Raw genomic sequence first — 144,179 nt, 5'->3', positions numbered from 1 at the left:
AGGAGCCAGAGTGGGGCACAGAGATCTGAAAATAGAGATGCCAAAGGGTGCAGTAACTGGCCATAGACATAGGGAAATCAGGCTGCCATGTTCAATGTCTAACACAAAACTGCAATGGAATGTGAAGTTACAGTGTCTTACCTTTGTGTCACTGGAAGTACTGTTGAATGAGTGAACTTCTGTTGTCCACATCTTCCCCCTCTGCACACAGGTTCCACAGGCTGCCACAAGACCATTTCCATGCACATGCTCCTGCAGGAAAGGCACCTGGCGTCTCAAGGCCAGGTTGTGCAACATGCAACATGCAACGATGAACTGGCACACCTTCTTGGGTGAGTAGTACAGGGATCCACCTGTCGGATGGAGGCACCAGAATCTGTCCTTCAGGAGGCCAAAGGTTCTCTCAATTATCCTCCTTGTTCACCCATGTGCCTCATTGTAACGTTCCTCTGCCCTTGTCCTGGCATATCGTGCTGGGGTCAGTAGCCATGAGTGGTTGGGGTAACCAGAGTCACCTGCAAATATTGAGGGATACCTGTTAGCCACACACTCACCATTAGGGCCAACCCCACACCCATATACCTACATCAACTGGGTGGGGGCCGTGGGCTCACCTATTAGCCACACCCAATGCCTCTGGAGTTGAGACATCACATATGGAATGCTGCTATTCCTCAAGATAAAGGAATCATGCACAGAGCCAGGATACTTGGCATTCACATGGGAGATGTATTGGTCCGCCAAACACACCATCTGCACATTCAGAGAGTGAAAGCTTTTTCTATTCCTGAACACTTGTTCATTTCTCCCGGGGGGAACAAATGCTATATGTGTACCATCAATGGCACCAATGATGCTAGGGATATGTCCCAGGGCATAAAAGTCAGCCTTCACTGTTACCAATGGTTTCAGCAGGGCAGACAACACTCTGGTCAACACATTGGAGAACATTGGCTGAGACATCCTTGATGACATGGCCACTGTTGCTTGGATGAAACCACTTGCCAGGAAATGGAGCACTGACAGGATCTACACTAGAGGGGGGATACCTGTGGGCTGGCGGATAGCTGAAATCAGGTCTGGCTCCAATTGGGAACACAGTTCTTGGATTGTGGCCCTATCAAGTCTGTAGGTAAGGATAATGTGTCTGTCCTCCATTGTCGCCAGGTCCACCAGGGGTCTGTACACGGGGATGACTCCATCTCCTATTCATCCTCAGCGGTTGACCTCTAGGGTGGAAAACGGTGGGCAGAGGGTCATATTCACACATATGTGAAATAAAAAATGCATTTTTTCCTTTACAGAAACAGTATGTGAATTCGAGAGTCAGTTGATGTGCCAATGTCTGCTGTGGCGCAGTTTGGTGCCATGGCCTGTGCCCCCCTGAAATGGCAGCTGCCTGACCTGTGAGGAGAGACAAGTGGAAATGAGGTAATTCCGCTGGTGTTGTGCGCCGTTGCAGTCGGTGGTTGGACGACCACCGCGCAACTTTGCATTGGTTATCATTGGGCCCTATGGGTTCTAGGAGCCTATGGCGATGTCTGCCGGCGGTTCACTCACTTGCTACCTGACCTTCAACAGGAGTGGACCTACACTGCAAGTGCCGCTGTGGCTCGAGTGTCTGGGGAAAGGGCCCCTGCCTTCACTTCGGAGGAGTTGGAGAGACTGGTGGATGGGGTCCTACCCCAGTACACTTTACTCTATGAGGTGAGTACACTGTGAGCATGATGCGTGGGCCATGAATACATGGATTGCTGTGTGTGTAAGCCTCGTGTAGGGAGGGGCTGAGGGGTCCTAAAGAGAGAGTGCTGCATGTCTCGTGGTCAACGTCTGTGCGTAAGGGAATGGGAGGGTTATTGTGGGCCATGAGTGTAACAGTCCGGATGGTATGACTAATCCCTTTTTTCTATGCATATTTTCCTGCAGGTCAGCACCCATCAGAAAAAGGGTATTTGGCGTGCCATTGCCAAGCAGGTGCGGACCCTGGGGGTCTTTGACAGGCAGAGCACCCACTGCCTCAAATGGTGGGAGGACCTGTGGCGCTGGGCAAGGAAGACGGCGGAGGCCCAGCTGGGGTTGGCCTCCCAACGAAGAAGGGGTGCCCATCGTAACCTGACCCCCCTGATGTTCCGCATCCTGGGGGTGTCCTATCCAGAGTTGGATTGGCGCTTGAGGGCATCACAGCAGCCACAAGGGGGTGAGTACAGATTCAGAATCATGACTTTGCACACATCAAGGGTTTACCTGGGTGGGGGACGTGGGCTGCGGGTGCCCGTAGGCCAGGGCGAACTGGCAGGGTAGGTCCCTTATTGGGCAGGCTCTGAAGCACTCCAACCCCAATAGTGTTAGTGAGCATCTACTACTGGCCAGGGTCCTTTTGGTTTCAGGTGTGCAGCTAATGGCGTTGGGCAATGTACCCCATGGGCTGGTGACTAGCTTTGTAACTGGTAGTGCATGGCCTAGTGCATAGGGCTGATCCCTGTGTGTTGTGTACGCCAACTGTAGTGTTGTTGCTGGCAATGACCAAGTGTATCCTCTGTCTCCCCCCCCTCTTGTTTTTTCACCCTGTCCTTGTATGCATTAGCATCATCTGGCGGAGGAGCAGAGGCACCGGCGACGGAGGGAGCTGGATCTCACACAGGCCTGGAGGCTGAATCCACCGACGGTGAGGGCACCAGTGGGATGGAGGGCGAGGGGAGCACCACAACGTAGACAGGTGGGGACACTACCGACAGCAACTCCTCCTCTGATGGAAGCTCCCTGGTGGTGGCAGACACCTCTGTGCCCACCCCAACAACAGGTACAGCCGCCACCCCGTACCAGCACCACCCTCCCAGCAGCCCCTCAGCGTGTTTCCCGTGCCCGCTCCCCCAGGAGGGTGGGCATCTCCTTTGCCCGAGGCACCTCAGGCTCTGCCTGTCAGTGAGACCAAATCCTCAGGGTACACGCGTTGTTGTCAATAGGCCCACCTCCTGGTAGCTCCAACTCTACAAGCCTTAATACTGCAGAGTCTTAGAGTGGCCAAGTGGAGGGTAGGGAGTTAAGTAAGGGTACAGCGGGGAAGGAGACCTGCGGAAACAAGAATCACAGATACTACAAACAAATATCAATCACAGAACTCTTTGGAATCTGTCAACTATAAATCCAGCAGTTGCTTGAAAGAATAGTAAATCATAGCGCCTTTCATAAGTTTCAAGAAATGAAAGGTTAACACGGTATTCACTCAAAGAAATGTTACTTCACATTTCAAAAACTTTCCAAGATACACGATTTCAGTTTGTGTCCGTATTTTACATTAACCATAATTAAATATTCCCCTGAGTTTAAATTATTGCCTTAGCATTTATTCATAACCATTTAAACCTCTTCTGAATAACCGCGCTTATACAATGTATCTCTGTCGCTACCGAGCGACTCCACAAGTAAGCAGCTGAAGTTGAAAAGTGACCGCGAGAAAGCGGTAACGCTGTAACAGCAAAACATTCGCTTAGTTTGTTATCAATTTAAATATTTACAGCTGATTGCCAAAGATTACTACTTTCTCAAAAAAAAGAATATCAACCTTTAAACAGTTTTATCAAATAAGAAAACGGATGATGGAAGCTAGAAACCACCATCCGTCTTACCACCATGAGTGTCTGCAACTCGCTGCTTCAAATGCCTCAACACTGGGAAATCCCAGGTGAACAAGCAGTAACATGGAAACACCTGACTTCAAACAGAAAAGCTCCGGTCCTCACAAGATCCTCAGAATAGTGAGCAGTGAGAACTGGGTGGGGTCACTTAATAGACTTGTGCCCCGCCCCATGTTCCACACCCAAAGTGCCCCGCCCCAAGTGCCACACCCAAAGTGCTCCGCCCAATGTGCCATGCCCAAAGTTCCCCGCCCAAGATGGCTGTTATACTTGGGACCAATGCCATGAAATAAAGATAATGCGTGTATAGCGCGCTGCAGCAGCTACTAGATTCTGCAAATGGCAGTTTCTGGACTAAGACTGTGTGGTGGAAACAGTAATGCACAGATTCTGGCATCAGGCGGGCCCTATAGTGTGCGCGCAGCCCCAGTCAGCCCTGCTACTCTCAGTGAGGAGGCTATTGACCTCCTGAGATCCCTCACTGTTGGGCAGTCAACCATACTGAATGCCATCCAGGGTGTCAAAAGGCATTTGCAACAAACAAATGGATATCTGGAGGGCATTCACTCTGGCATGGTGGCGCAACGGAGAGCATTTCAGCCTCTGGCCTCCACACTGATGGCAGCCATTGTCCCTGTCTCCAGCCTCCCCCCCCCCAACTTCCTGTACCCAGTCCCAATCCCCTCGACCCCAACCTATCCCAAGCACACCTTCAGACCAGCAATCACCCAAAACAACCCACAGAGGTGGCTCAGGCAAACACAAGCACCACAATTCATCTCACAAGCACTCACAAAAGCACCATCCCCATGCAGACACACCAACATCCACTGCCTCCACTGTGTCCCCCTCCTCCCCTTCGTCCACCTCCTTCCCAGTAGCATCTCCACTCACACCTGCATATACTACATCCTCATCCACTATCTCCATCACCAGCACGCCTATCACTACACGCCCCTCACTGGCAGTCACCAACCCCACATCCATGCACACGTGTCCTCTCCCACTGTGTCTGTGACCCCTTCTCCCAAAGTAAACAAACGCAAGCACACACCCACCCAACAGCCATCCACCTCACAACAGCATCCAGCTCATGCACCTGCACCCAAACACAGCAGACTCCCTCTTCCTCCACTCCCAAACCTTCACCCTCTTCCCACCCCCATGTCCCTAAGAAGCTTTTCCTCGCCACCATTGACCTCTTTCCTACCTCTCCCCCCCGTCCTTAACCTCGGGCCAGAACCCAGCCCAGTACCTCAGCCGCCAAGTCCACGTCCGCTGTGGTTTCTGCAGCTGTGAGAGGGTCCAAGGAGGCACCCGTCAGCCCAGCCAGTGTGCCACCAACACTGGCCAAGGCCAAGAAGGTTCCGCCACCTATCAAGGGCAAGGAGGGGATAGCATCCAGCAAGGAGAGGGAGGCACAACCAGCCAGCAAGGCCAAGTCAAAGACTCTAGCTGGCAGAAGCAAGGAGGCACCACCATCTGGCAAGGGCAGGAAGGGGCACAGAACACCAGCCAGGGCACTTCAGCCGTCCGAGGCTGCAGGTGAAGGCATGGAGGCTACCAGCACAACCGCCAGCCCCGCCACCTGCACCACCACCAGCACCACCGCAAGCAGCACCACTGCCAGCAGCAGCAGCCCCAGTGGGCAGCCGTCTTAGACTGCAGGTGAAGGCCTGGAGGCTACCACCACAACCGCCAGCACCGCTACCTGCATCGCTGCCAGCACCGCCACCTGCACCACCGCAAGCACTGTGACCTGCACCACCGCAAGCAGTACCACTGCCAGCAGCAGCAGCCCCAGTGGGCAGCTGTCTGAGGCTGCAGGTGAAGGCATGGAGGCTACCACCACAACTGCCAGCACCGCCACCTGCACCACCGCAAGCAGCACCACTGCCAGCAGCCCCAGTGGGCTGCCCGTCTGAGGATACAGGTGAAGGTCTGGAGGCTACCACCACTGCCAGCACCGCCACCTGCAGTGCAACTGCGATTCAATGAGCAGCCGTCACAGCCGGAGAGCAGTGTGTAGAGGTGACTACATGGGCTGCAGTGCGTCCTGGCCCCTGCAAAAGCTGTCGTTGTAACACACAAGTGAGAGACTGTGACCTTGCACTCCAAAACATCTGCATCACAAGGCATGTTGCCCCCTCCGGAACCAGTGTAAGAAGGCATCCACTCACCCCATCCTTGCCAGGAAGAAGCACACTGGGCACAAAGCCCCCTCCAGAACCAGTGGAAGAAGGCATCCACTCACTGCATCCTTGTCAAGATGAAGCACACTGGGCAAAAAGCCCCCTCCAGAATCAGTGGAATAAGGCATCCACTCAGCCCCTCCTTCCCAGGATGAAGCACACTGGGCACAATGCCCCCTCCAGAATCAGTGGAAGAAGGCATCCACTCACCACATCCTTGCCAGGATGAAGCACACTGGGCACAAAGTGCCCTCCAGAACCAGTGGAAGAAGGCATCTACTCAGCCCTTCCTTGCCAGGATGAAGCACACTTGGCACAAAGCACCCTCCAGAACCAGTGGAAGAAGGCATCCACTCACCCCATCCTTGCCAGGATGAAGCACACTGGGCACAAAGCCCCCTCCAGAACCAGTGGAAGAAGGCATCCACTAGAGAGACTGTGGCCTTGCACTCCCCAGGACCAAGCAGTGGGCAAACCACCCACTAGAGAGACTGTGGCCTTGCATTCCCCAGTACCAAGCAGTGGTCAAACCACCTACTTGAGAGACTGTGGCCTTGCACTCCCCAGGACCAAGCAGTGGGCAAACCACCCACTTAAGAGACTGTGGCCTTGCACTCCCCAGGACCAAGCAGTGGGCAAACCACACACTTGAGAGACTGTGGCCTTGCACTCCCCAGGACCAAGCAGTGGGCACGGAGCCCCCTCTAGGAGCAGTGGTGTTGTACCATCTTCCGGATGAGGTGCCCCCCCATTCCCTGTCCCCCTGAGGTGCTCGTGTGTTTTTGACCTGATGCCCCTGCAGTGTTCTCTCCGTATTGAGGCAGGAGTCAAGTGTGGGCTTGGCTTATGTGTTTTGGCCCAGTGGGCCACGGACATTTTTGAGCGGCCATTGTCCCGCCTTTTGTATATATTGTATATATTGTAAATACTGTTTTGGATTTATGAACATATTTCTAAGTATTTCTAATATTACACTTATTTGACTCCATTCCTTTTGTCCTTGTGTTATTCCTGAGGGTTATGGGGCGTACATGTAATGTTGTTGCATGTGTTTGTATGTATGGTGTTGGGGGTGAGGGTAGGGATTGGGGTGTTGTGTGTTGTGTGTGTGTGTGTCACTCTCTTTTTCCTCCCCCCCTTGTGTGCTAGGTGCAGTACTCACTGTGGTCATCGTCGCTGGCGTTGGTGCGCCTGGTGTATGAGAAGATACACCAGCATGGGGAAAACCTGCAGCTCGGGCTCCATGGAGTCCTGGTTCTTCCTTGAGTGTCAAGAGGTGAGTCGTTTCCGTTCAGAATACTGTTTCTGCTGTGCTTTTGATGGCATTGGTACCGCCCCGGAAAAAGTGGCGGATAGGCCTCTTGTAATACAGTGGGCGGAACCTTGTCTTCCACCTGGCTGTTGGCGGTTACCGCTGTGGTGTTTGTTGCTACCGCCGTGGCAATCTAAGTGTTAAAGTGGCTGTATGTGTTGGTGGTTTCCGCCGTGGTCATGATTCCATTTTTTTTACCGCCGGCCTGTTGGCAGTGTTACTGCCGCTTTAACACCCACCGCCAGGGTTGTAATGAGGGCCACAGTGGCAAACGTCTCACTTTTTGCATCAGGGTGCCTATTCAGTAACTTTCAATATGTACCTGGTGTTTTGCATCATTTCAAAACACTCTTGTATGGTTACCAGCCTCATGTTCTCAGGATAACATTTGCTGAACCTTTCTTTTATAAAGTATTGCTATCAGATGGTTTAGTCCAGCTAGTTCAATGGAAGCAAATCAAGGATATACTTCACACATTGCATTTAGGTATCATAGCAAATAGTCCACCCTAATGAAACAGAGCAAGTTGGCAACTCTATTCTCATAGGCCCTTACTCTGTCGTACTCCGATCAGATGGAAATCTCAGGAATGAGAAACAATGATTGCATGAACAGCTAATACCAAAGTGACATTCAAGTAGGAGACCTTATCATTGTCAGAAACTGCTGTCCAAATGGAAGGTACTGAATGCTATTTAAGAGTCACCTTCTAGTCATCACTGAAGAGAGGGGGACAAAAGTGATGGCTACCTAGAGAATTTCAGCATTATATGTAATGTATTTAAGAAATTTGACAATGACATCCCAGCGGAAAACCAGCTACACCTTCACACAACTTATTTTAGCCAATAAATGGAAGAAGAAGCAGGCCTGATGGGACATCGGACCTAAGCCTACATCAGAACCTGAACAGAAGTCTCAGGCAACACAAACCAGCAACCCAAATAATGAGGCACCTTCGACATTGGGGGTTATACTCTCTAGTTATTGCACCAATAGCACATGCACAGGGTGACTACCACCAACGGCTTCCTAGACTCAGAAATATGACCTCTTCTTGGATGAAACCTTGTTTCCCATAATCTGTGTCTATTTATTTTCTTTTTTACACTTCACTTGGTTAATTTAATCTGGTTGGAAAGGTATTTTATGTATATGATGGGAGTAGCATTATCCCTTTAAACTGAATTGCTTGGTATTGTTATGTGTGTTGGGCCTGGACCATGGGTTTAGGGATTAATTCCTTTGTCAGCCCAAAGCCTGCATCGTTGACTCACTAGGAAGGACTAGGTTTCTTCCATGCCACTGGGCAAGTTAGATACAATGAATACTTGTGGTCTCTCCATGGCAGTGATTGGAGGTCTTGGCATGACAGGTAATCCAGGGCTCCTCTCTCACTCCACTGGGTCTGCAGCTGGTTCTCCTTAAAAACCTCCTGAAGGATTAGTCCCTTTCAGTTCTGGAATGGATTTTCAGTCTTTTGAAGAGTCCTTGGATTTGAACTTGTCACTTGGGTTGATGCCTCCTCCTGATTTGTTGTTCTGTCCACAAAAGAAATTAGGAATTCCTTCAAGTCACCATCCACGGTGAAAGCAGACAGTATGCCAGTTAAAATTATGTGATGTTGCAATATGGTGCACACACACTTGAAAGCTGATAGGTGTCTGGTGGGGCCTTTGTTTTTGTGACTGCTTCTGCAAGCAAATGTGAAGTGATTCACTTTTCCACAGTTTGAATGGGCCTTGCCTTGTGCAGGGCTTATGGATGATGGATGCTGGTTTGCACCCTACTATCTGTATTGAGAGATGATTTACTTTGTTTTACTGTTCATTCAGACACCTGCTTATAGTGCCAGCCAGCTTTTGATGCCACTGACAGTTCCAGTTATGATAATACGCACCAAACTAGCATCAGACTTCATTTTGATTTTGGATAGCGCCATTTCATCTGTTTGTCACTGCTCCTGGAATGTTTCTGTGACATCACCAGCACAGGCATTGCATAAAGAGTCATCCCTGATGCAGGGAGGATCATTCATAAGGGAACTGAAGATCAACAGCCTTGGATACTTTGAGCTCTCACACCCTTTATCGTCATCAGTGTGTATGCTGGCCAGCTTGCAAAGCCATGTGTACAGGAAATCAATCCTCTTGCATATTGCTTGACAAAGTTTGAAAAACTTGTAGACTGCGTTGTATTGCAGATTCAAGTATGCATTGAGATCAGTTATGGCTCTCTTGTAGATGTTCTGGAAGACATTTAATACATTCTCACCTGAAAAAATGCAGAAGTAGTGAGTGTTTCACTAGGATTTTGGATTTCCTGGTGCATGGAACTAATTAACCCACTCACCCAGATTTGCCACTTTGTGGAGGCAGAGGCTTGATCAGTGAGTTCACTAAATGGTGGTGGTGGGGGGAGATTGAGACTCCTATGGGTGAGTATGCAGACCCTGGTGTTGCTTGATCTCCTTTTAGAGGATAGCGGCTGCTGGACCAGCAGCTTATTCATCATCAGCATTTTAGGCTTTATCAGCTATAATTCAGCAAGCACAATCTATTGGGATTTTGGTGTGTGGTGACTCGGAACAAAGATGGGGGATTATCCCAGGCTGAGCAGTTCTTATTGTCCTAGTGTAGTTAACAGCATAGATATCATCTTGGGATAGCATCACGTAGGCAAAAATGGAAAAGAGCAGATGTGCTGTCCACATGTAGAAGAGCTGTTGCCGGGCTCTCTCATAGCATAAGAGCAGCCCCAGTGAGTTGTCCAAAGAGCGATGCATGCTGATGTAAGCAAATGGACCTGCAGCTAAAGGCACTGAGCTTTCACAAGTTGAGGCCTGATTGTTGAACAGAGTGTCTTTGACGTGTGAGAATCCTGCAGCTGGAAATGGCAAACTTCACCACATGGGAGTTCTGCAGGGATCAGCAGCCCACAATGCTACTTTTTCCAAGTACACTGAACAGCATCAGAGTAGGGCCCACTGTATGGTGAGTGGCTTATTTGTTGGTGCTGGCACCGGAGAGTGTGGAGATGTGGCACCAATCATGCCACCAAACGTACCAGCAACGCCATCTTCCCCAGAAAGGATTGCAGCATGGTAACATCTTGGGTGGTGGAGAGAGGGGCAAGTGAATAACAGTGCTTGCACCCTGTCAGAGTCTGGAGTCATTCTCCTATCAAAGAATATGTGCCCAAAAATGTAAGTTTGGTTTTGTGAAACTCACACTTTGGGCATTCAGAGTGAGACCTGCATCAACGAGTTGCTGGCACACATGGGTAAGGCTTTGTCTTGCTCTTTTTGTGTTCTTCTAAAAACCAGTATGTCATCACTGTAATTGAAAGCAACCTCCAACTCAGGTTAATAGTATCCTTTATTCAGGTCAAGGCGGGAAAACACTTTTGTTCTGTTCAAATGCATGATCATGTCCGCGATGTACTGACCAGGGTGTCTTCCACACTCAATGGCTTTGTTTGCCTGGCGAATATCAACGCACATGTGCACCGCCCTGCTACTGTCCTTATTTTGTTACTACTACTATGGCTGAAACCTATGGTGAGGGACCTGTGGAGAGTTTCAATTATGTCATGTTTTGAGAGGGCTTCCAACTCTTTCTCTGTACCTTCTTGTAGATAAAAAGCAACTCTGCTGTGTCACTGAGCAATAAGGCAAGTATCTTCATTGAAATGAAACTGTACTTTCATTTTCTTGAGTTTTCCCAGGCCATGGAACAACAATGGGAATAGGCTTATGAACTCAGACTGAGTGCAGAGGTTGTAGTTTAGGGATATCAATTGCATGTCAGCAGCAGTGTCAAAACTGAGTAAACAAATACGCAACAACCCCCTTGTAGTACATGAATGGTAGGTCACATCGATGTCTTTTTGTGCTGTACTGTCACTAAGAACAACCCTTGGCTTTGCAATGGCTGAGAAGCAGCCCAGGGATACACCTTTGTGCCTGATGGAGTGAGATGAGGCACAAGGCTGTTAAACCTTTCTACTGGCACGATGTTAATCAACGCACCATTGTTTATGATGAAAGTTATTCGATGATCTTCACTTTGAACTTGATTTTGGGACAGTGTCCAAATGATGCTTGCTGCTCTGTTTGGTGAGCTTTCTTTGAACTGTGATCTTCTTTACAGGTAGCCAATTCCACATGTGCACGACGTCTTCTGGTAGACATCATCAGTGCACATGTACCTTCTTCACTGCCACAAGATAGTGACTGTGATGACCCTTTGTACGATGAGCTTGACGACAATTGATTTTGCCTGGTGTCCAGCTGATGTTCCTCTTTGGGTTCAGGGGTGTGATGCAAATGCTTCTGGGATGATCTTGTGGCCATTTTCCCTTGCCACTGTAATGCACTTGAATTTTCTTTGGCTTGGCACACAGTAACAAACTGGTTCTTTTTCCCACAACCTTCGTCAAACTTGTTCTACAGCTGGACATTTACCTTCATGGGAGTTGGAAATGGCCTTTTTTGCACGGTTATCCCCAAACCTTTTGCCTCTGGCCTCCTGTTTTTGACTGTGTGATGCATTTCATTTTTGCTGGCTTTAGGACTCTGGGCACTTTACCACTGCTGACCAGTGCTAAAGTGCAAACGCGCTCTGTCTAAATTGTATTGGTGATAAAGTTTACCCAATATTGGCATATTTGTTTTACTAGTAAGTCCCTAGTATAGCGCACCATGTGTGCCCCAGGCCTATAAATCAAATTCTACTAGTGGACCTGCAGCACTGATTGTGCCACCCACATGAGTAGCCCTGTAAACATGTCTCAGACCTGCCAGTACAGTGTCTGTGTGGGCAGTTTTAAACTGCCACTTTGACCTGGCAAGAGCACCCACTTGCTAGACCCAACCCTTCCTTTTTACTACATGTATGTCACCCCCTAAGGTTGGCTCTAGGTAGCCCCATGGGCAGGGTGCAGTGTATTTAAAAGGTAAGGCATGTACTGGTGTGTTCTACATGTCCTGATAGTTAAATACTCCTAAATTTGTTTTTCACTATTGCAAGGCCATAGGTTAACATGGAGATTGCCTGGAGATAACTTGTGTATGTAATTTCCCATTTGGATAGAGATGTGGAGTTAGGAAGTCTCTGAGCTCAGAATTAAAGAATTCATGTTTTGGTAAAGTTGTTTTTTGAATTGCAAGTTTAAAAATGCCACTTTTAGAAAGTAGACATTTTCTTGGAATACACTGGGTCAGGATGATAGTTGGGCTGTTTATGAATTCACTCTAGACAGTCACATAAAGGGAGCTGGGGTGTGCCCTACATGTCCTAATGGGTCTTCCTTAGCTAGAGTTGTGGGAGGAGCTGACACTTGCACCTCAACAGGGCTGTGCATGTCCTTATACATAGCAGTCTCCAACCACCTAGGGTGTGTCTTGGGCCATATCAGGAAAGGCAGGCTCTTGTGCAACATAAAGACTTCTCTTTGAAGTTTGTCTTCTTCAAAGACAGGAATGGGTATAAGTACTAGACGTCTGACCCCACACAGTTAGAACACTTCTGGACTGAGGACATTCTACCAGGAAAAAGAGCTGGATGCTGTAGGAGGGACTGGCACTCTATTTGTTGCTTTGTTGCACTGGCCAGCTGCTTGCTGCTTCTGTCTTTGGAGTGCAAAGACTGACCTTTGCTTTCTACATCCTGCTTTCTAAGGTTCTCCAAGGGCTTGAGTTGAGCTGGTCTCCAGTTAAGAAGTCTCAGAGACATCAAAGACTTCATTTGCCAGCACCTGCGCTCCTCTGCTGAGAGCCTTGTACTGCCATGTGGTGCCAAATTGTGTCTGGGCCCTTGAAGAAGGTTTTGGTGCTGCAAGAAGAAAAGAAAATATATGCATCAACTCATTGTGGCATTCTGAACTTATGTATTGCTGCAAGAATTTGACATATCACTGCTGCCTGCACTTGTGCGTGATCCCTGCTTCACGCAATGACATCAGTTTTCCAAGCAGGCCCCAGCTTTCCATCGCAGTGCATCAAAAGAACCACTGCTGCATGAGTTTCAAGCACTGCAACACTGAAGTCTGTGAAGCACCGCCCTGACTCCAATGCAGCACCTGCTTCATCGCTGTGAGATCGACGCATCGCAAATTGACTTACGATGCATCATCAATGCATGAGAAAGGTATGGGTAGTGGTGTTAAAATGGGTGCACTTCCTGGGCATTATGGGAGTACAATCAATGATAGTTCCTGTTAAAGGTAGTCCAAAGTAAGGTAGAGCTAGGTGTGAGAAAGTAGCCTTTTTCTAGCATGGTCACCCCCATTTTTGGCCTGTTTGTGTGTGTTTGTCAGTGTGCTTTTACTGTCTGACTGGGATCCTGCTAGCTGGGACCCCAATGCTCATAGTTAAAACCCTATTTGATAGTGTGTTTTGCCTGTCTCACTAGGATCCTGCTAGCCAGGACCCCAGTGCACATAGTTTGTGGCCTATGTGTGTTGTCAGTATGCTTGACTGTGTCACTGACGTTTTGCTAACTAGAAATCCAGTGCTTATGCTCTCTCTACTTACCAAATTTGTCACTACACTTTAGTGACTCCATATTCCAATTCTGATTGGCACACTGGACCCCCTTATAAGTCCCTAGTATATGGTACCTAGGTACCCAGGGCATTGGGGTTCCAGGAGAGCCATATGGGCTGCAGCATTTCTTTTGCCCCCCCCCATAAGGAGCTCATACAATCCTTTCATCAGGACTGTCATTGCAGCCTGAGTGAAATAGTGCACACACTATTTCACAGCCATTTCACACTGCACTAAGTAACTTATTTTCACCTATATGTCTAACCTTCATTTACTGAAGGCTAGGTGCAATGTTACTGTGTTTGAGGGCACCTTTGCACTAGCAAAGGTGCCCGACGTTGTCCAGGGCCAATTCCCCGGACTTTGTGAGTGTGGGGACACCATTATAAGAGTGCACTACATATATGTCAATACATATATGTAGCTGCACAATGGTAAATCTGAATGTGGCCATGTGAGGTGTCTAAGATCATGGAATTGTCCCCCCAATCCAAATTTGCTATTGGGAGGCCAATCCCATGCATCCTGGGGGCTCCACCATGGGCCCTCGGTACTGCCAAACCAGTTCTCTGAGGTTTCCACTGCAGCCCCAGCTGCTGCCACCTCACAGACTGGTTTATGCCATCCTGGAGATTGAGCAGCTCAATCCCAGGAAGGCAGAACAATGCATTTCCTTTGGAGAGGGGTGTTACACCCTCTCCCATTGGAAAGAGGTTTTACAGGCATGGGAGGGATAGCCTCCCAGAGCCTCTGGAAATTCTCTGAATGGCACAAACGGTGCCCTCCTTGCATAATCCAGTCTACACTGGATATGTAGAGCAGGAATTGGTTCGGGGACCCCCAATCCCTGCTCTGTCGCGAAACTGGACAAAGGAAAGGGGAGTGACCAATCCCCTGTCCATCAGGTGTGGGGACCCTCTGGAGACCTCTGAGTGGCCAGTGCCAGCAGGTGACGCCAGAGACCCCTCCTGATAGGTGTGCACCTGGGTAGGTAGCCAATCCCTCTCTCAGGGCTATTTAGAGTCTCTCCTATTGGTATTTCCTAAGATTTGGTTTGCAAGATTCCTCCAGGACCCTTCTGCATCCTCAGCTTCAGCTTCTGACCGTTGGATCAACTGCAGACTGCTCCAGGAACCGCTGTAACTGCAACAAAGTATCCAGGACGACTCCTGTGACCTGCAACTTCAGCTCCAGCCAGCATTTGCAACAGTTTCCAAGGTGTTCACGGTCTGAGGACTGCGTGTCTTCACCCTGCACCAGAAGAACCAAAGGAATCTCCCGTGAAGTGACGGAGTCACTTCCTTGCTTCTGCAGGCACCCTTCTGCAATGACAACTGGTACTCTGGAACTCCTCTCCTGATGACGAGCATGCTCCCTGGAACACAGGTAGTGGACCAAAGTGACCCAGACTGTCCAAAGGTCCGCCTGGCCAAATTTTGTGGAGGTAAGAGCTTGCCTCCCTCTACTGCGACAGTACCCCTGTGCACCGCGTCTTCTGCAGCTCCTTGGGCTTCTGTGCACTTCTTTCAAAAGTTCTTAGTGCACAGCGTAGCTCAGGTCCCCAGCACTCCATCCTGCGATGCACATCTCCCGGCGGCATGGGACCTTCCAGTGTAGTGCTGTGACAACAGCACTTTGCATCTTCTTTGTCCCCGTGTTCTGGGACTTCCGTGGGTGCTGCCTGGTCTTCTGAGGGCTCTCTGAAGTGCTGAGAGCCTCCTCTGTCACCTCAGTCTGAGTTGAGACTCCCAGGTCCCTCCTGGGTCCAGGCAGCTCCTTTTTGATGCAGACTGTGTACTTGCTTCAAGCAAGGCCTGTTGGCAGAATCCAGCGATGCAAACAGCCTGCATCCAACAACTCGACGTGGGTCATCTCCTGCACCAAGTAGGAACCTGCAGCCATCTTCTTTGGTGCACTTCTGTACATTTCTTTTGACTGGAGAATCCACTTTTGCACCTTCTTTTAGGTTGGCAGGGACTCCTGTCCTTCCTGGACTTTGTTGCTTGCAGTCTTGCTTGGTTCTTGCAAAATCCTTTATCATGACTTGTAGTGTGTCTTCAGGAAACTTGCTGTACTTTACTCCCTCTTTGCTAGGCTCTGGGATGGGGTACTTTACTTACCTTTTGTGTTTTCCGACAATCCCAGCGCCCCTCCACACACTACACTTGCCTAGGGGGGAATTTGACATTCCCATTCCAATATTTTAGTATATGGTTTGTGTTGCCCCTAGGCCCATTGCAATCAATTGTATTTTCTACTGTTTGCACTATTGTTGCACTACTGTTTACTTACCTGATTTTGGTTACTAGTGTATTGTGTATAATATTTACCTTCAGAAGGAGTATTGCCTCTACGATATTATATTGGTATTGCAGGAACTTTGCATGTCTCCTAGTTCAGCATAAGCTGCTCTGCTACAGCTACCTCTAGACAGCCTAAGCTGCTACAACACTGCCTACATTTCACTAATAAGGGATAACTGGACCTGATATAAAGTGTAAGTACCTTAAGTACCCACTACAAACCAAGCCAGCCTCCTACACACAGTGCTAAGTGGTCAAAAATGCTCCACTACCCAAGAGCATAATATAGTATTCCAAGAGAAACACCATACAAATATTATGTGTTGGCTTGCTACTCTGATGTGTGTATCTACAAATAAAATGAACCTACTACAACCAAACTCTTCTGGATGTCTTGTTGACTATGAACTATTTGGAGTGCTGCTGTATCTTTGAATATCATAATTGACGCATCTTTCCTGGGCGCCAGTTTCTTCATTGACACCGCAGTAATTAATCAATGCTTCGTGACCCAACCAACGCATCCCCTCCCCTGTGGCAGTAAGGAACAGATGCGTCGCCTCTCCTGTGACAGCAAGGAACTGACGCGTCTCTGGCTCTTTCGACGCATCACTTCTTCTGCGGCCAGCATTGTCTTTGTTTTTGACACACCTCAGGTGCTTTGTCTCAGTCAAGTGATTTATTGATTTCAAGGAACTACAATTACATTTAATCTTTTAAAAGTCATATCTTTGCTTGTGTATGTTGGATTTTTATCATTTTGTTCTTGAATTACTCAGATAAATATTGGCTATTTTTCTAAATTGCTGTGGAGTACTTTTGTGGTGCTTTCACAGTGTGTGTATGTGTGCGCAAATACTTTGTATAGTGCCTCTGAGATACGCCTGACTGCTTGATCCAAACTAACAAGGAGGTGAGCAGGGGTTATCTTAGGTGTGTGATTCACTTACTCTGACTAGAGTGAGGGTTCCTACTTGGACACGGTGCAAACCACTAACAACTAGAGACCCAATTTTTAACAATGGAGAAAGGAAAACCTACAACAGAAGCATAGTTTTGTTTTCTTCGAAAACGTCTACCTACGTACATCTTGTTTATGCTTGTGCTTGCTTTTCACAATCAATGCAATTTATGGTATGCCATTCCTGCTGCCCTGTCAGCAGCTTCTCGATCTGCTTGTTCTTCTGCTCTCACAGTCCACTCAGATCCACGAGGATTCCAGTGAGCCTAACAATATGCTACAGCAGCCAGGTCTTGAGCACCACAGCAAATATTTTGCTTGGCAGCAACAGGCAGACAGCTTTAGCAGACAACCGTGAGCAGACATGGATAAACATGTGGTGTTAAACTTTTTATCCTTGGCGTGGTCTCCCTTAACTTTTTGCCTATGTTTCCCAGGTTGTTGATGTGTGCTGGACTCTGTTTTTGCTGTTTTTGTTACTCTGGGCACTTTACCACTGCTATCCAGTGCTAAAGTGCAAGTGCTCCAGTGTAAATTGTCTGTGTATTTGGATTTCCATGATTGACATATTTGATTTACTTGTAAGTCCCTAGTACAGTGCAATAGAGGTGCCCATGGCCTGTAAATGAAATGCTATTAGTGGGCCTGCAGCACTGGTTGTGCTACCCACATTAGTAGCCCTGTAAACATGGATCAGACCTGCCACTGCAGTGTGTGTGTGTGTGTGTGTGTGTGTGTATGCAGATTTTAACTGCCAATTCGACTTGGCAAGTGTACCCACTTGCCAAGCCTAAACCTTCCCTTTTCTTACATGTAAGACACCGCTAAGGTAGGCCCTGGGTAGCCCCATGGGCGGGGTGCAGTGTATGTTTAAGGTAAGACATACACTAATGTGTTTTAAATGTCCTGGCAGTGAAATACTGCAAAATATTCACTGTTGTAAGGCCTATCTCTCTCTTAGGTTGACATGGGGGCTACCTTTAAAAATGATTAAAGCGTAGATTTCAATTGGGAGCAGATAGACATGTGGAGTTTGGGGTCTCTGAGCTCACAACTTAAAAATACATCTTTAAGGGAAGTTGGTTTTAAGATTGTGCGTTTGAAAGTGCCACTTTTAGAAAGTGGGAATTTTCTTGCTTAAACCATTCTGTGGCTCTGCCTGTTTGTGGATTCCACACACATGATGTGGACACTGGGGCTAGTACACCCATTAAACAAAAGGTTTATAGGGTGACTGACAAGGTTAGGGCTAGCATCAAGGATGAGCTATATAAGATGTTAACCCTAGGGGTTATTGAGCATTCCAGCAGCCCTTGTGCTAGCCCTGTGGTTTTGGTCCCAAAGGCTGCTGCTCCTGGTGCCACCCCAGAATTCCAGTTCTGCGTGGACTACCAGGGTCTCAATGTGGTCACTAAAACTGACGCGCCCCCCATCCCCCGAGCTGACGAGCTCACAGGTCGGTTGGGAGCTGCTAAATACCTCAGCACGTTTGACTTACCGTCTAGGTATTGGCAGATTGCCTTGACTGAGGGGGCCAAGGAGAGGTCTGCATTTTATAACCCGGATGGACACATTTAGTTCAAGGTGATGCCATTTGGGATGGAAAATGTCCCTGCCACCTTTCAGAGATTGGTCAACCAGATGTTGGCTGTGCTGGATGAGTTCAGTGCTGCCTACCTGGATGACATTGCAGTCTTCAGTTCCACATGGGAGGAACACTTGCAACACCTCTGTAAAGTGTTGGAGGCCCTGCAAAAGGCAGGACTCACTATTAAGGCAAGCAAGTGCCAAATAGGGCAGTGTTCTGTGGTGTACTTGGGACACCAGGTGGGGAGTGGCCAGATGGCACCCCTACAGCCAAAGATTGATACCATTCTGGCTGGGGAGCCTCCTGAGACCCAGACAGAAGTGATAGCCCTTTTAGGTCTCACAGGATACTATAGGAGGTTTATTAAGGGGTATGGCACAATTGCTGCTCCTTTGACTGAGTTGACTTCCAAAAAGCAGCCCAGAAAGGTGATCTGGACTGATTCTTGCCAGACGGATTTTGATGCCCTGAAGGTTGCCATGTGCACAGCACCTGTACTGAAGGCACCTGACTACTCCAAGGCGTTTGTTGTGCAAACAGATGCCTCAGAGCATGGTATTGGAGCAGTACTCTCACAGCTTAATGAGGAGGGCCTAGATCAACCTGTAGACTTCATTAGCAGGAGGTAACTTCCCAGGGAACGTAGGTGGAGTGCCATAGAACGTGAAGCTTTTGCTGGGGTCTGGGCGCTGAAGAAGCTAAGACCCTACTTGTTTTGGACTCACTTTAGGGTTCAGACCGACCACAGGCACCTCAGATGGTTAATGCAGATGAGGGGTGAGAATCAAAAACTGTTGAGGTGGTCCATTTTCCTACAGGGGACACCACCCAGGTACAGAACACACCAATGCTGATGGTCTGTCCAGATTCTTCTGCCTTAGTGATGAGAACTTCCATGAGGTTGGGTAATTGCTCCCCGCTTTCAGCTGGGGGGACACTTGTTAGACTTTTCATCCTTGATGTGGTCTCCCTTAACTTTTTGCCTCTGTTTCCCAGGTTGTTGATGTGTGCTGGACTCTGTTTTTGCTGTTTTTGCTACTCTGGGCACTTTACCCCTGCTATCCAGTGCTAAAGTGCAAGTGCCCCTATGTAAATTGTCTGTGTAATTGGATTTCCATGATTGACATATTTAATTTACTGGTAAGTCCCTAGTACAGTGCACTAGAGGTGCCCCAGGCCTGTAAATCAAATGCTACTAGTGGGCCTGCAGCACTGGTTGGGCCACCCACATTAGTAGCCCTGTAAACATGGATCAGACCTGCCACTGCAGTGTGTGTGTGTGTGTGTGTGTGTGTGTATGCAGATTTTAACTGCCAATTCGACTTGGCAAGAGTACCCACTTGCCAAGCCTAAACCTTCACTTTTCTTACATGTAAGACACCGCTAAGGTATGCCCTGGGTAGCCCCATGGGCGGGGTGCAGTGTATGTTTAAGGTAGGACATACACTAATGTGTTTTAAATGTCCTGGCAGTGAAATACTGCAAAACATTCACTGTTGTAAGGCCTCTCTCTCTCATAGGTTGACATGGGGGCTACCTTTAAAAATGATTAAAGCGTAGATTCCCTTTGGGAGCAGATAGACATGTGGAGTTTGGGGTCTCGGATCTCTCAATTTAAAAATACACATTTTAGTAAAGTTGGTTTTAAGATTGTGTGTTTGAAAATGCCACTTTTAGAAAGTGGGAATTTTCTTGCTTAAACCATTCTGTGACTCTGCCTGTTTGTGGATTTCCTGTCTGGGTCAGTTTGACAGTTGGACTGTTTGCACCTCTCTCTAGACAGTGACACAAAGGGAGCTGGGGTGTAGCCTGCATATCCTGATGAGCCATCTGTGCTAGCAGGGAGGGGAAGAGTGGTCACTTTCACCTGAAAGGGCTGTGCCTGCCCTCACACAATACAGTCTCCAACCCCCTGGTGTGTGTCTGGGGCCTGACATGGGCAAGGCAGGATTTCACAAACAAGAGAGACTTTCCTTCGAAGTAGGCCTACTTCAAAGGCCAAAATGGGTATAAGAAGGGCACCCAAAACCACAGACTTTAGATCACTTCTGGAAATCAAGAGGAACCTCTGCCTGGAGAAAAGCTGAAGAGCTGAGGAAAAGTGCTACCCTGCCTGTGACTGTGCTTTGTGGAGCTATCCTGCAGTTGCTGCTTCTACCTGTGCAAGGGGACAAAGACTTGACTTTATTGTGCATTCCTGCTTGTGATGAAATCTCCAAGGGCTTATCCTGAACCTGCCTCCTGTTGTTGAAGTCTCAGGGCCATCAAAGACTTCTCCTGCCAGCACCTGGACTCTCTGCTGAGACTCCTTCCCTGTCAAGTGGTACCCTATCCAGTTCCTGGGGCCTTGGAAGGTGTAACTGGCAGACCAAGTCTGAAAATCCACGCACAGACCGCCATGCAGGGAAAATATTGATGCACCTTCCCAGACGTGGGTGAAAAATAATACACCGCCGGCTTCGCTGCAGAAATCGAGGCTCCACCGGCATCGCGGCTGGAAGATCGATGCACGTAGCTGGAGAAACAACGCGCAACACCCGCTGACAGAGGTGGAAAACGTTGCAACCAACATTGCGCAGTTTTGCTGATACCGTGGGGCAGGAGTTTTGACGCAAACCTTGCTGGGTACAGAAAAATTATGAAAGCCTTCCCGGACCCGAGTGCGTGCCCGGATCAACGCATCATTCTCCTGCGGAGAGGAAAAACGACGCACACTGACCCGACTGGAGAAGGAGAAACAACGCACGGTCTCGCTTGCAGGTGAGAAATCGACTCATCGTTAACCTTTTTCAATGCACACTGACGCCCGTGCATGTTATTTTGACGCTACCCACGTACTTTTCAACGCTAGCAGTGTTTTTACTGCTTACAGAAGGATTTAAGACTTTTTTGCTTTTAAAATGAATAACTTGACTTGTGTATGTTGGGTTTTTGTCATTTTGGTCTTGTTTTGTTTAGAGAAATATTTCCTATTTTTCTGAACTGTGTTGTGTCACTTTGTAGTGTTTTCACTGAGTTGCCATGTGTGTTGGTACAAATACTTTACACCTAGACTCTGATGTTAAGCCTGCCTGCTTGTGCCAAGCTACGGAGGGTCCGTGCTTGGACAGGGGGTAACCTGACTGCCAACCAAAGACCCCATTTCTAACATGTGGTACACGTCCCAGACGCCAACGATGAAATGTGTGTTAGACCTGGACCTTGGGTTTAGGGCTTAAAATCCCACTATCATCAACCACAGATGCATACCAAGCATTGTATTACTATCTCGGCACTGGACGGTCATGTTTCTCTTAACATATCCCCAGTCAAAGGCCATGGGAACTGGCCAACCAGGCTGGCTCAACATATACTTTGCAGATAACTTAATCTTCCTGTACCTATAAAAAAGAAATCCTGCCTTGAATAATGTAATCTGGTGCTTGTGTAAAGTGTTCTAATGTACTAGGGCCATGTTTGCACTACATAAAACTGCATTCATGGAAAAATTAAAAGTTTCCCCTACATGTGGCGCTCACATAAGGTGGTGTAGCCACATAGTGACAACCCAAAACTGTCCAGCTCTCCCATACCATGATGAGAATCCGCACAGATTAAATACATGCGGGGGGAGTTCTTGTTAAATCTTTTAAAACATTTAAACTTTTATCAATCATAAATCAAAATGGTTCCTATTTCGGTATAGAACTTACACTTCTAAAATATGCATTAAAATAATACAGCGCAAAAAATATTTTACTCATTTTATCCAGGCTGCTGTCTGGGCTATTTTGTAAATTACACAGATTCTGTTCCAACAGCATGTGGCACACACAGCTTCCCCTCGTCCGTCGCCCTCGTGATGCAAAGTTGACATTCTAGCCTCACAATGAAATATTTTCTAGCCTGCGCGTCAAGAATTTTCAATTCTATTAAGGACACAGAGGCGAGGATTATGCTTTCTCTTTCTTTACTGAAAGTACACAGCAGCCAATAAATGTTTAGTAAAATCAAAAAACTACAAAACCCAACATTCCCAGGAGTCCATTCCGACCAATCCCTGGTCTACAGTCCATATAAATGTCCTTGATTCTTAAGTCCTTCCTCTTTCTTTGCAAGAACACAACAAACAAACTGAAGAATCAAAACTTCAATCCAACCAGAAACTCCGTCTAGGTATCAGAACCTGATTAAGAAAAAGCAGACCAGTAGTGTCTCATATAGAATTACTAAAAGGGAGGGAAATCATGTTAGGTACAGATATCAAATAAGCATCACCAATTTTGATACATTAATAAATGAACTAATATCAAACATATTACTTAAATCATATAAGGGTGGGATAATCCTCGCCTCTGTGTCCTTAATAGAATTGAAAATTCTTGATGCGCAAGCTAGAAAATGTTTCATTCTATGTTTCTATGTTTCTATCTCAGGACTGGAGGCTTCAGATTTTGCTAGTTCAAAGCTGATCCACCACAACCAAAGCTACATCTACAATAGGCTTATGGTAAAACACTGACCATCCTGATGCCCCTTAAAAGATTACAAACTAACAGGTGCTCGCCTACCGGTTTACCATCAACATGGGGATGCCCAGCTGAAAGAGCTGACCTGAAATTATTGATAGTCCTATAGGCTAAACCCTGTGTAGCTAAATCTGATAAACAATTGATGATCATGGTAATGTGGGACCCCAGTGGACCAATACTCCGTTCACTGCACCAACCCACCCATCGCTTCCAGGAAGCTTCATATCTTTTTTGGGTGGAAGGTGCCCAGGACTGGGATAAAAAGAAGATAACCTCTCTAGAAACATTTGGCATTTGCCAACGTCCCCTGAAAGTCTCCACACCATAAGGGACAACAGGCCCTGCAGTATTAAAGGATGAGGGAGGTGACCTGGATCCAGAAGCAACGGGGGGAACGTGGGCGGATGGTTCAGACCTGCACTAGAGAGTGTCATCGCCACCGGGAACCACGACTGAGCTCTCCAAAGAGGTGTTATCAAAATGATCTCCGCCCCCTGTCTCCAAACCTGAGAGAGTACTTTTTGAATCATGGAGAAGGGGGGAACGGCACACGATAGTGAGGTCATCCAGACCTGAAGGAAAGCATCTGTTGAGAGGGCTAACAGATCTTGCTTCCAGCTGTAAAATAGAGGGAGTTTGAGAATTGAGGCGAGACGCAAAGAGGTCTATCGCACACTTCCCCCAATGATTCATAATTGTCAAGAACACAGGCTGGTGCAGCTTTCAGTAGCTGTCGCCCCTCAAAAACTGAGAGTTCCAATCTGCTATCACATTGGAACGTCCTGGAATGTATTCTGAAATCTGATAATGAAGACAAAAATACCAAAACTCCTTGGCAATCTCCGCCAGTATTCGGGATCTGGTTCCGCCCAAACGATTGATATACAGAAGTCGTGTTTGGAGCCTCGTTGGAAGGGGCCATATCAAGTAATACTGAAAACTACTACTGCTGTGAAGTGTGCGGGAATTCCAAACTGGATTCATGCCAGTCACACAAAAAAGGTGACGTGTCAGACTGATGAAGAAATTGAGTTGTTGAAAGTAACAGCAAAAGAAAAGGAAGTCTCAGGGCCGGAGAGTAATCAAAGGGGAACTGAGACAGATTGAGAGCCCGTTGAGGACGGCTTGGTCACTTCAGTAAGAGATGAGACCCAGAGGGGTGATGGTGAGCCTATCACAACTGAGGCGCCAGGAGGACCGACCCAAAGAGAGGTTCTCCCAGAAGCAGACGGATATGGGTTTGAAGTTGAGCCCCTGACAGACCCAGAAGGCGAAGGAACTGAGGCAGAAGAGGTTCAGTGTGTCCGGACTCCTCCTGAGCCAATTGTAGGTCCAGCAAGAGAAAGCACCATAGAGTCAGAGGAGGGCCACAAGCTGCCACAAGAAAGATCGAAGACCAAGGTGACGCTGAAAGGAGATAAGTGGCCAGAGTCGCAAGTGACAAAAGGGAAGGTGGTTGTTGATGAAACAATAGAGGAAGAAGTTGATACTACAAGGAAAGAAGATCTCAGTGAAGGAGAATTACAGGGCGAGCGTAAATTGAAAAGAAAGAGAGTAGCAAACAGAAGGTACGCAGGTCCTGAACGGGAGTATGCAGCATCATTTGAGTGGCAACAACAGTTCTTGGCATTCTGTTTTGATCGAGAAGTCCCAGGTCAATACTATGGTACCTGAGTTTGGCCACAAAGAAAAGAGACTGTGTTAAGTTGAAATTGAGCTAAAGGAAGCTGAGAAAAGAGACTGATAAGTTACCGGATGTAACACTGTTAACCTGAATTGACCTTTGAAAACTAATTTTGACAAGCTGCTAACATGAACTGACAAGGATCCTGGGAGTGAATGAAAACCTGTAAATACTTGCTAAAGAGAGACGTTGCTTAGCATTTGCTGAAAACAAAGCAAAAAAAAAGCTGTAAACCATTCTCAGTTGGTTGTTTACACTTATAGCGCTCTGCTTTCTGATTCTTTACAGATCATGCCTAGCACGGGAGATGATAATGGGGAAGTAGGCGTTGTAAATATTTGGGTGTTGCTTTGTGTGTTGTATGTGTAGTATTCATTATAGCTTTGTGTGTGGAAATGCAATTGGTGGATGAGAATGAAACTAACAATGCTACAATTCCTGAGACTGTTACACTAACACCTTGGGAGAGGTTTAAGCAAGATACGAAGCATTTGCATGACGGCACTAACACAAAAGGAGAACTGTCTACTAATGTTTTCTATCGCTTGCAGAGTGAGTATGTTGATGCCATGGATGAGAAAGCTTGTTATGTGTGTACACACATTCCTGTTTAAGTGCAAAAGGGAGTTACCTATCATAGTCTACCTTTAACTTATGGGATAAGCTGTAGTTTGTTACTAACCCGGTTCTATAACCTGGAAGAGATACAATATTTCTATTGCAAACACGACCTTGTGTTCTCTTATTTGCCTATCATAGAAGATTTGAATAGCGTAGCAAAATATTATGCCATAAAGTTAGTCAATGGGTTCTTTGAAGCGACTTTAACAATTAGTACATCTTATGCACACTGCAATAATTTGACTTGCTTGCTTATACCTGTAGAGAAAAACTTTCTAGATCACACTGAAGATAGAAGGAGGGTTTTGAAGGGGAAACTAGAGAAAGGCTTGCAGCAACGATCCTTTATTAATAGTGGGAGTTATAGTGCGGTTAGGGCACAAGGGAAATTAGCTTTAGATGCACTACATGTAGGTAAGCTTTGCATAACACGACCTAAGTCATATTATGACAATGTGTTTGTGGGAACGAGTGAATGTAAGCATGTGTTTTTGTTTCAGAATAAGTGGACGTTCATGTTAAATGGACAGGATCCAGCGATCCCTGGGGTCTATTATATTTGTGGACTTAATGCTTATTACAGTCTTCCAAAGGGATGGTATGGGATATGTTATTTGGGGATAGTTTTCCCAAAGATATATCAGCTAGAGGACTTGAAGAAGTTTCCGAGGGTGTCTGAATTACATCGTACTAGACAAAAGAGAGAGACTGCTGCTGGTGTATAGGAGACATATTTGGAGCAATAATTCCTTCAGTAGGAGTTATCTTGAACTCCATAAAGATTTAAAAGCTGTCTACTATTGTGGATAACATGCTGACAAATTTTACAGGAGCTATACTCCTGATGGATACTGAACTTGCTGCGGAGAGGGCTATGACTCTTCAAAACAGGCTTGCTTTAGACATTCTTTTATTGAAAAATGGCAGAGTCTGTAAGATGCTTAATGAGCGTCACTGCTAAGCCTACATACCTGACAATAGTAATGAGATTAGAAGTATGCTTACTAACCTAACAAGAGATAGTACTGATTTGAAGGAATTGAAAGAACCAGGTGTTTGGGACAAGGTTGGAAACGGACTTGCTCATGTGGGAAGCTGGTTTAGTAATATTTGGCATGGGATATTGGTAAAAATAATACAGGGAATATTGATTGTTTTGGCTTGTTTATTTGGATTATGGTTATCATGCAAAATTAGTAAAATAATTTTGGCAAAATTTGCAAAACGTAATGCGAGGAGGGAAGAAAAGAAAAGGGAAAAAATGTTCAGAGCAAAATATGAAAAGGCAAAATCAAGGGAAGAAATTGAGATGAAGGAACTCAGAAGATGAATAAATTGTGAAGAAAGGATTTGTGTGATGACAAGAGTCATCAGAGGAGGGATTGTTGGAGTGTGACCTTTATAATCAATATTAACATGAAAAGCTTGCAAAATAATGTATAAATGATGCTGCATAGAAAACGTGGTAGAATAAATATTAATGCACACATTTGAAATGTGCCCACGGGGAGTGGCCTTCAATTTTTACGATGACTAATGAAACTGACTAATAATGAATTAATAATGTACTCATGTATGATTCTGTATTTGCACTATGAATTATGTATTAAGGTTTTGCTAAATTAATCACTAGGCCTTAGTAGCGAGGGTCTGGGCTAGCCGCCTGATCTCATATTAAATGTGTTTTTCTAACGTGCAATGTGCTGTCTTCCTGAAGGACACAAAGCTGTACTTTTCCAGAAGCTAGAGATATGTGTGTAACCGTAGTAAATTCTTTCTCATGAGACCCGACTTGCTCAAGGAGACATTCTTGCCGAATGCAACAGTGTAATTCGCAACAGGTACAAGGTCGCCTAAACCAAGGGAAAACAATGGAACTATTGACTAGAATGGCAAGTGTAACTTTTCCTACCTGCCATTCTACCCGTTGAAGACGTCAATCACGGGAGCCAATAAACTGCATGAGAACTGTCTTAGGTGAAAATTCTAGTAAGGTGAGCAACGGATTATTGGACAGAGATAATGGTGCACCAAATATTGCCCAATTGGAAATTAGAGACTTGTCCGGCAACTTTAATATAATGACGTGACACAAGGAGAAATCAGCCATTTTTGAGCCATTACTCGCCTTTACCCTGCCACTCTTGAAGCTGTTATTCTTCTTAGCTATCCTGAGAGACTTGGGCCCATATTTATACTTTTTTTGCGCCGCATTTGCGTCGTTTTTTTACGCAAAATCGGCGTAAACGTACAAAATACAATTGTATTTTGTACGTTTGCGCCGATTTTGCGTCAAAAAGCGGCGCAAATGCGGCGCTAAAAAAGTATAAATATGGGCCTTTGTCTTTAGCTGTTAGATGCCCTAAACCATCCTCGCCTTACCCCTTGTCTGATTTGCACTTCTCCTTCTTATGAGGGAAGAGCCTTTTGCTATGCCCTGCTGAACCTTACCTGCTTATCCTGTCTGATGGGGAATCGACTGCTGTCCTGAGGACGAAGAGTGTCACTGTATGCCGCCACATCTGTATGGGTAACTATCTGATGATGAATTGAAATTGTCTGTTTGCCTTTTCTTTCTAGGTACCAACTGCTCTTTTGACAGAGGCCATAGTTAGATGTTTTCTAAATTCATGTTACTAAATTATTTTGCATGAAGCCCAACATGCTGATGCTAATTTGAGGTTAGTTAAGGAATTCACTAAATCGGGTGCAAATAGACAAATGACTGAATATTTGCTTTGTTGAATACTGTACTAATGATACTCTGCTAAAGTTGATTCATGTTGACGTTGTGCTTTGTTCTGATGTTCCTGATTTTTGCTTTGATAAAGTCTTATTCAAGTTGCCATATTATAATGCTTTTAATGTGCTTATTGATATTGAGACTAATAAACATGACCTTAGAATTGTAACTAATAGGGAATAAATATCTTAACCTTTACTAGATTTGTGTGATCATTTATTGGTTGGAAGGTCATGATGTTTCATCCTTATTGGAGGGTATTGATAAGTAGAATTGATTAGTTACTGTGAAAATTGATGAAGTGATTGATCTATTTGTAGGAGGCTGACCTGGCGTATATTGTGTGTACCTTGTGGTACTTACACCTTATGCCAGGTCCAGTTATCCCTTATTAGTAGAATAGAGGTGTTTCTAGCAACTTAGGCTGTTAGAGGTAGCTATGGCAAAGCAGCTTAGGCAGAACTAGGAGACATGCAAAGCTCCTACTATACCACCTGTATCATATAGCACAATATCATAAAAAAACACAATACTCAGAGTTACTAAAAATAAAGGTACTTTATTTTAGTGATAATATGCCAAAAGTATCTCAGAGGATACCCTCACTAGGAGGTAAGTAATATACACAAATTATATGTACACAAACCCAAAACAGGTGAGTAACAGTTAGAAAAGTAGAGCAAACAATGTAGAATCACAATAGGATGCAATAGGTAGACACAGGCCTAGGGGCAACAAAAACCATATACTCCAAAAGTGGAATGCGAATCACAAATGGACCCCAGGCCTATGGGAGATTGTAGAGGGTCGCTGGGACTGTGAGAAAACAGTAAGGGTGTCCAAAATACCCCACCCCAAGACCCTGAAAAGTAGGAGTAAAGTTACCCTACTACCCCAGAAAGACAGAATAGTCGTGATAGGGGATTCTGCAATAACCACAAGCACCAGCAAAACACTGAAGACAGATTCCTGGACCTGAGGACCTGTAAAGGAAGGGGACCAAGTCCAAGAGTCACGCAAGTGTCCAGGGGGGGCAGGAGCCCACTAAACCCCGGATGAAGGTGCAAAAGGGCTGCCTCCAGGTGGAAGAAGCCAAAGATTCTGCAATGACAGAAGAGGCCAGGAACTTCTCCTTTGGATGGAAGATGTCCCATGGTGTGCTGAAGGTTGCAGAAGTGTTTCCACGCAGAAATACTGCAAAAAAGCCTTGCTAGCTGCAAGAGTTGAGGTTGAGGATTTTGGGTGCTGCTGGGGACCAGGAAGAACCAGAATGTCGCCCTTTGGAGAAGGAGACAGAAGGGGCACTCAGCAACTTAGAGAGCCCCTGCAGAAGCAGGCAGCACCTGCACAAGTAGCAGAACAGGCACTTAGAAGATCTAAGGCAAGCAGTCAACTTAGAGTCACAAAGGAGGGTCCCACGACGTCGGATTTCAACTCAGCGAGTTAGGCAATGCAGGACGGAGTGCTGGGGACCCAGGCTAGGCTGTGCACAAAGGAAGTCCTGGAAAAGTGCACAGAAGCCGGAGCAGCTGCAAATCACGCAGTACACAGGTTTGCTGTCTGGTGTGGGGAGGCAAGGACTTACCTCCACCAAATTTGGACAGAAGGGCCACTGGACTGTGGGAGACACTTGGACCCAGCTCCTGTGTTCCAGTGACCACGCTTGTCAGGATGAGAGGGGACCCAGAGGACCGGTGATGCAGAAATTTGGTGCCTGCGTTGGCAGGGGGAAGATTCTGTCGACCCACGGGAGACTTTTTCTTGGCTTCCAGTGCAGGATGAAGGCAGACAGCCCTCAGAGCATGCACCACCAGGAAACAGTTGAGAAAGCCGGCAGGATGAGGCGCTACAATGTTGCTGGTAGTTGTCTTGCTACTTTGTTGCGGTTTTGCAGGTGTCCTGGAGCAGTCAGCGGTCGATCCTTGGCAGACGTCGAAGAGGGAAGTGCAGAGGAACTCTGGTGAGCTCTTGCATTCGTTATCTAAGGAATAGGCCAAAGAAGAGACCCTAAATAGCCAGAAAAGGAGGTTTGGCTACTAGAAAGGAGGCTTGACTACTGAAAGAGGTAAGCACCTATCAGGTGGGGTCTCTGACGTCACCTGCTGGCACTGGCCACTCAGAGCAGTCCATTGTATCCCAACACCTCTGAATCCAAGATGGCAGAGGTCTGGGACACACTTGAGGAGCTCTGGGCACCTCCTCTGGGAGGTACTGGTCAGGGGAGTGGTCACTCCCCTTTCCTTTGTCCAGTTTCGCGCCAGAGCAGGGCTGGGGGATCACTGAACCGGTGTAGACTGGCTTATGCAGAGATGGGCACCATCTGTGCCCATCAAAGCATTTCCAGAGGCTGGGGGAGGCTACTCCTCTCCAGCCCTTCACACCTATTTCCAAAGGGAGAGGGTGTAACACCCTCTCTCAGAGGAAATCCTTTGTTCTGCCTTCCTGGGACTGGGCTGCCCAGACCCGAGGGGGGCAGAAACCTGTCTGAGTGGTTGGCAGCAACTGCAGTGGAGACCCCGGAACGGCAGTTTGGCAGTACCCGGGTTCTGTGCTAGAGACCCGGGGATGCATGGAATTGTCCCCCCAATACCAGAATGGTATTGGGATGAAAATTCCATGATCCTAGACATGTTACATGGCCATGTTCGGAGTTACCATTGTGACTCTACACATAGATAGTGACCTATGTGTAGTGCACATGTGTAATGGTGTCCCCATACTCACAAGGTCCGGGGAATTGGCCCTGAACAATGTGGGGCACCTTGGCTAGTGCCAGGGTACCCACACACTAAGTAACTTGGCACCTAACCTTCACCAAGTGAGGGTTAGACATATAGGTGACTTATAAGTTACTTGTGTGCAGTGGAAAATGGCTGTGAAATAACGTGGACATTATTTCACTCAGGCTGCAGGGGCAGTCCTGTGTAAGAATTGTCTGAGCTCCCTATGGGTGGCAAAAAAAATGCTGCAGCCCATAGGGATCCCCTGGAACCCCAATACCCTGGGTACCTAGGGAATTATAAGGTTGTTCCAGTGTGCCAATGAGAATTGGTGAAGATAGTCACTAGCCTGCAGTGACAATTGTGAAAAGCAGAGAGAGCATAAACACTGAGGTTCTGGTTAGCAGAGCCTCAGTGAATCAGTTAGGCCCCACACAGGGAACACATACAGGGCATACATTATGAGCACTGGGGTCCTGCCTGGCAGGATCCCAGTGACACATGGGCAAAAACAAACATACATACAGTGAAAATGGGGGTAACATGCCAGGCAAGATGGTACTTCCCTACACTGAAATGCCAATTAGCTATCTCGTCCTAAGGAGTCCCCAATCAGGGTCAAAAGGTTCATTGGCCTAAAACGAGTCCCCGTATAAGCAAAAGTAGCTAGGTCGGGACGCGTTATCAATAGTGACTCTTATAGGGGGAGCAAGCTGGGATTGGTCAGGCTGGACTACTGATGTTTTGGGAAATGTAGTTTGTTTTTTCCTGTAAGTTTATTGGCTGCTGTTCATAGACAGTAAAGAAAGAGAAGCATAATCCTCGCCTCTGTGTCTTAATAGAATTGAAAATTCTTGAAGCGATAGCTAGAAAATGTTATATTTAACTACACGTTCAATGGCTGCTGTGTTCTTTCAGTAAAAAAAAAGAGAAAGCATAATCAGAAGCCTCCGGTCCAGACACAGAATTACAAATATGTGGTGGTTTTTTTGGACAATTGCTAGGCAGATTCGGTACCAGGAGAATCGGGAAGCAGAGGGTGGCATAACAGTGTTATTTTACAGGAATTCCAAATACTGAAATCATCTGGTGGTGGCATAGGCATATAATTAAACAGCTTGTGCGGTCCAAACGGGCTGGTACTGAGGCTTCAGTCCAGCAATGAAAGCTGTTACTGGCACCCTGTCAAGCTTCAAAACATACAGGAGTGTAAGGGTAGAGGTGACGAACACATTGTTGCTAAGGCTACAGCCTAAAAAGGCGGAGCGTTAGGATCACAGTGAAAGAAGCCTAACAACTTCAAAACTTGATCTTTATGGAGAGGCGGGAGGGGGAAATGTCACAGCGTTGGCCATCCTCTTGTCAGGCAAATGTCATCAAGGACTGTGTGAAAAACCGGGGCACCAGTACACATATCGCTTTTGTATGACCACAGTATGGCGTCGCTCGGTGGACATTAAGCGCATGCGCAGTTGTGATGCACATTCGTCGGGGGTACTTTAACGATCGATTCCCTGCTCTCTTCTGCATGCGCGTTCGCGCGCGCTTGGAGCGAGCAGCTCGTCAGGGGAAGGACCGACAGCGCACGCGCACGCCATCGGCACCGGTCCGGCGCGCGGGCAGGCAGGGGGCGCGCGATCCACCATCCGCTGTGTGCAGCAGTAGCCGCAGCCGCGGGGGGGTCCGTAGGGCCCGCCCATGCCGCCTGGGGGCGCCGCTGCTGCTCCGCGGTGGCGGGGGGCGGGGAAGGCGTGAGTGCATGCCGCGGGAGGAGAGGGAGGGGGCGCGGGGCTGGGGCCGGCGGTGGTGGCGGCGGCGGGGGGACCATGCGCGAGTACAAGGTGGTGGTGCTGGGCAGCGGCGGTGTGGGCAAGTCCGCCCTGACCGTGCAGTTCGTGACGGGCACCTTCATCGAGAAGTACGACCCAACCATCGAGGACTTCTACCGCAAGGAGATCGAGGTGGACTCGTCGCCCTCGGTGCTGGAGATCCTGGACACTGCCGGTACCGAGCAGTTCGCTTCCATGCGGGACCTGTACATAAAAAACGGCCAGGGCTTCATCCTAGTCTACAGCATGGTGAACCAGCAAAGCTTCCAGGACATCAAACCCATGCGAGACCAGATCATCCGTGTCAAGCGGTAAGGAGACCGACTAGAGATCCCAGATCGACCATTGGGAGAAAGGAGGGGGCACTAACCAAGTACATAAATGGGGAAGGCAATACCAACTACCTTCTGGGCGGAGTGGGGCATCCATTGCAGGTTATGGTGTAGAAGAGAGAAGGTTTTTGGTCAACAACTTATTATTGAAGTGCCATCAGATCCATTTTATTGTGGAAACAACCCAGATGTAGGGAGGCTAAGTCCGTGGTCTGTAGAGGCGATTGGCCAGACCAGTTTTTTTTAAGTGGAGGCCCTGTTCAACAGTTTACAGAGAGGTTGAGAGCTTGCTCATACTGAATACATCTGAGGCAGTGGATGTGGAAAAGTTGAGACCAAGCCACTCATGTTGTGGGTGGTGAGCAGACCTCCACAGTCTTCGCAGGGGGAAAACTTAACGTTGCCACCTACTAATGGAAATTGTCAACTGGTGAGTTTGGCATGCAGATGATGCTGGAATTCGAGACAGATTTACAGAGCCAACAAGTGGTACAGGACGTGAGATGCGTGAGCTCGAGCTATCTAAAGAGAGACAGTAGCAGAGATGGGCACCATCCCTTGGATATCCTGATAAAGCAAAACTATATAGTGTTCCTCACAAGAGGCAGGTTTGGGTGGATGAAAAGCTGTTAAAAGAGTATGTAGATGAGCAGTACCTTCAGCCATGACTTATTTAGCTCAGCACTTGAATTGTAGAGAAAACATGTAAAAGTTCAAGCATACAATGTAATGTGTAAATGGATGTGATGCAGCACATGTATGAATAGAACTTAATATGGGTAGAAGCAAGAGATGTTCATGGTACATGTGTGAACAGCAATTTAACTCCACCCTGAGTTGATGCGTGACAACTTTTTAGGATAAATAAATTATAGCATGTGTGCGCTCCTCTGTCCACTCAAGGACCTTTTAAGTGTTGGTGCTCCTGGTGTGCTGTTGTCTGGTTATTGGTCCGTTTATGGTAGTAATAGTCTCGGTCTTGGTACAGTAAGATTGACAGTGCAGCACAGTCACTGATACAGTAAATGGCACATTGCCCCTTCTTGTAACAACCTCAGTGCAGAAGAAAGCAGCAAGGGAACAGTGCAGTTTCTCTCATTAAACAGTTCTATCGCTTATCGTATTGTGGAATTTGTACAGCACTTTATACCCTTGATGAAGCCACAAACACATTTTTTGTAGGGGGGCGCCCTTTTGTAGTGTATGATTGGAAGTATTTAGTATGCCCTATATGGGAGTGTTGGGGGAAGGATATCCGGTTCAAAGATCTGCTTCAAATGTGGTGCACTGTGCACCCATACACATAATTTATGCATGTTTGCTTTCCAACTTACAGTTGTTTTATCAAACTGTTTTTAGTACTATGGAGATTTCAAAGTGATTGTCCAGTTATTTTATTTGTGCAGGGATCAATTTCCAGAGCTTTTCTGTGTTTTTTTTTTTTTCAAGTTGGTCCTTCAAGTGGCGCGAGCCTGTAACATAATGGTCCTATTTGACAATAGCTTTTCTGTTAAAGGAAATAGGGTACACTCCATTGGACTGTTTGGTGAGCAGCACTTTAAAGGTGATGCATTTAGATATTTACAGCCAATCAGTGATGTGGTGCCTGATGTGATGCAAATCCAGATCTATTGTTTGTGAAGCTGTGGTAGCTGTATTCTGAATTCTACATAAGTATTATCATACCTACAATCGGATATAGTTTCATGGCGTAGAAAAATATAAAGGCAGTAGGAGCCTGAACATTTTTGTTTTGAGGAAAACCAAATTATGGAAATGTTCGCTGAAGGCATCTAATTGTGACTATGTTTCGTTTGAAAGCTTGATTTAAGTGAGGTATCATCAGGAGATTGGTGTTCCTAATCGCGAGCTAGTTGCTCGTTTGGGACGGCAGTGGTCCTAGTTCTTGTGCCCAGGCCTTTTAATGGTGATGTTTAATCCATTTCCAGCATTGTGGTATCTTGATTTTTAGCATGAGGTAATAAACTGATCTGCTGGGCGCAATTACCTGTATGCTTTGTTTGATGGTACTTCAGCCAAGAGACCATTGTTTGATGGCACTTGAGCCAGAGCCGATTAGTTTTCCATCCTTAGTAGGACTTGCATGCCATTGGTACAGATGTAGCAGTTAAGATTACTTAATTGGTGAAGCTTAAGTAGAGGGCGCATTGAAACATCGAATAAAAGAGGAAAACAAGTTGTCCTTGGGTATGTTAGCTGTTGGTATAAATGGTGCTGATGAGAAGGGATGAATTAATATAAGTGCAGTAGGAGGCAATTTGTTTTAGGACAGTTAATTTGATTCATCTGTTAAGACCCCCTTTGGAGGGGTGGGATGATCACCTGCTAGAATTTTGAAAGGGTGAGTAGGAAAAAAAACGCTGCTCTGTTTGAGTCTTGATATATTTGTTAAATTCTGTTGTGGCTATTGATGTTGTTTCATTAGAAAAAGCCAGGGCAGATTATTTTTTTGATAGCCCAAGTGAGGGTTGTTTTCTTCTATGAAGACAGGTACTCGATTGAAATCAGTTGGTGAGTTTGTCTAGGAATGGGCCTTTAGATGTGTCAGTAGTTAGCAGGGTTAGGGTAGAATCAACACCATTTATTTGTTTTAAAGAATATCTTTTTGTGCAAGTCACTTATTCACCTAGGAAGACTCCAGCTGTCGGTGACAGATTCATGATTGCAGTAGAGCTTTTAAGGAGAAGGCATTTAAAAAAGAACCTGATGCTAATCGGATGGTTTGCACCTGAGCCACAATCCTTTGTGGTGTGGAATTTGTCAGGGATTATAGGTTGAAAACGAAAAGCTATGGAGCTTGACTTGCGTCAAAGGTCTGATTGTGGGAGTTTGCTTATCCTATTTTTTTTTTTTTTTTCCCACATTTTTTTCTGGTCTGCTGCTTATTTAATGAAGTGATCAGCTCATAGTTGCTGGAAATCAGTTATGTTTGAATCTGCATTAAAGGTTGTGGAATTAACCAATAATTTCATGTAGTTCTTGACTGGTAAATGGCTTTTAAGATTCTGCGTGGGTAGTACAATTTTCTTGATTGCTCTGGTCGTTTGTAATTTTATTGCTGTAAAAGTTATTTCTAGAATTCTTTTATTTGGCTTACTTTTCCTTCAATGGTCAGGCATCTGGATTTCTTAGTGGCTCTGATAGATTTACCTGGCACATTTTTGTCAAGGACACGTCAGAGCGAGATAAACATCTGTGGCTGTTATTTATCTGATCACTAAGGAAGTTGATTGCTGTGATTAAAAAGAGGGTCTGAAAACTATTACAATCTTTGTGGGACTTAATCAGACAGTCACAAAATTCAGTTTATTGTGACCATAGTCCATTGAATTATCACAGCACAATATTAAAAACAAAACCACATACACACAGTTACTAAAAACAACGCTATGCTTTTTAAGACTCATCACAAACCATCTATCTATATATATATATATATATATATAATTGTTCTAAAGTTTTTTTTAACTTATCTTTAATAGCCAGATATTTATATATCTTGAAATCCCATAAAATCTACCTACATTTCTTTCCTTATCTTCTATAGTATTTTCTATTGGGAAGTTTTTGCATAAAAAAAACACAAGGCTACCTGACATTAGTATACGTTATACCTTTTTTTTTAATTCAAAATTGGTCTTACATATTTCTAGCCTTTCTACTTTAGAAATTATGTGCCATAAATTATGTTACCTTGATTATTTTACAATCGCACCACACTTACAAACCCTCCCCCTGTTTTCCATATTGAATTGGACAGCACTGGGTGATAAATATATTAGTGACCCAAATCCTACATTTTTAGATCCTGTCTCTCTTGTCCTGATTTGGTAGCACTTCATCAATAATCCAAAAGCTCATCAAATGAAATAACAAGCTTTTTTGTGTTCAAATATTCAAAATCATTTCCTCTTGGCATGATTGCAATTTTCATATTTAGTTCTAATCGTAGGATTTTGTTTTTTTCTGCTGACACATCGAGTGGGAGAGCGCAGAGATAAGTTATTGCTTTTATCTGTCTCCTTAGACTTGCAGCCCACCTCGCTTCACTAATCACAAGTTTGTTTTTAAAGTATAAAGACAATTTCTCGTCTTCAGATGCTAATAATCTATTCCAAACTGTTAAAACTTTACTGATAGAAAGTACCTGGACACAAGTCTTGTTTCCTTTCTTATTGTTCTTAAACTATTTTTATCCAATCTGTTTCAATTATGGTACCCAATCATACATAAAATTTCAATACTATATAGGTATTCTTATTTCGTCAATGCTTCAAACTTATCTAAAACAGGTATAATGGACGGGCCACCATAATCTTTACTAAACTTCCTCAACCCAGCTCTAGTTGCCAGTGCCCGTACTTTCACTATAAATGCATCCTCCAGTTTAGAGTTGTGAAAGTTATTCCAAGATATCTGTAAGAGGAGAATTCTTCTATTGTGCTTCATTCCAGAAACCATTGAGGCCTTTTCTCGTTATGGCCAGAAAGTATTGTTTTGCTGCGTTTTACAAACTCACAATCTCCCTCCATACATAATCACCAGGTCTCTGGCATATAAGAAGCAGGGTCTTGTCTTCATCCCACCTTAGGTGAGAATGCATAAGTACTCCATAATAAAGAAGGTAAATCCCTTAGATTAGCAAATTAGGTTGGCACGATAACATATCCTTGGCGTATTCTTTATATCTTTTTTTTTTTTTTTTTTTTTTTTTTTCTTTCCTCTTTCTTTTGGTAACGCATGTCACCTTGTGTTACTTCTACTCTGGCCTAGTTTGCTCTATGTATTTATCCAAGGAGTCTTCTTAATACCCCTGCTACTTTCAGTTCTTTAAGGGATACCTAGAGTATTTGTCAGTTTGGCAAGTCAGACGCCACCTAGGAGACAACAAAACAGCTATATAAATTTCCCGTTTTGTTTTTTGATTTCTGAGCTGTCTACCATGGACTAAAACTATAGTCCCAGTTTTGAGCGACCTCTTTTAAACTGTCTTTGTTTCACTGGAATCAGTTTTCAATATCAGTCCAATCATGTAAGTTAGTGAATAAAAGCTTCAACACAACTTTTGAACCAACATCTGTTAGGTTTATTAGCCTATATTTCTTGGGATGTGAAGAATTACCCTTCTAAAAGCTGGATTTTATCACAGCCTCTTTTTAGCTTCCCAGGATATTTTCCACAGCTGCGATTAATTTAAAAGTTGGGGCAAAAAAAAATCTATCCACCAATTGCAATTGGACATTATTGCTGGGAGATTGTCAGGACCTGGTGCCTTTATAAGCCCAAGGATATGATTACCCACTTAATTGTTTTCTGAGTCAAAACACCTAAAAAATCATCCTCATCACACTCAAATTTCATGGATGAGTTTTCGCTATACTCTTAGCTGTTCCATGTAATTTACCCATCGATCTTCTGGGACCATACAATTTACTTTAACTGATTCATCTCCCGCTACAAATTGAACTTATCCCCAAAATGTCTTAGTCCTTTGACTGGGTTACTGACAAAATTGTCTCCCAATTATTTTTACCCCCACCCTCTTTTTTCCCTCTAATTCCAGGAACTAAATTCAAGGTTCACCTTCACGATTTCTTGTTTTTCTTTAATATGTTTACCAACCATGTTTTTATCCCTCTTCAGTTTCCTCAGTTTGCCTTTTAAAGCTTGACAATGATGATCAAACCGTCCTGTTTCTTCCTTCAAATTCACTTGCAATGTACATGTTCTGTTAAGTTCCCAGTTCAAACAGTTCTCAACATTTTATACAACTTTACTATACCAGGTATTGAAATCTGTTAATATTTTCAAAATCAATCTTTATTTGAAATTCAGCAAGATGGCTAATCTATAATTCGCCCAAAATAATGACTTTTCATCTTCAACATTCTACCTGTAATGGGAATGGTGTCTTTTTGCAACTCAACATATTCAGTCTCAATTGAGCACTCATTGGGAAGTGGTCAGTGCCACACTCCATTAATACACTAACCTCTTCTATTAATTGAAAGTACCAGAATGCAAGTTACATGTAGCCTTTTGGACACTGTTGCATTCCATTTTTAAAAGTTAGAATAGCAAAAAAAATCAGTCATACAACGGCCATTCAGACATCCAAAGCCTACATTTTTTCCACAGCATAGCTAAATCCCTATCAAATTTCGTGAAAGTGCAAGCAAGAAAGTTGACATGAGGAATATTATACATAGGCATTACTTCCCCCTGACAACTATCTTCTTTTGCAGAATGTAATCTTGTTTTAACATCTAACCCCCCTTAAAACAACCAAACCGTTAGCTGAGTGACATATAGATTCCTCAAGTTTTCTGCCAAATTATTCTAACTTAATCCATTGTGTACTTTATCCATTTTTATGGCATAGACATTTGCTAAGATTACTGTATTTAATTTTTCCAAATTCTTATATAATCTGACTTGGTTAATTTGGATCCAGTCACATTTTAACTTCCAAGATAATACATAATTTACTACCTTATTTGAGATTAAACTCAACAGGTCGCCCAAGTTTAGCATTTTGTGACGATGAAAGGAAATGGTTGGATTGGATCACATGGTGGTCAGGCAAGGTGAGTGAATGAATTTCAGTCACCCAGTTATTACAGGAGGAAGATGTTGCTTCATATGCATGCCCGGCTATATCAGCAGGCTCAGAGAATGGTTGCAGAAAGGTAATGTATTGCAACTTGGTGAGAAGGCATTTTAATTGACGTGGCAGTCTTTCCAAACTACTTACTGAAGTTTGAAAGTGTGCATGGCTCTGGCCTTAGCCAAACCTCCACAATGAAGTTGAGGAAGAGTTTGGCTAGTGTAAGGTTTTATGGTGACAGCCAAATCAGGAGAAATGTCCTTGCAGAGGTTGACATTCATAGAATGAATGGAGATTTCCCATTAAGGAGTAGAGTGGTCCGCTGTCTGTTGGGTCAGAATGCTGTGTTTTGTGAATGGTTAGAATTTCACCTGTTTTTGAAGAGTATGTTTACAGTTTTGTTAGAGGCTCACTAGAGAGCACAACAGATCATCCTTGTGCGAACAGAAAACTTACGAAAGTAGTTGTGCAGTGTCCATTGCAACTATTTGCCCAACTTCTGGGCACTGGGCTGAGGTGCCATAATGATAGTTAGGATGTGCATGTTGACGCCCAGTACATATCCGTTTAACTTGTTCATGAGCCCATGTGTGGCAGAGTAGAGCATTACATTTCTCAATTAGGCTTGACATACCAGCACTAAATGGTTGTAAAGGAGATCCCACTTGTGAGAACCTTGGCTGAGCTCACTGTAGTTCCAGAAGCACTCCAGCTAACATCTTTGGAAAAGACTATGGTGGAATGGTGAACTGGTGCAGAGCATCACACCAGGGATGCAGCTTCTCCTCTAACATATTTACAGTGGGGGGACTCTCATTCGATTGAAATTGTGTGAAACACTGTCTTAGATTAAGGCCTGATTGGTTCATCAGTTTCTAGGCTATAGTAAATCCATTTAAGTGTGACATATATTTACTTTGTCGGTTGCTTAAGCGTGCAGTGATTTTTGTGGTACAGCTGTGGCCATACTATGTTAATCCAGCTAAACAAGAGCAGCATTCCTGATGCACGGAGTAAACCAGGTACAGTTACTACATTTCACTTATAACCTGCATATCTTATTTATTTTCATATAATGGACTTTCTGGCTTGGGGAGATTTCTGGGGCTTCACATTTGTCTCTTTTGACTTATTATTTGACTTATTGCGGGTGGAGAGTGGAGGGACAGACTTCACAATTACCATAGAGTTCATTAGTAGTAAACATAAGTTATTCTGTACCAAGGCGCCTCACACTATGAACATGTGCTTTCCAAATGCCCATGTTATTTTCTGGAGGTTCCAGAAAACTCTGCAGGCTAGGTCTTTTAACATGACTGAAATCTCTTCGTTAGCTTTGTGCTTCTCCTTTACCGAACATTAGGTAAAATGTCTATTAGGAATGTAGATCTATTCAGTAAACAAAACTGCTCTACCGAGACGGGTCAGTTCAATGAACGTGGCAAGGATAACGTATGTAAATAAATGTGAGACAATCTCACCCACCGTGCTTTTCAGCCCACTAGAGATGCCTAGCTCATTCCTCTTTAGAGGAAGGGTGAAAATGCCTTTCCCCCCGCATATTTGGTGGCTGTTATGATACCGCTGGAATCTAACGTGACATCTCCTATGATTCTGCTGGAATCTAACGTGACACCTCCTTTCAACATGGTTTTAGGACCGGTTTTATTTTTATATTCATGGGTCCTGTCTACACTGCTAGAGAAATTAATCTAATTGTCTACATTTTTTTGCAGTTGTGTTAATACCATGATTAACCTACATTTTCAGTTTGGTAATAAAAGACATAATTGTGGGGAACAGCCCATCGCCGATAAGTTTAAAGTCACGGTTTTAACGTTGCTTATGAGAAGATCATCCAGTTTTGAAAATCATTCATCCATATCAGATGGGCTTATCAAGGAACCAAAATAGGATTTTCTCCCCAGTTGCACAACCGTGCTATTGGACTGATCACTTACTGTAAAATAACCCCTCATGCATCACATTGGAGTTGGAAGAACACCTCCGCCCCAACCAATGGTCGAAAAAACACCCTTCAGGGCTCTGCCAGAATTTGATTGGCTGCGACATTAGACAATCGCTGAAGCTTTCAGACAGAAGAAGTTAATACAATGTTTACATTAATCTTAGCCACGGGTAATCAATCGGAGTCATTTTCGAGTCTGTTGTTTTTGGTGGCTTTGCCCCTTCAGAGAACGACTAGCCTTATGTAAATGAGATTGGGCTCCAAAACTAAGAGTCAGCCAGATACAAACTGCTAATAAGTATGGTGGTGGGGGCCACACTGACGTACGCATGGATGGTCACTGTCTAGTGACTTAAAGACCTTTTATATGTTTTGTTAGCATCATTTAATTAAATAAAAATATTAATAAAAAAATAAGCCAATAGAGGGACTTGGTGTCATCTCTTGGGTCTGTTCTGATGTCTCTTGCATTTTCACACAGTCCACCAAAGCATACAGCCCACTTTAGTCATTGGCTTCTTGCTTAGTGATTGACAGCGTTTTTTATTAATCGGATACACATCTGCCTAAAAAAGAATGCACTGCAGTGCAAAGGCTAATGGATCAATGCTATCTATGCCAGTGCATTTTTCTTTCCATCCTTGTCCTTATTTTGTTTGTTAGTCAACTTTGTGTGCGTACACTATGTATTCAGGCTGCAATAATTCAAAACGATTGTTTTCATTTCCTTTGCGTCATTATGAATTTCATTTTCCTGTGATGTCTATTAAAACCAAAAAAGATTTATATTTGTTCTAAGTACTGTTGTCTTTTTAGAGGCACTCAAACTCGAATTACAATTAAATGCATTTTTCTAGTGCAGACATAAGGCTTCCGTGTTTAGGAGGTGACATGATTTTCTTTAAATATTTATGGTACATGCTTGTAATAAAGAAATCACAGCGATTTGCCAAGATTAGACCTTTTGGCATTGCCAAGTTTTATTAGTACTGCACCGATTTTAATTGCAAATATCATGTACAAAACTTGGTACCGGGGCGCCGGATGTTTTACACCATTTGCTTCCTGCTTTTGTATCTCGTGTGAAACATTTGAGGAAAACTTCGGATAATATAGTACATATATCATGTAGACCATGGTGTTTGTGCCAGGCTCTGTACTGGAATGCAAATAAATGCCTATTAGTGTCCGGATCGGGAAAGGTTGGCGCGGTGGCTATGGGAGTGATCAAGCCTGAATTGTTCACACTTGTTAAATGTTGGTTAATGTTTGTTAATTTGTAAGCAGTCTATAAAATCGTGAGTAATTTTATTTGTCATTTGTACGATTGTCTTAGCTGTGTGTGCAGTTTAACAGTCGAAGAACATGTTCCAGGTTCATTTCTTTTTAGATTTCGCCTGCACACGCACTTGCGTGCTGCTTGTTAGGTTTCGCCTGCATGCGTTCTGTTTGCAAAATGTATTGTTAATTAAAGAAAAAAACTTAAAAGGAGTTTAGAATCTGCCCCTTACTTCACTGAACTTTCTATTGGCTTGGTCCAACGTTGCTCTGATTTACGTGCTTCTGATTGGCCCGCACGTTGTCCTGCTTCACTTGCTATTGTCTTCTTGGCCATTCTTGCTAGTGTATTGCCTCTGGACCAAGTACTCCTTCCGGTCACTTTCAGTTGGACATTGGCCAGTGTCCTTCCCTTGGCTACAAAACTGGAGGTACTTCTTTTTTTCTTTCTGCATGCCGTCTTCGCTGACGTCTGTTTTCTTTGCTGCAGTGTTCTCGGTCTTGTATCTTCGCTGACGTCTGCTTTCTTCTTTGCTGTATACATCTTTTCTTCTTTCTTCGCTGCTGTCTTCTTTCTTCTATGCCGCATGCCGTCTTCTTTCTTCTTAGCTGCATGCCGTCTTCTTTCTTCTTAGCTGCATGCTATCTTCCGTTTTTTTCTTCTTTTCTTCACTGTCCTCTTCTGCCTTCTTCCTTCACTGCCTTCTTCTTTACTCCCCTCTTCTGCCTGCTTTTTTCACTGCCCTCCTTTGTCTTCTTTTTTCACTGCCCTCTTTTGTCTTCTTTACCACATGCCGTTTTTTTCTTTCACTGTTGTTTACCATCTCTCATGCTGTCTTATTTCTTCACTGCTGTCTTCTTTTTTCGCTGCCGTCTTCTTTCTTCCTCACCCCATGCACCTTCTGTCTTCTTTTTTTGGCTGTCACTGCCGTCTTCTTTACCACATGCCGTTTTTTTTTTCTTCACTGCTGTCTTTTTTACTGCATGCAGTCTTCTGTCTTCACTGCCTTCTTCTTTCTTCTACAGGGAGTGCAGAATTATTAGGCAAGTTGTATTTTTGAGGATTAATTTTATTATTGAACTACAACCATGTTCTCAATGAACCCAAAAAACTAATTAATATCAAAGCTGAATATTTTTGGAAGTAGTTTTTAGTTTGTTTTTAGTTTTAGCTATGTTAGGGGGATATCTGTGTGTGCAGGTGACTATTACTGTGCATAATTATTAGGCAACTTAACAAAAAAAAAATATATACCCATTTCAATTATTTATTATTACCAGTGAAACCAATATAACATCTCAACATTCACAAATATACATTTCTGACATTCAAAAACAAAAACAAATCAGTGACCAATATAGCCACCTTTCTTTGCAAGGACACTCAAAAGCCTGCCATCCATGGATTCTGTCAGTGTTTTGATCTGTTCACCATCAACATTGCGTGCAGCAGCAACCACAGCCTCCCAGACACTGTTCAGAGAGGTGTACTGTTTTCCCTCCTTGTAAATCTCACATTTGATGATGGACCACAGGTTCTCAATGGGGTTCAGATCAGGTGAACAAGGAGGCCATGTCATTAGATCTCCTTCTTTTATACCCTTTCTTGCCAGCCACGCTGTGGAGTACTTGGACGCGTGTGATGGAGCATTGTCCTGCATGAAAATCATGTTTTTCTTGAAGGATGCAGACTTCTTCCTGTACCACTGCTTGAAGAAGGTGTCTTCCAGGAACTGGCAGTAGGACTGGGAGTTGAGCTTGACTCCATCCTCAACCCGAAAAGGCCCCACAAGCTCATCTTTGATGATACCAGTACTCCACCTCCACCTTGCTGGCGTCTGAGTCGGACCTGAGCTCTCTGCCCTTTACCAATCCAGCCACGGGCCCATCCATCTGGCCCATCAAGACTCACTCTCATTTCATCAGTCCATAAAACCTTAGAAAAATCAGTCTTGAGATATTTCTTGGCCCAGTCTTGACGTTTCAGCTTGTGTGTCTTGTTCAGTGGTGGTCGTCTTTCAGCCTTTCTTACCTTGGCCATGTCTCTGAGTATTGCACACCTTGTGCTTTTGGGCTCTCCAGTGATGTTGCAGCTCTGAAATATGGCCAAACTGGTGGCAAGTGGCATCGTGGCAGCTGCACGCTTGACTTTTCTCAGTTCATGGGCAGTTATTTTGCGCCTTGGTTTTTCCACACGCTTCTTGCGACCCTGTTGACTATTTTGAATGAAACGCTTGATTGTTCGATGATCACGCTTCAGAAGCTTTGCAATTTTAAGAGTGCTGCATCCCTCTGCAAGATATCTCACTATTTTTGACTTTTCGGAGCCTGTCAAGTCCTTCTTTTGACCCATTTTGCCAAAGGAAAGGAAGTTGCCTAATAATTATGCACACCTGATATAGGGTGTTGATGTCATTAGACCACACCCCTTCTCATTACAGAGATGCACATCACCTAATATGCTTAATTGGTAGTAGGCTTTCGAGCCTATACAGCTTGGAGTAAGACAACATGCATAAAGAGGATGATGTGGTCAAAATACTCATTTGCCTAATAATTCTGCACTCCCTGTATACCGCATGCCGTCTTCTGTCTTCCTTTCTTCACTGCTCTCTTCTTTCTTTACTTCATGTTGTTTTCTTTCTTCACTGTCGTCTTCTTTACCGCATGCTGCCTTCTTTCTTCTTTCTTCTTTACCGCATGCCGCCTTCTCTGTCCTTTTTCTTGGCTGTCACCTTCTGTCTTCTTTCTTCGCTCCTGTCTTCTTTACCGCATGCCATTTGTTTTCCTTCAATGGCGTCTTCTTTACTGCATGCAGTCTTCTTCTTTTTTCACTGCCATCTTTTTTTTTTTTTTTCTTTACTGCAAGCCATCTTCTGTCTTCTTTCTTCAATGCTGTCTCTTTTTTTTATTCATGTCTTCTTTCTCAACTGCTGTAGTCTTTTTTTTCTTTGCCGCCGTGCCAATAGGTTTCACCTTTGTTTTTCCTTTCTATATAACTGGATTACAAATAGTAGAAACATGTTATAATAATGTTTGTATCACAACATGAACAGCTATTAACAGTTTATCAAATTTAAAACACACATTATAACATTTTTCTGATATTTTAGAATCCAGTTAGATAGAAAGAAAAATATAGGCTAACCCTATTGGCTTTGCCAGTGCTTGTTTTTCTTGCAGTATTCCTTTGTTCAGTTTTATGTCGCCTTTGGTTGCCGAATATCAGTTTCTATACATATTCTGGCAATGTAAAAAAAAAAAGTCTTCATAGAGTATTGCATGTGTTGCAGTTAAGCTGAGGGTGGGTTAATAACGCATTTTATGTCTATGGGTCTGACAGATTTACTGTCTCTATGCTGAAGAATTGTTTCCAATGCATATCACATACATTAGAGAGAGGTTTGGGTTGGCCCCTTGCTGATGATTGGATGATTTTTTTTGTCCATCTCTGTTGTCTTATCTTGATTTGAAGGCTTATATGTTTGTCTCATCCAGGAGTATTTCAGTCATGTAATGTATTGATTAGATAGGTGGTATTCTACTGCCTTCTTGAGGGACCAGTCCCTTTTATATCAACATTCCATGGGAGCACATGTTTCCTGGTTGTCCTACACTTCTAACCCCTTCGTTGCCAGGCCTTTTCCCCCCTCAGGGACCAGGCCTTTATTTTTGGCTAATTGGGGCAGTTCACGCTTAGGCCCTCATAACCTTTTTTCCACATAAGCTACCCACGCCAAATTTGCGTCCTTTTCCCCACAACTTCCTAGGGTTTGTAAAGGTACCCAAAGTTTGTTGGTTCCCCCGGAGGAGACCAAGAAATTAGCCAAAATACAGCAAAAATTTAGTTTAAAAAAAAAAAATGGAGAAAAAAGGGCTGCAGAACAAAGCTTTTGGTTTCCCCCTGAAAATGGCATCCACAAAGGGTTTGTAGTGCTAAAATCACAATTTTACCAGTTTTCAGGAACAGGCAGACTTGAATCGGAAACCACAATTTTGGCATTTTACTGGGGCATACCTCATTTTTATTTTTATTTTTTATTTTGTTTATTTTTTTTGTGCTTTCAGCCTCCTTCCAGTTAGTGACAGAAATGGATGTAAAACCAATGCTGGACCCCAGACAGCTAAACATTTCTGAAAAGTATACACCATTCTGAATTCAGCAAGGAGCCATTTGTGTAGATCATTTAAGGTCTTCCAACAGAAGGTAACAGCTACATAAAAAATATTGAAATTGAGGTGAAAAAAGAGCCATTTCTGTCTACATTTTCTTCTGCAACCTTTTCCAGCTATGGAGGATTTAAAACAATATCCCGTTACATCTGCTAGACTCTTCTGATTGCGGGGATAAATAGGGCTTGTAGTTCATCAAGAACCCTAGGTACCCAGAGCCAGTAAATGAGCTGCACCTTGCAATGGATTTTCATGTATACCGGGTATACAGCAATTCATTTGGTGAAATGTAAAGAGTGAAAACTAGGTATCAAGAAAACCTTTGCATTTCCAAAATGGGCACAAGAAAAGGTGTTGAGAAGCAGTGATTATTTGCACATCTCTGAATTCTCTGACTTAAGGGCATTTCTCAAATAAATGCCATTTTTACACACTGTCTTACATTTGGAAGGACAAAATGTAGAGAAAGACCAGGGGCAATAACATTTTTTCTGCTATTCTGTGTTTCCCCAAGTCTTCCGATAAAAATGGTACCTCACTTGTGTGGGTAGGCCTAATGCCTGCGTCAGAAAACGCAACATGGACACTTCACATTTTTACATTGACTTCTTATGTGTTTTTTGGAAAGTGCCTAGCTGTGGATTTTGGCCTCTAGCTCAGGCGACACCTAGGGAAACCTACCAAACCTGTGCATTTTTTTGAAAAAAACTAGACACCTAGGGGGATTCAGAATGGGGTGACTTGTGGGGCTCTCACCAGGTTCTGTTACCCAGAATCCTTTGTAAACCCCAAAATGTGACAAAAAAACACCTTTTCCTCACATTTCGGTGATAGAAAGTTCTGGAATCTGAGAGGAGCCACAAATTTCCTTCCACCCACCACTTCACCCAAGTCTCCTGATAAAAATGGTACCTCGCTTGTGGCCTAGTGCCCACAACAGGAAATGACCCAAAACACGACGTGGGCACGTCAAAATGATCAGATGCAAAACAACCTGTTTTTGCAGGAGGTGGGGAGGTTAGGGGGTGGGGGAGGGTCACCTGTGTTTTGGTCCTGGGTTCAGCAGCCATCTGGGGGTAACCTACCAAACCCAGACATTTCTTAAAACTAGACACCTGAGGAAGTCCAGGGAGGTGTGACTTGTGTGGATACCCCAGTGTATTCTTACCCATAATCCTCAGCAAACCTCAAATTTAGCTAAAAAAAATAATATATATTTTCCCACATTTCTGTGTGGGATCACAGCACCGGCACAAATTTCCTACCACCCAAAGCTCCTGATAAAAATGATTACTCACTTGTGTAGGTGGGCCAAGTGCCTTTGACAGGGAAGAGCCAAAATCATGTCAATTGAGGGGGAACCAAAGCGGGTCCAAAAGGTCAGTTTTGGAAAACAAAAATGTTTATAGGCTGACAAGTGGGGCAGAATTTTTATTGGTATGGATGCGACAATGCTGAGTGGTAGGAATTTTGTGGATTCCTGCAGATTCCAAAAGGTTCCATCACAAAAATGGGGGGATAATGTGTGATTTCAAGCAAAGTTGGAGGTGTGCAGGGCATTGTGGGTAGGAAAATGAAGCTGGTTGCATGTGAAGCACACCACTCTGGACTCTCCCAGATGTTTAGTTTTCTTATGTGTCTAGGTCTCATAGATTTTTCTACATGGCAGCGTCTCAAAGTCCAAAAAGTGCAGCCCTCAACATCCCAAGTGGTACGATTTTGAGAGGTAAACAAGCTCTCCTAGCCCAAATGTTAAACCAGAACCCAAAATAATCAAATGTCCCCTTGCTTGCTGTGGGATAAGATGTTTTAGTGTGCAGGGAGAGAGCTGAAAGACTGTTACCCCCTTCAGTTGGGGTGGGAGCATAACCATGCCCATACTGGTTGGTAACCACCACCCCACTATGGTGTGTGTGTGTGTGTTTTTAATTCCCTGGCATCTAGTAGGCATTCTTGCCCCTCCCTCCGAGGGGTAATTCCTGGTGTCTTATGGTTTCTGCCCCCATTGCCCTTGCCAGAGGGGCTGCTCCCCTTTATACATAAATAAAAACACAAATCCTTGGTGTCTAGTGGGCATTTCTGCAGCCCAAGCGTGAAGCGATCTGGCTGTAGAAATGCTCAGAGATGTGAATGGAAAGGCATTTCCTTTCCTTTCATGCCTCTGCCTACCCCACCCCGATAGGAAGCTTTTCTTTTCTTTTCCGATCTGCCCTGGAAGTTCAGCTTCCAGTGTGATGGGGATGGCCTCTGATGAGATCAGCACAAAATTGTACACTGACTTCATCAGACGTCACTTTGGGGTGCGGGGGATTCAGGGGTGGAAGGGAAGCAATTTCCCCCTCATCCCTGCCAATGGGAGGGGGGTGGGAGGTCCCTGGGGTGGTGGGGCTGCTAGCGCTACTCTTGTGGGCCCAACCATGGCCGAGGGTAAGGCCAGCTTGTCCCAGGCACCCGAGGGGTTAAATTAATGTATTTATTTTTACACTAGACCAGCGCTGAAAAGTGCTACTAGATCTTGCACATTTGTTTCTTACTCACTTCTCTCCCTTTCTCATCCCACTCAAAGCAGCTGCATAGTGCTGGTGGGCCGCTTGCTCCCTTGATAGCATTAGTACACATGTTCTTTACTTATTTTCCTTTTAGTTTATTTACTATTCAGGAAAATGGCTACCATTTGTCAGGACTCATGCCTGCGATATGGGGTACTTGTATGTATATGTCCCAATGCAAGTGTGCACAAGCGTTACATAGCACAAGCATGCTTATCCACAGCCATCTGGGAATAGGTTTTCTTATTTATAGGCATTAATAGATTGCTAGCGATTCAAATTCATGCATGTGTTTGCTCGACAATGGCAAAAGGCATAGACAAAACTAGTGGTCCCACCTTTCAGAGCCGTGACTTTTCCTGTACTTGTTTGAGATTTGTCGATGGAGCCAAAAAGGTGTAACATCTGAAGGCCGGATCAACTAATGTGGTGGTGTCTTTTTAGCCCTTCACAGAAAAGTCCTAAATAATGAACCTGCATATATAAGGCATTCTGTACTCAACTCCTGTATGTATAAGGGTAGTGACCATATTTTTGTCTGAGCACTCTTTGAGAAAGGCTAAAGTTGCCTTTTTGGCACCTAACCAGCCTTAACCATCAACTCTGCTTCAATTCCTGGCCAGAAGCTTGCACCCAGATTGCTGGTAAAAAACATCTACACCAGTCTACGTCAGAATTTGATATATTTGCAGAACAGTAGTAGAGGAAACGAAAGGTCCATACAATATTCCAAAATTAAAAGCATAGGATTTAATAATGTTGAAAGATTTGTTTTCTAGCACGAGCGCCTGTGCTTCTTGAAGGTGCAGAGGGGCTTTTCGGTCAGGTGTTTGGTTGATTAAGGGTTGTTACCCCTTTCTTCCCATTAGCAGAAAGGATTTCAGGAAGAGATCTAGGCATGTTCATTGTGTGAGGTTTTTTAGTGCCTGTCCTGTCCACCTTTGCCATTCTCAATGTGAACAAAAAAAGTCCTCTTTTAACCCCTTTTAGGTCGACGGTGCAAGCTGCAATTTGACCTGTTGTAAGTATTGTGGGCTTTTATCCATGCCCATGTCATACCCATCACTTTCACTCGTTTGTGGACTTGCCTTTCAAAAATCACATGATGTAATTGGTAAATGCTTTACATTTGTCCCACTATGAGGCTGTCTTTGTCACACCTTGCAGAGACCGCTCCTGTTACATGGCTTATTACCTGATTGCCGATATACTTCAGCATGGGCAAACTATTTCTTTTGGCTCTCCCCTTCATGCCTCATGGAGGCCGTGACGCTCGCAGCTTGTACAGGCACAAGAGCGTGAACTCTTTATTGGAGCGCTGGTCACATTGTTACCTAGTCGGAGTAATTCCTTGTGGCTCTCCCCTTTAAACACTTGAAATTGGTGAATGCTTTATGTAAAACAAAAATCCTCAAAGCGATAGTGGTTCTCCCAGCACAGCAGGTGAACCGATACTACAATATTACTACACTTGAGAAAACTTGACCCATAATGCTTTGCAGGAAGTTATGTTTTATGGGCGTTGTTTGTAATATAGTTGTAACAGTCCTGCTAGCCTTAAGTGTGTAATGCACTATACTGTCCAGGGGCTAAATATATGGTTACAGTACATTGCTTTCTCCCATTCTTTTTCATGTGGTTTTGCTCTCTTAAGGGCTGACTGTATGGTTACATGACCATATTTCTTCCAAATGCTGTTTTTATTGTGGTGTCTCTAGGGGCTGTTATCAGCATTGCACTCAACACACTGTAATTTTCGCTGCACAAAAACTCACACCATAATGCTTTACAGAGCAATTACATTTACAAAACATTTTGCTCATAACTCAGCCTGTGGTGGTCCTAGGACAATGGGACCACTTTCAAAACTGTCTCTGTGGATCCTCACACTAGGTTAGTGGGGACCCCAAAATAAAAACTCCTCCCAGCATTTAGTGACTTTTAAAGCTTTCTAATTGCTGCAATTTTTGTTTTACAGGTGGGAGATGTTTTGTTTTGAAGGCCTTATTTGTCATATCATTGCAGTAGCTTAATAGCCCTAAACATGCCCTCTATGGGCTAATTAAATGGTTTCAGTGCGTTACTTAGTCCTGTTTTTATTCATGGGGTTATCCCCTCTAGGGGCTAACAGTATGGTTACATGACCATGTTTCTTACAAATTATATTTTTGTTATGGTGCCCTCTAGTCGCTGTTTTGAGCATTACAGTCTAATGCCAAAAGTTTATTTCTGATTAAGGTTTATATGATAATTGTATATATTTTTAATAATCTCTCCCTATTATAGTTAAGACCATAACTATAGTTATATTCAGGGCCACTGGAATTATATAGCAGGAAAAGATTAAATTATGTGGCAGGGTTGACCAATTTATGTGGCAAGAAAATTCCAGTTATGAATTTACAATGCCAATAGTGCTAACTCAAGCAAATGTGAGACCTAATTATATTGTAAATAAATGTATGTTTTTTTTTTTTTTTCTGAATGTCTCTCTTTTTTTTTTTTTTGGGCTCGTGTGCACAGTCTTCATTGTTAATACAGTAAGCTAGTCTCCCATTCGCAACGTGTCCACCTCGGAAAAATGGCACTATCAGAGGTACAGGTTTAGTGACCCAGCATGAGTGCGTACATTGTGTAGAAAAATAAAATAAAAGTAATTTAAAGAAAAATATAATTAAAAAAATAAGTACAAGTGTCAAAGGACCTCCCCCCCCCCCCCCCCCCCACACCCTGCCCCCAACACTCCCATTAGGAGTCGTTGTTGAGTTGTCTGGTTTGCTGAATACCATGGTTGGCTCATTTTGACTTAAGCAAATTCTTTTATCTGGCATTACACTACGCTTTGTGTCTCTTTTGTTCATCCTTACAGGTCTTTTTCATCTCCTTTCCTTGCTTTAACTGTGTTCATATTTTTCTCTTCCTTACTTTTTTGCCTCTTTTTCTTGCTGTAGATCTTGGTTTTATCATGAACAGTTACACCACAACAAGTACGCCTATCACTATAAATTGTTTTTTATAGTGGAAGTAAGAATAGAGAGCAAATGGAAACACGCTACTTTTTTCGGGAAGCGAAGCTTATCTGTTGTAGATAACTTGACCCCATTTACTGGACATCAGCAGCATTCGGCTATTTTGGTGGCGCACACCATGACAGGAAGCAGGACAGTCTGTTCAGCGCTGTAGTTTTACTGCTGTTCGTTGCCCACAGGGCATGGGTTCTGCTTGCCTGTCGGATCATTTTCTCGTAACCTTAGCCTAAGTTCAACTCTGTGCTTTTGAATATGAAGGATGTGCCCATAAAACGTCCCAATGTGGCTTTACACAGACTTTCAAGTAGTTGCATATCATCTGAACGATTGAGGCAAGAGTTCTGTAGAAAGCAAATCGGGAGGCACATCCAAGTATTTGGGGTTCATTGAGCTGGACACTACGAAGGAAACGGTGCAGCAACACTAATTATTTGTCCATGTGCCCGATCCCAAAACCTGGCCTTTTCATTGAGCTTTGCTGTACTGTAGCCAGGATTGGAAAACAAGCTATAGATCCTGAGTTGCTCGGGGCAGGGGTGCCTTACTCCACTGCCCTCTGTCAAAAAGAGGCCGTTCTAGTGCAACTACCATGCACTGATCTAATGCCTGAGCCAAAGTCTATCATGGATACTCTCAAAATAGGTCTCATTCCTCCTCCTAGGGCAAATTGCTGATCTGATGCAAGAACATGCTCTGAGCTATGGTCCTGCTTTGTTAGAGCTTGTTTCTTCTGTTTTCTGTTCTTTTACCTGACACACTATAAGACATGCTGCTGGATGACCAGACTGCTTAATAATACACCTCACTACTCGTATTTAAAACAACATGTGTAATATATACATTAATGAAAACTCTAGGCTTGAAACCCTTATTTTTCTAATTTCTTGCATCTGAAAGTGCGTTACACTCCCTAGGATGGGGGGATTGGGGGGGTGTGGGGCGGCAGCATGTTGTCTCACGTGACAGCTGTTGCAGGTAAATAGTAAAGGCTCCGAAGGTTTGGGCAATAAAGTGTTGACTTTCTAACATCACCCTTTATTAAAAGTTATCTTAAATCCGATCTTCGCAATGAGTCCGGTCTAATGTAAGGAATCATTTGATCTATTGGAGTAATATCTTTGGTGGTACCCATTGAAACTTTTCACTAAGCGCAGTGGCTAGTGAAGCTCCATAATAGCCAATGGGGCCATTGGACTTGCTACAGTCAAAACTACATTTTTGTGGTTTCACAGTCAGGACATGGTAACTGCAAAAGAAACACTCCCTTCTTTTATTATTAAGCACCCTGCCTGGTGGGCCACCAACTCCATCACTAGGGGTGGCTTACTAATTTTAACCAGTACTGGGAAAGCCAATAGGTCTCACCTCTGGAAGAGCTGTTGGCTTTGCCAATATGTTTTAGCCATGTTGTTGTACACCTGCCGGATCATGAGGTGGCAACTCAAGAACGCAGGCAATTCGAGACAATCTTACCCTCTCTGCTCTGGGCAAACGCAGAGTGACAATAGCCGAAGATGGAACTATGCAGATAGATGAGACACCTCCCTTGGAGGTGGGGGGAAAGGATGAGGCCCTGCACACGGAGGTATCCTGACGGCGTTGGACCTGGTGCCACTGACTTCCATGATATTCACCAGGAATGAGGACTAATCTGCAAAATTGCTGGTTACCTGTCTGGGGTTGGAGGGAAATAGGGGTCTAAATTTCCAATATGCCTGGGAGTTGAAGCTCTCCTCTTTTGTTATAGCAGAAATCAAATGGTACAATGACGTAGGGCTCCAGGGACTCTCATATGGGGGTGACGGCTAGATAAACCGAGATACAGGGGTCTGAAAAGCTCATTAGGCTGTCATGCATAAATTTAGACCTATGGTCACGGAGGGCAGATTTGGGTGTAGGCTGTGGCTGGCCAGGAGTGATGTTTGTTACAAAGGTTTGCCATTCCGTGTTGGGCGGGCTGGGAGGTAGTGCAAATACTGGTACACAAATAAGGGGGACACCAGTTAGACGAGGTTCAACATTGTCTGTGGTTTGGGGAAAGGAGTTGGAAATGTTATTTTGTACTTGTTTCTGCACACAGCACATTTCAGAGCACCAAGGATGGGGGGAGGGGGGCACTCAGTTAGGATTATTCCAGGGAATGGCTGGGGTGGACATAAGGCTGATCACCTGGATTGTGAGGGGATGGGGGCCTCCATTAAGCGATATGGGGTCCTGTCTTTCTTGAAACGGCACAAAGTAAAAATAGCGTGTTCCAGGAGATGCACCTCTGAGACAGCAGCCCAGCGCATGGCCAAAAAATGGTTGGGCCAATGTTATTATTCCTCTAATGCTAGGGGGAACACTAATCTGGGTGGTGCCCGGGGTGTTGTTCGCTCTAAATTATTCAGATGTGGATGGAATGTATGCCCTCTTGTAGGGCGCTTTCGATGGTACTCTAATCACTATACGTTTTACTTAAAGACCCAAACAATGATGACCCAGGGTTGTTTCACACTATACATGACATACTGGTACAAGTCACAGGTCCCCCAGTATTCTGGCTTGGCAACTTCAGTTGAGCAATGGATCCCTCCTGGGATAGATCGCCGTGGAGGCCAGGCACAAAACCACATATGTCAACAGCACTACGGGAGGTTATGCAAAACTTAGATCTCACTGATGTATGGAGATTACACCACACTGGAACAGATAGCATTCACCTGTTACTCTCCCACCCATAATACATATAGCTGTCTCAACAGAGTTGTGGTAGCTGGGATCCCACATCCTGAGAATCTAAAGATTATTCAGCTGCCATGATACCTTTCTGACCATTCCACAGTCACTTGTCATTTCTCATGGGGGAGGACCCAGCAAGGACCTAGGTTGTGGCGGCTACTGACGGATATCCTAGAGAACCTGGAGGGGAGGGAGACCCTGTCGGTGGCAATCGTGGAATACCTAGAGAATAACTTGGGGGATCCACAGCCCATAGGGCTACTGAAAGGGAAGCCTTAAAGGTGATGGTCGGGGGAATGTGTATGGGCCTTACATATGGGGTGTGCAGACAGTTAAAGTCTGAATTACAGCAGGAAGATGCTGACCTTGCACAAACCCAGACTACGGTACATACAAATTAGGACTCACAACATAGGGAACAGCAAATAAAATGTGAATCATTGATATATGGGACAGGCTCGACAAATATACCTTTAACTGTTATAGGCAGATACTTCATTGAGAAGGGGACAAGCCAGGCAAATTATTGGCCTGGATACTCCGGATGGAAACAGCCCCAACACAGATACTACACTTGCGGTTGTCAGACAGCCAGAGAGCAACAACAAGGGCAGACATTGCCTGAGTATTAAAAAAAACACTCACAAAGGGTATACACAGTGAACCATAGAGTTCAGGCTCAAGAATATGTCTCCTCCTAGAAAAGTTAGATATCCTCAAGGCTCCATACCCCTCCCCACCCCCCCCAGCGGTCGAAGAGATGGAAGCCCCACTGCGTCTCAAACACATTCGGATGGACTTGATGGTGCCCCCGCGTGCTAAAGCTTTAGGGAGTGATGATCACCCTCCAGGAGTTCTATTAAGCATACTCTGCCCCATTGACGCTCAAATTGCCTGAGGTCTTTATCGAGGCTCCTGACAAGGAATTGCTGCCATCCTCCATGACGGAGGCAAATATCTACATGTTACTAAAACCAGGCGGCCCCCGGGAGGACCCCTTGGCATATAGACCCATCACCTTCATGAATACAGAAATGAAAATACTGTGTAAAGTGCTGGTGACATGGCTGATCACACATACGGCACAGCTGGTACATGAAGACCAGTGTGACTTTATCCCTGGGCGCAACACCTGCATGAACCTCAAAAGACTAGCGCACATCATGTCTAAGATTCAGAGGACGAGCTAGTTCTGGTTCTCGATAGACCTCAAAAAAGCTTTTGATAGTGTAGACTGGGGGTACATGCTTGAGGTTCTGAGGGTCATGGGATTCAGTCCCCAATACTGTTGATGGGTGCGCCTCCTTTACACTAATCTACGTGAAAGTCGGGGAGGGGGGGCATAAGATCGGACGAGTGGACTCTGGGATAGGGCATGAGGCAGGGAAGCCCTTTATCACCACTGTTAGTTGCCCTGGCTATTGAACCCAACCCATGTGGATCAGTACTAAGTTGCGGCATCAGGGTATCCAGGTTGGAGACACTCAGCAAGTCGCCTCTTAGTATGCCGATGATGCAGTATTTGAACTTTTCTCTCCTTGGGCATTGGTGCCTCTGATGTTACAGCTGTTGGAGGCGTTTGGAGGCCTTTCTGGCCTCAGACTCAACAGAGTCAAATCCCTAATGTATCCATTGGTGTCACTGGCAAGAGCGCCTGAAGAGAACCAGGCGAATTTGGGCCTCCGATGGGAGTTAGACAGTTTCAGATATTTGGGCATTAGGGTGGCACACTCAAGACAGACCACTCAAAAGACAGAGTTTGAACATCGATAGTATCCTTGCAGGTCTTGGTTCGTTAATAGCATTCTGGGACACCCTGCCTCTCTCGTTGATGGGGAGATTGGCCACCCCAAAGATGGTGATGCTCCCCAGTTGCCTCTACATACTGCAAAACTCACTGTGCCCAATACCAGCTAGGGTCTTTAAGCAACTGGACACCATGCTAGTCTGACTCCTATAGGGGGGCAGAAGGAATAGGGTGGCACTTCTGACCCTAAAAAGAGCATATGAAGACGAGGGCCTGAAGTTATTGAGTTTCGACGTATACTACTATGTGACGCAGTTGCAACATGCGTTGTGCTGGCTAGTGTCCGAAGACAATTGGGGAAAAATGCCTACTGGTGGGCAGGGACCCGCTGTGTTGATTACCCGAAATCCTTATGGAGGGGGCTGGTGCCCCATCCACAGTCACCCCAGCTGGTCCGTGCCACACCATTCATCTGGTAACGTTTTGCACAAAAGATACTGAGAGGGGCTCCATTTCGTGGGGCTCTTCCAATCTGGAGAGTAAAGCCGGTCCGTCAACTCATGGAGAGTGTCTTGTTTGGGGATTGGATGGAGGGAGGGTGTGACAAGTTGGGAGACATAAACCCTGGGGACAAATTAATTACCTTTGCGAAGGCATGTACCACATTTGAGCTGGGACAAGGGCATTTTCTGCACCACGTGGGATTGTCCAACATTGCGAGAGCTGTGTGGCCCACTTTCCCTGATGCACTGAACAAGTCACATTTGTTGGGGATCCTATTGTCATGAGGGTTGGGTCGTCACTTATTACCTTACTTTACAAAGCCATGAGGGAGGACCGAGAGGCACACATCCCTAGCTCTAGAGCGGCATGCTAGAATGATCTGGAGGAGCAATTGGGAGGAGTACAATAGCCACGCATTAATTTGCTTACTCATACAGTATTCTGCAATGCGTGCTTCAAACGAATACATTTTAACTTCCTCTACCGGGCGTACCTAACCTCCAGGTACCTCCACACATTTTCTGCCACACACCAGGACAGCTGCCCAAGGTGTGAGAGGGACAACACTGGTTTTTACATTTAGCATGCGAATGTAGAGCAGTACAGAGCTATTGGGAACAAGTGATTGCTTGAATAAAAAGAATTGCCCGATTTGTGTTACACCCGCCAGCCAGTTGCTTCCTGGGGGATGTCAGGGGTCAAAAGAGCAAAAAAATGACCGTTAGTGCTAGTGCATGCAAAATGAAGAATTGCCATTGCATGGATGGGCACGAGTGCACCAACAATGACATGATGTGAAGGAATGGGCGCTAGCAGAAGAAAAACATATCAAGCTAGCCAGACAGCACAATAAGGTGGGGGAGGACCTAGGCACCTGGTGCATGCTAACGAGTGACTCCTTAAGCCATATGCCTCAGACAGGGGTTCTACTTCAGAAAGTATGGCAGATGACTCGGACTAGATACAGCTCATGGTAAGAGGGTCACCATGTTCAGAACACAGGGGCTTGCCACTACACTGTATTGTAGGCAGCACCCTCCTCTAATGACACAGCCTGTAATTGTTGGTGAGGCATCTCTTCCAAGGTGCATATTATGTGTGAATCCAAAAATAGGAATACTGAAATACTGTATGTAGCTGTGTGTGTTGCTATTGATTAAAACATTGAAAAATAAAGTTTATTAAAAAGAAAAAAATGTTGTACACCAGCTTGGCTGAAAGTTAGTATTATGGAGTGGAGTATCGTGGAGTGGCGTAGAGTGTCCCGATAGGGAGGTCGTCAAGTAATGATAGGAGAAGGTGGGATGAAGCAACAATGAAGGGGGGGGGGGGGGGGAGCAATAACACCAGATGACGAATAAAAACAAGAAAAAAAAAATAAGCCATTCAGATGCGAGGGTGATCTGGATGGGGCGGGTGGTATGTTTTTACAGAGACAGCAGGAGAACGAGTGAGGGAAAACCTGACCACTTGTGTGGAGTGCTCAAACACAAACTAGTTCCTAAAACGGGAGCAGTGGATGGACACAAGTACTTGGTCTTTGCTCTGGGGTAGGGCTGAACACAGGAAGAGGCAGGACACTTGCATGTCTTGGACAAATGGGGACAAAGTCTATGAGGGTGCCGATGGAGTTAGCAAATGGTAAGCCCACAGATTGACCACGTGTCTCTTCCAGGCAGTCCATATGCTGTCAAGCAGAGACCTGAAAAGTAAAGGATTTCCAGATAGAGGTTTTTTTTTTCTTCTTTTTATTTTTTATTTTTCATCCTTCAAATAATTTGACTTTTTTGTGTTAGTTTAATAGTTGTTGGCCAAGTTCTTTCTTTCATTTGTCATCACCAGTATTTGATTACCTTTTTTAGAGTGTACGAATAAGCTAGAACCATGTTTTCTCCGAGGTGTCTTCCTTCTTCCTCCCGCACTGTGTTTCTTCTTAGCACTGAAGCACTGTGTGGTGAATTCAGCCTGGGTGTAAACCATTCCTGTGTTCCTGGTCATCAGTAAATACTCAAGTGTCTGATGCCTCCACCCAGACAACCTTTTTTTTATTTTGTAATGTATTCCTTTCTGTCAAGTACAGCTACACAGAAGTGACAATTTTGATTTTGCTGTGCACCTGTAATAGAGCACACACATTTCTTTTTAATCAAAACATGATGTTCGATGGCATATGTTGCTGCAGATACACATGTTTGGCACAGTCCGCTGCCTGGTGTTGGGCTCGGAGTATTACAAGTTGTTTTTCTTCGAAGAAGTCTTTTTGGTCACGGGACCGAAGGACTCCTCCCTCCTCGGCTCCATTGCGCATGGGCGTCGACTCCATCTTAGATTGTTTTTTTCCGCTGTCGGGTTCGGACGTATTCCTTTTCGCTCCGTGTTTCGGTTCGGAAAGTTAGTCAGAATCTCGGAAGAAAGCGTCGGTATTGTTCCGTTCGGTATCGGGATAGTTAGGTACATCGACACCGATCATCGGAAGACTTTGGGGTAGTTTCGATCCCCCATCGGGGCCTGGTCGGCCCGACCGCGTGCGACATCGAAGCCGATGGAACGGACCCCGTTTCGTTTCTGCCCAAAATGTCACAGTAAGTATCCTTATACAGATCAGCACTTGGTCTGTAACTTGTGCTTGTCCCCCGAGCACAAGGAGGATACCTGTGAAGCCTGTCGAGCCTTCCGGTCCAGAAAAACACTCCGGGACCGAAGAGCCAGGCGTCAACAAATGGCGTCCACGTCGACAAAACAACGTTTCGACGAGGAAGAGGAAACATTCTCGGTTCCGTAATCAGAATCCGGAGACTCCGACGTCGAACAACAGCAACAAACTGTGAGTAAGACGTCGAAAAGTAAATCCATCGACAAACCGAAAGCCCAGGGGACGTCACTGCCAACAGGCCATGGCTCGACCCATAAAACAGGCGACCCGTCGAAGGCGCCGAAAAAGGGCACGCCCATAGCGAAGACACCCGACTCCGGTCGAGGGACCGCCATGGAGCAACCTCGGAGCCGAGAAAGCGGCTCCGAGAGACAAAAACAAGATACCGGCACCGAAAAACATCGGCACCGAGAATCCATGCCGAAAGGAACAAAAATTCTGTCGGTGCCGAAACCGAAAAAATATTCTCTCTCGGCGCCGAAAAATACCACACCTTCATCCTACTCAGAGGAACAAGGAATAAGTGGCCAAATGCACAGATTTGGACAAGAGCTCCAAAGTGTAGAATCGGACTACACACAAAAGACACTGTACATCCAGCAAGACACAGGGAAGATATCAACCCTTCCCCCAATCATGAGGAAAAGAAGGATCGGACTTCCAAAGGATGACGCACAACCACAAGCCAAAGTGGTTAAAAAAGTCACGCCTCCGCCCTCTCCACCACAGGCATCGCCGGCACAAACACCGCCACAAATGCACTCACCAGCGCAAACTACCATAAGTCATGACGATCAGGATCAAGACGCTTGGGACCTGTATGACACCCCAGTGCCGGACAATGATCCCGAGTCATACCCCACAAAGCCGTCACCGCCAGAGGACAGTACCTCATACTCGCAACTGGTGGCTAGGGCAGCAGAATTCCACAATGTCCAACTGCATTCCGATCCTATAGAGGATGATTTTTTATTTAACACCCTCTCGGCTACACACAGCCAATATCAATGTCTCCCAATGCTACCAGGGATGTTACGGCACGCAAAACAAATTTTTGACGAGCCCGTAAAATCAAGAGCCATCACCCCAAGGGTGGATAAGAAATACAAACCACCACCCACAGACCCAGTGTTTATTACTTCGCAGTTACCACCTGACTCCGTGGTAGTAGGGGCAGCTCGCAAGAGAGCAAATTCACATACATCTGGCGACGCCCCACCTCCGGACAAAGAAAGCCGAAAATTTGATGCGGCAGGGAAAAGAGTAGCATCACAGGCAGCCAACCAGTGGCGCATCGCAAATTCACAAGCGCTGCTGGCCAGATATGACCGCGCACACTGGGACTAGATGCAACTTCTCGTAGACCATCTTCCCCAGGAATACCAAAAAAGGGCGCAGCAAATAGTGGAAGAGGGACAAACAATCAAATCCGCTCTTCACTAGACGCAGCCGATACTGCAGCAAGAACAGTCAACACTGCTGTCACCATAAGGAGACACGCTTGGCTACGCACTTCAGGCTTCAAACCTGAAATCCAGCAGGCTGTCCTTAATATGCCCTTCAACGAGAAACAACTTTTTGGCTCTGAAGTGGATACAGCCATCGAAAAACTTAAAAAGGACACAGACACGGCCAAGGCCATGGGCGCACTCTACTCCCCGCAGAGCAGAGGCTCTTTCAGAAAAACTCCATTTAGAGGGGGGTTTCGTGGCCAACCCACAGACACCACCAGCCAACAAACAAGAACCACACCATATCAGGGTTCCTTCCAAAGGGGAGGTTTCAGGGGATATCGGGGGGGTCAATTCCCAAGGAGTAGGGGAAGATTCCAGACTCCAAAAACACCTCCACCTAAACAGTGACTTTCAAGTCACGCAACCCCTTCACTCAACACCAGTGGGGGGAAGACTAAGCCAATTCTACCAATCTTGGCAACAGATTACAACAGACAATTGGGTATTAGCAATAATCCAACATGGCTATTGCATAGAATTCCACAACTTCCCACCAAACATCCCCCCCAAAACACGCAAAATGTCACCACAACTTTTAGGACTAGAAGTTCAAGCACTACTGCAAAAGGATGCAATAGAGTTAGTACCAGTACAACAAAAAAACACAGGAGTTTACTCCCTGTACTTTCTAATTCCAAAAAAAGACAAAACATTAAGACCAATATTAGATCTCAGGACACTAAATACCTACATCATATCGGACCATTTTCACATGGTCACACTACAAGACATCATTCCACTGCTCAAACAGCAAGATTACATGACCACATTAGACCTAAAGGATGCGTACTTTCATATACCAATACACCCTTCTCACAGAAAGTACCTACGGTTCGTATTCAAAGGAATACATTACCAATTCAAGGTGTTGCCATTCGGAATAACAACTGCACCAAGAGTGTTCACAAAATGTCTAGCAGTAGTAGCAGCACACATCAGGAGACAACAGATACATGTGTTCCCTTACCTAGACGATTGGCTAATCAAGACCAACACAGTAAAAAAATGCGCAAACGACACCACATTTGTCATACAAACCCTTCACAAACTGGGGTTTTCCATCAACTATACAAAATCACACCTAGAACCGTGTCAAACACAACAATATCTAGGAGCAACCATCAACACATCAAAAGGAATTGCCACTCCAAGTCCACAAAGAGTGCAGGCATTCCACAAGGTAATAAGTGCTATGTTTCCAAACCAAAAGATACAAGCAAAATTTGTGCTAAAACTTCTAGGCATGATTTCATCATGCATAGCCATTGTCCCAAACGCAAGACTACACATGCGACCCTTACAACAGTGTCTAGCATCACAATGGTCACAGGCACAGGGTCAACTTCAAAATCTGGTGTTGGTAGACCGCCAAACATACCTCTCGCTTCTATGGTGGAACAGCAAAAATTTAAACAAAGGGCGGACATTTCAGGACCCAGTGCCTCAATACGTTATAACAACAGATGCTTCCATGACAGGGTGGGGAGCACACCTCAATCACCACAGCATTCAAGGACAATGGGATATACACGAAACAAAATTTCATATCAATTACCTAGAACTGTTAGCAGTATTTCTAGCGTTAAGAGCCTTCCAACCCATAATAACACACAAATACATTCTTGTCAAAACAGACAACATGACAACAATGTATTATTTAAACAAACAAGGAGGAACACACTCAACACAATTGTGCCTCCTAACACAAAAAATTTGGCAGTGGGCGATTCACAACAACATTCGCCTAATAGCACAATTTATTCCAGGAATACAAAACCAACTAGCAGACAACCTTTCGCGAGACCACCAACAAGTCCACGAATGGGAAATTCACCCCCAAGTTCTGAACAAGTACTTTCAAATTTGGGGAACACCCCAGATAGATTTGTTCGCAACAAAAGAAAACTCAAAATGCCAAAACTTCGCATCCAGGTACCCACACCGCGAATCACAAGGCAATGCTCTATGGATGAGTTGGTCAGGGATATTTGCGTACGCTTTTCCCCCTCTCCCTCTCCTTCCATATCTAGTAAACAAGTTGAGTCAAAACCAACTCAAACTCATACTGATAGCACCCACATGGGCAAGACAACCTTGGTATACAACTCTACTAGACCTTTCACTAGTACCGCATGTCAAACTACCCAACAGGCCAGATCTGTTAACACAACACAAACAACAGATCAGGCATCCAAACCCAGCATCATTGAATCTGGCAATTTGGCTCCTGAAATCCTAGAATTCGGACACTTAGACCTCACACAAGAATGCATGGAGGTCATAAAACAAGCTAGAAAACCTTCCACTAGACACTGCTATGCATCTAAGTGGAAAAGATTTGTTTACTACTGCCATTCCAATCAAATACAACCATTACATGCCTCTACTAAAGACATAGTAGGATACTTACTACATTTGCAAAAAGCAAATCTCGCTTTTTCATCTATAAAAATACACCTCGCAGCAATATCTGCTTACCTACAAACTACTCATTCATCGTCTCTATTTAGAATACCAGTTATTAAAGCATTCATGGAAGGGCTAAAAAGAATTATACCACCAAGAACACCACCAGTTCCTTCATGGAATCTTAACATCGTCTTAACAAGACTCATGGGTCCACCTTTCGAACCCATGCATTCCTGTGAAATGCAATATCTAACCTGGAAGGTCGCATTTCTCATTGCAATCACATCCCTCAGAAGAGTAAGTGAAATACAGGCATTTACCATACAAGAACCATTTATTCAAATACACAACAATAAAATAGTTCTAAGAACAAATCCAAAATTTCTGCCAAAAGTAATCTCACCATTCCATTTAAATCAAACAGTAGAATTGCCAGTGTTCTTCCCACAACCAAATTCTGTGGCTGAAAAGGCACTACATACATTAGACATCAAAAGAGCACTAATGTATTACATTGACAGAACAAAGCTAATCAGGAAAACAAAACAACTGTTCATAGCTTTTCAAAAACCACACATAGGAAATCCAATCTCTAAACAAGGCATTGCTAGATGGATAGTCAGATGCATTCAAACATGCTATCTTAAAGCCAAAAGAGAATTGCCTATTACACCAAAGGCACACTCAACCAGAAAGAAAGGTGCTACAATGGCCTTTCTAGGAAACATTCCTATGAGCGAAATATGTAAGGCTGCAACCTGGTCTACGCCTCATACGTTTACTAAACACTACTGTGTAGACGTACTAAATGCACAACAAGCTACAGTGGGCCAAGCTGTACTAAGAACATTATTCCAAACTACTTCAACTCCTACAGGCTAAACCACCGCTTTTAGGGGAGGTAACTGCTTTATAGTCTATGCCAAACATGTGTATCTGCAGCAACATATGCCATCGAACTGAAAATGTCACTTACCCAGTGTACATCTGTTCGTGGCATTAGTCGCTGCAGATTCACATGTACCCTCCCACCTCCCCGGGAAGCCTGTAGCCGTTTAGAAGTAGATCATAAATCTTAAACATCTGAACATTTGTAAATAATTATTAGAAACTCTTAACGTACATACATATTCACTCCATTGCATGGGCACTATTTATACCAAACAACTCCATCCTCACCCTCTGCGGGGAAAACAATCTAAGATGGAGTCGACGCCCATGCGCAATGGAGCCGAGGAGGGAGGAGTCCTTCGGTCCCGTGACCAAAAAGACTTCTTCGAAGAAAAACAACTTGTAATACTCCGAGCCCAACACCAGGCAGCGGACTGTGCCAAACATGTGAATCTGCAGCGACTAATGCCACGAACAGATGTACACTGGGTAAGTGACATTTTCATTACAGTTCTTTCTGCTGATCCGTGTTCAGTGGGCATTATTTCGTAATTCCTACATGTTGTTATTAAACTTCTCTTTATTAGCGTTTAACTGACAACTAGGACATGAGGCCTTAACAATTAAATGAGTTGCAAAGGCATTTCATACTGATATCCTCCTCAAGCTCCATAGTTGTCATCACCTCACTGGATATATCATGACGACTCCTGACCCACTGCCTGCATGTTCTAGACTGCTGTTTATTATGACAAAGGAATAGACTTGAATTAAATTGTGTGTGTGTGTGTGTGTCTGTTGCAAGGTAATTACCTCAAGGTAAAATCCTAGTCTGGCCGGCTGTCCTGCTTGAAGTACTGGTGTTATAAGTCGGGCCCCATTGCAAACTCTGTCAGCAGCTGTCCCATAACTAGAAAAAGCTTTTTCCTCAAACCATGATGCCTTTGTTCTTCCTCACATCCCAAGCTCCTGTGGAAATTAGGGGTTGTGGAACCAGCAGACCTTTTCCTAGCTCTTCCCCTAACTCTGGGGAAAGAGAGACCCTCTCTCCCACCCTTTAGAATGTCCAGACATTATGTTGTGAAAGCGATTTTCCTTTTCTAAATACCTACATTTTGCTTCCACTGTATTGTAAGTGTGCGGACTTGATCTTCTAGGCGGTCACTCTACTCTCTCTTCTGTTACACCCTCTGTTTGCCTGCTTTAGTGTACATTGCTAAGAAGTAGTCTTCTTTTTGACTGCCTTATTAGATCCTTGGCTCAGAGGTGTCATAATTGTGGTGTGAAAATAGTTATCACCAGCATCCATATTTTCCTTTTTTTCCTCCTCATCTTGTGCCTTTGATGTCTTGTCTAGCTGCTTTTTTATCCACTTTTCTTGCCATACCATACAGTAGCAGGTTTTGAAGAAAAAATATTTATTCTACTGGCCACTAATTTATTTTCCAAGCATCCTTAAGCAGGTTCACTTCTCTTATTTTCCAGTCCTTGCTGCCTCCCTTCTCTATTCTAGAATATGTGGTTAAATGGAAGAATATGGTGTGCTATTTATGTCTATTCCCAACTCTGAGGTTGACCGTAAGCCATCCCCTCTCAGCATTGTATTTTTGAAGGTCCGAGTTATGGAGAAATGGAAGGAACAAAACTTAAATGCAGCTGTGTAGGAAAATAGGTTTTTGGGTAGTGTGATTGTGAGACCTCATATAATAATGCAACATTGTTTTATTAGGTCAGTTAGGTTTCTTTAGCAAAACTATTAGGTCAGTCTTGGGTAGCTGTGTAACAGAGCAGTCCGGCCTAGTCAAAGGAACACGTGTAAAGCATTTAGAAGTTTCAAAACCGCTGTAAGTAAGGAACATAACCCAATCAAAATCCAATAGCAATTAATACAAATTGTGTTTATCTTAAATTGGGTACCAAACAACAAATCTTATCAAGGGGAACTGCAGTTGTGATTTTTACAAGATAAGTAATTTATTTTAAGTTCTTGTAAATCTTAGTAATTTACATAGTGGTTCCTTAGCCAGCGGTTAGCACAGTTGCCAATCTTCTCTTGGACAGGCCACAACAGATTGGGAGCCAGTCACAGGGAGACATTTACCTGTCTGGTTCAGCAGTCTGAGTCGTCAAAGATTTCATATGTTAGCTGTTCCAGCCAAGAAGTGGTCCTGATGCTGAGAATGCAGGATGCTGAGAAGGTGCATGCATCCACAGCATGGTGTGCTCCTTCTGTTTCCAGTACTGTCCAGCATTGCAGCCCTTTGGGTTTGCCATTTCACAGCAGAGGGTGGGATAGACAACAGCACATCTGATTTCCCCAGGGGGCAGTAATCAACAACTATGCCCTTCTGTTGCAGTTCTTTTACTAGGCTACAGTAATGACAATAAAGGCTTTCTGTCGTTGGTGTCCTGGCCCTCTGCCCTCGGGACCTTTAGTGACAGCAGATCCTTGCTGTCTGCTGCTGCACTCTGCCTCTGGCCTCATATGAACAACTCCATGGCAGTTTCTAGCAGCTGCTCCTGACCCTCAGAGTAGCAGACCAGAGCATTCTAACACTCAAGGAAGTAGTGTGAATTAGGAACTCCGATCGCCACAAAGCACACAATAAATGAACATCAGGCTATGGCATTTACTTAAAAAAATAAAATGTACTTTAATTCACATACTACTTTATACCAAAAATATCTGTGAGAATGTCTTGGTGTTCAGCTATATAAAGCCCCATCCTAAGGTGTTTCACAAAAGTCAGAATATAAAACTCCTCCCTATTTAATTTGTCAAGTTAAACCATGCAAGACCCATTCCTATTGTATTTGGAAGGAAGTTTAACAGAGGGTCAGGTCCAGAACCTCCCTTACTGCCTTACAAGCATTTCTGTTGATTACTTGAGCTCAGGCAGATAGCTGAGCTTTTAAACCAGACCACGTACAGTGGGTATCTACCGTTTTGTTTAAGGGTTGTGGTCAGGCACTTTTATAGATCAGTGAAGAATTCTCAAATGTGTGTGTGTTCTGACAAGATCAGTGTGGTTCGTGCTGGTTGTGGAAATAGGTGAATCTGTGGGGGAGTTCAATATCGCATTCTTCCTATTTGTGAAAACAGCCGGCTGGAAGGAAGAGAGGAAGAGATATAATGATCTAGGGTTCTCTGAGACGATACTGAGGAGACTAATACTGCAATGACCATCCTGACTGCTGCTTACAGTCTTCTGTGTCGGGCCTCATGACAGATTATGGCGTCCTCTCCACCACTGTAGCTGCTGCATCCCCCAGGCAGATTATTTTACTATTTATTACATGTTATTTATTTTGTCCAGCACCTTTTCTTATTTTCCTTATTGTCCTGTCCCGATGATGACCCGCTAAGTCACACAAAGGTTGAAACACCATCAACAATAAATCGGCTAGAAAAGAATTGTACAGTTCGTTTGACCAATGAATTATGTAAATTAAGATTCTTTCAAAAATATTGTTATAATATTTGTTTTTGCTGTTTTTCTGTCTTTGTGCAAATTTCTTTTGTCGCTTGCACTTTTGTGAGCTCGTTCTTTGCACATTGCACCTGGGACACTTGTTTGAATGCAGCTTAAAAATTTAATTATTAAAAATGTGATGCTAATTTTTCACTTTGGGTCATATCTTCTCCTTTCTTTTTATGATGGTATAAATTACCTTGTTTATTTGTTGATTAATATTACCTGTGGGACGTTGTTAATATATGGAAATCTGCATCACCAAGTGTATAGATTTGTTTTGATCTTATTGAGATATGTTTCTAACACACTTCAGAGTTACCAAACAACGTGCTTTCCTAATTCTTATATATTCTGAAATATTTGTACAGTTCATTTACTGGCATTTATTTTTTGTGTTCTAGGAAAAAGCAACCTATAAGCCTTTTCTTTCACATCCCTAGCAAGACGTCACTTAAATCCTCTCACTTTGCACTCAGAAAGAATAGAGAACACCAAACTCCCTGACAGACAGCCTAACATTTGACCTCTGTCTTTGCACAGCAAATATGACAAGATCAAAACAAAAATCTAAAGGCCTATTTTTTGTCCTTTGACTTCTCAGCTCCAGCATGGTTATTCTAGGGTGTGCTTCAGCCCCCCCCCCCCCTCCCCCCTCCCCCAAACTTCACTACTTCCAGCACCTACGCATGGGCCTGGAATTAAGAAAGTGGATTGTTTATATTACGCTATTAGTAAAAAGCACCTACCAAAATAAACAAGCTCGTAGACAGAACATGATACCTCACAGGCATGCAACATTGATGCGCTGGCACAGATGATTAGAATCAGTCAGGCAGAAAGATAAGCAGCAAGAAACCATATATTAAAAATACAGCATGTTTAATGCTGTGAATTAGCTGCATGGAGGAGACCTGTGGAAACACGTAATTTACTGGCCTGCCTTACAAAATTGTGGAAAAAAGTGTTCCCAGAAACTAAACAGTCATAGAAGAATGCAAGGATCCAGTCAGAGAGGTGGTAAATAGGCTATGCTTAACGTGAGAGACCAGCTGAGAGGCCTAAAACAAATAAAGCCAGCAAATAGAGAGCATGCAAATGCAGAAAGCCACTGGTAGGTAGTGGGTGGAATGTAGTCATAGGGAAGCTTTCAGCACCTCCCCAATATCTCTTTGCAACCAGAAAGCTGCAATGTCTGCTAGACTTCGACCTAAAAATTGAATGTCATTTTGTAGGCGTTCTCATGCGTGGTGTGCACACCTAGAAAAGTGATAGGACTGTCACACCATTTATTTTTTTTAACTTTTTTCTTTAGCCAATGTTGCACAGCATCATGGGATGCTGTACAGCACAGCTAAAAACTGTTGGCAAAGCCAATTGGTCTCAAAGGTGAAACCTGTTGGCTTTGCCATTGCTTGTCTTTGCTTGGGAATTTGCCTCTGTATTTATTGACATTAAAATATTATGTAAATGTGATCAAGAAATATATAATAACATGTAGAGCCTGTTTCCTAATTCTGTAATGCTGAAATGACTAAGGTAGTAGATGTTGCTCTCCGACTTTTGTTTGCTGAAATTTACCCTGTGAGCTCAAGCAGTAGTTGGATCATAATGTTCTTTCCAGGAGCCTGTGACAAAAGTTTCCAAAGAGTTTTTAGCTGCTGTCACTCGGCTCAGACAACATTTCTCCTATACTATTTAGTGGTTACAACTTGACTACAGGTGAATTTGATATGCTTGACAATTTTCTGTAGGTTAGTTTAGCTGACTTAGGGGGTCACCCTGGCGGTTGGACCGCCCGGTCGTGGCGGTCCGACTGCCACATTATGACCGTGGTGGAGGTGCCACGGTCCAACTGCCAGGCTACTGCCAGCCTGGTGGTCCCAGCAGTTGTAATCCGCCAGGGCAGCGCTGCAAGCAATGATGCCCTGGGGAGTACGAGTCCCCATCCGCCAGTCTGTCCATGGCGGTTTACTCCGCCACAAAAAGTCTGGCGGAAGGGGTGACCAGGGGGGGGGGGGGCGGGTTCAGTGCAGGGGCCCTCATACACAGCCCCATTGCGCATTCCACTGCCAATGGAGCCAGCTGCAATGTTAAGGCCCTGTTCCCTGGTGGACAGAAATGCTTTTTCTGCCCACCGCCCCAGTGGTGAACCTAAAATAGGGCTGGCGGTGTTCAGACTGCCCTTGTGGCCTGATGGGGTATGGCATTGGCAGGCAGGCGGACGGCCTCCGGCGCCCGCTAATATCGTAATGAGGGCCTTAATGTTCTAGCAGTTTTACTTCCATTTAGCCTCTGGTCCTGATTGTCTTTTCCTAGACCAGTGATGGCTAGCAGCATACTAATTCTACTTATTTCAACCCAGGGGCAATCTACATGTGCAATATGTAGTATATTATTTTCCCTGTGTGTGCCTGTAGGGTTATCCCTATGGTGTGGCAGACTGCTCTATCCCAAGAAGAATGTGGAAATCAGCCCTGATCTTGCCCCCTTTATATTCACTTTTTTCCACTACACATGTCTTTTTTTGTTTAACCTGCTCCGTGCCAGTTAAGTCTGACCAAGCTACTTAGCAGGTAATCGTAGCCTGTAGCTTTTATGTGTGGCTGGAATTTGAGAGGTATTCGACAGTCCCTTTTGAAATTCATTTACTTCTGGTCAGTAATTCCTGTGCAGCATTTGGATCCAGTCTTTCTCCTGAAATACTCTTCCTCCATAAATTAGCCTGCTTGAACTCTGCTCTGTGAAACTTGGCATTGTTGTTGCTAGTATTCTCAACAGCCTTTCATTCCACCTTGTACGCCTACTAGGGCGCAGTATGTAGGTCTGGCTGACAGAACTGTTGTCAAAGGTTATGAAAGCTTTTAAGTAGCACTACTGGTAGAGTTGCTTTGGCTTTGCACATGTGTTGATTACCTTAAGTACAGAATTTGATTGTGTGGATCTTATGTGCTGCTGAAAGGGTGCTTTTTGCTCTCTCATTAGCTCACATCACGAGGGGCTCCCCCCGTCCTTGGATGACTCGTGGCAGCACACAAGGGGTAATCCTTCATAGTGTTAATGCTATTGGCTAAGAGAGGGTTCCCTCATCTCATAGGGCTGCTGTGCAGAAACACAATGGTGTCATGTATACAAAGGTGATAGCTATAAGGTGGCCACTGTAAATTCAGCCCAAGTCCGTTTTCTGTTACTAGTTGGGAACAATTTTGTCTGTCATTTCAGTACTTGGAATTGCATGTCAACAAGTCCCGTAAATTAAAATATTTTAGTAGTAGTCAGGATGTGGGCAGGGTGTTAATGTGTAGGATGACACCGGATTGAGGTATTGCACCACAGCCAATCATAGTGCGCTGCACAGAATTCCAAAGTGCTCATTGGCTGTGGTGTGGAGATGTGCCTCTCTGGCATGTAATCAATGTCTTATCCATCCTATGCCTCTTAGTGGTCACTGCACAGTCCATAGCAGGCTGGACTTTGCCGGCTGAGGGTCTTAGCGGAGTCAGTCATGGAATTGCCAGTCTTTGTGACTGTACTCCTCCCTGCCAAGTTCCATGTATCGGGGATTAGACTAACGGAGTTCAGTACGGGTGTCCACCTCACAGCAATCAAATACATTATCCACTCACATTGCAACACCAGCCTCTTGAATGTGAAATGAAGTGCTGCAGAATATAATTAGAGAAAAGCTAACAGAGCTCTTTAGTTTGCTTGGTGCTGCAGTCCCAGGCAAATATCTGTCAAATCACCATCAGGCCTACCAAGTCGCCTGAGCCCTGCGATTAGCTTTGTCTGCCACCCGGTGGTCCCCAGCCTGGCAAAAAGACATTGTCTGGCTCAACCTGGAAGTCACTGTTGAAGCACATCTAGCTGTCATAGTTAAGTCCAGCAGAGCACAACTCATTCTGAATACAATGAGACAGTGTCAGAGAGGGGGATCAAGATAAAAAAAGACTTGGCTAACCAGCATTGGCATAGCCAATAGGTCTTGCTTTTGGGACCTAATAAGTATTTAGCCATGCAGTACATTAAACCTTTATCAGAAATAAACAGTGTTTGTGCATTCCTTCATGCACAGACCATTGGACTGTAATGTTCAGAACATTTCCTAGGAGGCACCACAATAAAATTAACATTTGGAAGAAACATGGCCATGTAACCATATAGTCAGCCCCTAGAAAACATGACCACATGGAAAGAGAAGAACAGAGAGCATTGCAGTGTAACCTTTCATCCAGCCCTTAAAGGGCATAGTGCATTACACGTTTTCAGGCCTGCTAGAATGCTATTGCAAACAAGGCCTTTATAAAACAAACTATCCCCACTTGTAAAGCAAAAGCTCCAGCCACTAGAGTGCTTAAAAAGAGATGGTGGGACAGAAAGAGCACGTCATGCTGAATGTTTTGGTCGTGGTCCCATTGTCCTAGAACCACCACACAGTGACTAATGGGCAAAAATGTGTTGTACAAGGAATGCTCCGCAAAGCATTATGGGGGCCTTTTTCCAGAGTGCAGTGAATAAGGTAGTATCTGCTATCCTTCTGTGGTGGGAAGAGCTGGGTTGAGGGTTTCCTTTTTTTTTTTTTTCTATTTAAAAGGCGCCAGTTTGTATACTTTTCAACTGCTAAACTTGGTAAAAATTTAGGAATGGGGCTGCAATTTTAACTGGTGCTCATGTCAAGCGCTTGAATCTTCATTGTGAGTTTGCGCTATATAAATGAATAAAAAATAATCCCCTCCTGCTTTCAGCCTTTGTCGCAAACAAACGGCGAGATGCCAGAGGAATAAACATAACCCCCATCAGCGCAAAGCAGGGAGGCAAAAGACATACCTTCGAGTCTGCACTCTACTTTTTATGTTCCATCGTGCAATAATCCATGTAACAGGGTCAGTCTCCAAGGCGGTAACAAAACAGCCTCCAGGCGTGACAAACCTAAAGCATTTATCTATCAAACCAAAGGAATTTTGAGAGGCAAGCCAAGGAATGAATGAAAGTGATGGGCGTGGTGAAAGCTCACAGAAGTAGATTACAACATGTCGAGAGACACCACATATGCGCTGCCTAGGCTTGACCTAAAAAGTACAAAATATTCACTAATTTGTTGATCTTTCACATCTGTGTAACTGCATATGAAGTAACACACACACCTTAAATGAGATATGCAATTTAAAGTAATTGGCGCGAGATGCTTTCTTTTAGGTTATGAAACCTCAGTCTGTTAATGCAATCGCATGTGTAGGCATTTGATTAAAGATAAACAAATTTGAATCTTGGTTGGCATAGTGTGGAAGAGTGACTTGCGTACGAAAGACAAATGCATGTTAGAGTACAATTTCCACTGATTACTTTATTTTATTTTATAAAACTTTGGTTGGTTTATGTAATCACTGCTGATGTCTCTGTGCTTCTGTTCTGTAGAAAACATACTTGAATCCTGGTTGGCGCACTGGGGAATATTGTCATGTGTATTAATAGTGCTACAAGGTCCCAGCCTGCGTCTCAGAATGTACTATGAATATGCAATTCATTATTTGAAAATTGTGTTACACATGATGTAAGAGAAGTATTACTTGACGTTGACACTTTTGACTGTGCTATGTCACTTAAAAGTACAATGAAACTGTGGAATGTCAAGCACTAACAATCTGAAAAATTGGCAGATATGCACCATGCAGGTTGATGGCTGTGACACTAAGCTTACTGGGTGCAGGGCAAATTGGGCTAGATGAAGAGTCAAACATGCAGGAGCATCTATTGTTGAAATGCTTTGCTGACATCTCATGGGTCTGGTAGCAGTAGATAATTCAGCGATTCTTGGCGACGTTCCTGTACTTTTTGTGTTGTATGCATAGCAAATCAAACATTCTTATGCACAGAAATGCTTCTCCAAGGGTAAAGTTGGAGGCTGCGTCATGTGATTAATGGCACTGCTGCTGTGAATTCTATGGCAGGACCGGAGGCGAGGATTATGCAGATCTTTCTTCACGCTTTATTATACACAGCAGGTTCAAAGTTCAACAAAAACTGAACCACAAGTCCCATGAGCCGTTCCATGACGACCGTAGAACACCGGCTTCATTAACATATGGGTAGAAAATGTCCACCGCACGTCATATCCCCCTCTTTCTTCACTGCGCAGAGGACAGATAAGTGCCTGTTTCGTCTCTCTGCACGCCCGTTTGAAGTATGGTTTTGACTTTACTAGTGTGTTTTTTCCCATCGCGCTTACAAGTGGCAGTATCCTATTAGCAACCTGCTGGACGCGTTACCGCACGCGGGAGGCTTTTGAAGTTCGAGCGCTTGAGTGCGGTGGAGCGTCAGGCCCTCTAGAGGGCGCGCATTCTTTTCTCCGCGTGTTTTGTTGCGCACGGGTCGCTTTGCGCTCGGCACTTCGGGATTCAGCGCGCTAGGGGTTTTAAGGGCCCAGGCTCTTCTTTAACCTCTCCAACCCCCAATATACACCACGTTACGGTCTGGTTACACCCCGGAAAGGGAAGGCGCTCCTGTAATTTTTTTTCTTACGTGCTAAGTGGGCCCTATATATATATATATATATATATATATATATATATATATATATAGTTTAAGGTCTTGGACCTAGTGGGCCTATTGGACAGACTTGGGGTGTGATCTGCCTTCTTGTTGATTAAGATAGACCCTATGCTAGGGGAACTCTTGTCCTCTGAGGCGGGGGCAGTGGCCCAAGGCCAGTTGTTTGGAGATCCATTCGTAAAGGAGCTCGGAAAATTTGTGGCCACTTTTTCGGCCCTCGATAAGGCTCAGTCCTCCATTAAAAAAAGATTTTTCCGGGCAAGGTTTTTGGCGTGGCCGGACGAGGCAAGGGTCGCTCTTCTGGCCGCCAGCCCCAACAAGGCCCTGCACCCCACAGGCAGTCGGGTTAGCGAGACTGCTGCCAAGGAACCTTCTTCCCCAACGGGAAAAGGGAGAGGCAGAGCGAGCAGGATCACCAGAGGAGCTTCCAATGGCCCAGGAGGCACTTCAGGTAAGGAGTACCCCTTTTTCCCCTCTAGAATTGGGAGGGAGGCTGCGCCTGTTCAAACTGAACTGGGAACTCCTAACCGCAGACGCGTGGGAGCTACAGACGGTAGCTGGTTTCCACATAGAGTTTTGGGGAACTCCGGTACAGCAGGATCTTCCCAGACCCTTATGTTTTTCAGCTTCAGACGCCGATCTTATAGACGCAGGGGTTCAAGAACTTCTGAGCAAAGGGGCCATTTGTCTTTCCTCTCTTCACCACAGAGGGTTCGTCAGCAACCTGTTTCTCGTGGAGAAAAAAGACAAAGGGTTTCATCCAGTGATCAACCTTCGCTCTTTCAACGATTGGGTTGTTTATCAGCAATTCAAGATGGAGGGTATACACATGCTTCGGGATATCCTCCCGCCGGGAGATTGGATGGTCCGTATGGACCTCAAGGATGCGCATCTAACGGTTTCCATTTTTTCCCCCTCTTCGCAGATTTCTGCAGTTTCTTTGGAGGGGTCAGGTGTTTGAATTCACCTCTCTCGTTTGGTCTTTCGTCAGCCCCTTGGTGTTTTACCAAGTCGGTAGTAGAGTTCCTTCGCTCTTGGGGGGTGTTTGCCTCATCATTTACCTGGACGATATACTTCTGATGGATCAGTCCAGGTCTCCACTAGTATCCAACGCGAACGTGACTATTGCTCTCCTGCAGGACCTGGGGTTTGTCATCAACCACCAGAAATCCGATCTGCTGCCTTTGCAGACAATGGTTTTTCTGGGGTTCCTCAGACTCCCAGGCTGCATCCCTCAGTCTTCCGCTACAGAAGATCTCCAAGATCAAAAAGGAGTTGCGGATAGTCCTGAGGCGCGACAGAATTTCGCTACGTCAGTTAGCCCGAGTGGTGGGGTTACTTTCCTTTTCGATCCAGGCCATTTTGCCAGGCCCCCTTCATTACAGGGCTTTGAAGCGGCTCAAGGCTCATCACCTGCGACATGGGCTGACGTATTCAGAGCTGATTTCTCTCAATTCGGAGCCAAGGATGGAGTTACATTGGTGGTTGGACCACATGGAGGCATGGAATGGCAGGGCCATCTTCGGGTCCTCCCCCTACCTAGTCATAGAGTCGGATGCCAGCCTACATGGATGGGGAGCCCGCTGCGGGGATGTGCCCTTCTGGGGGACGTGGGACCATGCAGGAACTCGATATGCCCATCAATTGCTTAGAGCTGTTAGCAATCAAATCCTTGACCAGGGACTGGGTCTCCTGCGTGGTTCTTCTTCGAATGGACAACGTATCGGTGGTCCAATATATCAGTCGTCTGGGGAGCACTTGGTCGAGGGCCCTAGCGGATCTGGTGAAGGATTTTTGCCTCTTTTGCCTGGCACACCAGATCTCGGTCACAGCGGAGTATCTGCCCGGCTCCCAAAACCGCTCTTGGGAATTGGACCTCCAGATTCCTTTGGGACTCCTGCGATTGGAAGCTGGATCTGGCGGTTTTCAGTGCGATCATGGCTCCGTGGGCTCCCTGTACGGTGGACGTCTTTGCGTCCAGGTGGAACACTCAACTTTCCCGGTACTTCAGCTGGCGTCCAGATCCAGGGGCAGAGGCAGTGGACGCGTTCCTTTAGGACTGGAGCCAGATTCGGGGTTATGCCTCACCCCCCCCCCCCCACCCCCCCTCCTGCTGATTTCCAGGGTGTGGGCCCAAGTCAGTCGCCAGGAAGCGACCGGGATTCTAGTGACGCCCCTATGGCGCTCCCAGGCTTGGTGCAACTTTCCTCTTCGGCTTCCAACATACTCTTTGATCCTTTGGGATCCGCTGGGGCAGACGTTTGCAGGAAGCTCAGGGTTTCATCGCCCAGGTCTGGGCTCTAGGGACTGGCAAGCGATACAGATCGGCTTGGGCTCGATGGGCCCGCTGGTGTATGGACCGGCATACAGATCCCATGGGGGCCCATGTTACTGACATCCTAAATTTCCTGGCGGAACTGGCTGCAGCTGGCCTGTCTTTCTGCAAGGTGAATTCTTTCCGCTCTGCTATTTCGGCGGGTCACCCCCTTCTGGACAATCAGCCGGTGGGTGCTCATCCCTGGGTGTGTAAACTTCTTAAAGGCATGAGGCTTTCCCGGCCTCCGGAACGAAGGTATTTGGAATTATGGGATGTCAGTCTGGCTTTACGCCTACTTTCATCGTGGCAGGAAAATCATCTTCTGTCCCGAAAGGAATTGTCAGCTAAACTAACGATGTTGCTCTGCCTAATTTCTTGCAAAAGGGTTTCAGACGTCATGGCTCTGGATGTGTCAGGTAAAGTGTTCTCTCCAGAGGGCGTAACCTTTACAGTGGCCCTTAGGACCAAATGTAATACCAGGTCGGTATCTTATCCACGTTCCCTTTTTTCTCCTAAACTGTGCGTTGTACGTTGCTTGAAGTCTTATGAGGAGATAACTGCGGGGTTTCGTCCCGTGGGCGAAGATCAATTGTTGATTGTGATTAAGAAGCCCTTTTTAAAGCAGTCTCTTCCCCAACCATAGCGCGATGGATCCTAGCAGAAGCAGGTATTGAAATAAATGTTTTTGGCGCCCATTCGACAAGGGGGGACCATGGCCTCCAAAGCGGTCCACGTTGGCAGTAGGTTGGAGAACATCATGACCGTGGTGGATTGGTGCTCGGAGTTGGTTTTTAAAAGATTTTACTTCAAACCGATCCATAAGGCGGCTTCCTTGGTGGTGAGTAAGCTTTGAACTTGCATAATCCCGCCTCCGGTCTTGCCATAGAATGCGAAATTTCCTAACTAACGTGAAGGAAAGTTTCAATTCTATTAAGGACACGGCGAGGATTATCCCTCCCTACACGTATTCCGTGTACTACCCACCCAGAAGCTATTGTTTGGATTCGTGGTATTCTTATTTATATATGCATGCTCATGTACTGATTGTTATTCATAGTACTGGTATATTCATGCTCTCATATATTGTATTGCACTAGTAGTGATTGATGATCTGACAATGTTCCATTGTTGTTTCTCATAACTGCAGTTTTGCTTACAACGATTCAGGACAATTTGCCTGTTTATGGTTTCGTGGCTTCATGACTTACATTGGTATGTTTCTTATAGGAACGGAGGCAGCGGCCACGTGAAGAGTTGGGGGTCCCTTCGCAGTGAAGTCGAGGGGGATATGACGTGCGGTGGACTTTTTATACCCGTATGTTAATGGAGCAGGTGTTCTACGGTCGTCATGGCAACGCTCATGGGACTTGTGGTTCAGTTTTTGTTTTTGTTGAACTTTGATCCTGCTGTGTATAATAAAGAGTGAAGAAAGATCTGCATAATCCTCGCCTCCGTCTCCTTAATAGAATTGAAACTTTCCTTCACGTTAGCTAGGAAATTTTGCATTCAATGCTGTCTACCCCTTTACCCTTGTGTTAGTGTTGTGCTAGGGTGCACCTCCCTTCCCAGGAGCAGACAGCCTTTCGTTCAAAGTAGCTCAGTGCAAAGATTTGGTAACAAGATAGCAAAGGCATTAAAACACCTGCTCCCTTTTACATCGCTGGCTCTCTTTCTCTCTTCATTATAGGCTTCTGTTCCCTCTTCCTCAGAGTACCTCAGTTTCCATTACAGGCACCGCCCCGATTTCATCTTTCTTTATACTTTACACACACTTTCTCTCAATTTCCCCCCACCCCTCCTTTCATCATAGACCCTGTGACCCTACTTATGTTGTCACTGCGGTCCTCCATTGTTTCTCTTCTCTCTTTTCATGTCGTTTTTTTCCTTTCACCACAAGATCCTTATCTGCATTTCTCACCCCTTTACCTTGCTTCTCTTACACTGTCCCTCACCCCTTGCTCCTGATCTCCTTCCCTCACATGCTATTTTCTGTCCTTCTCGCAGGACGTGGTTGTAACATGCTCCCGGTTTCTCCCTTTTCTCTCTAACCTTATTTAACAAAACCTTCTCCTTCCCTCCTCAGTCCCTGCTCTCACCATATATCTCCAGTCTCATACTCCCTCTATCTTCACTTATCTCAGGTGATTTATATGTTGGCCTCACAACATATCAAATCACTCTTGTCTCCGATACATCGCAAGCTCTATCTTTCATTTCATTTTATTATCCTTTTACTCCGTCGTCATCGTCACAGGCCATTTCTCTGTTATCTCTCTCCTGTGACATCAGGTAGGAGCAGGATTCATTATGGAGTCGTGGTGTTGACTGCTATTTGGAGATCCTTGGTTCAGTTTCATCTTCCAGACCTAAACATATTGTGTGAGCCTGGACAAATCACTATGAGGGTTATTACAACTTTGGAGGGGGTGTTAATCCGTCTCAAATGTGACGGATATACCACCAGCCGTATTACGAGTTCCATAGGATATAATACGGCTGGTGGTATATCAGTCACTTTACCGTCACTTTTGGGACGGATTAACACCTCCTCCAAAGTTGTAATAACCCCCTATATCTGCCTTATCCCCCATCATACACAAATCGGGGGCACTTAGAACCAGAAACAGGCAAGGCTGTAGTCTTCATTTACTGCATTGCTAACATTTAATAGGTGAAAGCAATAATGCCATCTCTGTAGGTATGCAAGTGTTTCTTATCGCCACTTGTAATGCCATCCAGAGCATGATAATGAGGCTAATGTATAGGGAATTGGAAATTCCACTGCATCCTCTCTCAACTCAAAAATCTCCAGTCTTAAGAGTTCGTCTCACCCTTCACCATTGACCATGAACAGTAGATTCAACCAGCCCCATATACTTCAAAAGGGCTATCTAGTCCAACCAAGCACGCCTTTCCATCATAAAAGTAACCAACACAGGCAATCAGCAGTCAAGCAGTATAGCTTTCACAGAAATTGAGGCCTACCAAATCATCAACAGCAAGTCTTACCTTCAGATAAGCTGCCCAAGCTTGACCATTTAATGCAGAACCTGCCTTGCCCTTATTGACTTGTATCAAATAACACTGGTTTAGCATCATGAATCCATTTCTGGATTCACATGCGTTATATTCTGCAATCTAGTGGTTGGGTCTGAAAATGTCCTTTCTTCGTCACCTCCCCCCCAACCCCCCTTGGGTGTCAACTGCCATTTAGTGGTATGCTCATCCCATTTATGGCGTCAAACAGTACCCTGGATGTTCCTGTACGTAGTCGCCATCTTCAGATCCTTTTTTCCGCCGTTGGCTCTGGAAGCTACAGAGGAGCTCCAAAAGTGTTCTGAAAATATTGAGTTTTTTGGCGAAAATCAACAGAATCGTCGAAGCCTGCAATGAAAGCATGGCAGGAGAGAAGGGGAGCCTTCTTTCATGTTTTTCCCCTGATGAGGGACCTTCCCGGAACCAGCCACGTGGTCACAGAATGAGGGCAGATGGAGAACCGGGAAAACAGCCCCTTTCAATTCTGCCCCAACTGCCACCAAACGTTTTGTGCTGAGACACGCTCACAGGGTCTAACCTCTGTCTTCCAAAGGACCATCCAGACGAGGGCTGCGAGGCCTGCACTGCATTTGTGCTGAAGATTGTAAGGCACGCAGAAGACTTAGGCTACAATATTACACCATGGCCACCCAGAGATCGCAGATCTCACTGAAGGACATTTGCCTGTCCAGTGGAGATGACCAAATCATCCAGGAAGCCTGGAGCAGCACACTGCAGAGAGTCAGACATTGAAGCCTTTACCACATGTGGCGAAGAAAGCGGCGATGGAGGTCACAAGGTAATCAAGTCGTCAAAAGGCACCAAACCTAACTCTTTAGACAAAATGTCCAAAAAGACAGCCTCTCCACCGAATCAAATGTTGACCAAAGATCAGTTGAAAACCAAAGAGTCCCACGAATCCCAATCGTGGGATACCCATGCAGGCAAGATGTTGTTGAAACCCTTGACGATCCCATCTGGTCAAGAGGGAACGAAAGAAGGCTCCATTGTTGACGGATGCCCAAGAAAAGACCTTTGCAGAACAGGCGGCCGAAAAGAAAAAGAGAAGGCTGGAGGCTAAAATAGCAGCGCGCCCACAAAGAAAAAGAGTTTGAGAGCAAAACTGTCGACGAACTGCTACGTCGAAGACTATCAGTCCACCTTAGAGGCTCCTGTAAAACCAGAGCCACAGGTGGAAAAAGCTGAGGAAGAATTCTACAAAACCAGAGAGACAGAAGGGGCTGGGAGATTCTAACTTTTGTGGGACGATCTGGACAACAATTTCCCTCAGGAGGGAGTAGACCTCTATCCTACAAGGCCTTCCCCCACAGGACGGCCTCTCCATGTGCAGCAGTCTCATCAAGAGGGCTGCTAATACCTTTGGTGTACACCTGGAGGAAGAAAAGGGAGACTCTTGTTTCCTCCCAGAAACATTGTCAACCAACAAGGGGAACCTGTATGTACTGATATTACCCAGCATACTCGATATGGGGAAGGAGGTGTTTTGAGACCCTGTCACTACAAAAGCAGTTCTGCCAAGGGTTTGGGAAAAAGTGCAAACCCTCAAACTGTGACCCAAAGTATATACAGGGTAATGCATGGGCCGACTCAAGAATTGTCGCCAAAGCAAGAAGGCGAGACAACGCCCCCACCTCTAAAGGACCTCCACCTGAAAGAGAGCAAGAGGATCAACATGGTGGGATGGAAAATGGAGAGGAAGGTCGCAACACAGTGGCAAAGTTCAAATTCAAACCAATTATTCAACAGATAGGGCCACCAACAATTGGCCGAGATAGATCCCTCATGCAACCGTTCCCAGAGGAGTACAAGATGAGGGCCAAAGCAATTATGGAGGGGTGAAATATAGCCAATACGTGCCTGAAGTCAGCCTTGGTTGCAGCAGATACTGCCAGTATGCAGATGTGATAAACTTAACAGAAGGTCTTCCTAATACAAATGTATTCTATTTCTCTGATTCTAGCAGATCTGGATGTTCCGTCAGATACACAGCACAGTAGCTTAAAGTCTAAATCAAGGTGGACACCTACACTTTCTAGTGGTAATTGCATTGATACACTCTTTAAACTAGTCTGGCGGGATCTTAATGCTATAGAATCGAAGAAAAATACTCAGCAGTACTTTAGCTGTCACAATCTGAACCATGAGGAACGTAATAATTTAAGGCAGCTACGGACACGAACAGATATCACGATTAGGGAGGCTGACAAAGGCAGCAATATTGTGATTATGAACACCTTAGATTATGACCAAGAAATTCATAGACAACTTGATGATGCTACTTGTTATGAAAAAATTGATGGTGACCCCATCCCTGCACTAGCAAACAGGATTAACAAATTCTTGCAGGAATGCCTGAACCTATCATTAATAAGAGAAAATGAATACATGTACTTACGAGTCTTCAAGCCTAGGAATCCTTGTATTTACACATTACCAAAAATACATAAGAATCCCATTTCTCCACCGGGTAGACCCATTGTCTCGGGTATAGGTGGCCCTACAGAGAGGCTTTCAGAATATGTGAACATTTTTTTTTACAACCATTTGTGGAGAATTTACCCTCTTATATTAAGGATACCTAGCATATACTAAGTATCCTGGCAGATATGATTTGGGAATCAGGGATGATATTAGTGACATTGGATGTTACCTATATCTATACGTGCATTAGTCACGATTTAGGACTGGTAGCTTTATGCCATTTTCTTCACAAAAGACCAGCGAATTTGTATGATCACACTGTTATGTTATTAAAAATGGTGGAATTGATCTTGAATATGTTTTTTTATTTAAGAAGGAATGGTATCGCCAGAAACAGGGCGTGGCTATGGGGTCAAGATTCTCACCAGCTTATGCTAACCTTTTTATGTTTTTTTTTTTTAATAGTGTCATCTGGAGCAAGAAGGGAAATACATGGAATAATGATATACTCTTTTGGGGCAGATACATAGATGACTGCCTAATGATCTGGACGGGAGGTACACAGAAACCCCAGGAGTTTATAAGTTATCTGAACACCAATGCTCTTAATATTCGATTTACTTCTGAATATAATATGAGTAGCATTGCATTTCTAGATGTTGAGCTTTTCATACATGAGAATAAAGTTGTCGTCTCTATCGAAAGAGCACGGCATGTAACTCCATTCTACACGCGCAGAGTGCACACCCGAAATATCAAATAAATTCTGTACCATATGGTGAAATGGTACGAGCAAGGAGGAATTGTAGCCTAGATGAGGATTTTGTACGCTGCATAGAGGATATGCGAATTAGGTTTAAATCCAGGGGTTATCCTCCCCATATCATTGATAAGGCACGTGATAGAGCTATGTGCCTGAAGAGGATTGACACACTCACCCTAAAGTCTAGATCAGATAACCACAACATCCGTTGTACAGTGAGCTATACGAAAACATCTGCACTACTGCGCAAATGCATGAATAGACATGGCATATACTAGTAGCTGATCCTGTTCTTCAGGGAGTGATCTCCGATACTCCGGCTTTCCTCTATCGTAGGGGCAGAACCCTAAAAAACATGTTATGCCCCAGTTACTGTGTTGGATATCAACAGGACAACTGGCTCACGAGTCGCAATAAAGGTTTCTATAAGTGTGGACGTTGTGACATGTGCAGATTGGCCAATTCAGGCATTTCCACATTTAAGAGCTTTACTGGGGACCAATTTGCTATCAGATATAACATTACTTGTGATAGCAGTTTTGTTATTTATATGATCACTTGTAAATGCGGTCGCTACTATGTAGGGAGTACCATTAGGCCATTGAAGGTTAGAGTGAGTGAACATTTTAGGGCATTAAGACAGGATGATGATCATTTTCCCATTGTCAGTCACATGAGACACTGTTCCAGACAAAGTCACACAAAAGGATTTTAATTCTTTGGTTTTGACCATGTAACCAGGGATCCCAGAGGAGGTAACAGGGAGCTGGCCCTTAGAAGACGTGAGTGCCATTGGATTCTTAAACTTAGAGTGGTGGAATGGGGTCTCAATACAAACTTTGAAATGGAATATTACCCGGGAGTTTAATTGAATTTCTAGTTCATCCAGGTATACGGATCCACCATATTATCATGGATGGACCAACAATGTTGACCAATGTTTTCTGATTTAATCATCATGTCGGAGTGGATAGGCAGAGATAATAAATGCATTAGCTTCTATGTATTATTATGACTTTTGGGAACTACCCATTAACTATGAATTTAATTAATGAGATTACGTATTCGTCTGTGTTGTTTACGGACCTTTGATATGTTTGGGTGACTCCAATGATGACTGTCATACACAGATTTAAAACTCATTCTATCGGGATGTATATGATATGGTCATGGCACTATTGTGAAAGGTCCTCATGGCGATCATTTTGAATATAAAGATATCCTTTATTATTATATATATATTATATAAGGTTCCTTATAGACTTTTATCGGTACCTTTTTTATTTTGTCCCTTAATTTTCAGTCTTACTGGATGCAATGTTGACCTTTGCCTTCACTGTAACCCATTCTCGGGTGTTGGTGGAATTTGTTGGTTGAATTACGTTGTTTAGTTTTAGTTAGCATTTAGCTGTTACAATACATCGGCTTTATATTCAAGATGGCGCCTACGTTGAGGACACCAGTCCTTTTTCACTGTAGTCGAGAGGCGACGAGGAGACCAGCTTTAACGAGGTCTCCTCGACTGCCAACTTTTTATATTCAAGATGGCGCCCAAGTTTAAGGACACCAGACCGTTTTCTATATTAGTCGCGAGATAATGAGGAGACCGGCTTTAAATGGAGGTCTCCTCGACTGCCGATTTTCTCTGTACATTCTCACGCAGACAGACACCGCGTAAAGAACGGTAATGTGTGTCTCCACTCTGTAGTTCGGAGGTAAGCAAGGGGTTATTTATCAATTTTCTCTGAGCAATATTTAATGTGTAACTTATGGTTTAGAGTGGATAAATTTTTCACGTAGTAACTGCTTATATTTCAGTAAACCGGATATGTGCTATACAGAATAGGATGGCTCTGAATTTGGACATTATATTCTTAAGGTATGTAATGCTTGGGTAGTGAACAATATCTGGGATTCCACTGGTATATTTAGCTACAAGTAGGGCTTATTTGAGTCTCCTCTCTTCTATTTCAGATATGTAGATATATTTCATGTGAGATGGGGACTCAAGTAAATATTCGTTTACGTCCCTGCTATTATGTATGAAGGTATGATAGTGTTTACTGGGGAATTCCTTTTTTTTATTTTTTATTTTTTTAACCCCTTTTTTCTAACCATGCACTGGGGGGGGGGGGGTGGGGGAGCTAATAACCTTATGGCTCCTATCAATGGTCATCTTATCTCTTATTTAAAATTTTGTGTCTTGGGCTATTTGGAACATGTTTCTTGTGCTTTGGATACTTGGGACACGCTTTTTCTGTCCTTGAATTGATATCGTATATGAGGACTTTTCACGTGGGTGCCATAACCATCCAATTATCACTTTTACATGAAACTATTTAATATTGGATGTGAAAATTCCATCGATAAACATTACGTCTCGTGCATGTTGTATGTCACAGACTAGAAATTTGTATTAGGAAGACCTTCTGTTTAGTTTATTCTATCATTCTTTTTGGGTCATGCAAAGTCACATACTTTGTTCAAGTAATTTTCACAAAAGTCACGGCTGTAAGGTTATTGGATGCTAAGTGGAATGAGCCCCATTTTATTTAATTTAGATAACATTTATATTTTGCAGCCCTGATGAAGTCTTTGAGAACAAAACTTTCTCATAGGACGAAACACGTGTTGGCTGTTGGTGGATTGTAGATATTGGTTTCGAATGAACTTTTCATTTCAGGATTAAACAGAACGTTTCTTTAACATCCCGGCCAGAGTCGTAACTGATGGTGTATCAAGTCTTGACACATATGGAGGACTGAACTCTATTTATGAGTGCCCTGACACCAGTATGTCGATGTTTGGTTTCTTGTGAAATCATTGGAGGAAGGAGGAAGATCCTCCTGCCAGGAGCACCGCGTACTCTTAAGGATTCATTATGTTTATTTGGTGATAGACTGTGAGCGCTGTTTCCTATATCTTTCTTCCCCTTGTTAAAATTGTGTTCAGTATGCAGATGTGCCCCAGCACCACACTATAAAGGCATACCTGGTTAAGATTGTCAGGTTTTAAGCCAGAAGTGCAAGCTTCCATAATCAACATGTTGTTTACAGGAGACCCGCCTATTCAGCCAAGCAGTCAATGAGTCCTTCAACAGGTAAAGGACAATGAAATGGCCAAGGCCATGGGAGCCCTTCAATACAGAGGCTTGATTAAAAGGGGAGGGAACACAACCCAGAGGCCCACAGGCAGAGCACCGTTCACATTGGGCCAACAGTAGCAACTTTCACAAAGTAGTTCCCATAAAGCCACGCAACAGTCAACATATTAGCAGTGGCAGCACCATGCCAGGCAGCCATTTTGGGCCTAAGGAAGGGAAGAGGTCCAACTCCCGAAGGTGGAGGAACAGACAAGTGACTCTGCCTAGAACCCAGACCCCCACATAACAGTGGGAGGCAAATAAGACTCTTCCAAGGAGAGCGGGGAACCAATACCATGCGACAAATGGATTTTGAATGTGATACTTCACAGATACTGCTTAGAAAACAGGTGAAATAACTCTTACTAAAAAACGCTATTGAAAGTGTACCACCAAGAGAAAGGAACAAGGGAAAATACTCTCCTTATGTTCTGGTACCAAAACGAGAACTAACCCTGCGGCCTAACCTAGACCTCAGATTCGTAATCAAATTCATTCGTACTCAACGTGTCAGGATGACAATACTCCAAGGAGTCATCCCACTTCTAAGGCAGGCGACTACATGGCTGCCCTAGACCTCAAGTTTGTCTGCCTACACACCCCTGGAATCAAGGATGCAAAAAGTACCTCAGATTCATACTAGATAGAGTACAGTGCCAGTTCACAGTACTACCATTCAGCATAAAGTCAGCCCCACGTGTCTTACAAAGTGCCTTGCTGCAGTATACCCATACCTAGACGACTGGCTAGTAAAGGTTAAAACAAAACAAATGCTTAAGACATTCAAACAATAATCACAACTCTAGAACTGATGGATTCCCAATAAACCACAGGAAATCGTCTCCACAACCGGAACAGGAATAAGTGATCTGGGGAGAAATCCTAAACTCAAGGACAGCACAAGCATGCCCTGTCCCTAAGAGGATAAAGGTGATAGAACAAGTTCACATTTACCACAAGGGACAGTTTCTGACAGTCATGAAGCTAATGGGCAAGATGGCCTCATGCATACCGCTCATAACACATGAGAGACTGTACATGCAACCTTTCCAAGAATGGATGTACAACAAATGGTCACAAGCAGCTGGGAGGATCTAGTGGTTGTCACAGCAAGGATACAGAAGGAAGCACAGCTGTAGGAATCAAAACCGGTGACTTTGGGCCGGCCATTCAAGACACCAGTTCCAACAGTGACCATCACAACAGTTGAATCATAGAAGGTTTGGGGAGCACACACACGGAGCTTAAAAGTACAGGGACAGTGGAACAACTCAAAGGAGCTGAAACACATCACCTTCCTGGAAATTGACTGTGTTTCTAGCCCTGAAACCCTTCCAAGCTCACATCACAGGGAGAACCGTGCTAATACGAACTGACAACACCACAGTTGTGTTTTACCTGAAAAAACAGGGAGGCACAAAATTGTACACTTTGAGCAAACTAGCGCAAGAGATATGGCAATGGGCAATTTCAAAGAAGATCAATCTCAACACCATCTACCAGGGAAGGAAAACATGGAGTGGACAGGCTAAGCAGACAGGAAAGCAGCTCACACAAATGGGAGCTGAAACAAATACTGGAGAGGATATTCAAAGTCAGGGGAAGACCGACAAAAGATCTGTTTGCAATAATGGAAAACACAAAATGCAAACACCTCGCCTCCAGGTTACAGCCAGACAGACAACTGATTTGGAACTACTAGAGATGTCGGGGGACAAATGATCACGATCACTGCAGATCAGGACCTGCTAACAATGCAGAAGGGTAGAGGGAATTACCCAGAACAAGTAACTCTCAGCCTAGCGGCCTGGTGCCTGAATACATAGAGTCTGGGCATCAGCAACTAATGCCTAGGACAATGGAAATCCTTGAGGAAGTAATGTTAAGAGGCAAAATGGAAAAGAAACATCCACCGGTGCACAAATAACAGAAGAATGGAAATCAGTACAGGGCTGGAAACATCTGTTGGATAGCGGTTTAACCTATTCATCATTAAAAGTACAACTGGTAGCGTTAATAGCATACAGGAGCACCTCATGTGACAGTTTCTTCACTTCACCAGTAGCGATGAGGTTTTTAGAGGTTTTTAGAGAGATCAAAAAGAGTTGCTCCACCAAGATCAGTTCCAGCACCTATGTGGAACTTAAACACGGTATTAACGCAATTAGTGGCTAAATCGTTTGAGCCTGTGCACAAGAGCGATCTCAAATCACTCTCCAGTCAAGACTGCTTTCCGAAAAGCTATCAATTCACTGCCGAGAATGAGCAAACTGCAAGCACTAACAGTACAGGAAACGCACATATAGATGCATAAAGACAAAGTGGTTCTCAGGGCCAACCCACAGTCCTACTTAAGGTTTCAGTTTACAGCAGTTTTCACGTAAATCAAAGTATACATCAGCCAGTGTTATTCAAGGAACCACAAACACAAATGGAAAGAACATATAAACCTTGGATATATGGAAAGCTTTAATATACTATCTGCAAGAAATGAGTGTCGTAAGGGAAAACAGGTTGCATCTTTTGGAAAAGCAGCCAAGGGGTCACCAGTACCAAATAGAACAATCGCTAGATGGATTGTAGAAACAATACAAATTTGCTTCCCAGGGGCAGGGATAACACAACCCACACGCCCAAATGCACACTGAACAAGATAGTAGGGCAACGTTAGCGGTCCTATAAAAGATACCAATAGACAGTCTGTGCAGTAGCAACATTGACATCCTGACACACATTTACAAAACATTATTCTGTGAGAGTTCAAATGAACGAGTAGGCTCAAGTGAGACAAAAAAAATGCTGCCCCACCAGTTTGCAAAATTTCCCTCATTTCATCCCAACCAACCTAAGGGAAGGGATACTCCTGCTACAAAATCTAGTGCAAAGTATGCAATTCATGCTACAAAACGAAATGGTTATTTACCAGTAAGAGTAGGTTGGCAGCTTGATGAATTTTCTGGACCTATCCACCTTCCTCGAAATGGGAGATAATGCAACCAGATGGGAGTAAGAGAGACAAAACAGCAAGGGGAAAAATTCCTAGCTACAGAAAAAAGAATCCAAAAATGGCGACTACACACAGGAAGATCAGGGGTGCTGTCTGCCATCATACATGGGGCGGGCATACCTCCAGATGGTGGTCGACGCCCATGAAAAAAAAAGGAAGAAAGAACCATTCCGGACCCAACCATCAGTTGGCGAATAATGCAAAGCATGTGAACCCAGTAAAATGTCTTCAGGCTTCAAAACTACTATTGGTAAGTAACCATTTTGTTCATGTGGGAGGAGAAGGGGAATCCCTCAGAAGATTGCAGAGCCCAGCAGACAAATGAATGGCAATGTGAAACCAGATAAACCCACAAAGTAAAGAACAAATGAAGACCACACAACTGCAAAAAGCCTTCTCAATTAAAGTATATTATCCACAGAGTTGAAGATATTAAAAATGTGCAGTGCGTTTACAGGGCTGGAAAAACTACTCCACTCACTTTGGCAAGTTATAATTGTTCAGGTGAGCTTTTTTTTTTTTTTTTTTTTTTAGGACTTAGCAAAACTATTTTTAGGACTTACTCATCCCTTCTGGTGAATTGACAAAGAACAGGTGTTCTCTTCAGAAAGTGGAGGGGCAGTAAAAGATGCCTTTAAATATTGTTCTTATGTCACATTTGCTCTGTGTTCACAGAGAGAGGTCAAAAGTCAGTTTGCCTTACAATTGATTTCCCTTCTGACTGCAGAGTTTCAGGACTTTGTAAGGTGAACTGTGTGACCTGCTGTTTAAAGTGTAAAATAAAAGGATATAGGGTGTCAGGCTCTTCCTAACACACAACATTTAAATGACTAAGTCAACTGTACAAACCTTTCAAAATTTGTTTCAGTAGTTGTGAAAGCCCATTTTTGTATTTCTGTGTGATGAAAAAATATTTTATTAGGATGAAAAAAAAGCAGAATACTTTGTGTTGATATTCAAATTATATATTTTCTGAAACCTAATTTTCACAGAGTAATATATGATACAGTTTTATCAGTAAAGCTGCAAGTTAGTAGAAAAGTTTTTGGACATTTCTTGGACATTTATTGGGTGTAGATGATAATATGCTACCACATCATGGTTTAGTAATATATTTATTCAAATTTAGTGTTTAAACAAACCGAGAAACACTCCTGCCCTGATGGCAGTGCTGTTAGTAAGCTGGGTCATTTGTCCCCTATATGTAGAGCCAGATTCTTGTGATACGTGCAGCGAACATTAGTCTACCAAATCAAACAAAAGAGATTTTTTTTGTCCTGCAGAAATGCTGAGCTCACATACTTGAAGGTGGAATCATATGTGACAATGAAGAAAGGTGACTCTGTAAAGTATTTGCCTAGGATCACACAATTTGAGACCCCTTTACGGGTCAAGTACACTGCAGTTAGGTCAAGTAGATTATTTAAGTTACTTGTCCTGCAGGTCTGGTAACATTCTTGTGTTTTTTTTTTTTAGGCCTGTTTTAGTGTTACAGCACAGAGAAAATGGCAATAAGGGGGAAAAATAGTTTATATGTAAAGAACGGGCAAATTCTTAAGTAACAACAAAAGACTGTGTTGAGTCATATATCTAATATATATATAATATATATATATATATAATATATATATATATATATATATATATATATATATATATACACACACACACAGTTGTTCTACCTGAACCATCTAGTGTTTCCTGTTTTACACAATATTACAGATGGTGCATTTCATAATGTAAAAAGGAATTGTAGACATTTCGGGCCCTAGAGGTCTATTTAATCTGGGCCTTTGTCATGGCATTTGTCAAAAGATGCTCAAAGGAAAAACAACCTAAGAAAAGAGCAGAAGAAGTCGATAAACAAAAAGTGAGGAAGGAAAAACTTAGGTAAGTGAACCTGCCGAAGGAGAGCGGGGTTACCTAGAGACTCTTTTTCTGAAAACAGAAGCAAGACAAGTGAGTAGAGATAGGACTGAAGAATCCATATTAGCCAGTGAAAAATCTAATGAAAAGGGTCCAACATATGCAGCTAAAGAGACGACCTATTGGCAAGGTGAAGGCGAGAGAGAGGTCATCAGATAAGTTCCATCGCTTATAGGAATTAAATTCAAACTGCAAATTAATACATTACCTGGTCAGTGTTAATCATGCTGTGGTCCAGGCAACCAGAGGCAAGCATTTAAATCTTGACAGTGGATAAGTAGAATAAGCTTGAGTACTTAAAGGAAATTGAGCGCAAGCAGAATTAAATTAAACAGAGTCCAACTTGCAGAGAAGGGACAGTCATAAAACGACCAACAAACTGTTAACCAGCCACATGTAATATGGAGTGAGGTCGGGGAAAGAAGTGACTTGCAACAAATTCTGCCATGCTGGGGCGTAAATGGGAAATATCAAGGAAGGGATGCCTTCAAACAGGGTGTAAAGCAACAATTCATGCAGGAATTGAAGCTGCAACTGGAGGGAAAGTGGCAGCTGCTTCGGAATACTTGCTGACTGGCTGGAGTATTTTTACCTATATTGGGAACTCGTACCCAATTAAAAACTAGCACAGGCATGCCACCCAAGAGATGATGGGAATTAAAGTTCACAATACCCAGTGGAGGATACAAAGAAAGGGTGTGCAAAGTGATGGGAAAGGAAGTTCCCGATACACATTAGATGAACCTTTTTGAAAGTAATGAATTAGGATTTTGAAAGATTCCTGGAATTACAAAATTGATAGGAATGCAATTAAACAATGCATGACATACATTATGTAAAGAAAATAAGGAAATAATCAACATTTCCTTTTAACTCCACGGAAGATCTATATTGCCCTGGAGTATCAAGCACCACAAACATTGGGTGAATTTGAATAAATATCAATTCAAAGAACAAAGGACAGAGTACAAACTTCCATCCGCAATATTCAGTAGAACACGCATTCCTTGTTGAGTGTATCTATCCAGTGGCATTCCAATATAAGGATAGAACTTTGCATATCTTCTACTTCTAGATTGGATCTAACATGCAGTGGATTCTGATTAACTGTGTCCTGCTGCAGACCAGCCAATACTGAAGCATGAGCCGGCAAGGCGGTCCCAGAATAAGCAAGTTATTCCTAGTTACTCCCTGGGTGGCTCTATGGTATTACACAAGACCCAGGAGAAATATGAGAAATAGAGAGCACATAGTTTTTCTTAAGAGATCACTTTTTCAGACACCCTTATGCTGTTATGACAAATCTAATATGGATGCTGGTGGCTTAATATTGTTGCTTTTCTGCCCTACTAAAGAATTAAGGTGGGAGTTCTAATGACCCGAATTGGTCAGGTTTAATTGAGGGCTTCTTGAAGAAAGGTATCCACCTTCTAAACCTTGATGTCATTTAGTAAAGGAATCCTCAGTTCTCTCTTCCCAGCTGTCTGTGTCCACCAACTTCTGCATGTCAGCATACTTTTAGTCAGTCGAACTGTCCTTTAAGAGCAGTTCTACTGGGGAGTGTCCAACATTTCCAAAAGTGGATTTGAGGACTTTCATACCAGACACCTAGATGGTATGTTAGAGCAAACAAAAGGGAGGTGTCCAGTGTATGTGCAGAAAGGTCAGACCTTTGTTGGATATTTAGGACTCTTACAAAGATTCACACTAGAATTTTGTTAATTACTATAAATAGAAATAGTTTACATATATTTGGATATTTCCTTAAATCTTTCTGACTTGTCCTAAGTTTGATTCCCTTCCTTTATCCTGGTGTACTGATTGAGCAATAAAATATAACAAGTGTTTGCTATTTAACACATTTTCCTATAGATGACTCACCAAACAAGGTTGTGTCATCTACTAAATTCTATGGCTTCTCAAATTTCTGCAATTCATTTTATTTAATAACCAACAAATTTTGATTCTGGTTCGATGTGTTTTTTCTTTTTTTTTTTCTTCTTCTTTATTGCCCTGCTGCAGTCAAATGGAATATCCTAATGGCTTTAGTAGGTTTACTCCATTACCTTACTAACTTATAACCTGGGTTGGGCATGACTGTTATTTACCCATTTTGTACTCCAACATTTAATAACTTATGTAATTGACATTTTGCGCAACATCACATAGATGTTTCCTTATATAGGCTTTAGGTTGGTTATATCCACCTCCATGCACTACTCAGGACATGACTCGAGGTGATTATCTACCTGAGATATTGCTGCATGCTGGCTTCTTAAATGTCAGGTCCCCATCCTGTTTAATTACCCCCCGATCCCCACAGTTTGTTGCACTGTAGGAGGGTAATTAGCATGAAGAGAGCCTGTTGCCCCTGGATTGCTACAAGCTTTTGTTTTACATACAGGTTCCCAGTCTGTCTTTTTGTCTCTAGCGCTCTATAGACAGCATGCTCCTGACCACATAATAACTTCTTGGTGGTCTTTCACCTTCAGCTCTACTGTGCACTGGCAGGCTATCTTGAACTTTCAGCAGTGGTTGGTGGTGCTGCAGCCCACCAGTCTGGGGTAGCAACTGATCTTATATTTAACCCTTCCAAACCCCGATTACAGCCATACAAATGGGCGGGAGAAGGCTTACTGTCCTATATCACAAAACTCTGACTGCAGTTGGGAGTAGATGTGGGATTTTGAAGCAGACATGACCTGGTATGGTGCTAGAATAGTGTATTCTCTGCACATTACAAGCTCCTTTTTGACGTGACGTGATGTGGAGGAAACACAACCATAGTTTGAGGCAGGGCTAACAAGAGGTGGCAGAAGCGAGCCGAAGGCAGTGAGGAATGCTGAGGACTAGGGCTGTGCCTCGACAGGGGAACTGGTGCTGGAGCGGCTGGAGCCAGCGGCTTGATCGAAATCTGAAAACCGTGAGAGTGAGCGAGAGGAACGGCTGGATGTGCTTCACTGGGCTGGAGCCCGCAGCAGGAATAAACTGGTAGCAGTGAGATGGCAAGTGTGCGGCAGGGTGGCAGAGCGCTACATTAGATGCTGCCACTGCTGCTAAGCCAAGCCGCCGCTGAGCAAGAGCAGTCCTTGCACCTTTTGCCATCCTTGCTGGCGGCAGCCTTTGGCAGCCCCTATGCAGGTAGTGCTGGTAGTCTTCAGGGTGACAGCCAGACTCAAGTGATCTCACACGTCTGCTCCTTGCTGGAGCCGAGGACCCCGTTCGCTCCCCCCTGTTTGCCAGCTGCAGCCGCCCTCCTCCCTTTCAGTCTTGCACCAGAGGCCTCAGGACTGTTGCACAACGCAGCTTTCCCACACATGCCACACTGTGCTCCTGCACCTGCCCCCTCCATCCCCCCTGACGAAGCCAAGGGTTCCAGAGAGGCTGCAGAGAGACCAGCACCCTAAGCCCAAAGGCATAAAAGACTTGAGGACCACGGCGGAGAGGTGGAGTGGGAGACAGAGTTAGCAGCCACAGATAGACCGCCTATAAGGACAGAAGCGGCTGACAGTAGGTCGGTGTGGCTTGCACCTGTGCCAGGCCCACCCCTCTCCCTCCTTCCGCTATCTACTACTAGTCAGTAATGCCAAGTCATTGTATTAAGTCACCAAAACCCCCACAGAAGCTCCATTCTACCTATATTTAGAGTAACAGGAATCCCTACGCATGCTTATGGTCCCCTGTCTGGGATAGTGGAGAGGACCAGCATCAACCTACCGAACTCAATGGTGCAAAGGGCTCCATCGAGGTCTCTTAAGGCACTATTAGGGCACCTGCTGTGCATGCTTGTTCCCCTGGGAAGGTGCAAGGGATCAATGAACCAGGATGAGGGAGGAGAAGAGCCTTAGCTAAGCCCAGCTAGGCACATAGCTTCAATAGGAGTTTAGGAAGAGTGAGACAGACGTGCTCTCTGTCATCCAATAAAATGAAAAGGGCCTACAAAGGGGCTATTGAAGTGGGGGGAAAAAACGTATGTGAGGACAAAGATTCTCCCTCCTGACCAACGTAGGTAGCTGTAGAACCAGCAGCATTTACCATGATGCTTCAGCCTATGATCTATACAAAATTTTCCTTTGTGAAAGATGCAGGGGCTGTGCTGTGTTCGAACAATTAGGGCCTCAATGGACTCCATTCTTCCTTGCAGCCAGTGGTAAAAAGCCACAACAATACTGACAGCAACCCCACAGTTTCTATCTCAGGAAGGAGGATGCAAGGAAGTGAGAGCCACTCACCAAAAGTTCTCCAGAAGCAGTGACCTATGGTAACCAAAGGATGGCCAAGACCCTGGTAGAGATAGGCACACTTCCCCCAGTGCAGCTCGCAGCAAGGACCGCTGAAAGAATGCCAGCCAAACAGAGGGACGATCACAATGATACAATGCCTGCAGAGGCAGTGGAAGCCTCAAAGGTGCTGCTAGAGCCGGCGGTCATCATCCTATCAGGCCAACACACTGCCAGGGCAGATTCACAAAGATGCCACGGATCTACACCAACTACAATAGAAACAAAGAAATCAGCATGCAGTGCCAATGATCAACATATGGTCTCACCTGTTAAACAGTATGCGTCTGTCTAAAAACGCAGTGCAATATCAATCTGACAAAATGGACGTGCAATATTCACTTCTCTATTCCATCGCCATACTTGTCTCAAACATTGACAACAAGTTGTCGGATATGAATAGCCTGATCAGAAATGCCCAGGCTGAAACACAGCCATGTTGCAATTGTAACACAATAATTGATAATTTATCAACACTCCCAACTGTATGGGTGGGGGGGGGGATTCTCCTATCAGACATTAAAGAAGTTACCTCCAGCAATAGGGTCACAGCTCAGGCAGCCCAACACAAATTGAAGGAATATTCCATCCAGCCTCCAGGATGGAGAGAATGGGAAAAAGAAGCAAACCAATGGGGGGAAAAATCCAAAGCAGAACGAGAGCACACAGATGCGTGCAGCTTTAAAAATCAAGAGAGTGGCTGGCTTCTGACTGGGGGTATGGACGGGGCGGCATCCAGAACAGAGCCCTTGAAGTCATAATAGTCCCCAATGGTAGGAGACAGTGCAATAACAGCATGCTCCACAAAACAATGCTGAAGACAGAAGAGGAAGGGCAGGAAGAAGGTGACCGATATTACAGCATTCTTCCACTCCATCTTCTCAGCATCAGAGGCAGGATGTAAAAATGAGGAGGAAGCCAGTGAAAGAAACAGAAAGGAAGATAAATGTGCGCAGAATGCTCTAAATCAGCCAGGAGCAAACCGTGAAGTAACAAGAAACCGCAAGAGAGCAGGAATGAGAACAGTTAAGGTGACCAAACAACAAATAGTACTGAGGGGGCACCATCAGCCACACTGAGACAACCCCGAGTACCAACTCAAGAGAATCCTCTGAATCTGGGCCCGATGGGTTTCAGTTACGCAGGAAGAGGAGGCGCAGGCATGCATAGCCACTCACTGTTGGCAATTTGCTGCCAGAATCTAGAGTCATCCTGTTCATTCTGGAATATGAGGACAGGGGGACAACCTCAACAGAGGGAATCTTATGCGACTGTTAATGTCAATCAGTAGGCTCAGAGAGTTAAGATCCTGCGACTTGGAGGCGATCAAATTGAGAGTATAGGCATCAATAACAGAATGAGATGACAATGAAAACCTGGGCATTGTCAGTATTTGTACAGCGGATCGTGGACGAGCAAAAACAATTAAATGCCCTTCCAAAAAGCAGTTTATCCGGAACCCCTGCCATTAAAATGTAGACAGCAGACAAATGCTAGTCAGAGGTGCACTACAGGGAGCAGTCAATCGGTTCTGAGAGGGCCTGCAGCATAACTCCAAATCCCAAAGAGGCCTGTAACACTTGGATGGTGACCAAAACCAGGAAGGGCACCTCAGGACATGCTGACTGGGGCTGGATAGCACACACTTTAAATTCTGGTGACAATAATGCCTGACTAAAAAGAGAAGCCTCGCAAGTGAAGAGCACCAAGCAATGGCAATGCTTCTGTAATGTTAACAGCTTTGACAACAAAGCAATGGACACCCAATTGCTTCAGTACTTTCTAAATTTCGATCTCATACTACCACAAGAAACCCAGTTAGAACAACCGTCTCATTTACAAGGTTTCACAACTTACCACCTTCCAGCGGTAAAAAGTGCCAAATTTGGACACTCAAAAGGTGGCCTGACCATAAATGCTTCAACAAAAAAGCTGGGGGAGCAGTTAACAAGGCTACTAATGGAGGAGGCCACGCCAAACGTCATCTTATCAGGAGACTTTAACATGCACCTGCTGGGCCCAACAGAGGATGAACCTTTCCTGGACGAGCAATTTGGAACATCCCACATCAGGAAAGTGGAAAATGGGGGAAGCCAACATAGCTAACATGAAATCTGCAGAGAGACCTCAAACATTTAAACCTCTGCGCCCTAAATGGACGCTTCCTGGGGGTTTCTCCCCCAGCAGCGTCCTATCATAACACATCAATCAGCACTACAATAGATTACACCTTTGTAACTTTTCCCCTGGTCTGCAAAATTGTAGGGTTTGGGACAAATTACCTTAGCGACCATCTTCCACAACAAACTACAATGAGAATACAAGTAGCCACCTTAAACTGCCCAGCAGTAGACCCTAGCTCCACCTACTCAGTAAAGAACAAGAATGAATTGTAAGGCTCGACACCCAGACCAACTGCTCGTTGCGGCAAAACAGCCCTGGGAGAACCAGCGAGTGGGTGGGTTTAAAGTAACCATCAGCTGGCAAAATGTCATAAGATCATTGAGGGAAAATAACTCCTAGATAAAAAGACTTTGATTACCCTCGAAAGGAAGAAAATACGACAAGAACGTTGTCACAGTAAAACTACATCCACCTCCTGTCCTCTTATTTCGCAAAACAGACAATTTCAAGATGTTAAAAGAAGACAGGGAGATATTGAGGGACAAACTTGCAAGAAAAGGCATCCTGTCTGGACACTTGAAGCAGTTGATCCTGCTACATACAGACACCTGGGTTTAGGTGAAGCTAGAGGCAGGTAATTACCTGACAAAAAAAGATCCCTACCACCAGGGATCTGAAACAAGGCTGTGTACTATCCCTAGTCCTGTTCAATCTCTTAATGGCAGATTTATCATCTGAACTAGACAAATGTAACTCCCATGCGCCTAGATTAGGCGGTATTAGCTTCTCATACTCATTGTATGCAAATGACCTCGTGCTAATCAGCTGAACTCTGGTTGGTCTTCAGCGTCTGCTGGATACAGCCCATGACTACTCTGGAAAAAACAGGCTGAAGATAACCTGTATAAAACAAGTCATGCAACTGAATCAAAGTAAGACAAACCAAAAGCACTGTTGGCACCTGGCAGGCCAAAAGATGGAAATAGACAATGAGTACAAATATGTGGGTATTAGAAATTGGGTCTTTGGTTTGCAGGAAGGTTACCCCCTGCTCAAGCAAGGACCCTCACTCAAGTCAGGGTAAAGCATAATCACCCTCAGCTAACCCCCGCTCACCCCTTTGGTAGCTTGGCATGAGCAGGCAGTCTTAGCTTCAGAGTGCTAGGTGTAAAGTATTTGTACCAACACACAGTAACTTAATGAAAACACTACAGAATGACACAACGCAGGTTTAGAAAAATAGAAAATAATTATCTAAATAAAACAAGACCAAAACAACAAAAATCCACCATACACAAGTCCAGTTATTAACCGCTTCTGTGCAGTGGATTTCACGCAAAGGGTCGCTCCCCTGGGGGGCAAATTTATTTTAGGCCATTTCTGCCCCCTTGGGGGCAGATCAGCCTATTTTAATTAGGCTGAGAAACCACTAGGCACCGGGGATTTTTTTTGTTGTTGTTGTTTCACAGATGGGGAGCGACCCCTTAGGCAAGGGCCGCTTCCCTGGAGGGGCAAATTGTATTTAGGCCATTTTGGCCGATTTTTGCTACGCCAATCTACCCCCAAGGGGCGCAGAAACCACTAGACACCAGGGATCTTTATTTTTTGGCGTCAATGTCACGCAAGGGGAGCGACCCCTTAGGCAAGGGTCGTTCCCCTGGGGGGGGGGGGGATTTATTTTAGTCCATTTCTGCCAGGGATTGGTATGTGTGTGTTTTATTTGGGGGGGGAGCCCCTTGGGCAAGGGTCGCTCCCCATGGGGGCACATTACTGTTGGCCATATCTGCCCCCTTTGGCTTATTTTTGGAAGGCCCATCTGCCCCCAAGGGGGGCAGAAAGCCCACTAGAGACCAGGGAAGATTTTTTTTTCTTCAAAATAAGAGGGTGGGGGTACGGCCATACCCCCACCCCAAATAAAGGGGGACAAAGTTGTTCTGCCCACCATTGAGCAGATGGGGCAATTACCCCCGATCCGCACCCTGGGGGGCAGAAAGTCTACTAGATGCCAGGAAATTTAAAAAAACAAAAAATATTGGGGTGGTGGCTACCAACGGTAAGGGCCTGGTTATGCCCCCACCCCAACTGAAGGCGGTAATAGTCTTTCAGCTCTCCCCTGCACACTAAAACATCTTATCCCACGGCAAGCAAGAGGACATTTGATTATTTTGGGTTTTCGTATTACATTTGGGCCATGAGAGCTTGGATAACTCTCAATATCGTCCCACTTGGAATGGTGAGGGCTGCACTTTATGGACTTTGGGACGCTGCCATGTAGAAAAATCCACAAGACCTAGACACATCTGAAAACTAAACATCTAGGTGATTCCAGGGTGGTGTGCTTCACAGGCACCCGCACCATTTTGTTACCCACAATGCCCTGCAGACCTCCAACTTTGCTGGAAATCGCACATTTTTTCCACATTTTTGTGATGAAACCTTCCGGAATCTGCAGGAATCCACAAAATTCTTACCACCCAGCATTGTCTCATCTATACAGATAAAAATTCTAATGCACTTGTCAGCCCAAAAATGTTTTTTTTCTCAAACTGCCCTTTTGGACCAGTTTCGACATGTTTTTGGCTCTTCCCTGTCACAAGCACTTGGCCCACCTACACAAGTGAGGTACCATTTTTATCAGGAGACTTGGGGGAACGCTGGGTGGAAGGAAATTTGTGGCTCCTCTCAGATTCCAGAACTTTCTGTCGCCAAAATGTGAGGAAAAAGTGCTTTTTTGGCCAAATTGTGAGGTTTGCAAAGGATTCTGGGTAACAGAACCTGGTGAGAACTCCACAAGTCACCCCATCTTGGCTTCCCCTAGATGTCTAGTTTTAAAAAATGCACAGGTTTGGTAGGTTTCCCCAGGTGCCGGCTGAGCTAGAGGCCAAAATCCACAGCTAAGCACTTTGTAAAAAACAGCTCTGTTTTCTTTCTGAAAATGTGATGTGTCCATTTTGTGTTTCCTGTCGCGGGCGCTAGGCCTACCCACGCAAGTGAGGTACCATTTTTATCGGGAGACTTGGGGGAACACAGAATAGCAAAACAAGTGTTATTGCCCCTTGTCTTTCTCTACATTTTTTCCTTCCAAATGTAATTCACATGCTAGTATGGGGACCCCAGAATTCAGAGATGTGCAAATAACCACTGCTTCTCAACACCTTATCTTGTGGCCATTTTGGAAATACAAAGGTTTTCTTGATACCTATTTTTCACTTTTTAGATTTCAGCAAATTAATTGCTGTATACCCGGTATAGAATGAAAACCCATTGCAAGGTGCAGCTCATTTATTGGCTCTGGGTACATAAGGTTCTTGATGAACCTACAAGCCCTATATATCCCCGCAACCAGAAGAGTCCAGCTGACGTAACGGTATATTGCTTTAAAAAATCTGACATCGCAGGAAAAAGTTACACAGTAAAACGTGGAGAAAAATTGCTGTTTTTTTTTTTTTACCTCCATTTCAATTTCTTTTTATTTCAGCTGTTATTTTCTGTAGGAAACCCTTGTAGGATCTAAACAAATTACCCCTCGCTGAACTCAGAATTGTGTCTACTTTTCAGAAATGTTTAGCTTTCTGGGATCTAGCATTGGTTTCACACCCATTTCGGTCACTAACTGGAAGGAGTCAGAAAGCACAAAAAATAGTAAAAATGGGGTATGTCCCAGTAAAATGCCAAAATTGTGTTTTGTGATTCAAGTCTGCCTGTTCCTGAAAGCTGGGAAGATGGTGATTGTAGCACCGCAAACCCTTTGTTGATGCCATGTTCAGGGGAAAAACCACAAGACTTCTTCTGCAGCCCTTTTTTCCAATTTGTTTGAATAAAACAAATTTTCGCTGTATTTTGGCTTATTTATTGGTCTTCTTCAGGGGAACCCACAAAGTCTTGGTACCTCTAGAATCCCTAGGATGTTGGAAAAAAAGGACGCAAATTTGGTGTGGGTAGCTTATGTGGAGAAAAAGTTATGAGGGCCTAAGCACGAACTGCCCCAAATAGCCAAAAAAAGGCTCGGCACAAGAGGGGAAAAGGCCTGACAGCGAAGGGCTTAATTAAAAAGCAAAAAGAGTCCTAAATCCTTTAGTAAACAAATAGAACACTGTTAGCGTTGCAAATTACCTGGATAGCGTTAAAAAAACATGCACGGGCGAGTGTGTGTCGAAAAAGGATAAGCGGTGTGTCGATTTCTCACCCGTAAGCGAGATTGTGCGGCGTTTCTCCTTCTCCGGTCGGGCCAGCGTGCATAGTTTTTCCTCCCCGCAGGGGAGCGATGTGTTGATCCGAGCAGCACTCGGTCCAGGCAGGCGTTGTCATTTTTCCTTGCCCAGCATGCTTTGAGTCAAAAATCCTGCTGCACTGTGATAGCAAAACCACGCTGTGTGGGTTGTGACGTTACCAACCTCTGTCAGCGATGCGGCGGATTGTTTGTCCAGCTGCGTGCGGCGATCTCCAAGCTGCGCTGCTTCGATTTCAGCCGTGGAGCCGATGGCGCATTGCTTCTTCAGCCGTTCTCGGAGGTTGCAGCAGAAATTTCCCTGCATGGCGTTCAGTGCATGGATTTTCAGGCTTGGTCTATCAGCTTCACCTGTCAAGGACCCAGGAACTAGATAGGGCACCACTTGGCAGGGCAGGAGTCTCAGCAGATAGTCCGGCTGCTGGCATGGGAAGTCTTTGATGGCCCTGAGACTTCAGCAACAGGAGACACGCTCAGGACAAGCCCTTGGAGATTTCTTCACAAGCAGGGATGCACAACAAAGTCCAGTCTTTGTCCTTTTTCACCAGGCAGAAGCAGCAACTGCAGGATAGCTCCACAAACCACAGTCACAGGCAGGGCAGTACTTCTCCTCAGTTCTTCTCCAGGCAGAGGTTCCTCTTGATGTCCAGAAGTGAACTGAAGTCTGTGGTTTTGGGTGCCCTTCTTATTCCCATTTTGCCCTTTGAAGTAGGCTTACTTCAAAATAAAGTCTTTCTTGTTTGTGAAATCCTGCCTTGCCCAGGCCAGGCCCCAGATACACACAAGGGCGGTTGTAGACTACATTGTGTGATGGCAGGCACAGCCCTTTCAGGTGTGAATAACCACTCCTCCCCTCCCCTCCTAGCACAGATGTCTCATCAGGATATACAGGCTACACCCCAGCCCCCTTTGTGTCGCGGTCTTGAAAGAGGTGCAAACAGCCCACCTGTCAAACTGACCCAGACAGGGAATCCACAAACAGTCACAGAATGGTTTAAGCAAGAAAATGTTCACTTTCTAAAAGTGGCATTTTTTTCAAACACGCAGTCTTAAAATCAACTTTACTAAAAGATGTATTTTTAAATAGTGAGCTCAGAGACCCCTAACTCCACATATCTATCCGCTCCCAAAGGGAATCTACGCTTTAATCATATTTAAAGGCAGCCCTCATGTCACCCTATGAGAGGGATAGGCCTTGCAACAGTGAAAAACAAATTTGGCTGTATTTCTCTGTTAGGACATATAAAACACATTAGTATTCGTCCTACCTTAAATATACACTGCACCCTGCCCATTAGGCTACCTAGGGCTTACCTTTGGGGTGTCTTGCATGTAAGAAAAGGAAAGGTTTAGACCTGGCAAGTGGGTATACTTGCCAAGTTGAATTGGCAGTTTAAAACTGCACACACAGACACTACAGTGGCAGGTCTGAGCCATGTTTACAGAGCTACTATTGTGGGTGGCACAACCAGTGCTGCAGGCCCACTAGTAGCCTTTGATTTACAGTCCCTGGGCACCTCTAGGGCACTGTACTAGGGACTTACTAGTAAATCAAATATGCCAATCGTGGATACACCAATTACATACACATTTTGTATAGGAGCACTTGCACTTTAGCACTGGATAGCAGTGGTAAAGTGCTCAGAGTAACAAAAACAGCAAAACCAGAGTCCAGCACACATCAACAACCTGGGAAATAGAGGCAAAAAGTTAGGTGAGACCACACCAAGGATGCCAAGTCTAACACCTGGGGTCATAGTAACCAACAAAGGCACGTTCATAACTCATAAAGAATCATTAAAAAGAAGAGGATTGGCCATGGCAGTAACTCTAAAAAACCTCTGGAACAAAACTACCAGACCATGCCTCACCCAGATCATTCAGGTAATACAAGCTAAACTTATCCCATCTATCACCTATGGGAGCGAATGTATGCAGGGTAGGGTTGCCAACATGCTGAACGTCATAATAGCGAAGGCCCTGAGGATGATCTTCAGCCTACCAAAGTACATTTCTCCAGCACAAATGAGATTAGAATTTGGTCTACAATCACAACAAATCGCGCACAGGGGTGCCTGTGTGAAAAGCTGGTATAAGATCAGGAGCTCAAGGGTCTCTAAATTCATCCCTTTGGAAATAGTTACTGACTAAAGATACAGGTGCAGCAAATAGATTCCTTCATGAGTCAGTAGAGCTATTGAGACTTAATGGACTGGAAAACCCCGGGAACATGTAATAGCTTCAAAAAGCTCGTAGCCAAAACCATCAAAAGGGTATTGTTGCTGGAAGACAAAGCAGAACTTACTTGAGCTTATAGATGGCTCACCCTGCAGAGCTACCACAGTGGCGCACCACAAACATACCTAGGTGTAGCTTTCACAAAAAAACTCAAGTAAAAATATGTCCAATATCGGCTTGGCATCCTCCCTGTTCTGCCACATCTACCTCCATGGAAGCGAACTAAGGCTCTCACTAGCTGTCAGCTGTCAGCTGTGCAGGGCAGTGAAAGAGGATGCAATACACTTAATATGTATATGCAGAAGCTCAGACGAGAGCGGAAACTGCTGCTAACACCACTCTTCAACCTAAAAGGAATAGGAACATGCAGACAAGCAGCGAAAGCATGTTTTGCCTGCGATGACATTCAACTGGCCTGCCGACTTGTACGATTTCTAACCATCTTTTAACAGAGAACACAGTCGCCAACACATCGTCTGCTGCTAATTGAACTCATAAGAGGCTTGCTTCCGCTTAATAGGCATACTTGCTGTAACAGGAATCGAAAAACACTGACAACTCTGCAGGAAGGTTTCCTCTGCCACACCGTTGCAAGAATGAGGGGATACTTAACAAGGGTAATTCTAGAGCAAACACCACCAAGCTGGCCCGTATCAAAGTATTTTATAAACTCCTGCTAGTGGCTTATTGTATTAATCTCTGAACACATGCCCTCTGGTATGTTGAACAAACTTTGAACAGCACATTATTTGCCTGTCCTCAGAGGTCATTATAGTCTTCTAGAATTTTATCTGTAGCTAACAGGCTGATAAAAGCAGATTTTATTGGACCTTTTTGCATATTCGATTTAATCTTCGAGCTGTCTAATAATTGTAATATGTGCAACTGGAATTTAAAAGTACTGATAACTCTGCTGGAGGGTTCCCTCTGCCGCACAGTATTATATAATTGACAAGGGTAATCTCTGGGATATTAACATCTGGCTATTCCTGTATCCACATATTTCAACAAGCTCTGGCCAGGGACTCGTCCTATTTTTCATTCCCACCCATCTGTTAATCATACAATGGAAAGTACTTTATAGCCCAACATCGCTGCTTCACAGCGGTCATCGTAGTCATCTAGAACGTCACCTGAAGAAGTATGAGGCTGATAAAACCAGATTTTATTAGAATTTTCTGTATAATGGATTACACTTTAGGGCTGTCCAATATGTGTAGCCAGACTTTTTAATTTTACTTTTGATTGCAATGGTTGTAATTATTCACGCAAATAAAGATGATTATTATTACTATATCACAAAATATTTGGTACCACCAGGTTCGCTGACTCACGTTACTACACCAATTTGGATGAAGGTGAAGACTCCACTATGGAGAATGAGTTGTTCAACAAGGTCTGGTGATTTCTTCTCTTTGCAGATTCACTGTGTTATCACTTAAATGTAGGATACAGAATATTAAAAATAGTGCATTGTGTTGCAGGTAAATATTTTGGGAGATTGCTCAGTGGGTTGGTTAAGCATTGTGTGGCTAAAGCAGTGCCCATGCTCAGATAACAGCACAGAAGGAAGCAAAGACAAAACCCAGTAAAAATCCCCCAAAACATAAATACATTCAAAGCACACGCCCTCAGGTCATTTAAGATTTGTTAATGTGTATAAACTTGCAGTTGCTGGCTTATTGATGATTGTCCCAGAAAAGGATGGTAGCAAGGAGCCACCATTCTGTGTATGTGTTGCCTCTGAAAAATAGTAATCTTACGAGAATGCAGCCCAATCCCTTGTACGGGCTAACATTTTTGATCACTGCAATCTCTACCAACATCATTTTTGCACACCGAATAACTCAGTGCTAAAATTGCAGATGGACATGATAGAAATGTTTAATACCTTTTCATTGATATTATATGGCATATATGTGCAGGACAAATGACCGGGATGGTTAAAGTTGTCCTGAGTGGCCACAGAAGCACAGGAAAAATAGCCATACCTCAATATTCGGTATAGTAGTACTGTTGGGATGAGAATATCTCCTGCATGGTAAACTGGTGTGTATCCCAGCACTGAGTGCCCGACTGCATATGAAACTTTTATCCTGAGTTTCTGATTGTCCCTGGAGTCACATTAATCTAGTCTGCTCAGAGGCTTGGTAATGGCAGGTCCAAAGCCCATTCAGTGACCTGCAGGCCAGCGGGATCTATTTTAGATGCACCTAGTTTAGCATGGTACAAGATCGAGGATAAGGACTTTGGCCTCAGACATTGGTAGTATATTGCCTCCATTCCCATTCCTGGAGTGTTGAGACCCAGACATAGAAGTGTGGGAGGATGGAGTCATGGCTTCTATTTAAAAACGAGGGTCTTGCTAGCAAACGTCTGCTGATTAAGTCTTCCTTAGCGCTGCTGTGTGATGGATGATAGGGGCAGGCATGAGACTGCAGTTTCTGTTGTTTACGGTGAGGAAGTATTTAGACAGAGTAGGCCCTTTTGTCTGTCCCCGATTGTTGCTTCAAGAAGACTGATGACATCCAGGTGTAGAGATGTCGGACTTCATTCTACGCTTGTTTTGGGATTCCTCTGCTGGAAGACAGTCCCATTGAGACCTGCTTTGAAAACCATAACTTCACACAAAGGCTGTGCCTGAGAACCAGTCAGAAAATATGAGAAAAAGAACCAACCCATACTGTTTCTGAAGTTTGAGGCAGTGGATGCCCTTTCCCTGTCTGGAAAATGTGTAAAAAGTGGGATCTAAACTGTTCCATTTTGTTCATTTCCATGGTGTTATTGGTGAGAGAAGGGTGTGCTCCAGTGTCCTTGAAGATCTGCTACGTGACCAGGGCTGATGTTTGTCTGTCAGCTAGTCTACCGGAGGTGAGAGGACATCACTTGAAGTCTGCAGTTTCTGCAAGAGGAGTTGAGGCTCTCTTAGGTTATAAAAGCCTGTCTGCTGAGAGGGGGAAGGGCAGTGCCTGCCTTCAGGAGACACTGTCCAAGAGAAGAAACCCACCTTACTCCCTGCTTGAAGAATATCCAGAGAAAAGCTGACTACAACAGAGGGAAGCCAGGAGCCTAGTCGTTTAGCATGGTTCCTTCTGTGAAATGCACCTAGACTTTGTGGAAACAAGCATCACTTGGTTACCTGGCAATCTATGTGAGCTTGAGAGATTATTGCTGCCATCACAGATTTAGGAGAGCGGAGCCATGCCACTTCTTTGCACCTAGCCAGGAAGGCTGCAACTGCTGAAGATGAATGCCAGTGCCCTGGTCTGCTGTACTCACTCCATCCGGTGTTTAAAGTCTGTTATACAGAAGTTGGTTATATAGACCGAGGGAAATGAGGGATCCTTTTCCATAATAGACCAGGGTTTAGAAGTTGGCCCACTTTCTTTAAAAGCCCTCAGCTAAATCTGACCTAATGGGATAATTAGAGACCCTCCTTAATTCTTAGGCAGGGCACCAGCATCCATATTAGGTTTGGCAGGACAGCATGTGGCAGTCTGGAAATAAAAATAGGTTGAACAATTCTCCCAATTTTTTTTTTTTTTTTTTTTTTTTAGGAGTTCATGTAACCCACAGCTGGAAGTGCACCTTAACAGAAGAAATTAGGTTGTATGCTGTGAATGTATTTATTTTTGGGGGGACTTTTACTGGGCTTTGTCTTTGCTTCCTTCTGATATCTGAGACCCCACTGTTGAACATATCTGCAGCCTCTCCATAATCTGAACACCAGCTACCAGTCCTCTGTTATGCTTTCAGAAACAATTAGTGCAATAGTATTCCAAATTATTTTATTATGGGACTGTTTCCAGCACACCTCTGCCAGTTTCACCTACAGTAAACAGCATGCTAAAAAAAGACTGTTGAAATACAGTGAAGCCATGTATTTTAAAATATATATGCTAATATGAATTTCTGTTAAGGCTGAGTGAGGTTGGGGCGAACCAGCTACTTGGGCAATAGCTCTCCTCGCTGGAAAGACAATAACAGAGCTAACTGTTTTCAAAATGAGAGCAAGAAATAAGTTAATGCCGGACAAGTAAGCAATGGGTATTTGGGCAAAGCGGGAAGGAGGGAGAGAGAATGGCTAATGGAATACATTAAACAAGTATTGCCAAAGCCAATAGGTCTCTCCTAGAAGGACGTTGGCAATATTCTTTAGCCATGTTATACAACAGGTGACGGGGGATAAGATAATGCAGGCACAAATGAGTGGGGGGGAGGTGTTGTAGCTGGAGGAAAGCAGACATACATCTGAGAGCGGATGGGAGGGGCTGAGGCCAGCACACGGACAAAGGAGAGCAGGAGGGACAGAGGTAACCAACACGGACAGCAGAGTTGGGCGCAGGGTAGGTTGGATGGGAACCGAACGGCCTGGATGGTGGGAGGGTGGGAAGGGCTTGGGAGGAGGTAGACAAACAACTGAGGGTGGTCGGGAGTCTAGAGTCCAGCACAGACAATGGAGGTTTTGGCGGTGGGGTACTGAGGCAAGTACATGTCTGTCAACTATCCCCATTTAGCCATGGAAATATGATAAAATGCTAATCCTCTATGACTGAACACCGCACTGGAGCTACAATCATATTGTTTGTTTCAAGTGGTGAATTGCATTTGTTTACATCCTTGCTTTTGTTTTCCCTTTCCTGTTACTAAAGCACAAAGAGTAATTGTGCTGTTTTTTCATTGAAGTAGGATACATTCATGTTGTGCGATATTATAAAAAGTCTTTGAAAATTGTTGCTTTTTTGTTATAGTGAGACTCTTATTTCCTTTGATTTTGCAGGTATGAGAAGGTGCCCGTGATCTTGGTTGGTAACAAGGTGGACTTAGAAAGTGAAAGAGAGGTGTCTTCAACTGAAGGTAGAGCATTGGCTGAAGATTGGGGCTGTCCATTCATGGAAACATCTGCCAAAAGTAAAACCATGGTGGATGAACTCTTTGCAGAAATTGTTCGGCAAATGAACTATGCGGCCCAGCCAGATAAAGATGACCCGTGCTGCTCTGCTTGTAATATACAATAACATTCACCGATGGAAGTCACAAAGACTTGGCTAGGTATAACGCGTTGAATTTATCAATGGTCAAAACCTGTTGCATCACGTTCCACGATCTGCTAAAATGTGTGTGAAGTGAAACCGTGACTTGAAGTGGACCCGTAAGTGAGAAGCCATGTCTGGTTATCTGTATGCTTTGGGTAGCTGACGTTCTTTGCCACATTTGAATCTGCAACTTCAAGTACATATGTGATCTTACACATCCATTGTTGAAGTTTTGTGGCATTGTGTCCGTGCGTTTCATGAGTGATTTTTTTTGACTCCTGAGAATGTTGAATACCACAGGAAGACTAGAAGTCTTTATTGCAGTTGACATTTCTGTCCCCCGAAAACACATCAACACATGCAGGTCACACTGCCTCGATGAACCACTGTTATTTTTATGTTCCTGTGCTGTTTTTAGTTAGTTTTTGGGTCACTCACATTTCACCAATGGATACTCGGCAAAATGCAAGACCGCTGATTTGAGATATTGCCAATCTAATGAACAAAGAAAACTTACATAGTTAGATTGAAGAGTGTTTTACGTTCCCGCTGTCGATGAAAGGCTTGCTGCAAAACAGTCAAATAAAATCAGCCGCCTACTTGCAGGGCCGGAAATGCCTTCACCTCTCAACTAAACCAGGAGGAAGCAGCAGTGACTAAAATAGTTTTGCCTTATTTACAAAGGACATTTTCACTACTTCCATCTTGAATGGAAAATTAAGCCATGTTGCGACCACATGTTCCCCTCTCCACAGAAACCTCTTTAAGGAATCCAAACAACCGTCATTTTTCAAGCTAACAAAAGGCTACAGATCTGCGTCATCATTGCCTTTTAAGTGCTCCGATTTCTGTAATGACCCCTCACAGACTATCCAAGTTTGCTTTTTCCTAGCTTTAATGATGGCAACTTTTTATTATTAGAATTATAACTGAATATTCCACCTTAACTATTTTGATGAATACTAGAATGCATTGTATGTGATGAGAGGTGAAAATTTTTCTTTTTTTCCTTTAAATCTTTCCCTCTAATGGACTAACATCACCCACAGAGGTTTCTGTACATCATAGAGGCCCAACACGCAAAAGGCACAACGAGGGGGGGTGATACAAACATTTAATAGCTGAGATTTTGCTTTGTATTACATTTAAATGTTTATAGTTGCATGACTAATAGCAGCAAAATTTATATTCAGAAATCTTGAAATGAGACATCAACCTCTCAAAAATGTTTGGCCCAGGGAATCATAAATGTTAAAACCTTTTATATTTCAAATTGACTTTCAACAATGGGACCCCGTTAAGCTGGCAGTCAAAAGAACAAGCTGCTTCTTTAAGTTATGTGCAGTTATGACATACATGTAATCTAACACTTGTGACACAACAGTTCCTTCTGGCATGTTATTTATAATCTTCTGGACTTAAGCTTTTCAACACACATTTTTTTATTTCTGGAATATATTTGCACATATAATGATTTGAAATGTTATTTTCCGCCGCTGGTGACCAGTGAAGTCATAATTGACTCGTTTTGGAATCAAGTCAATAGAATACCCAACTTGGAACCATGATATTTTAGATTTAAGCGTTCCTGAAATGGAGAGCTTATTTTGGTGTTTTTAGCACATATTTTTTAGAAACAGTATTCAGTTAGATTCTCAGTGCTTCAATACCTTTTAAAAATGTTGTTCCGTCAGTTAAGCCCACCTTTAAAAGATAGCCTGTCAGTAAAGAGAGTAATTTTAACAGTGGGGACTAAAAACCATTAACCATGAGCAGAAAATAGCTTTCTAGGAAGCATATGCATAAATGCAGAGGCATTTTTGGATCCTTAGGTAAACCAGAATTGCCTGGCAGCAGGGGCAGTTCCTCTTAAGGAGTGTTTGGGTCGGAGCCCCTCCCCCAATGTGAGCCGTCACACACTGCAGGTATTACAATGACCCATGATAAGTTTAGTGAGGAGTGGGACAGGCTGCAGTACTGTGTGCGCTCTAATGTAAGAGGTGAATGCATGGCCCTGTCACATTGCACCATGGGACATCATCCATCCTGATGGTTGTCTGCTGCCCTAAAGTGTGCATGTCCGATTGGCCGTTAGGTTCAGAGCGGCCAGCCTGACATGCGTACATCTGCCCTCAAAATCTGCACTGCATGAGAGCGCTATGGGGACAGAGACCCAGTCCCCCTGTATTCTGAGGTAGCGCTGGGTTGGCCTGCCCTGCCATTCCAAATGCTGCTTTCAAGCTTTGTCTTTAATTACAGAGCATGAAAGCAATGCTGTGATTTGCTATATTTCTAGTAAACTATCACAGCTCTTTGCTGCCTCCACACGGGTGACACTAACTGCAGTACCCACAAGGACACAGAGGAAAGGGAGATCGGGGTTTGCATACTCCCTCTCGAATTACAGTGGTCCCTGAAGCTGCAGGAAAAGTAAGTACATTTTCTGCGTTTCTTTTTTCAGCAATTTTTATGCCTCATCACTTTCGTATTTTACCAGATGCCTCTGCATGGCTGTGTTTGACCCTGCAAATTTTGGCTCTTCATATGCATTTGTAAACATTGGGGTTGGAGAGCAATATTGAGTTTTAATGTGCAGCTGGGCTCGAGTTCAGCTTTAATTTTCTAAGCCTTCTTGGTTTATGCAAAAGGAGTCAAACGATGATAACGTTTTTTCACACAAAGCTCCTCTTATAATGGTACAAGCTCTTCATTGCTTATTGGCTAAAACCCAGAGTATTTTTTTTTCTTTGTGCGCACCCATTTTATTTAAAATTTTGTTCTTACAACTCTCATGCATACAGTTCATCAGAACTTCACAATTTATATTTTGCTACCCCAAATAATAGTAGGCAATAACGAGCAGCAAACAATCTTGTCAAAATGAAAAAGTGAAACCGAATAGAAGCCATCAACATAGTTAAATCCATCATACTGTATGCTTGCTGTATGTTGTCAAAATTCACACACAAATTCCAATAGACAATAAATGGCAAATAATGAGCAGCTCCAGAAACCGCAGCTACATGTTCTAATGGAGGTCTCCAGTTGAGGGGGGGAAGTGGGGTGGACTTAGTAGGAGAACACATATACTGAACTTCTGTAGGACTAAGACTTAATCGTAGACAATTTTATTAACTAGGACATGGCCCACAGTAGAATTTAAGCAAGAACTGTTCCGAATATCTTGCCACTTAGTTAATGCTGTTCTTTTAACCTGTGACCACTGCAGTTTCCCCCTCTGTCATCTTTTGACCGCATAAATCCAGCTGTCCGTTTTATGCAGATTTTGAGACACAATTGGGTCTTTTGTTCTTCTATTTCTGTGTGCTTAGTCTTCATGCGAATAAGTTGTGTGCCTCAAAAACCTAATTTATAGCTCAGCACTGTATGTAAGAGTCTCCTTTAATTGGCTGGCATTGCAAGACCTTGGTGTCTAATCTGCTCCTGGTAGTGGATTAGAGATGATTTATCCTCTAGAAGAAAACTGATGTAATTGGGGGACAAATGTGTTGATTGCAGTTCAGCTGTTGGGAGAGGGTTTGGCACAATTCAGGAAAGCACTTACTTCACCTAGGCAATTTATATATGGTTAGGCACTTTACTAGCTGCTGAAGGTTGCTCCACCACTTATGTCATTAACTTCTGAAAGTGACAGAAACTCTGCTCCTTGAGTTTGGCTGTAGCCTAATGGCATCTTCAGTGAGGTTGTTGGGACAGTGATCATTGACTTACAATGGCCTCATGCTCCATCCTTGTTCTGCGACCCAGTGGCAAAGAGGTTGATGATTCCCTTGCCAAATAATTCCCAAGAGGGTCTTAATACTGGTTTCCCCGTAGTTTAAAAAATGCAAAGTGCAAATCGCTAAAGATACTTTGGTTTCAAAGTAAAATTATGCACTGTTTCCTACTTCCTACTATTCTAATGCAAGAACAGCATGAAAGTGAATGCTGGCATACAGAACCCTTCTGTGTATGATCATAGGAGGCAATACAGTTGGGAGTGTTTTTCTCATCTGCTTTGGTGAAATTTGATACTTAGTTTAACAGAAATTATAATTTCACCTTACGTTCTGAAGCGTCATTGCATTCTATAAAGGCTTTTTTGATTAACAAATAATGACGCAAATGCAGTGCAAAAATAGTATAAATATGGGCCTAAGGCTGCTAGCGGGTGAAGTACGCTGCCAGGTGATAAATGTCTCTTTTCTGCGACTGATTAGTGCTCTACATGAATGCAAATGAACCATAAAGCTTCTCAACAATGCTGCAAATCTGGGATGGCTTTCTCACGTATTCTGCCTCACCACCAAGCACAAGGAAATTTCACAGAACAGCTCTTTATTGTCATAATCTTTTGGGATTTGGGTGAGTATAGATAGTAGACTCTGAAATGTCTAAAAATCGCACTGCCTCTAGTCTCAGACTGATGGGAAGTTATACATGATACAGCTGGGAGCTGAAGGCTCCCCTGTTTTCGAAATCTTCCTTCCTGCTTTAATAGAGGAAATAATTTTTTTGGTGTGTGTATGAACTGCACAAAAGCAATGCCTCACCTGAAGATAATCTGGCACCAGTTCTTATCTTCTTGATTTGCTATTGAAGTTTAGTGCCTATCCAGTGTCTGCTTTGCCCCCCCTCAACCTGAGGTTGTACAATGGTATGTGTATTACATGCCGCTCACAAATGGGAATTTAACATGAGTAAATATTCTTTACTACCTCAGTGTGCCATTAAGGGTTGGCGCTCCCTGCTGGATGTTTTCAGTGTGGGAAATTGTGCATGAAATTCCACCATTTATAAACCTATGGTAGTTCTGTTACCTGCAAGCATGCAAAACATGGATCTAGCACCGGGTCTTCAAACTGTGGACCCCCCCAGGGGGACTTCTAGTGATCCCCGGGGGTGCCAGGCTCTGACCAGAAGAAGCGTTCTGCTAACAGGGCTTTGTTTTAAGCTAAAAAATGAGCAGCAGTACATGGATCTGTAATAAGCCATCACTAACATATTTTGTTATTTATGTCCAAGCTGGGAGTATATGTCAAAAGGAAAGGGACTCCAAGTATTCTTCAAAACCCCCAACCTATTTCTAATAATCACGCTGCATTGCATTTTTAAAATAGTAACAGTACTTAACTGCAATGTCTAAATAAGTCTACACGTATATAAACCTTGCCAATTTAATAGTATAATTGTGAAAAATTCGTAGTGGGGCCCTATAATTTCTTTCTGGGGTGGGTGAGCATTAAGTAGTTTGAAGACCACTGATCTATCAAGCGTCTGCATTTTAACCAGCATCAGGTATGTCTGAGCGTTTTCTCCGTTCATTCTTCAAGTGCTGAGCTTGCTTGTTTTGTCCCCAATGAACTACCTTTTGCCATCAGGGCTGGTCTCCATATACAGAACTTTCAAAAGCAGCAGGGAAAGACTCCACACAGATAAGGCCCCTTCCTAATTGAGCCCAAAAAAGAAGCAAGGCTTTGTTACTGTGTTGATGGCATGACATTGTTTATTCCTCACTCAGATGTTGGAGAAATGTAGGCTTAAGCCCTACCATCTTCATTTTGAAGAGTCACTGAAATTTAGTTGTGCTCTTTAAGCTAGTTTATGTTTACATTTGAATGAACGTGTATGTTTCCTGTGGTGATTTAATAGAGCCATATTATAGCAACATCTTTAGAAATACAATGCATTCTGTGGTTGCCCTGAGTGACAGACAGAACTAAATGTCGTATTTTGGAGATAAGTCGTTCTCTGCACCAGGTCTCCGTTTGATAATATAAGATTTTCAAATTTACATGTAAATTGAAGTGTTTCCTTTTAGGTTGTCTTTTTTTCCCCTCTCGATACAAGGTATCGATGTACGACCTTAATTGAACGTGCTTTTAGATTTAGCATTAAATTATTTTAAGGGGCTCAGTGGGGTTGTTTTGTGCTTCTTTACTTATGTTCAGACAGTATGTGGTGTGATTTAATTTCCAAGGCCCACATTTACCATTGGAGCAGGCTACATGTTCCCATTTATAAAACATCCTATTGCCTGGGTGAGGCTGCCTTCTACTTCAGAGTTATGATTAAATCTGTTTTTTTCAAGAGCCACTGAACACACAATCTACAATCCTTACTCTTGATACCAGTTCCGAATTGAGCTCAGTTTTGCCTGACAGTTAATAAAATTCTGTTGACAAATGCCTGGCCTTTGTCTATCCTATTATGGTTTCTCTTTGGATAGTATTTCCTCAAGATGGAAATGGATGCCTTTCACATGAAGGAGTAAATTGAGTAATTTGTTTTCCCCTGCTGTTCCCCATCGTTGCCAGAAGCCACCATCTATTTCTGCAGTTGCATTTTTGACCTGTTGACTTCGCTTGTTTGCAACTGAAGATGTGGCAACTGAGTAAGGTTTGAATTTGAGATAAAGGTATGTTTATGGCTGATACACTATGACCCTGAGCTGAGATTTAAAGATCCAAGGTACAATTCCCAGTCTATTTCATTTTCTGTCACAATCTCCTGCCAGAATGTGGTGCATGGACATCACAAGTAAGTGGATGTTGGACTCCTTTGGCTAGAAGAATGTGATTTACTTTTAATTTGCTCTATTGCTTTGACACTTTTTGGACTAATTTTAGGTTTCCTAGGTTCACAGACATTAAAGTATTTTGCTTCATCGCAGTTGCCTGCTACTTACAGGGGAAGACCAGCATTTACTGTAATAACTGACTAGAAAGTGCGGCTACAAATCAGACATTGAAGGATAAAAGCAGCATGTCCCATTTCCACTCCTCATTTCTCATTGTGATATTTCCATCATTGTCTTTAATAATCTAAGAGTAACTTTCTTAACCTGCTGAGCAATATTCTTTGCATTAAAACACTGTTGCAACACAATTGAGTACATACATGTAGCTATAAAGCAACATTGGACCCATGTGCTTCTCCGGTTCTGATGAAGTTTGTCTTCATGCTCCGACTGAACCAGAGAACGGGCTTGAGCTGTGGCACCGAAACCTGTGGGACTTATCTGCAGACCCATGAGCACGTTTGATCTCTGCCTCTGGAAGCCATAATATCAGGGCATTTCGACTCCTGTTATAGTATTGTGTTTGTCACCAACACATCATATAAACTGTCTGGAAATTGTAGACAGATTTCCGTAACTTTAAAAGCCTATTGTTTAGTACAGTTGCTTATTTAGTTGATACCATTTTGATGCAGTGGCAAAATCCTGTGGCCACTTTGCTCAACAACCAAAAGGAAAGAAACACAGTTAAGAAAGAAAATCCAAGTACTCATATCAACTCTTCTGTAGAATCACAGCGCATATGTCCAAATAATTTAAAGAGAGTCATTAAGCGGAAGTGAACAAAAGCAATTTTCCAGGTCTTGTTTAATTTTAAACTATCCTATTGTGAGAAAATGAACATGCCTTAAGTATATGGTTTGATCCAAAGACCCATTATTTTATTTAGCGCTTGTAGTTTTGTACTTAAACCCCCTGATATATTCATATTTATCTGTTATAGTTTTATTCTCAAAGGCTGTGATTTTTTTTCCACTGTCTAAATGCAATGGAAACGAATGAGCCGGCGTAGCTGAAAAGTATTGTGCATGACAGACCCATGTAAAACGTTTTGAATGGACTGTTCCGGTTGTGCGAATTGAAGCGGGCTTGATGTAGGAGCCCTATAACTGCAGTGCCATCATTTTCTTGTGGGGGCAAACAGGTTGCTTTCGTTTTAGCAAATCTTGCCTACGTATAAAAGCCATTTGTGGTGTGCATCAAAACAGTGTGTTTCCACATTGATTAGCACTTTGCTTAACTGCAAGAGTATAGAAATGCTTTACTTCACCTTTTGCCCATTTAATAAAAGACTTCACAGGAAGTTGGAACTAGATTTAACAAATTCATTTGGGGCTTCCGGGAGGTAAAAGTTAAACAATAATTTCTAAATAAAGCAGTCACATTATTTTGCAAGTTTGTCAATTGTTCTACCCGGATGTTTGATGGAAACAAGAATTGTACATAAAACTTGATGCAAACTGAACAGTTGTATTTGGAGTTAAATTATTTTAACAAAATAAATTTATTTAATGAAATCTTCCTTGGAAGTCTGTTTCTTTGCAGTGTATTCTAATGTGTTTTAGATGGAATCAAATAATACCCTATCCGCCATGTGGTTCTCCTCAACTTTCCACTCATGTATAGTACGCCTGTGGATGCCATCCTTCTTCTCCAACCCACTCCTAATTACATTATCATTTTATTTTTTAGCTAATTTCTTAGTATTTACTGGACATCATCTTTCTTCTTAATCTTCACTGAGGTCTGCCATCAACAAACATGATCCCTCCTATTCCGTTTCTCAATCTCTTATGATCTGGACTAACTCATTTCACTAACCTCCTGTGGAGCTGAAAATGTTCTGCGTTTTTTCTGACAGCCCACTCCTTTGCAGAATTCCATTCCTATAGAATGGGTTAACCACATTTATGTTTCCTTTCTCCACATGCATTTTTTTCATAAACAGACTACAGCCTTTCCAGTATTAACATCCATATATCAAGAACTCCCAACATTTGCTCGAAGTCATCTTTTTAATTTTAACATTTTACTAAACATTTTCAAGTGAAAGAATTGCAGAAATGTGATAGGAGGACAGGTACGAGATGTATTTTGCATGTCACATGAGGAGCCAATTAAAAAAAAAAAAAGTAGATTAAATACATAACAATATAGGCGCCATGGTTAGTTCCCATGAGTCGGTGGTCATACACATCCTGTGTGAGACAAGAGTAGAGAAGAACGTGTAAGTTGAAGAGAAGAATAGCAAAAAAAGGGAAGGAGTGGTGGGGGAATATCCCACGATCCTAATTGTGGATGGAAGTTAATTAACTGGAGTTCAGCTCAGGACCTGGGTTGGATGGGGAGTGATGGATGGTCTGTAGATAAGCGTCCAGGGCTAACAAAAGCAGTCTGGATCTGTTTTGATTGAAAATAATGTTGGCCATGCTTCTGAGAAACCATACCCAGGCCCACAAAGTGTGGTAGGAGAGAGATTTGAAGTCTTTCCAATCACAAAGGATTGTTTTGACCCCTAATGTGAGTAGTAAGTCAAATGGTAGAAGTTCAGTTTTGTTAAATAGTGTAGATTAGGAATAATGCAGGGGCCTAAGCATGTGAGAACTGGGTCCAGTGGAAAATGTAGTTTATGGTTTTGTTCTTCCCAGTATGAGTGAAGTATAGGGTAAGAAAATAGCATGTGATTGAGGCCTCCGACTTAGGTTGAACAGTTCAAGCATTTGTGTGAATTTAATAGACCTAGTCTAAAGAGTTAATCTAGGGTCCAGAAGAATCTATGTAACAGCCAGTATTTACACTGTGAGATGATGGGGGATATTTTGAGCTTGGTCATATGTTCTATATGTTGGACCAGTTTTTAATATCTAGATGGCTGTATCCTTCTGTAAGGCAGGAGGCGGACCACTTATTTTGGGACTTATGTATTATATTGGGAGTGTGTTCCTGACAGTTTTTATGGAGTTTACAGGCTTGATGATCTTGACATGCGATTAAAGCTAGTTTCTTCAGAATGATTGAAGTTTGTGTGTTGAGGAGAAATTGATTTTGGTTAATCGCAACTCTGGGTTTGAGGAAGTTGTAGAATTCCTTGCCAGGGATGATGATAAATTGTAAGAGTGAGAAGTGAATCAGATAGGCTCTAGCGATCACATCATTAATGTATAACTATGTGATGACCAGGTGTGCCATTGGAGAGATTTACTGTCAATATTTATTAGTGGGTTGTGCCATAGCGAGGCATAGGAAGAGTTCTGAGTTTTACAATGCATTTGCTGTCCAGGTGTTTAACTGCCAATAACATGTTTCTGATTATATTTGAGGAGTTTAGCGACTTGGTGTTTCATTGAGATAGCAGCTACTGGGGTGAATGGGGAAAAAGAGTCCTCTCTCGATATCTGCCCAGATAGGTCTGGGGACCAACAGGTTCAGCTGTATCCAGTCTATAGACTGTTTGAGTATGAATGCCATTTGGAGTTTGCTGAAGTTAGGGAGTAAGAATCCACCTTTCTCTTTGCCCATTATTAGAACTTTGGTTGAGATCCTGGACGTTTTACTACACCAAATAAATTGAATGATAGCCCTGTTGGGGAGTTAAAAAGAAAAAGGTAGCAGAAAACTGTAGACGGAACATCCTTAATATGATGTTTACTTATGGTGCTGTTAGCTTTTTTGTGTAGTCCAATCTGCCACATCAGGTTGTGTGTTTGGGTGACGATGTCTTGATGAGGTCTTGTATGTTTTTTAAGGAGGGTGTTTTCAATACGAGTGCAGGAGTCTGCCAACAATTTACAGAGTTGTCGGGCCAGGTATTTAAGATGATTTTGCCACTTGAGGTTACTATTGCAGAGAGTTGCAGGAGTGCAGAGTGGGTTTAGGGGGAAGCCCTCTGTTTTGTCTTTATTCAATGTGTATCCTGAGCTTTAGCATAGGCATTAATCAGGTTTAGGTTTTCAGGTATGGCTGTGTCAGCGTCTTCGGTGGAGATGAGGACATTGTCAGCATATGCTGTCACCTTGTAGGGATTGAAGTCAAATGGGATGCCTTTTATGATAGTGTTGTGGCGTAACTCTGTAGAGCTAGTAGAAGAAGTAACAAGAAGAGGGAGCAACCTTGCCTATTGCATTGGGATAGTTTGAATCTCTCAGATAGGGAACCATTTCCCCTTACTCTGGCCGATGGATTGTCATAAAGTATGAATATCATCTACTCAAAGGACGGTCCTAGGTTGAATTTGGGGACCACTAATCTTAGGAGAGGCCGGGTATTTTGTCAAAAGTCTTTTAGGTGTCCAAGGCCATGCCACGGACAGGAGTGAAGGGGCTTTTTCTAAGACGTCCGCAAATAATCTGATGTTATTGGAGGCAAGTCTTCCCTTTATGAAGCTGGCTTGGGAGGGATATATTGATGTTGATGAGAGGAGTAATTTTTCCAAACTTGTAGCTAGGATTTTTGCATAGATTTCATAATCATTAAGTAGGGATATTCGCCTCTAGTTTTTGGTATTTATTGGGTCTTTGTGGATAATTGTTATTATGGCCTCTGTGAAGTTCGGAACTGTTTTTCTTTGGAGGAATAATAATCAAAGAGGGATTTTGAGTGTGATGTAAGTTGTGGCTGAATGGTTTTGTAAAAGGTACCTGTGAAGCCATCAGGCCCTAGTGCTTCCTAAGTCATGTTTGAATGATGTTGGGTTGCTTTAAAAAAAACCTCCTTATCAGAGTGCCTGATTTCTTCTCACCTCTACAGAATTATCCACACCAGAACAGATTTTTTCTAAATCTTTCTAACAAATCCATCAAAACTGCCTTTGCTCACTCTAGCCAGCTCCTCATCATACACATGGACCTCAGTATTTCCAATTATCAAACAAACATTGGAAAAGCCAATAGGTCTTGGCAGTGCAAGTGCTGTTGGGTTTGACAATGTCAATATCTTTTAGATATGTTGTGTAGCAGCACAGCTGCTGTTCAGCATGGCTGAAAGTCATGGAAAAAAGCACTATGATGCAGACAGCGTTGGCATCATCATAACGTTTTTTTGTCTAGCAGGAGGGCTGGGACAAGCAACACAACACGAGTAGGGAAGGAGGGCAGGTGCGCTTGAGGAGGGCTAACCACCGGAAAAGGCATGACGTATGCGTGCCTTCCACTAATGAAAGCAAGCAGATTTTAACAGGCAAGCCCACAAACCAATGAAAGACACGTGGACGGGGCTCTGAACCCTTTTCTAATTCTTAAAGCGTCTTGCAAGCGATACGCATGTGACGCAGGCTCGACCCTAAAAGGTCCGTAATTCCTGGCTGCTGAATGGGCAAACAAATTGCATCGATAACTTTGAAACAAAGCGATGGGGGAACCCAGGAGAAGCCGTACAGCAACAACAGGAAAGGAGGGCCATCCTGTAATCCCCATGCACTAGCAGGGTAACAAAACAACCGAACTGCATGCCACAGGCGGCGAAGCCTAGCATCGTTCATTGTCCAACCAGTGCTCGATGGAAGAAGTTGCACAAGCGATTTCAGTCTGGATTTCCAAAGATCTCCGAAATGCCACGCCCCCCCCCCCCAAAAAAAAAACCACCCAAAATTATGCTAACTTTCGAGGGTGATGGTCTATACTGCATTTCGACTACAGCACACTTTCCCACTGCCATGCACATTAGACTAATGGGTACTGCGTAAATGTATCATTTGTAAAACTGAGACAAAATGCTGTTAAAATCAGCTGTGACGCATCATGGAGCCCACAGACCTCCCCAGGTCCCTTCCGCTGTGCACTTTGCATGGAAGGGCTGATGAGACAGGGCCTTTTTATGTCTTTCTAGAGTCCGATAGGACCAAACAATCCGTGCAACAGACAGTGCTGCGAAACGGAGGGGTGGGGGTACAATAAGAGCTCTCTGTTTATGTACCGTGCCTGCACCACGTGTAGGGCGACAACAAACAGAGCTTGACATTTTCAGAAGCCAGGCCAAGCCCCCTAGTCGATGTAGCATGAGAGGAGCGTTACACAAGGTGCACAAATAATAGACCACTCCGCTGGGCTGTGTCACCAAAACAGCAATGTGCGCCTAAAGTGCGAAACAGGCGCTTGTTGGCCGCTTTTCATTCACACACTGGAATTCATGCACCCACCACTGAAAAAGTGTTTAGGGTCTTTGTCCCACTCGCGTCTCTGCTGTATCCCACAGCAGAAGGTGAACGGGATTCACCCACATTAATGGTAGGACACAATCACGGGGTTGTAGGCACTAGGAGCATCTCCAGCCTCCCTCCTCCTTTGATGCTCAAAACTGCACCTCGTTGAAAGAAAAAAAAAACAGCGTGATCGCGCTGCTACAGTTCACTCGTAATGAAACCTATCGGCAAAAGTGCAATTATGTATGTAACAGCAAAAGTGCAATTAACTATTTAACAGGGTCGATGTCATGGAAAGCGCTCGACTTCTGCCAAGCGAGATCGCCATGCGAAAAAAAAGAAAAAGTAGTCCACAAACCTGATGGGAAACAGCGAGCCTCACATGTTTTCTGTACTTGGTCGCTGTGCTCGAGGAGCGCTAACCACCGGAAAAGGCATGACTTGTACGCGTGCCTTCCACTAAAGAAAGCAAGCAGTTTTAACAGGCAAGCCCACGAACCAATGAAAGACACTGACGTGACGTGGGCGGAGCTCTGAGCTCTTTTCTAATTCATAAAGCGTCTCGCAAGTGATACGCATGCGCAAGTGCATGCGACACAGGCTCGACCCTAAAAATGCTCAGTCTATGAAGTGGTCCTATGCCATTCGATCTTAGGACAGGGATTTACCCTGTCCCAGTCTCGCTGGCTCTTCTGAACCAAACTCTAAGAAATTAATCTATGTCTGTGTTTCTAATCTAGGGGACAAAGCGGAGTTAGCCATTTTGCAGCCGGCAAGGAAGTGGCTCTAATCAGGCGATTAATGCTAAGGTAGAGGAGAGACAGCACTAAAACATTTGATGCCTGTCACTCCTGTATGAGATCGCTCACTGGTGCGCTTGGGGACACAACAGAGGACAGGGCACAGAAAAGGTGATAAGCCTTGTGGCGTGGTCCATTAAGCGGGGCAGCAGAGAAAACATTCCCTCGCCTAAAGATGGTCACTGCAGTTCTGTAGCAAGCCACAAAGGCAATATGCTGCTGCCAATACTCCCTTCTTATTATCACCCAGCTCTCTTGTGGCAGCAAAGAGCAGGATAGTGCTCAAGGATACAGCGGTGGAAGAGTTGAGTTACTAGCAACTGCTGCACCTCCAGACCTCAGAGTGGGCAGTTTTCAGTGGTTCGAGGGAACAACCAGGCCACTGTAATTTGTTTGCTCTTTGGACAGGCCTGTAAACACAAGTACTCAGATAAAGTGCTTGAACACCAAAAAAAGAAGTAGCTCTAAAAACGGGAGCAGTAGAAAGACATAAGTATTAGGTCTGTGCTTTAGGGGAAGGCCAAATACAGGAAGAGGACATGATGCAGACGTGCCTTGGTAAAAGAAATTAGAGCGACGCTGAGGCAAACAAATGTTAAGCTGTGGGCAGGCTGTACATCCGCTGTGAGTAAACAAAATGTCAGCATGCGCTGTCTGAGACCTAAAAATACTCAGCCAGTTTCAAACGGCCCTTGCCATAAGAGCAAAATCTTGCCTAATCCTTTGCAACTGCTTGAGGAAAATCAATCCATTTCCTAATCTGGTACCCTAATTGCACCCCCCCTCTCCCCCTACTCTGACTGCAACCTCTGTGGGCTACCCTCAGCTTACCCGCTTCACTCAACTCTCCCTTACCTCTTGTTGAATAATATACCCCCTCCAAACTCATGGATTTAAGTTTCTGGTCTCATACTTTCCAATCACAATCAGCCTTTTCCCCTTGTTATGTCTCAGTTCTCCCAGTTATCAACCTTTATTCAAAATATCCTTGTTGAACCAATCATGTATCCTAGCATTCAAGAACCATATGCATCTTAATCTCCTCCCCACCATCTTTGACTCCATAGTCAATAAGTTTCACCAATGCGGCTGAGGTCACCACCATGCTCTGCTGATGGAGAAATTCCACAAATCCCAAAATTTGATTTCAGACTGGGCCTAAAGGATGTATTTGATCTAGGTGCAGCTAAATCTGCATGCTTTGCGGTCCTCACTCCCTTCATTCAATGATTATTATCCATTTTAACCTCTGCCTCCAAACCTGCCTCTGTTTTTCATCCAAAACCAAAATTGAGAATAAACCTAGCACTCTTCTTGCTGCTGCATCATATGCAGCCACATTTTGCACTTTAACTCATATTTCCCTTATAATCTTCTTTGATTTCTGTCACATTCTCAAGATAGCCAGTCATTCCTGTCCTCTCTCAGATTAACAATGGTCCTAAATCGTTAACTACCGGGTTCTCTGTATCCCTAATGTTTCAACCAGCTGTGATCCTACAACTTCTTAAGTAGTCAGCTGATGTGTACCCTTCCTTGAAGTATTACCTGACCTTTAAAACTCCATGTGTTTTCCAAAATCCAACTGACAATTGTTAAATGAACTCATCCTTTCCTCTCTAACTACCAGTATTTTTTAAACCTCTTTGGCCGGGTTTTCAGGCTTTTCACGCCACAGAGACCCCCCCCCCCCCTAATGAATTGAACGTCCTCAAGCCCATCATAACCACTGCTCAATCTTAATTTTTGTAAATGACTGTTCTTCCCATATGTTCACCGTCAAGCCAAATGTCTAAAAAGCCTAACCTGTAGGGGTTGTGTCCAAGCAGACCTAGATGATGGGTACTCTCCCCTAAGTTCCTGCATCCCTATAAGCACTGCAATGCTCCTTGTTGCTGACAGCAGCCAACTCCGAAGTGGTAAATGATTTGTCTGATGTCCTGAATCCTGGGGCTTGCTGTGCTCCAAACTAGGGTTCACCTGATCCGCTGGAGAATTGGTGGCCCCCACTGAGGAATGGAGTGACAAGCGACTTGCCTGTGATGCTGCTGTGGTGAGGGCTTAGCCGGCATCTGGGTTGCTGCCTAAGTCCACCCTGGACACATCAGCGTCCAGAGAAGGAGAGGCAGACTGGGAGGCTCACTGATCCGGATGGCCTGTTCAACAGCCGTGTTGGATTCTCCCACTGCACCTTGCGGCAGAGACTGCGTGGTACCTGAGTCCTTCTCTGGGCCCTGGCTTTGGGCCTTTTCCTCAGTCGGCCTTTCCTTGCCCACAGGTCTTAACGGTGGCTGTTCACCTGTTGTCCTGGTAACAGAGGACGATGTTTCAGGCCTTCCCTCTACTCTGTGTTACAGTCCCCGGAGTCACTGGGAGAGACAGAGCCCTTTCTTGCCTTTTTTGACCCAACCACATATGACATTGCCATTAAATCTGCCTGAGGTGGTGGACATCAGGGAAGGACACCCCCCCACAAGCGAGTTTTTGTAGGGCCTATGAGCTGGACACCTGGGCCACTGAAAACTTGTAGACACTCATACCCACCTGCCTCCCTCCCCAAGCAGATGCCCCTTCTCCTGTCCCCCTGGCACTTTGAGGACAGCGTCCCCGACTGCTTGTGTTACTTGCTGACATGAACCAGTGGAGCAAGAGGATGGCCCATCTTTACCACCGATAGAGTCCTCCTTATTCTGACCCATTCTCCAGTGATTCCCACAAGTAGCCTTTTGGGAGGTGTGGTGTGGCTGCTTTTTCACACGTAGACTGCTCCACGTGTTTTTGCCTGTGCTTACAATCCCTGCGTCATCAGACACTATGGGCTGTGATAAACCAGCCTCCCCATTGCTGCAAAGCAAAAAATTACAAATTCACACCCCCAATGGCAGGATACCATGAGGGTCCCAGACAGCATGCTCAAGTCCCTGGGACTGCGAACACTGGGATCATCCTTGAGACAATTCAAGCTTTTTGTTCTGCACTGTAATCTAAAATCAGAAAAGTCTGGGTTGAAGTCTCCCTGCTGTGCCAGGACCTCTGACTGTGGCTGACACGGTCACTGCGGCAGAGGGCCCCATCTCGGAACTGGAAGATACAGTGAGGGAGCTTACATCTACAATTTCTTGCCTCAGCATCATTGAAGAACATGCAGGACCAGGCAGAAGATGCAAAAATAGAGCAAGGCACTGCAACCTGAGTTTTGTGAATTTGCCACAGAAGGGAAGGGCTCAGCTTTGGTTTGTTTCCTTGAGCAATGGGTCATGTCTTGCCAGTCCCTGGATTGGCTCTCCGCCTCTTCATCATTGAAAGGACTCACAGAGCCCCACTGCCCCTCCCAGGGGCTTCCCTGTGCACCTGATAGCAAAGATCTTCAAGTAGAAAGACAGGGACACAATCACGCGGGAGGCTCACTGATTAGGAAAACTCTCATTTGAATGACATTGCATAATGATCTTCCTGGAGTATACTCACCACGTGCAGAAACTACAGAAATCTTACAACAAGGTTAAGCAGAAGCTCACGGTGCTCAAACTATAGTGTTAGGCCTGTCTGGTGTGGTTTGCCCTGTCTTTTTGGCTTCTGACCTCCTGTTTTTGATACTGTGCTGAATTTTGTTTTTGCTTCCTTTAGGACTCTGGGCACTTTGCCACTGCTGACCAGTGCTAAAGTGCAAGTGCTCTCTTTCTAAATTGTATTAGTAATTGGTTTACCCATGATTGCCATATTTGATTTTCCAGTAAGTCCCTAGTAAAATGCACTGTGTCAAGGGCCTGTAAAACAAGTGCTACCAATGGAGCACTGATTCTGCCACCTGCATGAGTAGCCCTGTTAGCATGTCTCAGACCTGCCTTTTTAAACTGCCAGTTCCACCTGTCAAGTGCACCCACTTGCCAGGCCCAAACCTTCCATTTTACTATATGTAAGTCAGCCCTATGGTAGGCCCAAGGCTCCCCCTTGGACAGGATGCAGTGTATTTGAAAGATGGGACATGCACTGGTGTTACATGTTCTGATAGTGAAATACTGCTGGATTCAGTTTTCACTATTGCAAGGCATATCTCTCCCATAGGGTAACTTGGGGATTGCCTTGAAATGTCTTTCAAGAGTAATTTCCCTTTGGGAGCAGATAGTTATGGAGTTTGGGGTCTCTGAACTCACAATTTAAAAATACAGCTGACGGTGAAGTTGTTTTTAAAATTGTTGAGTTTGAAAATGCCATTTTGGAAAGTGGGCATTTTCTAGCCTAACCTTTCTGTGCCTTTTCCTGTCTGTAGAATACACATCTGGGCCAGGATGACATTTGGCCTGGTTGTGCATTCACGCTAGACAGTCACACAAAGGGAGCTGAGGTGTGCCCTGCATATCCTGATGGGTCCTCCTTGGCTAGAGTGGTGGTGGGAGCAGACACTTGCACAAGAATAGGGCTGTACCTGTCCTTACACAAAGCAGTCTCCGATACCCTGGAGTGTGTCAGGGGTCAAGGCAGGAAAGACAGGGTCGTGTACACTATAAAGACTTTCCTTTGAGGGAGGGGAGGTCGAAGGGGTGTAGCCAACCACCGCCTAAGATGGCCGCATACTAGCGAGGCTCAACCATCCGACAAATAATCGACCAACCATCTGACAAATAATCACCAAGATACACCATGGCATGCAGAAACCAGCAGAGACCCCATTAAGCCATCTGCCGGGTCTTGGGGCGTGTGATGAGCGATGTGCTTTACTACAGCCTGGTGGTGAGGAGCCCCAGGCCCGAGCACTGACTTGCGGCACAGCGGTGTGGCATTGAGGGGGCCTCCAGGCTGTTGTCGCTGCAGCTCCTCGTGGCGAGGGAGCGTCGATGGAGGGGGCAGGTCCTCACATGGAGCCCCAGGCTGACTGGAGATCCCGCCTGACTGCAGAGCCAGCGGTAGATGGGAGGGAGGGGGCCACACAGGGACGGCCTGACTCGGGGGAGCGGAGGATCGATGACAATGAATGATTGGAGCTGACCCAGCAGCCTCGGAGAAAGGTTAGTGGCCACTAGTTCTGCCGTGGCTGGGGACTGAGTGAGCCAGGGGACAAGGCTCCCGATTGACGAGTCGTGGACCCACCCATGTCTCCCGCTTTGGGGCCTTGTGGAGAGATTTGGAGGGCCTTTCTCATGAGAGCCGTGTGCGCGGAGGGTGCAGCGAATCGGTGATCAGGTTGACCCATGATGGAGTGGTGCGTGCTGCACTCGTCCCGGGGCCCAGGCTACAGGAGGTAGCCACTGTGGTTATCGGGGACCACTGAGGCCTGTGACAAGACCTGAAGGCATTGACCCCTGGGTCTCTTCTCCCTTGCCCCTCTGGCCTGATACAACACCCAGCGGCTGCATGCAGGGAGAACCGGACGGTCCCCACTTGGCTTTGGGGTCAGCAGAACTTCGAGGGTGGCAGATAACGGAGTCTCTGGGCCTTCCTGGAGTGATTGACCCTGCCTGTCAGGAGATTACCTATTAAATCAAACTTCCACAGGAGCAGATGCCTTTTACCCAACTCCCTCCAATAGATAGGTGCTCAGACTTTACAGATTATCTGAACCCTGCATCCGCTAGGGGAAAGGGGAATGGGAATAGAAAAAGAGAGACCGCCTCCAAATCCAGTTCCAGCCTGTGTTTCCCACTTGAAGATAAGATATTCAGTGTGTGTCTCTGAAAACCTGCACCTTTCTTCTTATTGGGAATTCTTTAAAGGAAGGACCTGCAGTCGGGTGATAAGAGCATAGATAAGTACATTCCTATTGTGCATTCAACTGTTCATTCATTCACATTCACCCGATTCTATCGTTCTCCTAACCTGGATCTTTTGAGAGACTAGCCTCTCTCTAAGAGAACAATGTTAACTCAATATCTTCTTTTCTTCAGGAGTCAGAGGTTTCCAAGGTTCTCTGGAGAACAGTTCAAAAGTTCACAAATATACAAACTACTAATGTCTTACAGGAAACAAAAACTTCTTCTCAACGTTCAGTTTTCTCAATCACAGTCTGTAGGAATTAGTCTGAGCACTGAGGTTTGTCTCTAAGACTGACAAGTCTGCAAAGCAAAGAGTTCTTGAATATATATGTACATATATGTATTGGCAAGTCTGGAAATCATACAAAAGAATTTCTTACTGCAGTTGCTTGAAGTTCTGTTAAGCCAAAACAAATTCTCCTCAGAAAGCCGATAGCCAGTTGTGGGAAGAAGGAAAACAAAATCAGCTTCTTTAAAAGAAAAAAAGTAGCTGGTGTGCACACCGTAACAAGAAAAAGAATTAATTACTCAAAACTGGAAGAATTCTCTATGAAACGAAGCGCCTCGGGAACACTGCTCATTCTCCTCAGGATGACAGTTGAATTGCACAGATCCCAGAGAGAAATAGCTGGAGGGAAGCTGCAGCACAAGACTAAGGTAGAAACACTAGAGCGCTGACTTCACAAAGATTTGTGGCCACCACCTTGAGTGGCAGTTAAACCTGAAGAAGCTGGTTCCAAGAACAGCCTCCACAAGAGCCACTGGGAGTGAGGACGCCGCTGCAACCCACGTGAGTACAAAGAAAAGGGGAATCGTTTTTGCTGAGGGAAGAACTTAACAACACTGGCAATCGTTTTCCTGGCGCATGCGGGGATGGGGTGAAATTGATTTACAACGAACTGCAGTGGCTACAGAGCGGACAAGTCGATGAACTCGGAGCCTACACCTACCCACCCCACCTAGCTGATAAGTGAAAGGAGACTCATGCCCTTCCCTTCTAACTCAGGGAATCATCGACTGCCGATGCGGAGGGGCCCGTGGTCGTGGCGGTGCCAGCTCTTGCTGTGACCGAGACGGGAGCTCCTATGCTTAAAGATATTATGGAGACCGTCCATAGAGTCTGTGCCTCTCTAGAGTCTATAATTGTGTCATCGAAAATAGCACTATTACGAGCTGATCCCCGCAGCATGGGCACACAAGTGAGAAAAGTTGAGGATTCTACTGCCTCCCTCCAGGCAGACACTAGGACCTTAAAGACCTAAGTCAGCTAGCTGCAAGCATTCTTACCAATCTACAAGCCAAACTAGAGAACTATGAGAGTTGATCTAGAAGGAATAATATTCGGATCGGGGGGTGCCTGAGAGATCCGAGGGGGGCCGCGGTCGATGTGTTTGTTCAAGATCTCATCCTCACAGAATTGCAACCTAGAGGGCTGTTCAAGTTCTTCTCCATGGAACTTTCACGCCGAGTTCCTGGCATGGCTCCACTGTCCGGGAGCATCGCCTCGTCCAATCATAGCCAGAATTTTTTATTTTCGAGATTTGATCTTGCAAACAGCCTGACCTGCAAAAAACTCAAAGATAACCTTCTTTCCGGACTTTACGATTCAGGTGCAGCGACATGGGTGCAATTTTCTGGAAGTAAAAAGATCTCTACAAGAACGTGAAATTAAATACCTCAATAATATTCCTATCCAGACTGTGAGGCGTCACGGAAAGGAAAACATGGTACTTCAAGACGCTGAAAGACACCTGGGACTGGCTTGAGGGCTGGCGCATGGCTGGGAAACTGCAGAGGAAGTCAAGAGCAGGGTGATGGTGCTAGCAGATTGGCGATACATCGCAGAAGAATGGTGATGACCCACAGGAAGATCGGAGCACTACACCAGAATTGACAGCGATCTAGGTCCTTCTTAGAGACCCGAAATTGAACAGATGTCTTTGATAAACTTGGTTCTCTATAAACCATTTCATTTACTTTCTAGACTGCATAAAGATGGCGGGTAAGATGGAACTCGGGCCCCTCAGCCTGATAAACAATGAGAAGTCAACGCCAGACATGACAGTGTTGCCATACTGTATGGCCTAGTAGAAATGTGGTATAATCTTTTGATACAAAGGTGAGGCATAGGGGGTATACGATTGTTGGCAACACCTGCCTCGTTTAATATGTTGGGTTGTGGGCAACAGGCACTCTGCAGAGTTGGGGAGGGGGGTAGTTTTAGGGGGAGGCAGGGAGGGGGGAACGGTTTGATTAAGTTTGTTGTTTGAAATATTATTATGTTTGATTTGCAGCATACTGACACTACCACGACCCAGACCCCCCCGCCGCACTACTATAAAAGACAGGTTGCTTCACCCCGTTAACACACATGCACATTATGGGGGTTATTCTAACTTTGGAGGAGTGTTAATCCCTCCCAAAAGTGACGGTAAAGTGACAGATATACCACCAGCCGTATTACGAGTTCCATAGGATATAATGGACTCGTAATACGGCTGGTGGTAAATCCGTCACTTTTCCGTCACTTTTGGGACGGATTAACACCTCCTCCAAAGTTAGAATAACCCCCTATGCTCCTTGCTCCCTTTTCCTTGCATCAATGACATACACTCCCCTAGATATTAAACTGCTATCCTGGAACGTTAATGGACTGGGGGATAAATTAAAGAGGAGAGTAGTGCTTCAATATCTAAAATGGCATTCCCCAGATATTGTTCTCTTTCAAGAGACACACTTATGCAGGAACACATACCGAACCCTAGACCATTGGGGGTATAAAATGATTGTCCATGCAGGATATACCCCAGGCTCTTGAGAAGTTGGTATCCTTTTACGCTCCTCCTGGCCTTTTACAATCACACATGGGTGGATAGATATGGTAGATACACAACTCTCACCGGGACATGGAATGAGGCCTCGCTAAATATAGTCTCAGTGTGTGTTCCGCCACACCTGCATGCTGATGCCTATGCTGAGCTCAGTGCCCTGCTCTTAAAGTTCCTAGGTGGGGAACTCCTAATGGTAGGAGACTTTAATGCAACAGATTGCGAGCTGAAAGACTGATGGCCATCTAGGCAAGTGGTCCAACCCTGCCACTCATTTGCAGACTTTTGCCTCTGGTGATTGTTAATGGAGGCACATCTTCCATTTTACGACTCATCGGGGATTCCCACTATCCCCTTTAATCTTTGCTATGGCATTGGATCCATTGGCGGCATGGATATGTGGGGATCCTCTGATCAGAGGTTTATGATGGTTGGAGGAATGGGAAGCCAGGACATCCCTTTACACCGATGATATCCTGCTTTACATCTCGGATCCAGCTTACTCTCTTGACAGGGTGATGTATATCCTTACACTCTTCTGCCATTACTCTGGCTAAACCCTCAAATGGGACAAATCTGTGATTTACCTACTCTAAGGCCCGTACCCATGTCTTCCTATGGGTTGCTGCACCCGCAACGCTACAGAAGGGTTCCGATACTTGGGTATCTATGTCACCGGAGATCCCACTGTCTTATACACCCACAATTTGGAACCTCCACTGCGGCACCTTCAGAGAGATGTTGAGCGATGGAGATCCCTTCCAGTATCACTCTTGGATTGGGCAGCATTGTTTAAAATGATGCATTACCTTGTTTCCTTTTTAGACTTCACAATACCAATCTATATCTTGTATTTTGTAGACATTGACCAAGAGACACGTACTCTCTTATGGGATGGGGCCCGGCACGTATAGCTATTACACAGTTAACGAGAAACTGGTAGGATGGAGGCATTGCCCTGCCAGATGTACGTAACTATTATCAAGTAGTCCAGCAAATTTATCATTGGACTTTCCTACCAGCAACAGAACCAGCCTATCTAATAGACTATAATGCCATGCAGCCTGGAGTGGTCATGCGGGCACTGTATGGTGGGAAAATACTTCAGACTTTCCACACTCCTACAGCTGTTACTCTAACACTCTGGCATGAAACATTGCGGGCGCTGGGGTGGAAAAATATCATCACAGAAAGTACCCCTCTATGGGAGACCCGCAGCATTGGGCACACTAGCGACCCAGCCAGGATTCAATAAATGGGATCTCATCGGCCTCACAAATGTCAGGGATCCATGGACACGGGGTGCTGTTCTTACCTTTGCGGATCTCCAGACGGTGTTTCAGCTTGCCCCTACTGAGGTGTACCGCTACCTCCAAATCTGACATGCACTCTATAAAGTGTTACCTAGAAGAAAAGACCCTCCTGAGTCATCCACACCTGAGGAAAGTGTATTAATGAACACATGCCCAAGAAGGCAACATCCCTCACATACCATAAAATTATCAATTATTTACCAGATGTATGTTGGAGTCTGAGGGCAAGGTGGGCACATGATATAGGGGAGTTAGATGATGATGAGTGTCGTGAAGCCTTAGTATCCCCTATGGAAGTAGCCATGCGAGCAAGGTTTCGATTAGTGCAACTGAAAATTCTCCATAGGAGTTATTACACCTGTACCACCCTGGCAAAATGGGCAGAATAGCTTCACCCTTATGTCCGAGGGTCATTCTATCACATGCAGCTAGACTTTGGGATTGATACTGGCAAAACGCTATATAGCCCGTGTCATTGGAAAGCAACTAGACCATTGGAGTTAGAGGAATGGAAGCTTGACCTAGATTGGTGCATGCTGGCAGTGATTTATGTGAGCAGGGGGTTTCCAAACAAAACGAATTAAAATCTGGGGGTAATGGAACTCATAGAGGGGTGGACTTTGTGCCGTGCTGGCAGTTGGAGGACCAGAAGGTTAACATGGGGCAAAGTTAGAATAACCCCCTATGCTCCTTGCTCCCTTTTCCTTGCATCAATGACATACACTCCCCTAGATATTAAACTGCTATCCTGGAACGTTAATGGACTGGGGGATAAATTAAAGAGGAGAGTAGTGCTTCAATATCTAAAATGGCATTCCCCAGATATTGTTCTCTTTCAAGAGACACACTTATGCAGGAACACATACCGAACCCTAGACCATTGGGGGTATAAAATGATTGTCCATGCAGGATATACCCCAGGCTCTTGAGAAGTTGGTATCCTTTTACGCTCCTCCTGGCCTTTTACAATCACACATGGGTGGATAGATATGGTAGATACACAACACTCACCGGGACATGGAATGAGGCCTCGCTAAATATAGTCTCAGTGTGTGTTCCGCCACACCTGCATGCTGATGCCTATGCTGAGCTCAGTGCCCTGCTCTTAAAGTTCCTAGGTGGGGAACTCCTAATGGTAGGAGACTTTAATGCAACAGATTGCGAGCTGAAAGACTGATGGCCATCTAGGCAAGTGGTCCAACCCTGCCACTCATTTGCAGACTTTTGCCTCTGGTGATTGTTAATGGAGGCACATCTTCCATTTTACGACTCATCGGGGATTCCCACTATCCCCTTTAATCTTTGCTATGGCATTGGATCCATTGGCGGCATGGATATGTGGGGGATCCTCTGATCAGAGGTTTATGATGGTTGGAGGAATGGGAAGCCAGGACATCCCTTTACACCGATGATATCCTGCTTTACATCTCGGATCCAGCTTACTCTCTTGACAGGGTGATGTATATCCTTACACTCTTCTGCCATTACTCTGGCTAAACCCTCAAATGGGACAAATCTGTGATTTACCTACTCTAAGGCCCGTACCCATGTCTTCCTATGGGTTGCTGCACCCGCAACGCTACAGAAGGGTTCCGATACTTGGGTATCTATGTCACCGGAGATCCCACTGTCTTATACACCCACAATTTGGAACCTCCACTGTGGCACCTTCAGAGAGATGTTGAGCGATGGAGATCCCTTCCAGTATCACTCTTGGATTGGGCAGCATTGTTTAAAATGATGCATTACCTTGTTTCCTTTTTAGACTTCACAATACCAATCTATATCTTGTATTTTGTAGACATTGACCAAGAGACACGTACTCTCTTATGGGATGGGGCCCGGCACGTATAGCTATTACACAGTTAACGAGAAACTGGTAGGATGGAGGCATTGCCCTGCCAGATGTACGTAACTATTATCAAGTAGTCCAGCAAATTTATCATTGGACTTTCCTACCAGCAACAGAACCAGCCTATCTAATAGACTATAATGCCATGCAGCCTGGAGTGGTCATGCGGGCACTGTATGGTGGGAAAATACTTCAGACTTTCCACACTCCTACAGCTGTTACTCTAACACTCTGGCATGAAACATTGCGGGCGCTGGGGTGGAAAAATATCATCACAGAAAGTACCCCTCTATGGGAGACCCGCAGCATTGGGCACACTAGCGACCCAGCCAGGATTCAATAAATGGGATCTCATCGGCCTCACAAATGTCAGGGATCCATGGACACGGGGTGCTGTTCTTACCTTTGCGGATCTCCAGACGGTGTTTCAGCTTGCCCCTACTGAGGTGTACCGCTACCTCCAAATCTGACATGCACTCTATAAAGTGTTACCTAGAAGAAAAGACCCTCCTGAGTCATCCACACCTGAGGAAAGTGTATTAATGAACACATGCCCAAGAAGGCAACATCCCTCACATACCATAAAATTATCAATTATTTACCAGATGTATGTTGGAGTCTGAGGGCAAGGTGGGCACATGATATAGGGGAGTTAGATGATGATGAGTGTCGTGAAGCCTTAGTATCCCCTATGCAAGTAGCCATGCGAGCAAGGTTTCGATTAGTGCAACTGAAAATTCTCCATAGGAGTTATTACACCTGTACCACCCTGGCAAAATGGGCAGAATAGCTTCACCCTTATGTCCGAGGGTCATTCTATCACATGCAGCTAGACTTTGGGATTGATACTGGCAAAACGCTATATAGCCCGTGTCATTGGAAAGCAACTAGACCATTGGAGTTAGAGGAATGGAAGCTTGACCTAGATTGGTGCATGCTGGCAGTGATTTATGTGAGCAGGGGGTTTCCAAACAAAACAAATTAAAATCTGGGGGTAATGGAACTCATAGAGGGGTGGACTTTGTGCCGTGCTGGCAGTTGGAGGACCAGAAGGTTAACATGGGGCATGGGAGGTTGATTTTGAGAAGCTGTAGGTCTCGGGTGGGGAAGAATAGAGAGAGGGTGTGTGGGCTCAGGATTAAGAGAAATGGTGACGATTAACTGTGTTTCGACTAATATGACTTCTGAGGCAGTAATGTGAATCTGTTTCTGTTTCTCTTGCAATAAAAAGAATATTAAAAAACTTTCCTTTGAAGTTTGCCTACTTCAAAGGCAGAAAAGTGTGTAAGTATTGGACCTCTGAGACCACAATTTCAGAACATTTCAGAACTGAGGACATTCTGCCACGAAGAAGAGATGGATGCTGTAAGGGAGGCTGCTACTCTGCCTGTTGCTTTGCTGTGCTGGCTGGTGCTTCTTTCCTGGGCGTGAAATGACTGGACTTTGCTTTCTACATCCTGCTTTCAAAGGTTCTCCAAGAGCTTGGACTGAGCTTACCTCCTGTTAGAAGTCTCAGGGATATCAAAGACTTCATCTGCCAGCACCTGGGCTCTCTTGCACAGAGACCTGACTCACCAAGTGGTGCCAAACCCAGTTCCTGGGCCCTTGGGAGTGAGTTCTGGTGAAGCCTAAAAGAAATCAAGTACATTGACTCCAGAGCGACTTCAGAACCGGTGCCGCTGTCCAACTTTGCACCACTGCCTGCACCGTAGCTGTGGTCCCTGCTGAGTGCAGCGACTGACACAGCAGACCCCACTCCGCTGCAGTGCCTCTGAAGTCCCGCCACAGCATGAGTCCCGAATGTTGTGTCACCGACATCCGTGGCACCCAACTCCGCCGCAGCACTTGTGGCCTCATGGTGTGATTGCAACACTGCAAAGTCGATGCCTTGCATTTTGACCTTCTGGATTCATCGACCACGCCTCGTCACCGACACCTGCAACCTCCCATGCAACCATAAGGAACCGATGCCTCACCGCTCCTGCCAAGCAGTAAGGAACAGACGCCTCATCTTCCCGGTAGCAGTAAGGAACCAAATACCATAATGGCTCCAGCAACGCCTCAACTCCCCAACTCTGCAAAGTCTTTGCTTCCATATCGTTTTCAAAGGTACTGTGCCTGGGGTTTGTGCAACTCTGTGACCAGCCTTCATTCCCTTGCGAGTGGCTTTGGATTGTTGGGAAGGACTCCATCGATAACATTGTGATAGCCCTAGTTGGAGATATTGTGTTACTAGGCACTTTACTGAAATTAATCTTTAAAAAAGCGTGTTTGTGTGTGTGTGTGTGTGTGTTTATATATATATATATATATATATATATATATATATATATATATATATATATATATATATATATATACATACATACACACACACACAAATACTTTACACATTGCCTCTGAGATAACCCTGACTGCTTGTGCCAAGCTACCAAAGGGGTTAGCAGAGTTTATCTTAGCTGTATGGGTCCTTGTGCCAAGCTACCAAGGGGGTTAGCAGGGTTTATCGTAGCTGTATGAGTCCTTTACCCAGACTCGAGTCAGGGTCTCTACTTGGACAGGGTGCACACCACTGCCAACTAGAGACCACATTTCTAACATCTAGTAAATGCTTCGGTACAGAGCGAAACTCAAGGTGATTCATGCCTCCAAATCCTCCTGCTTCAACACTCCAGGGGCTGACTGTGACTGGATGATGGAACAGTGACATCTCCAAAACAACCAGGCCCTCTCCTGGAGTTCCATTGATCAATTGCCAGGTCAGAGCTGGACAGGTAATCGTAAGGAATTTCGTGGACAGCAAACATCATCCACGATGCAAGCATACTCAGACTCTAATGATGTGGGTGACTCTTGTAAGCAATGACAAAGCCAAACCACAAGCTGATCCCCCAGGAGTTTGCCATCCCATTGGCACTTTTAGATAGAAGGTTCTACAGGCTTAAAAGCTGTTGTTTACTTGTCCTCTATGATCTACAAATGTTTTCCCATCATTCCTTTTTTATGATGCTCTTGATGAATCATGTTGGGAGACTCTAGTTGGACTTAAACCTAGTTTTGTTGGGGTGGTGGCAACAGATGCTTCTTGGTGGAATTGTCATTTAGGGGTTGTTGGTTGTTACCACTCTATACTTGGAGTCAGAGTGCTCCCCTTGTGAAGCCTTTGTGCCACTTATAGAAGATCTCCTGTCATGGCTACACTTAAGGTATTACTGGGCGTTTGAGCAGCCCCTGCAGATGAAATCAGGCTTACTCTTCAAAACGTAAGTGTTGGTTAAAGCCCATGCCCTGATGCTACCCAGCTACCGCCCCACGCCTAGCCTCTAACCAGAGGCAATTTGCAAAGGGCACTTACCCTGGAGCTAGATCTGCCAACTATTGTGGTGTTACGTATGTTGGCCTTTTCCCCAGAACGGTGTTGGTCTTACCAACCAATATCCCTTATCAACACGGAACTCAAGATCTACGCTAAGGTTTTGGCTAACAAACTTCTTCCTCTGTTGACACACTTAGTCCATTCAGATCACTGTCAATTTATGGTCCACCATAGCACGAGACACTGCATCTGGCTAACAAACTCCTTCCTCTATTGACACACTTAGTCCATTCAGATCACTGTCAATTTATGGTCCACCATAGCACTAGACACTGCATCTGCAGCATCCAGATGGATCTTATGCTTTTTTCCCCAACCTAAGTGACCCTACTGCCCTCATGCTAATTAATTTTGAAAAGGCCTTTTACTTGATTGACTGGTCTACTGGGGGTGCTTACAAAATTGGGCTTTGGGCCAAAGTTCCTTTTCTCTGTCCGGGTTCTGCACTTGCATCCGAGGGCGCAGGTCCAGGTAAATAGCATCCTCTCAGATCCATTTTCAATTGATAGGAGCTACCGACGAGGCTGTCCACTATCCCCCCTCTTATTTACTCTGGATGGAGAAGGTGCTTAAGAAATTGGGCTTGGGGCAAAGTTCACTTTGTATGTCCTGGTTTTGTACTTGCATCCGATGGCACTGGTCCTGGTCAATAGCACCCTCTCAGATCATTTTTCAATTGGCACGTGCAACTGACAAGGCTGTCTGCTATCCCTCCCTCTTATTTGCTCTGGTCATAAAGCCCTCAGTGGCATGTGTGAGGTGTGATGTCCAAATCTGGGGTTTTAACACAGAGCTAGCTATGGAGGCATGCATAGCACTCTATGCAACCTCTTTCTTTTCCTCTCCCAGTCCTCATTACGTTCCCTATCCGTTTCAGATACAGACACTATACAGAGGCATCCTGCCTTCTGGTTAATTAGTCCAAATCTCTCTCGGTTTCTAAAGGGTGGATGACAAAGTACGGTGGATTGGCAAACATGGCTCCTGGTCCACAGACTGAGTTTTCAATACTTAGTGGTGTGCATAGCTCTGGGACCTAATCTTGCATGGTACCTAAATCTGGTCCCCTTAGTGATTAAGTTAACATCAGCTCCTGTTACGTGTGCCAAACTCCCCCTGAATATGCTTGGCAAACAAGCACTATTCAAAATGATCGTGCTTCCTTGAATACTCTACACCATTTAGAACTTTCCCTGGCTGATACCTCGGTCCCAAGCCCAATTTTGTTTACCAAAATGTGTTCCTGCCTGTGGCTGAACAGCAGTGCTTAATTTGTAAATAAAAATGTGCCGGTGCCCAAAGCTTTCCTTTGAAACACATGTCTGCTACAATTAAATGTGCAAGCACATAATACTGAGATAACTAATCCTTAAGCTATCTCAGGCCTCTTTTATCCATTTATCGACACTCCCTGCCCCTCCGCTCAGTCTTGGAGCTGTCTCCCTTTGTGTGCTTTTCAGTCTTTCTCTTCCTCCGTCTTACCCATTTGTATGTTTTGCTGCAGTTAATGCCTGATGCATAAAAATAAGTGCTGCCCCCTGTAGGAAAGTACCATCTTGCCTGGCATGTTACCCCCATATTTCACTGTATATATGTTGTTTTAGTGTATGTGTCACTGGGACCCTGCCAGCCAGGGCCCCAGTGCTCATAAGTGTGCCCTGTATGTGTTCCCTGTGTGATGAATAACTGTCTCGCTGAGGCTCTGCTAACCAGAACCTCGGAGGTTATGCTCTCTCTGCTTTCTGAATTGTCACTAACAGGCTAGTGACCAATTTCACCAATTCACATTGGCATACTGGAACACCCTTATAATTCCCTAGTATATGGTACTGAGGTACCCAGGGTATTGGGGTTCCAGGAGATCCCTATGGGCTGAAGCATTTCTTTTGCCACCCATAGGGAGCTCTGACAATTCTTACACAGGCCTGCCACTGCAGCCTGAGTGAAATAACGTCCACGTTATTTCATAGCCATTTACCACTGCACTTAAGTAACGTATAAGTCACCTATATGTCTAACCTTCACCTGGTGAAGGTTGGGTGCTAAGTTACTTAGTGTGTGGGCACCTTGGCACTAGCCAAGGTGCCCCCACATCGTTCAGGGCAAATTCCCCGGACTTTGTGAGTGCGGGGACACCATTACACGCGTGCACTATACATAGGTCACTACCTATGTATAGCGTCACAATGGTAACTCCGAACATGGCCATGTAACATGTCTAAGATCATGGAATTGTCACCCCAATGCCATTCTGACATTGGGGAGACAATTCCATGATCCCCGAGTCGCTAGCACAGACCCGGGTACTGCCAAACTGCCTTTCCCGGGGTTTCACTGCAGCTGCTGCTGCTGCCAACCCCTCAGACAGGTTTCTGCCCTCCTGGGGTCCAGCCAGGCCTGGTCCAGGAAGGCAGAACAAAGGACTTCCTCAGAGAGAGGGTGTTACACCCTCTCCCTTTGGAAAAAGGTGTCAGGGCTGGGGAGGAGTAGCCTCCCCCAGCCTCTGGAAATGCTTTGATGAGCACAGATGGTGCCCATCTCTGCATAAGCCAGTCTACACCGGTTCAGGGATCCCCCAGCCCTGCTCTGGCTCGAAACTGGACAAAGGAAAGGGGAGTGACCACTCCCCTGACCTCCGCTTCCCAGGGGAGGTGCCCAGAGCTCCTCCAGTGTTCTCCAGACCTCTGCCATCTTGGAAACAGAGGTGTTGCTGGCACACTAGACTGCTCTGAGTGGCCAGGGCCAGCAGGTGACGTCAGAGACCCTTTCTGATAGGCTCTTACCTGTGTTACTAGCCTATCCTCCTTCCTAGGTAGCCAAACCTCCTTTTCTGGCTATTTAGGGTCTCTGCTTTGGGGAATTCTTCAGATACGGAATGCAAGAGCTCACCAGAGTTCCTCTGCACTTCTCTCTTCACCTTCTGCCAAAGGATCGACCGCTGACTGCTCAGGACACCTGCAAAACCGCAACAAAGTAGCAAAGACGACTACTGCAACCTTGTATCGCTTATCCTGCGGCTTTCTCGCCTGTTTCCTTGTGGTGCATGCTCTGGGGGTAGCCTGCCTCCTTCTTGCACCAGGAGCTCTGAAGAAATCTCCCGTGGGACGACGGAATCCTCCCCCTGCAACCGCAGGCAACAAAAGACTGCATCACCGGTCCTCTGAGTCCCCTCTCAGCACGACGAGCGTGGTCCCTGGAACTCAGCAACTCTGTCCAAGTGACTCCCACAGTCCAGTGACTCTTCAGTCCAAGTTTGGTGGAGGTAAGTCCTTGCCTCCCCATGCTAGACTGCATTGCTGGGTACCGCGTGATTTGCAGCTGCTCCGGCTCCTGTGCACTCTTCCAGGATTTCCTTTGTGCACAGCCAAGCCTGGATCCCCGACATTCTAACCTGCAGTGCACAACCTTCTGAGTTGTCCTCCGGCGTCGTGGGACTCCCTTTTGTGTCTTCGGGTGGACTCTGGTTCACTCCTCTTCCAAGTGCCTGTTCTGGTACTTCTGCGGGTGCTGCCTGCTTCTGTGAGGGCTCCTTGACTTGCTGGGCGCCCCCTCTGTCTCCTCATCCAAGTGGCGACATCCTGGTCCCTCCTGGGCCACAACAGCATCCAAAAATCCTAACCGCGACCTTTGCAGCTAGCAAGGCTTGTTTGCGGTCTTTCTGCGTGGGAACACCTCTGCAAGCTTCTTCACGACGTGGGACATCCATCCTCCAAAGGGGAAGTTTCTAGCCCTCTTCGTTCTTACAGAATCCACAGCTTCTACCATCCGGTGGCAGCTTCTTTGCACCCTCTGCTGGCATTTCCTGGGCATCTGCCCACTCTGGACATTGTTGCGACTCTTGGACTTGGCCCCATTGTTTCACAGGTACTCAGGTCCGGAAATCCACTGTTGTTGCTTTGCTGGTGTTGGTCTTCCTTGCAGAAACCCCCTATCACGACTTCTGTGCTCTCTGGGGGTTATAGGTGCACTTTACACCTACTTTTCAGGGTCTTGGGGTGGGCTATTTTTCTAACCTTCACTGTTTTCTTACAGTCCCAGCAACCCTCTACAAGCTCACATAGGTTTGGGGTCCATTCGTGGTTCGCATTCCACTTTTGGAGTATATGGTTTGTGTTGCCCCTATACCTATGTGCTTCTATTGCAATCTACTGTAACTTTACATTGCTTGCATTACTTCCTTTTGCTATTACTGCATATTTTTGGTATTGTGTACATATATCTTGTGTATATTTGGCATCCTCATACTGAGGGTACTCACTGAGATACTTTTGGCATATTGTCATAAAAATAAAGTGCCTTTATTTTTAGTCTATCTGTGTATTGTGTTTTCTTATGATATTGTGCATATGACACCAGTAGTATAGTAGGAGCTATGCATGTCTCCTAGTTCAGCCTCTGCTATAGCTACCTTCTATCAGCCTAAGCTGCTAGAAACACCTCTTCTACACTAATAAGGGATAACTGGACCTGGTACTCCTAGCCTCCTACATTGGTTGTGCAGCGGTGGGATAAGTACTTGCAACTACTTACCACTTTGTCATTGTGTACTTTTCATAAGAGAATAATATACAAAACAGGTTCAGTGTATGTACACCTAACCAAAACGTTTTGCTTTTCTTCTCTTACACTATCTGCTAAGTGCTGAAAAGTACTCTTAAACTTTCAAAAAAGTTTCAAAAAGTTGAAAAAGTTTTTTTTCCTGGTCTTTAAAAAGTCCTAAAACTTTTTCTCTCTTTTATCTGTCCCTAAACCTTTTTGTATCATATCTGATGTAGGAACTCCTCTTAATTTGGTCAGTACAGCTTATGACCACCTTAACTTTAAGGGCCTAAAGAGTCTATGCATTGATAGAGGTTTAGTGGAAGGAAAGAACCCCTCTAGAGAATTATTGTCTAGCATGCTTATTGAAAATGATAAGGCCTTACCTGGCAGTTCAATTGAGAAGTTAGGAGATAGCTCACACTCTGACTCAGGGGAGGCCCCAGTAAGAGTGTTAGAGGGTGCCCTTCCTAATCTGCCCCTTAGCAGACCACCTAGCAATGCTGGTAGTAATAGAAGCTCCCATCACAGTAGGGATGTTTTTGTTCCTGCAGGCCAGGTTGCTAGGGTGCCAACTGTTAGGGACAGGTCTCCCTCTGTTCATTCTCATCATTCTTCTGTGTCAAAACATTCCCAACTCACCCACCCTGATGACAGGATGTTAGAAAGGGAACTCAATAAGTTGAGAGTGGAACAGTCCAGACTGAAGCTTAAACAGCAACAGCTGGCTCTAGACAGGGAATCCCTAGACTTAGAAAAAGAGAGACAGAGGTTGGGGTTTGGACCCCATGGTGCAGCAGCAGTGTTCCAGATAGCAATCCTGTGAGAGAACACGATTCTAGGAATCTGCATAAGATAGTTCCCCCTTACAAGGAGGGGGGTGACATTAACAAGTGGTTTGCCGCACTTGAGAGGGCCTGTATGGTACAGGGGGTCCCTCAAAGGCAGTGGGCTGCTATGCTATGGCTATCTTTCAGTGGAAAGGGTAGGGATAGGCTCCTTACTGTGAAGGAAAGTGATGCCAATAATTTTACAGTTTTGAAGAATGCACTCTTGGATGGATTTGGCTTAACCACTGAACAATACAGGATTAAGTTCAGAGAAACCAGAAAAGAGTCCTCACAAGACTGGGTAGACTTTGTTGACTATTCAGTGAAGGCCTTGGAGGGGTGGTTACATGGCAGTAAAATTTCTGACTATGAAAGCCTGTACAATCTAATCTTGAGAGAGCATATTCTGAATAACTGTGTGTCTGATTTGTTACACCAATATCTAGTGGACTCAGATCTGACCTCTCCTCAAGAATTGGGAAAGAAGGCAGAACAAATGGGTCAGGACAAGAGTGAACAGAAAAGTTCATACAGGGGGTGACAAGGATGGCAAGAAGAAGGATGGTAAGT

The 144,179-nt window shown here is 44.6% G+C and overlaps 1 protein-coding gene across 1 annotated transcript; it reads left to right on the top strand.

Moving 5' to 3' along the window:
• The first annotated feature begins 32,333 nt into the window (after nt 1–32,333).
• On the top strand, nt 32,334–117,702 carry RAP2A (RAP2A, member of RAS oncogene family). Its single transcript, XM_069205187.1, has 2 exons — nt 32,334–32,958; nt 109,350–117,702. The coding sequence occupies exons 1-2, from the start codon at nt 32,645–32,647 to the stop codon at nt 109,585–109,587; spliced, it is 552 nt and encodes a 183-aa protein (XP_069061288.1). The 5' UTR covers nt 32,334–32,644; the 3' UTR covers nt 109,588–117,702.
• The last annotated feature ends 26,477 nt before the right edge of the window (nt 117,703–144,179 follow it).

This window comes from Pleurodeles waltl, chromosome 8 (genome assembly GCF_031143425.1).
Source record: "Pleurodeles waltl isolate 20211129_DDA chromosome 8, aPleWal1.hap1.20221129, whole genome shotgun sequence".
Lineage (NCBI taxonomy): Eukaryota > Metazoa > Chordata > Amphibia > Caudata > Salamandridae > Pleurodeles > Pleurodeles waltl.
The sequence above is the reverse complement of the archived record's forward strand: the minus strand, read 5'-3'. Positions and strand labels throughout refer to the sequence as shown.

Bases quoted from the DNA above. Each gene is read 5' to 3' on its own strand.
- RAP2A (XM_069205187.1), top strand. From the start codon at position 32,645: ATGCGCGAGTACAAGGTGGTGGTGCTGGGCAGCGGCGGTGTGGGCAAG. The intron at 32,959-109,349 runs GTAAGGAGACCG...TTGATTTTGCAG, and splicing joins CAGATCATCCGTGTCAAGCG to GTATGAGAAGGTGCCCGTGA.